This window comes from Hemiscyllium ocellatum, chromosome 25, assembly GCF_020745735.1.
Source record: "Hemiscyllium ocellatum isolate sHemOce1 chromosome 25, sHemOce1.pat.X.cur, whole genome shotgun sequence".
NCBI classification, from domain to species: domain Eukaryota; kingdom Metazoa; phylum Chordata; class Chondrichthyes; order Orectolobiformes; family Hemiscylliidae; genus Hemiscyllium; species Hemiscyllium ocellatum.
In genome coordinates this window covers 13923300-14029855 of record NC_083425.1, presented here as the reverse complement: position 1 = coordinate 14029855, position 106556 = coordinate 13923300, and the positions used below count along the sequence as shown (strand labels likewise).

General features: G+C 42.3%; 2 protein-coding genes across 2 annotated transcripts; one reads left to right on the top strand and one right to left on the bottom strand.

Annotated features, from left to right (window-relative positions):
- The first annotated feature begins 7722 nt into the window (after positions 1-7722).
- On the top strand, positions 7723-27575 carry tk1 (thymidine kinase 1, soluble). The gene is made up of 7 exons (XM_060844477.1): positions 7723-7924; positions 8254-8285; positions 11194-11307; positions 18324-18417; positions 19647-19736; positions 24489-24608; positions 26306-27575. Exons 1-7 carry the CDS (start codon positions 7859-7861, stop codon positions 26504-26506), a joined length of 717 nt encoding a protein of 238 aa, XP_060700460.1. The 5' UTR covers positions 7723-7858; the 3' UTR covers positions 26507-27575.
- Positions 27576-28822: 1247 nt separating this feature from the next.
- syngr2b (synaptogyrin 2b) lies at positions 28823-59039 on the bottom strand. The gene is made up of 4 exons (XM_060844839.1): positions 58783-59039; positions 47830-48067; positions 40430-40566; positions 28823-34899 (listed from the first exon to the last, which is right to left on the bottom strand). Exons 1-4 carry the CDS (start codon positions 58879-58881, stop codon positions 34717-34719), a joined length of 657 nt encoding a protein of 218 aa, XP_060700822.1. The 5' UTR covers positions 58882-59039; the 3' UTR covers positions 28823-34716.
- Between the last annotated feature and the right edge of the window lie 47517 nt (positions 59040-106556).

The following is a 106556-nucleotide window of genomic DNA, read 5'->3' as shown; positions in this document are numbered from 1 at the left end:
GGTTGAGTTTCTGATCAATGATAACTCCCAGGATGTTGATAGTGGGATATTCAGTGATGGTAACACCAATTAATGTCATAGGGCAGTGGTTAGATTATTTATTATTGGTGATAGTCTTAGCCTGGCTTTTTAGTGACATGAATGTTACTTGCCACTTATCAGCCCCACCCTGAATATTGTCCAGAGCTGCTTGTATTTGGACATGGACTGCTTCAGTATTTGAGGAATCATGAACTGTGCTGAACATTGTGCAATCATCGGCAAACATCCTCACTTTTGACCTTATGATGACAGTAAGGTCATTGATGAAGCAACTGAAGATGGTTGGGCCTAGCACACTATCCTGAGGAACCCCTGGAGCTGAGATTACTGACCCCCAACAACCATAACCGTCTTCCTATGTGTCAGGTATGACTCCAATCACTGGAAAGTTTGCCACTGATACCCATTGATTCTAGTTTCGCTTGGGCTCCTTGATGCCACACTTGGTCGAATGCAGCCCTGATGATAAGGGCTGTGACTCTCACCTTACATCTGAATTCAGCTCTTTTGTCCATGTTTGAACCAAAGCTGTAATGAGCTCAGGAGCTGAGTGGCCCTGGCGGAGCCCAAACTAGGCATCATGGAGCAAGTTATTGCTGAGCAGGTGCTGCTTGATAGCACAGTTGATGACACCTTCCATCACTTTAATGATCGAGAGTAGACTGATGGAATGGAAATTGGCCAGGTTGGATTTATCTTGTGTTTTATGTACAGGATATATCTGAGCAATTTTCCACATTGTTGGGTAGATACCAGTGTTATAACTGTACTGGAACAGATTGGCTAGAGGAGTGGCAACTTCTGGAGCACAAGTCTTCAGTACTATTTCAGAACATTGTCAGGGCCCATAGCCAGTGTCTCCAAGCATTTCTTAATATCACATGGAGTGAATTGAATTTTCTGAAGACTGGTATTTGTAATTCTAGTGACTAATGGAGGACGCCGAGATGAATCATCCACTTAGCACTTATGACTGAAGATTGCTGTGAGTGCTTCAGCCTTAATTATTTGCATTGATATGCTGGGCACTTCCACCATTGAGAATGGAGATATTTGTGGAGCCTCTTCTTCCAGTGAGTTGTTTAATTGTCCACCACCTTTGACGACTGGGTGTGGCAGGACTGCAGAGTTTAGATCTGATCTGTTAATTGTGGCATTGTTTTGCTCTGTCACTTGTTCCTTATGCAGTTTGGCATGCAAGAAGTTCTGATTGGTAGTTTCACCAGGTTGAAACCTCATTTTCAGGTATGCTTGGTACTGCTCCTGGCATATCCTCATGCACTCTCCATTGAACCAAGGTTGATTCCCTGGTTTGATGGTAATGGTTAAGTGGGGATATGTTGGGCCATGATTGTGCTGGAATACGATTCTGCTGCTGTTGATGGCCCACAGTGCCTCATTGATGCCTAGTCTTGAGTTGGTAGATCTGTTTGAAGTCTGTCCTATTTAGCACGGTGATAGTGTCACACAACATGATGGAGGTTATTCTCAATGTGAAGGTGGGACTTCGTCCCCACAGGACGGTGCAGTGGTCACTCTTCCCAATACTGTCATGGACAGATGCACCTGCATCTGGGAGATTGGTGAGGATGAGGTTAAGTATGTTTTTCCCTGTTGTTGGTTCCCTCACCACCTACCACAGACCCAGTTAAGCAGCTATGTCCTTTAGGATCTGACCAGCTCGATCAGTTGTACTGCTATCAAGCCACTTTTGGTGGTGGACATTGAAATCCCCCACCCAGAGTACATTTTGTGCCTTTGCCATGCTCAATGCTTCCTCCAAGTGTTGCTCAGCATGGAAAAGTGTTGGTTCATCAGCTGAGAGAGGACAGTACATGGTAATCAGTAGGTGGCTTCCTTGCCCATATTTAACTTGAAGCCATGAGACTGCATGGGGTCCAGGGTTAATGTTGACGACTCCTAGGGCAACTCCCTGCTGAATGTATACCACTGTGCCACCACCACCTCTGCTAGATCTATCTGCCGCTGGAACAGGGCATGGTGATGGTGGTCTCTGGGACGTTATCTCGAAGGTATGATTCTGTGAGTATGATTATGTCAGACTGTTGCTTGACTAATGTGTGAGACAGCTCTCCCAAATGTGGCACCAACCCCCAGGACTTTGCAGTTCGACAGGGCTATTTCTGCTGTTGTCTTTTCCGATGCATAGGTCGATTCTAGATGATCTGTCTGGTTTCAATTCTCTGGGATTTTGTAGCAATTGGAACAACTGATTGGCTTGCTAAGCCATTTCAGAGGGCAGTTGAGAGTCAATCACAATACTGGGGGTCTGGAGTCACATGTAGGCCAGACCAGGTGAAGATGGCAAATTTCCTTTCCTGAGGACATTAGTGAACCAGATGGGTTTTTCTGACAATCAACAATGGTTTCATGGTCATCAGTAAATTCTTAATTCCAGATTTATTTTTTATTGAATTCAAATTCTACCATCTGCCATGGTGAGATTCAAATCCCGATTCCCAGAACACTAGCTGAGTTTCTGGATTAAGAATCTCGCAATAATACAACTAGGCCATTGCCTTCCCTTCTTAAGTATTTCCCCTCCTTTGTCTCCAAACATCCCAATCCAAAATTCATTTTATTTTAATTCTTACCCTTCTCACCAATAATTCTTTGCAGAGTCCTATGATGGGGATTCTGAGGGTCCCCATGCACAACTGCAATCTACATCTGCATAATTACTGTCTGACCAACAGAAAATCTGTGCCATTATGTTTCTTTCCAGAACCTACCTGCATTTTCGTGTTCTCCTGCACATTGGACAAAATTACTACATATTGAGAATCACAATTCTTGTTTGAAATGTTATAATTTTCCTCAAATTTTCTTTCTGGATATTGCATTGCTATATCCATTACTGTAAGGGTATACTGATGTCTCACTTTTATTTTCGATAATGGTCCTGCACAATCTATTAACACTTTACTGAATGGTTCTTCATGTACTGGTGTGGATATTAAAGGTGTTGGTTTGTGTAGATAATAAGATTTCCCGACTACTTGACATACATGACTTGGTTCACCAAACTGCACAACATTGCTATGAAGTCTCAGCCATGTAAAATATCTATGTGCCAATGCTTCAGTTTTCCTTATTACTCTATTACCTGCCATAGAAATGTCACATGCTACTTGCACTGTTACCTTATGATATCTGGGCAATACCACGATCTGGTGAGCAACCATCCATGCCTCATCCACTGATCTGTGAGAGTGTCTCCATTTCTTTTCAGAACTCTGCTTTTAATGTAATAGCACTCTGGATCTCCTTCAGCATCAGCTTCAGTTTAAGTGTATCAAATCATTTAACTCCGGATACCTTACTGAGTCTCTATTAAAGAAGACACGCCAAACACTTCTTTTGAATTATCCCCTTCCTTAAAGAATGTTTTGGCAATCCTAGCATCTGTTTTTGGTATCACTTTGGCATCTGGTGATGGACTCTATTGGGCCATTGCTCTGGTCACCACACAGGATGGAGAGGTACCTGGAATGTGTTCCTGTAACTACTGTAACTTCTCAACCATATTCGGAATTCCATGATGATGAGTGAAACTATAAACTTTATTCCAGCCAAAAGGGAGTAAGATTTGAAATTCTTTCAAGGAAATGATCTCTCTATTAATGTGATTTCAACTTCTAATGCTTAATGCTGTTTGTTGAAATTACTTTGCTTCACAATTTCAACTCATATATATGTTTGCCCAGATTGTTCCTTAAATTTCAGAACCTTTCCTGTATGATATAGGAACCAACTTAAATGTACCCAGAATAACCTGTTTTTACAACACCACAATCCATAGAAACCTCCTCTGCTGGTGAAACATACATTTCCTGTCCTATATTATGAACTGGACCAGAAAGGTTGACTCTGCTTTCTCTCCACAGATGCTGCCAGACCTGCCAGGTTTCTCCAGAATTTCTATTTTTGTTTCCTGTCTTCTACCTGTCAACTTTCTCTGCGTGGGCAGCAGTCAGATCTTTGCGGCCTCAAATTCTCATTTGGTTCACTATTTTATCAAATATTATGAAGAATGCCTCCGCATTCATTTCCTCAAGTTTTGGTAGGGACAGTATAAACTTAAGCTATTCCCACAATTTGGATTATGACTAGGGTTTTCCACATCAGAGTCTGCATCAGCTTCTGATGTCTCTTTTTTTAAACCACATCACTTTAAGCTTATACTTTTGTTCTCTCTCATCTCTTTTCTCTTTACCTTTTTGCCTTCTATTCCATTTTTCCCATTTCCAATTCCAATACTTTTTCATTGTCTGACTCAACCTGTTTCATTCGTTTTTTTCAAGATCAAACTGCCTTAACAGTAACTCAGTGTTAACTGACACCAATGTCTCACTACTTGGAGTGTCTCTGTTGTACTTGTACAAAACTGAATTGCCGTGCTCAAATCTATCACTGCTTTCTTAGCCCTGGCAGGCAACTGCACATCTAACATACATGCCAGTTTGATTAATTTGACTTTTGAGGTCTCTCTTGAAGTTCATCTGAGATAGTTTTTCTACCTGCTGGAAAAGTTTTGCAGATTCTACCGCCATCTTACTTTTTTTGGTGCAAAACCTGGAGTATATCCTTTTTCCCTTACACTGACTCCACATTCAATCTTCGTCCTGACTCACTGCGGTATTCCCCTGGAAATCAAGCCCTATCACCCGACGGAGTGTGCTAGGACTTGCTGCCAGTGGTGAACACTGCAGGGACTGCTGAATATCATCAGTGATGTAGCTAATGTTATTTAAGATAGGTAGAAGGGATAATCCAGGAAATTATAGACCTGTGAGCCTCATGTCAGTTGTCAGGAACTTATTGGAAAAGATTCTCAGGGACAAGATCTGTATGTATTTACAAGCAAATTGACTTATAAATGACAGACAACATGGTTTTGTGCAGGGGAGGTCGTACCTCACTAACTTGAATGGATTTTTTTGAGGAGGTGATGAAGATGATTGATGAGAGAAAAGTAGTTGATGTTGCCTACATGGACTTCAGTGAAGTCTTTGGCTTTGATCTTTATGTCATCATTGTCTGCAGGAATAGTGTCAAAAGACTGGAAGATAGCAAATATTGTCCCCTTGTTCAAAAAGGGGAGTAGAGACAACCCTGGTAATTATTGACCAGTCAGCCTTACTTTGGTTGTGGGTAAAGTGTTGGAAAGGGTTATAAGAGATAGAATTTATAATTACTAGAAAGGAACAAGTTGGTTAGGGATAGCCAGCATGAATTTGTGAAGAGTACGTCGTGCCTCACAAACCTTATTAAGTTTTTTGAGCAGGTGACCAAACAGGTGGATGACGGTAAAGCGGTCGATGTGGTGTATATGAATTTCAGTAAGGTATTTGATTAGGTTCTCCACGGCAGGTTATTGCACAAAATATGGAGGCTTGGGATTGAGGATGATTTAATGGTTTGGATCAGAATTTGGCTAGCTGAAAAAAGACAGAGGGTGGTGGTTGTTGGGAAATGTTCATCCTGGAATTCAGTTACGAATGATGTACCACAAGGATCTGTTTTGAGTCCATGGGCTGTTCATCATTTTTACAGATGACCTGGATGAGGGCAGAGAAGGATGGGTTAGTAAATTTACGAATGACACGCAAGTCGGTAGAGTTGTGGATAATGACATAGATAAGCAGCAGAGATGGCTGAGAGGTGGCAAGTGGAATTTAATGCAAAAAAGAGGGAGGTGATTCACTTTGGAAAGAATAACAGGAATAAAAAATACTGGGCTAATGGTAAGATTCTTGGTAATGTAGATGAGCAGAGAGATCTTGGTGTGCAGGTACATAGATCCTTGAAATTTTTCACCCAGGTTGATAGGATAATTAAAAGACATATGGTGTGTTAGCTTTTATTGGTGGAGGGATTGAGTTTCAGAACCATGAGGTCACGTAGCCATACAATGCGGCCACACTTGGAGTGTTGCTTACAGTTCTGGTCACCGCATTATAAGAAGGATGTGGAAGCTTTGGAGAGGAGATTTACCAGGAAGTTGCCTGGTATGGAGGGAAGGTCTTACGAAGAAATGCTGAGGGACTTGAGGCTGTTTTCGTTAGAGAGAAGAAGGTTGAGAAATGACTTAATTGAAACATATAAGATAATCAGAGGGTGGATAGTGAGAGTCTTTTTCCCTCAGATGGTGATGGCTAGCATGAGGGCACATAGCTTTAAACTGAGGGGTGATAGATATAGGGCAGATGTCAGAGGCAGTTTCTTTACTCAAAGAATAGTAGAGGTGTGAAACACGCTGTCTGTAACAGTAGCAGACTCGCCAACTTTAAGGGCATTTAATGGTCATTGTATACGCACATGGACAAGAAAGAAATAGTGTAGGTTAGATGGGCTTCAGATTGGTTTCACAGATTGGCACAACATTGAGGGCCGAAGCACCTGTATTGCACTGTTATGTTCCATGTCTTTGTCAAGGTCCCTTATAGCAGACTGGTTCAAAAGGTGAAGTCACATGGTATCGGGGTGAGCTGGCAAGATGCATACAGAATTGGATCAGTCATAGAAGACAGATGGCAGCAGTGGAAGGATGCTGGTGACTACTGGTTTGCAGACGACACAAAGATTGGTGGATTTGTGGATAGTGAGGAGGATTGTTAGAGGATACAGCAGGATATAGATCAATTGAAACCATGGGCAGAAAAATGGCAAATTGAGTTTAATCTGGACAAATATGAGATGATGCATTTTGGAAGGTCAAGTATAGGTGGAAATATACAGTGAATGTATATTTCCAGAAGAGAATTGATATGCAGAGGGATCTGGGTATGCAGGTCCAACAGATTAGGTTAGATTTCCTGCAGTGTGGAAACAGGCCCTTCGGCCCATCAAATCCACACCGACCCTCCAAAGAGTAACCCACCTAGTCCCATTTCCCTCTGACTAATGCACCTAACACTATGGGCAATTTACCTGACCTGCACATCTTTAAACTGTGGGAAGAAACCGGAGCACCCGGAGGAAACCCGCGCAGACACAGGGAGAATGTGCAAACTCCACACAGTCGCTGAGGCTGGTGCTGTGAGGCAGTGGTGCTAACCACTGTGCCACCAGGTTCATGGTGTGGGAGTGGGGGCGGCGTTGCGGGGCACAGTTTAAAAGAGATGTGCTAGGCAAGTTTTTCACACCAGAGTGGTGAGTGCCTGTAATACACCGCCAGAGGAAGTGGTGGAAGCAGACCCAATAGCAGCATTCAAGAAGCACCTGGACGAATACATTGAATATGAAGAGAATAGAGGGATAAGGATCCTGTAAGTGATGACAGTTTTATTATAGGAGGGCAAAAGGTGTGGGCGCAAGTTTGGAGGGCCGAAGCGCCTGTTCCTGTGCTGTATTGTTCTTTGTGTAAGTAATATTATTTGATTTGAGGACGATATGTTTCAGTTGTTGTGACATGAAGAACTTCATTTTGGTATCCTGTTTTCTTAAACCTGTATTTCTTCTACAATCTCATCTCTGGCTCTAGTTTTTTTTCGCTGTTTCAGCTGAACAGCTACATATCAATGAAGGAAGTCTATTGGCTTGCTCAGCACACGTGATAACAAATTGTCACTTTCCCTTCCTGACGCAATTTTGGCGGGGATATTAAATTTGAAAACGCTTCCTTTTCTCCTGCTGTCTGTCTCTCTCTTTCAGCTGACAGTCTCTCTTCCATATTTCGCTTTTATTTCATTTTCTGGGGATTTTTTTTTTGCTTTTTTTTTCCCCCTCCGCAATCTTTCTATTTATATCAGTTAATATTCCTATAACTGTGTATATTTTACTTTCTGATACAATGAACTGTTTGTACACCCCAGAAATCACACCTACATCTCCGCGTAAAGTGAAGGGTCAGATTCAGGTAAGAGGGGAAAGTACACGCTGTTAATACTTCAGAATAATCAAGGACACTTTTTTAAAAACTTAAGTAGAATCTCCGGGAGGAGATACGCAGCTTTGTAGAGATTGTTTGAAAATGGTTGTTTTTTTTTCCCCACTCTGAATCTGTAGTAAATATGCAGAAACCGACCGATATTGAACTTGATGCGGGTATGATTTTTGAGACATTGTTTCTGCAATCGTTTTGATTTTTGAAGTTTCTGATCCCACTTCCTGCATCTCGCCAAAGGGCGCCACTATCAGCTAATTGATCTTAAGGATGTTTCGTTTCTTTTTTTTTCCAATTTGCAGATCATCTTCGGACCGATGTTCTCAGGGAAAAGGTAACAGATCTAACGTTGCACGTATTTGTAAAATGGGAACTTTAGATCGACATGTTCTGCTGTAGATTTGTTGGTGAAGTCCTTGCTGGTTGGCGCCAACTCTTTGTTTCCGCTAAACTGTGTTCCGCGAACCCGGCTCTGCATTTCTCCCGCAATTTCAGACCCGCTTCTACCCGGGACCAAGACATCAGAGTAAACTGTATTTAAATCCACACTTTACTTCTGTCTGCTGTACATCCAGCACCGGGATATCCCCGCGATTACTCTCCCTTCGAGCAGAGTATCCTTTTGCAATCTCTCAATTTTGAATGTTTCAAATCTGCCAATCTCTCTCCATGTTCCATCTGCCCTGACATGTTGCCTACTACATTTTGGGGAGATCTTGATCACTTTTTTTTGTGCATTCTATCTAAGTTATTGACTGAGAGGAATTAACTTGCATTTGTATAGAGCCTTAACTTAAACCTCCAAGGCGCTTTTGCTGATCATTTTGAAATAAAGTCTGAAATAAGTTTGAAATAAATAGGATGTTGCCTGGTATGGTAGGAAGATCGTATGAGGAAAGGCTGAGGCACTTGGGGCTGTTTTCATTGGAGAAAAGAAGGTTTAGGGGTGACTTGATAGAGGTGTACAAGATGATTAGGGGTTTAGATAGGGTTGACCATGAGAACCTTTTTCCACTTATGGAGTCAGCTATTACGAGGGGGCATAGCTTTAAATTAAGGGGAGGTAGGTATAGGACAGATGTTGGGGGTAGATTCTTTACTCAGCGAGTCGTGAGTTCATGGAATGCCCTGCCAGTAGCAGTGGTGGACTCTCCCTCTTTATGGGCATTTAAACGGGCATTGGATAGGCATATGGAGGATAGTGGGCTAGTGTAGGTTAGGTGGGCTTGGATCGGTGCAACATCGAGGGCCGAAGGGCCTGTACTGCGCTGTATTTTTCTATGTTCTAAAACTTTTCGTTCTCTGGCCTAAAATTATGGCTTGGAAGTTATTATGGCAGTTTAGAAAACTTGGAAGTTCCATGGTCACTGGCACTACCTTTAGGTCAGGACCCTAAAACATCAAATTGTGATCCCTGCATGGGTTCTCAACCCCCCCACTTTGGAAAGCCCTGACAATGGAAGAGAGTTGATGATGAGGTAGAGCTGGATGTATTCAGTGTAGATGTGGAAGTGAGATTATTTGGGGTTGTGGTGTCTTAACAGTATGTAGCAGAGATATTGGAGAGGAACAGAGACCAATCTGATATGGGAAACAAAATGTAGTGGTGCAGGAGCAGAAAAAGAAGCCAACTGTGCTTCACAGACTTGCACCACATAGGAATGGGACCAGGCAAAGTGTACCCAGTGAGGAGAAAGCTTTGTAGGAGACAAGTGTCACAGGCCTGTTGAGAAAAATGGGGAGGAATAGTTCACCTTTTGTCAAAGCCACATAAGATGTAAGTTTGAGACTTTGATAAAAGCTGTCTCGATGCAATGTCAGGGACTGAAACCTGATTTGGTGGGATTCCAAAAGCATGGAATTCCTGGGAAAGTGGGTCAGAATTTGGCATCTTCAAGAACTTTGGAGAGATATGGAATACAGGTTTTCAAAGACATTAGTGGGGTATGTGTAAATGGTCAGTTTTTTGCAAAGAGGGATGCTTAATCAACAGCAACAGTCTGCCTTAGCAGTAGCCACTAGCTAATGTGGGAGCAGCGTGGGAACTTGGATGGTCAACAGTTTAGTGGGAATAGGGGTTCTGAGAGCAGGAGGTACATTTCATGAGCAAGGTGAAGGTCACTATGGAGAGTTGATTAAGAGATGGGAGAGAAACTACAAATGGAAACTAGTTTAGAGCATTAGATTTAGAATTTATTGTCATGTGTACTCCAGTACAGTGAAAAGTGTCTAATGTTACCACTCATGGCACAATCTTGGGTACAAAGGTAGCTAAAGGTACAAACTATTTGCATACAAAGTACTATAAGAACTAAAGTTTAAAAATAAGTTAAACATTACCTTCATAGAATCAGTAGAAAAATAAAGAAATGTGGTGACCATCCGAAAACATTTTTCCCAAGTGGGCTCAGGTCAGATGGAAAAACATCTGTGGAATTTTTGCATATTAGTTTAACACCTCATTGGAAAGACAGCACCCCCAACAGTACAGCACTTACTCAGTATCTCGCTGGGATGTCCATTTGGAATGTGTGTTCAACCCATCACCATCTGACTGAAGTGGAAATCCCACAAGTGACCTGAAACTTTCATTTACCATCCGTTTCCAAACCTGCATTTCCAAACCAGTTTTCTCTCTCATGACAAATAGCATGCAGAAAAATAGCACACAAAAACAAACCATTTGTTAGTTGATGAGATTATGATTAAAATCTTCAAATAAATCAACTGTTAAGTTATCATATGCACCGAAAACAGCATGTTCAAAAGTTTTACAAATCTAGAATGACATCACTGACCCATATTATTAGTAACTGTATAGCTTTATATTCCATCTCCTTTTAGAAAGCAGGAGAGTGGATTATAAGCACCAAAGATATAAAGATCATTGTGTGTATATATAGAGATTAACAATTAGTTCAAGCTGTTAGAACGAGGCTTGACTTCAGAATTGGGTGACCTACTGCTCGATATTTTGAGAATTGAGTGTTTTCGGTGGTGGGTTGCCTGTTAAACTTTGCCCCTGCTATTTCTTTTCCCATGCTGAGTCGGCTCTGAATCTCACCTGCTTTGTTTAGAGGGAGGTTGATTAGCTGCCTCTTTTGGAAGTTCTGGGGGAGGGGGGGGATTCTCTCTTTGATGAAGATTGAGAACACTTCCGTGCAGTTTCAGCACAGATTTCTTCAGGAGTCAACGCCACAACGTGTAGCTCTGATGGAACTTATTTTCTCTTTCCACTGCAGCACAGAACTAATGCGCCGGGTGAGAAGGTTTCAGATTGCTCAGTACCAATGTCTCGTGGTAAAGTATGCAAAGGATATTCGATATAGTAAAGAGGATCTGGCTACACATGACAAGTGAGTCTGATAAATGAGAGTTGCAGCACTAAGTGGGTACTGTAATCTATATTTACCCAGAGCTCATGTTTATTATTTAACTGTTAGCAAGGAGTTTACTGCAAATTTCAGCTTATTTCATGCCCTCTGTAAGTGACAAGAAACACTTGCTAACGCTGCTATGACTGTTCTGAGCAGTCATTCCTTTGAACTACGTAGGTACTTTCTTAAGAAGTCGCTCATTCCCAGGTAATCCACACAATCTCACTGAGCTGCCATTTCACTAGCTAATACCCACCAAATGATTATTGCTTGTAAATTCCCTCATTTGCCTTCCAAGGAATAACTTTGGTGAGACTTTTGAACTAACCATTGAATTAACTCTCTGTAGTTTGTGTGATATGTGGTTGTGGTTAACTGCTGGTCCGAATTTTGATCCTATTACATTTGTGGACATGTCTTTCCCCAGCAAGAAGTGGATTCAGGTTCATTGAGTATGAGGGTTACATGAGGGTTTTGATCTACAACAGTCAAGGGTCATGGGGCCAGACAGGAAAGTGGAGTTAAGGCTGCAATCAAATCAACCATAATCTTATTAAATGGCGGAAACGTCCACACTCCTGATCTTATTAATCACCTCTGAACTAATTTTAAGTTCATTGAAATTTTCTCACAGTCAGGTAGCCACAACCTGAAGTTAAACGAAACAAAACCCCAAAGAACTGAAGATGCAGGAAATCAAACAAAAACTGAAATTGCTGGCAAAACTCAACAAGTCAGTCAGCATCCGTAGAGAAAAAGCAGAACTAATGTTTTAGATCTAGTGACCCTTCTTCAGAGCTTCCAGCATCCGCAATCGTTTGGGTTTTTTTTTTGTTTATTCACGACATTTCTCAGCTGACTGATTTTTGTTTGCGTCTAATCCTCTACTCTTCCAATCGTTTGATTAATTTCTCGCCTATTCCTTTCCTTCCTTCCTTGGTTTCTTTTCTCTGTTGAGAAGTTGATCTTTAGTACAATCAACCACCCCCTTCTTCGGTTTTTAAAATCTGCATGAGCACTGAACGAATGTACTCTAGAGACCTGACGTCTGCAAACAAAAAAGCAAATATGGTGGTTTTTAAAAAAACAGTAAGATTTCCCTCCTTTATTATTTGCGCTACATCTCATTGGGAGTGGGAAAATAATAGAGTTTGATTGGAGGAACAGTGAGTGTGAGGGAGGAGCAGTAAGCACAGGAAAGAGAAAATCTATGATTGGTGGAACCAGACCAGTTTTTTTGGCTGTCCTGGTGCCACAATGCAGGAGAGTTTTGGCTGCACCATTTCCAATGGGACTGAGGAGAAAAATGGGAGGGAAGGTGATTGCAAACTTATCAATCAGGCTGGGATCAGGGCATGCCAGAAATGCCAATATGGACCCAACCTCATGCGAATATGGACCCAGCTGCCCCCTCATGCTGGGGTTGGAGAACCTGGCAGACCTTTTGCCTTGTGACAGTGACCGCTTCAGGCTGCATTTGCAGGATGCCCATTTGAAGCGAGCTGAGAAATGGAGAACATTTGCAAAAGGTGCACGCAATTGGGGACTGGGCCCACGAAGCAGCAGCTGGTTATTGGCAGGGGATTCAAGTCTCCGAGAGGGAGTTGTTGTCTGGTAAATGTCAATTTCAACTTGCTTCCAAAAGCTAATCCTGCAAAAGAATAATGTTCTTTGGTCAGTCCAATCTCTACCTCATTAAAGTTCAGATCAGGTGAGGAGGTGCTTGGGAAAATGTGAATTACATTATTTGTGATCTGATGGTTACTTGGTGCTGCACAATTAATTTGTATGGATTCCCCTAGTGGTATAGTTGGACCTTTTTGAAGTCTGTATCCTGACTTATTCATTTTAGACAGAATATTGAGGATAAAAAAAACTTGAAATTAGCAGAACAAGGCCAAAGAACGCTGCAGACTATGAATTACTTGAAATTAATTTTTAAAAAGGGCTGTATTTGAACTTTTCTATCCAAAGAAAAACGTCAGCAGTGAAAAATACAATGCAAATCCACCATGTAACCTCATCACCCAATAGAGGAGTTAGTGAGAATGAAAAAGAAACTCATTCATGTAGTCCTTGAGAAAATCTCTCTGAAGATGAAAAAATTGGCTATCTCGCATGGCATGGCATCTCTTGTCCAGACTGTTATAATTGCTCTCATTTAATAAATGCGAGAGAATCCCCAGAATGGTTTCTGTTCCCAACTTACACAGCTCTCTGAAGCCACCTTCTCTTCATCTACACTCTGCCCCTTGGCAATACCATCCGTTGGGGAGAGATACCAAAGACCTGTCTCGAATTCTGTGTTCAGAAGTACAATTGATCTTTGTTTGAGATCTTTACCAAACGTGTGGGAAAGGTTAGAGACCAGTCTGAACCTGGCCTTCAACATGTACTCAGTCACCTTTTTAACTACTCCGATCAGAAGAGAAGCCAATGATGCTCTCGTTTCTCCAGTAAGATATAGCATTTTTATATATTTCTTATTACTATAATTACACGCAATATTGTCCTTGTTCCTTCTCCTTTAATCTATACATCCAATCCTGTGAAATACCTGACCAGTGATGGGCAGCCCTAGGTTTCCCATGGCCTCATGATGTTTACCAATTATTGTAATCATCAGGCCTTGGAATCTTACAATGTATCCCATTAATTCACATTCCAAAGTTAATGGTTATACTCTCTTTCAGACCTTTCCCAGACCTGTTTGTCCCCAAGGGTTGCTTGGATTCTGTTATCCATTTTATTCCTTGATATCCCTATCAAATTCTGTTACTCATCTTATACTCCCTACTGTCCTAATCACAGGAGATACAAAAAGGGGTTAGTTCTTACTCATTGCTAAAAGATTCATAACATTAGTTATGAGATAAAGTTAGTTACATGTAAAGTTTTATGTTTACATCTGTTCTTAGTACTCTTCAGCAAATTATTTGTGAGCACCTGACCTTGGAGAGTCAGGTAGACATTGCTCTTCTATCTTGCAGCTGTTATAACACATTCTAGTCCCATGCTGTCTTCTGATACGACATTTACTGCCCTACTCTGACTAATTCTTTTACCTAATAAAACAACATCTTTTTCACTTAATAAGACTAAAACTAAATTGCTTTCACAGCTCATTGAACTTGTCTGATCTATGTTTTGTAAAAACATAATCCCACTCTAATCATTTGTCTCAGTTATTGTGGGATCTGTTTTTCTTTTAATGCTTGCTAAAAACTTCAGGCTGTCTGTTCTCAGACACCTCCAAACGGACCCCACCACCAAGGATATATTTCCCTCCCCTCCCCTATCAGCGTTCCGCAAGGACCACTCCCTTCGTGACTCCCTTGTCAGATCCACACCCCCCACCAACCCAACCTCCACCCCCGGCACCTTCCCCTGCAACCGCAGGAAATGTAAAACTTGCGCCCACACCTCCACACTCACTTCCCTCCAAGGCCCCAAGGGATCCTTCCATATCCGCCACAAGTTCACCTGTACCTCCACACACATCATCTATTGCATCCGCTGCACCCGATGTGGCCTCCTCTATATTGGTGAGACAGGCCGCTTACTTGCGGAACGCTTCAGAGAACACCTCTGGGCCGCCCGAACCAACCAACCCAATCACCCCGTGGCTCAACACTTTAACTCCCCCTCCCACTCCACCGAGGACATGCAGGTCCTTGGACTCCTCCACCGGCAGAACACAACTACACGACGGCTGGAGGAGGAGCGCCTCATCTTCCGCCTGGGAACCCTCCAACCACAAGGTATGAATTCAGATTTCTCCAGCTTCCTCATTTCCCCTCCCCCCACCTTGTCTCAGTCGGTTCCCTCAACTCAGCACCGCCCTCCTAACCTGCAATCCTCTTCCTGACCTCTCCGCCCCCACCCCACTCCGGCCTATCACCCTCACCTTGACCTCCTTCCACCTATCCCACCTCCATCGCCCCTCCCCCTAGTCCCTCCTCCCTACCTTTTATCTCAGCCGGCTTGGCTCTCTCTCTCTTATTCCTGATGAAGGGCTTATGCTCGAAACGTCGAATTCTCTATTCCTGAGATGCTGCCTAACCTGCTGTGCTTTGACCAGCAACACATTTGCAGCTGTTCTCAGACATTTATCAAACTGTCTCTTTCTCACATCTGCAACTGCTGTTTGTACAGAACTCCTTCTATATTGGTTTGTACAATTCTTTGTTCAAAATAAACCCTGTTCCCTTGGGTTACCTCCTTCTCAAAGCTATAATTGTGCTAACTTGAGAGCTCACTGGATCAGGTAAGCTAATTCTGTTAGTGCAGCGATTAGAGATATGGCAATGTGCGACCATATTGTATCACCTCTGACCAGGGGCTGCTCCAACCAAGATTGGAATTTGGGTTATGCAATCCCTTGCAATTTCACATTGAGATCAAAGTGATCACTTTTGTCCACAACCTCTGCATCATTGCTAATGGTTCAATTCTCTCCTTCCAGCTGTTGTCTGCTTCAGGCAGGTCATTGAGAAACTGTTCATCCGTAAACCAAGCTTCTGATTTGTTTGCAGACCTGCCACTGAGGTGATGAAACAAAAACAGAAACTGCTAGAGAAACTCAGCAGATCTGGCAGCATCTAGGGGTAGAGAGCTGAGTCAATGCTTTGGGTCCAGTGACCCCTTGTCAAGCTGAGGTAGTGTCTATGTTTTGTCACCTCCATGATTGTCTTTTCTACTGGTACCTCCGCTGGTCTCCGGTTATCTACATTTCAAACTTCAGCTTGTCCAAAATCTATTTGTTATATCACATCCTCTGTTCCCAGTTAGCTATCAGCCATGTCCGAACTAACCTAATTTGTTTTTTTTTGTTCTCTATTGTTGTTCACTCTTAATATGTATTTTCATGCATTCAAGTCTCTTAACGACCTCTCCTCTCCACCGTTAGTATCCGATAGCTCTACAATCTCTCCTCTCTACTCACTACCAAATCCTGGCCACTTCTCCTCGCACAATGTAGAACTCACTTGTCTGTTCCTCCTTTGGCTCCATTGAAAGTGACCATACCGTCTGTTTCCTAATCCTGCAATTCCCTGCCTTACTCTACCTCCTTCTCTTTCAAGGCCTTGAAAATTAATTTTCTTCTGAAGAAGGGTCACAGGATTGGTCACGTGCTGGCAAATGCAGTGAGATTAATTTAGGAGATCTGTTCTGCATGAACGAGTTGAACCGAAGGCTCTGTTTCTGTCCTACGTCTCTATGATTCATTGTTAACTTTGTTTCCTCTCTGCCATTTCTCCAGCAATTTCTGTTTTTGCTTGTTTGTTTCAATTTACAGTTATTGGTTATTCGGCTTTAAAGTGATAGAGTTGTGCAGCACAGAAATAGAACTTTTGGTCCAATTTGTCTGTGCCGACTAGACATCTTAAATTAATCGAGTCTCATTTGCCAGTATTTGCTCTAAGCCCTTCTTATCTATCCACACAGCAGAAGACGTTTAAATATTATAATTGTATGCATATTCAAGACTTTTTCTGGCAGCTTGTTCCATACATGCACCACCCTCTGTGTGAAACAGTTGCCCCTTCAGTCCCTTTTAAATCTTTCCCCTCTCACCTTAAAACCGTTCCATCTAATTTTGGACTCCTCTGTCTTGGAGAACACCCTTTATAAACATTTTACTTCCAAGTACTACATTCTGTTGCTTTTCTGTTAAATGCTAGTCTACAGCTGCCTTCTAAATTTAATCTCAGGTTTAATTTACTTTATCCAAGAAAACTAGCTTTTGGTGCACTCCCTTTTTGCCTTGGCAATAATATATTTATTTGGCACTCCATCCATATATCCATTCAATGGTTTCCCATTCCTGTTATCCTTTTCGGCAACTCTGCTGTATGGTTGACTTGTATCATGCGTCTTATCTCATTGAACTTTCCAGTCTACAAGTGTACCTCTATCTCTTTATCATGAACGCCAAACAATGCTTCTCATCAGAGTGGATTTCTGGGATAGCAAGACTGACACATGAGAAGTTAAATTGGTTAGGATCTAATCAGTGGAGCTCCGAATAATATGGGGGATCTTGTAGAAACTTAAAAATTCTCAGCAGGGCTAGACGGTAGATAGAGGAAGAGTGTTCCTAATGGCCAGGAGTCCAGAGCCAAGGATCACAGTCTAGGAGACGGGGTAAACAACATAAGATTGAGATAAGGAGAAATTTCTTCTCTCAGATGGTGGCGAGCCTGTGGAATTCACCATTACAGAAAGCAATTGAGGTCATTGTATGATTTCAAGAAGGAGTTGCGGTTAAATGAATCAATGGATATCATATGTTTCCTGCTGCAATATTGAATGACGTTCTTGTGCCCTCAAACCTCGTGTGTTCTTTGATTTCCCTCATTCAGGCTGACCATGAGACAGTGCACCATTCAGAACTGCCATGACTACAAAATAATCTTTCTATTCTCATCAGTGCCTTGAGATTTGTTTTGTGTTTACATCCTCCCTGTGTGACAGCAGCCTTCTCTTTTGATGCTGACCTCATTATGTTTGAATTCAGCAGCCTCCGATAATGTCTGCATTGCCTTTCAACTCACCACCTCAAATCCCTCAGCCTTCGAAAGGTTGCCAAGTAACTCTTGGGTTCAGTAGCGAGCAGTCAGCGACACTTATGCATCCAAATGGTGGTATATGTGCAGAGTATTGGAACCATCGATAGTGTGCAGGCCTCATATGTTACAGGTTCCAATTGTTTATCTCTGTGTAAAACACAATTAATAGTTCAGTGCAATTGCAGAAAATGCCAAGCTGCACTTCCCTGCCTATTTTGTTTTACCCTGCTGTAAGCCAAACTGAGGAAGGCTTTAAGTTTTGAACGGATTTCTGTGTGCTGATTGTGCACTTTTGTAATTTGCCATCCTCTTTAATGGCATGTACTCAGCGGGGTCCAGAAATGAAGTTATTGATGTGATGTTCCATTATTCCTAGACTTTCATTTATAAAAGCTGCTGATGTTTTGTTCTTTTATCTCCCAGGTTTACAATGCAAGCAGTTCCTGCCACAAAGCTGAGCGAGATTACTCAAGAAGCGTTGAAATCTGCAGTTATTGGAATTGATGAAGGACAGTTTGTAAGTGTAGCCCATTGTGGTTCTTTACTTGAAATTAGATTAGATTACTTACAGTGTAGAAACAGGCCCTTCGGACCTGTGTACTGAGAAATCCAAGCTGGTCTGAGTCTTTGCACTGAATGCTAATACCTGGATAAATCCCTCTTTTAATTGACTAATCTTGGACAGTAAAACATTTGCTGCTTTCAAGAACTTGAAGGAATTGTAAAGCTTTTCAGGGTGCTCTCCTGTACAGAAATGTGGTTCAGTAGCCTTCCTGGTGTCTTTCCCAAATATAAACCTGATGATAATGAACACTGGGTTCCTCCTCCTCTATAAAATAGCACTGGATAATCCAATGCTTTTCTCAGCTGATATCCACCAACAGACTGTTCCCAGCCGTGCACTTGACATGGTTTCTTTATCTTTGACCCATCACCATCCCTTCCCAGAACTCTCTAGTTGGGATGCTGAAGCTGTTGCACACTTTTCATAGCTTAGATTAAACAACTCATTACAGAACAAGAATCATAAGACCATAGACTTGGAGCAGAAATTAGGCCATTCAGCCCATCAAGTCTGCTGCTCTGTCATTCAATCATAGCTGATAAGTTTCTTGACCCCATTCTCCCGCTTTCTCTCCCCCTTGATACTCAATCTCTCTCAGTCTTAAATATACTCAATGACCTGGCCTCCAGAGCCTTCTGGAGCAGGCAGCTCCATAGATTCACCACTCTTTGCCTGAAGAGGGTTCCCCTTATCTCCATTCTAAAAGGTCTCCCCTTTACTCTAAGGTTTCATTAGTCCTTGTCTGTCTGACCAATGAAAACCTCTTCCCAACACCTACTTTGTGCAGGCCATTCAATATTCTGTATGTTTCAATTAGATCCCCCTCATCCTTCTAAACTCCATTGAGTACAAACCCAAAGTCATCAAGCATTCCTCGTATGTTAAGCTTTTCATTCCTGGGACCGTTCTCGTGAATCTTCCTCCTCTTGCTGGTTCAGTACAACACTAGGCTTACTGAGTTATTAATAATGTCCCTTCATAACTCTATAGGAGATTCATGGATTTAAAGGCTGACAAATTAGAATTGATTGCCCTTCTGTAAAGTGTCAGAGGATGTGTTCCAGTGATGCGTTCCTATTATTGTAAATGCGAGTTAGTGTTGATTATGTTGCTCAATTCCTCGTGAATCTGAAGAAAGGTGCTATTTCAGAACATGGTGCTGAAGCTGCCTCTCTCTCTAGTTTCCAGACTGTGTCGAATTTGCTGAGGAAATGGCTAACAAGGGAAAAACTGTGATTGTGGCAGCATTGGATGGAACTTTCCAAAGGAAAGTGAGTGGAACCCATGAGGAAAAAAAACAACTGTACATAGTGCAGCCAAATGAGTGTATCCTGTTGGAGTTGTGTGATGTGTATCCAATTGTATAGCCACTTCTTTTATAACAAACAAACTGCCATTAATTTTTTTTTACCTTGGACAAAGAAGCAATGCTTTCATCTGAAATAGATTGCATAACCACTTAAGAATTTCTGTTGAGTTCCTGACCTTCCCCACGCTTTTAAGCAAAGGGTAGTCCCCCTCCCACACGGATTATTGCACTGAGGATAGATATACTGGTTTCATCACTAGAGGTACTATCATTAATCACTGGTGCAGGAATAGTAATGTTGAAGGGAGTTAAAAATCACACAATACTAGGTTACAGTCCCAACAGGTTTATTTGGAAGCACTAGCTTTTAGGGTACTACAAAAGCTAGTGCTTCCACATAAACCTGTTGGACTCTAACCTGGTATTGTGATTTTTTTTTAGCTGTGTGCAACACCAGCTCCTCCCCATCAATATTGAAGTGGGTGGGAGGGGCATCGCATTTAAAATGTTCAGAACAAGTGGTGAGTTAAAAATCACACAACACCAGGTTATAGTCCAACAGGTTTATTTGGAAGCACTAGCTTTCGGAGTTACGTTGTGTGATTTTTAACTTGGTACACCCCGGTCCAACACCAGCACCTCCAAATCAGAACAAGTGGTGATGTGAGAAATACAGAATCATGCTGCCCTGACAGTCTGCCACCTTTCCAAATGACCTATCGCTCCTCTACCTATTCCCAATATCCCTGCACTTTTCTTTGTGTATATTATTATGGGACTGTGTTCTCTAAAATGTTCATCCTGAATGTCATTGACTGGACGTATTATCTTTAACTGGGGAAAATGTTGCTTTTATGGGAAAGAGAAACAAGCTGCTCAGCTGAAGTGACAGTCTGCAGTGCTTTCTGAAAGGTCACTTGATCCAGCTAATGGTTACAGTAAAGAAGTTGGATTTCAACAACAGTATGACAACTCCTCTTGCTCACAGACTTGCACTCGCTCTCTCCACTCGAAGCTCCTCTCCTCAAAATTCCAGTTAGTTTTCAAAGATCTCATCGCCACAAGTGAAGAGTTCCTTCAGGAGACTTCAGAATGTACCCTCACTCTGTCCAGATAAAGTGAATTCAGCCAACCAGAACTGATCCGGGAAGAGTTTCAAATGGCAGTAGCTTGTGTGGAAAGTGACTTTGGGGTAAAAACAATGACTGCAGGTGCTGGAAACCAGTTTCTGGATCAGTGAGGCTGGAGGAGCAGCAAAATCGACATTTCGGGCAAAAGCCCTTCATCAGGAATAAAGGCAGAGAGCCTGAAGCCTGGAGAGATAAGCTAGAGGAGGGTGGGGGTGGGGAGAAAGTAACATAGAGTACAAAAGGTGAGTGGGGGAGGGGATGAAGGTGATAGGTCAGGGGCGGGGGGAGGGTGGAGTGGATAGGTGGAAAAGGAGATAGGCAGGTAGGACAAGTCCGGACAAGTCATGGGGACAGTGCTGAGCTGGAAGTTAGGAACTAGGGTGAGGTGGGGGAAGGGGAAATGAGGAAACTGTTGAAGTCCATATTGATGCCCTGGGGTTGAAGTGTTTGAAAGTGACTTTGGCTACAGATCAGCATTTGGAACAATTTGAATGATTCATCTCTGAAATTATCTTTAAAATAACACTGCAGTGTGTTATTTTAATTCTCCCCCCACATTGACATGGTTTATGTGTGTTATTTTTCAAGAAGGGTCGTTGTATATGTTTGGAATTTAAATGTTTAGTTAATAATCTTTATTATTCTGATTTTTATTAGATTAGTTTATTGCTTGTTACTTAGGGTAATCTGACTTGTTTCCCATCCTAAGTTTTATGCAGTCTAATATAACATATGCTGCAAATGTGTTGCTGGTCAAAGCACAGCAGGTTAGGCAGCATCTCAGGAATAGAGAATTCGACGTTTCGAGCATAAGCCCTTCATCAGGAATAAGAGAGAGAGCCAAGCAGGCTGAGATAAAAGGTAGGGAGGAGGGACTAGGGGGAGGGGCGATGGAGGTGGGATAGGTGGAAGGAGGTCAAGGTGAGGGTGATAGGCCGGAGTGGGGTGGGGGCGGAGAGGTCAGGAAGAGGATTGCAGGTTAGGAGGGCGGTGCTGAGTTGAGGGAACCGACTGAGACAAGGTGGGGGGAGGGGAAATGAGGAAGCTGGAGAAATCTGAATTCATACCTTGTGGTTGGAGGGTTCCCAGGCAGAAGATGAGGCGCTCCTCCTCCAGCCGTCGTGTAGTTGTGTTCTGCCGGTGGAGGAGTCCAAGGACCTGCATGTCCTCGGTGGAGTGGGAGGGGGAGTTAAAGTGTTGAGCCACGGGGTGATTGGGTTGGTTGGTTCGGGCGGCCCAGAGGTGTTCTCTGAAGCGTTCCGCAAGTAAGCGGCCTGTCTCACCAATATAGAGGAGGCCACATCGGGTGCAGCGGATGCAATAGATGATGTGTGTGGAGGTACAGGTGAACTTGTGGCGGATATGGAAGGATCCCTTGGGGCCTTGGAGGGAAGTGAGTGTGGAGGTGTGGGCGCAAGTTTTACATTTCCTGCGGTTGCAGGGGAAGGTGCCGGGGGTGGAGGTTGGGTTGGTGGGGGGTGTGGATCTGACAAGGGAGTCACGAAGGGAGTGGTCCTTGCGGAACGCTGATAGGGGAGGGGAGGGAAATATATCCTTGGTGGTGGGGTCCGTTTGGAGGTGGCGGAAATGGCGGCGGATAATACGTTGTATGCGGAGGTTGGTGGGGTGGTAGGTGAGAACCAGTGGGGTTCTGTCTTGGTGGCGGTTGGAGGAGCGGGGCTCAAGGGCGGAGGAGCGGGAAGTGGAGGAGATGCGGTGGAGGGCATCGTCGATCACGTCTGGGGGGAATCTGCGGTCCTTGAAGAAGGAGGCCATCTGGGCTGTGCGGTGTTGGAATTGGTCCTCCTGGGAGCAGATGCGGCGGAGACGAAGGAATTGGGAATATGGGATGGCGTTTTTACAGGGTTCAGGGTGGGAGGAGGTGTAGTCCAGGTAGCTGTGGGAGTCAGTCGGTTTGTAATAGATGTCTGTGTTGAGTCGGTCGCCCGAGATAGAAATGGAAAGGTCTAGGAAGGGGAGGGAGGAGTCTGAGACAGTCCAGGTGAATTTCAGGTCGGGATGGAAGGTGTTAGTAAAGTTGATGAACTGTTCAACCTCCTCGTGGGAGCACGAGGCAGCGCCGATACAGTCATCGATGTAGCGGAGGAAAAGGTGGGGGGTGGTGCCAGTGTAGTTGCGGAAGATGGATTGTTCCACATATCCTACGAAGAGGCAGGCATAGCTGGGGCCCATGCGGGTGCCCATGGCAACTCCTTTAGTTTGGAGGAAGTGGGAGGATTGAAAAGAGAAGTTATTCAGGGTGAGGACCAGTTCAGTCAGTCGAAGGAGGGTGTCAGTGGAAGGGTACTGGTTGGTGCGGCGGGAAAGGAAGAAGCGGAGGGCTTTGAGTCCTTCGTGATGGGGGATGGAGGTGTACAGGGACTGGATGTCCATAGTGAAAATAAGGCGTTGGGGACCGGGGAGGCGAAAATCCTGGAGGAGGTGGAGGGCGTGGGTGGTGTCCCGAACGTAGGTGGGGAGTTCTTGGACTAAAGGGGACAGGACCGTGTCGAGGTATTGGGAGATGAGTTCGGTGGGGCAGGAGCAGGCTGAGACAATGGGTCGGCCGGGGCAGGCAGGTTTGTGGATTTTGGGCAGGAGGTAGAAATTTTGCGGTGTTGGAATTGGTCCTCCTGGGAGCAGATGCGGCGGAGACGAAGGAATATAACATATGCTCAAACTTTATTGTGACCGGTGGAGGACTGGGTAAGAGTCTGGGCCGTAACAATTTAGCCAATTCACTCGATGTTGCTTCCCCATCTTTCCAGCAATGCATTCCAGGTCATCAAAAACTTGCACCATCAAAGTAGTTTCCTTTTCTTTCCATCAGATTTTCTGGAACACCCTCAAACCTGTGACCTCCAATGCTTGACCTTCCTGACACTCCATCTATTCTATCTGAATACATCATTGTTTAAGGATCCCTTGAAAATTGTTAGTGCAGGAGAGTATGGTTCCAACTTGACAAAGTCTTCCCATGTACAGAGGAACCTCTATTATCTGAACGAGATGGGCAGGCACTATTCTGTTCAGATAATTGATTATTCGGTTAACTGATTCAATGCCTTTCCTCTGGGTCTCAGAATTTTCTGTTAAGTCCGTTCCCCGTTCAGGAGACTTGGCAGCAGCACATCGCACGTGAGCCCCCCACCACAACTCCGTCCAACACCCCATCCATCCATCTGCCCCTGTTCCTGACCTTCCCCAACACTGAACACCCCCTTTAATTTAATGTTTCTATTGGGATCGTGAGATCTCCTTCGGATAATTAATATTCAAATAATTGAGATTCCTTTATAGTTGAATCCTCTCAGTACAATCCTGGTAAATCTTCTCTACCACATGTATGCCTGTCTCCTTGCCCTGCAATTCTCAACTTCTGGAATTAACTTGGAGTTGTCTTTCCTGATTGCAGTGAGAGTAAGGAAGCAGCATTATTGCTGTGTGGCAGCGAGAAATAACTAATTTGTCACTTCAAATGGCACGAGGTCAGTTTGATGTGGCACAGCAACAATATGTGTAAGAGCAAAATCCTATTTAATTATTTTCCCTTTGAGTCTGAGCAATTCCATTTGTTTCTCCAGGCTTTTGGCAACATTCTGAATCTCGTCCCCCTGGCGGAAAGTGTAGTAAAACTGAGCGCTGTATGCATGGAGTGCTACAGGGAAGCTGCTTATACCAAGAGACTGGGGAGTGAAAAAGAGGTACGTGTTTGTCTATCTCCCACTTTCTTAATCTGTACTTTGCTCTCTTCCCTTCCTGAGAGATCTATCCCGCTATAGAGGGAACTGCCAGGTGTCATCTATCATCTTGCCAATTGGCCACTTGTTATTTATGACCCCAGATCATAACAGGGGGTTCCAAGTTTGATCCCAGCATTGTTCACAATCCACGTGAGTGAGTATCGTCTCCTGTATCCCAGCAGTGCAATTCTAGTCCCAGATTCCCTTAACTCCTCAGCTGAGGTCTGTTGTTTTGGTACAGATATTGCACTCTTTGGTTTCTAAGGTTTGATTTCAGATTGTTCAGACTCACTGAGCCATTGTAGGGGCTTTAAGAGATTTAGTGACAATTTATTCAGCCATTTGGCAATTCAGTCAAGTGTCAGTTGACTAGCCAATTACTTGTAAGAGAGAGGAAACTAATGCAGCCATAAACACACTGACATGGAGGTGACCTATGAGTAGAAGCTTTAACTGCGTAAATAAAACCGGTTTAGACAGAATATTTCAGTTTAACTTTTTCTTTGGGTGAACTGTTAGCTCCTCTAAAATATTGTATAAGTTGTTGGCATAGCATCTTTAGTACAGGGTAACTGTGTCAAGATGTTTTCAATGGCATCATGGGAGGAAAAATAAAACCTGGTTTTAGTACCAAAGCAAGAATTTAACAAGGGGTGAACAAGCAATCAGAATTAGAATAGAACAGGTGTGTGACAGAGACATTCAAGAGTTTGATTGGAGGGTTAACATATGTTTGAGATGGGAGGAAAGGAGTCAACGAATGTGACTTTCTGTTAGGGAACAGGTCTGGAGAAATCATTGACTCCCATTGGCTTCCTGCTGGCTGAGTTTGAAGCAGTGATTGCAGCTCCTGGTTCAGGGGAAGCTTGACGAACTCTCACCTGAATCTGTCAGCCAATGGATAACAAAGAAAGGGAATGCTTGCTGTTAGTGTGCCAAGGTCAAAACTTGCAGCATGAAGGAAGACGAAATTGGAAAAAGACTTACATTTGTGTAGCACCTTTTCATGACTAAGGTGATTCCAAGCATTTTACAGTCAATGAAGGTACTTCTGAAATGTGCTGATTGTTCTGATGGAGGGGACAGACATTTTGAGCACAGCAAACTCTATCTAGCTATTGTTGTTATATAGCTAATCTATTTTTCATGGTGAAGTTGAGGTATACATATTGACCAGGGTGCTAGAAGCCCTCCTACCCTTCCAGATAGTGTCATGGGATCTTTTGCAGCCACCTGAGAAAGCAGGCAAGGGGACTCTGTTTGATGTCCCCAAAGGACAGCCGCTTGCTCTTTGAAATGAAGGTTTGTGGGTTTCAAATCCCATTGCAGCACAGAGGCAAAAGTACCATGAACTGAGCCAAAACTAAATAAAAGAATCTCTTCAGACTTTCAGGCAAAGGTTATTAGATACTGAGTCGATTGAATGATGGATTTTATTCTGTAGGAGCTCAAATGGATTGAGAGATAAAAATCAGCAATGGGCCATTGGAATTATGGCATGGGGAGGAACTGAAGTCAACTTCATATCCTAACAGAATGGGTGTGACATTTTAAAATAACAAATGATTTCTGCTGCAAGATGTTACCTGTATTCAGTTCTTTTGGACTCCTTTTCTCCCCTTTATGATTTAATGTAATACCTTCTTTTGTCTTGACAGGTTGAAGTGATTGGTGGAACAGACATGTACCGAGCAACCTGTCGGCGCTGCTATTTTGAAAATGACAATGGGGCATGTGTGGACAGTGACAAGGAGAACAGCAGGCAAGAGGATACACGCCAGTTCATTGCTTCAAAGCAACTTGCTTGTAGGGAACAGGGCAAATCACCAAGAAAACTCTTTGAAAATCTGCAGGTCTGAAGTTAACGCTCCATTCCCCGACGTGCCTCACCTCTTGCAAATTTTCTCTCCTGCTTCTCTAAGCTGTTGACCAACGTTGGGTGTAATCTCCAGTGTTTTGTCCTCATGCAATTCTGGGCAACTCATTAAGCTGGTCGGACATGTTACAGTCAAGGCTAGTCCATTCTTTCTTCTACGCTTGTACTTTCAGTTGGAGATAGAGGGGTTTTCATAATGCTGTTGGGTCTACTAACAGTAGCACTTTTCTCTCATTTGCAAATTGAAATTTGCTGCACTATTTCAAATAATGCAAAAAGCCCTGTTGGAACTTCTGTTGCATTTTGACTGTGGCAGAGGGACTGGTTCAGTACTCTTGAACCTAGCATGTTTTTCATATGAGCCAACAACCAAACTGAATTAACCTTTCATCTCCTGTCCAATGCAAACATGCCTTCTAGCAATCACAAAAGTGAACAGAATCCATGAAAAAACATCCACCTCTATCCCCTCCCAAAGATGTTGTACCTAATGTACTTCATTATTTTAAAAAATAAATATCAGAGCATACATTTTTAAATAACTTTTTCTAATTGAGTGCCATGCCTTAATCAAAGGACCACACAGGAGCTTTTCAGCATAGTTCAATACCCACAATCCTCAATTACTGGCCCTGAAACAGTAACTGAAAACTTGTCAGTCCCTGATGTGTTCTTTAATTGGTATTTCAATGCAGGTTACTGTGACAACTCATTTTGTTGCAAATAATTAACTTTGCAGCTAGCTAAACGTGGATACTGTTATCATTAACACTGGAATAGAACAGAGAGAGAGAAGGAAAAATGAACCTTGTTTATTATTAGTCACTATTTATTTTTAAACAGAGTAATTGATACTGGAACTAACTTAAACAAAAAAACCCATTAATTTAAAATCAATTGATCAATCTCAACTGCCATTAGAATGGATGGTGATATTTTGGTGATCAGAGTGCTCAAATACATCAATTCATCTTAAATCCAAGGGCTGTCGTCTACTTTACAATGGTTTATTTTAAATAATGTAAAATAAATGGAAACCAAAGTGAATGATGTCTGTTGGTCTTGTCTGAAGTTATTCTACAAAATGTTTCTCGTCAGCAACCCCATAACTGATTAGAGAAACAGAAAATAGAAACTGATCTCAGAAGAAATGAAGACAATTTGCAATTGAAATCATAACTTCTAAATCAGATTGTTTGTGCTTTTCACTTGTATTCAAAGATATAAAAGTTGCTGAGTTGGGTGATGTAGACTTAGGGTGACAGAGGCTAGATCCAGATACCAAGGAGTAAGCAATTAGTTGCTGATGTTATCTCACTTTATGATAACATTACCTCCACTCTTCTTTGGTGTGGATTGTAATTTTGCATGTATTGCTGTTTTGAAATCTGGAACTCCAGTTGTGTTCTGCTCTGCTGAGAGCTGGGGACAGCAGGTCTGAGGGGGAGGTGCTCAACTTCTTAGCAAGGAGAACAGTCCTGACAGAGGCTGATTGCTCTATAGGACAGTGAACTACAGAATCAATTCACATGATCTACTTTCATTATACTTGCCATGTACATAGTTTGCAGTTTAAACAGAAACTGCAGTCTATGTTTAAAATCTTGTTGATCCTGGCTTTTACAGGATGGTTGTTACCAGAGATAGTATTTAATTTGACAACTATGGAAGCAACTGTTTCAAACCATAGCCAAGTTTTCCAGTCTCCTCAGGAATCAAATTTTGTGACCAAGGTTCAGCATCATGACTTCTCAGCCTACTTCAAAGCTAACAGAACTTTGTCTCAGCTTGCCATAGAAAGCAATTAAAAAGAAATGAAGATGGTCATGGACCCCAAAACATTAACTCTGACTTCTCCAAGTAGTCTAGGTTATACAGTATAGGGAACAAGTGAAACAGGAAGGAGTTGGATGATCAACTATGATCATCTCCCACTCCCTGATCCAAAAAAAACGCTTCTGCCTTGCGGTCTTGCAAGGCATCAAGATCCCTTACATTTGTTTTTCAGATTAAATGACCTACACATGGAAGGGCAACAGGTGAAGGAAAAGAAGCCACCAGTTGCAAGTTCTCCTCATGCAACCAACCTGACTTGGAAATGTCACTGTTCCTTCACTGTCAGGGAGTCCTACTGCAGTCTTTATCTGTAGTGTAGGATACTCTGAAGCAATCAGTGAATTGAACATCCTACATTCAAAGTTTAAAGTACTTTCTGCATAACTTTTTGACCACTTGATCTTATCTAAAAGAAAGATTATTAGACTCTTCTGTAACAAATGTCAGCCGACACCAGCCACTACTTTTGAAAAAGGTGTTTATTTGTACAGTGGATTGAGCATTATGATCAATAACTTTATTTGAAAGCTTCAGTCCAGTGAAAAATGCCTATGTAAGCTCCAATACAAATCCATATTAATTACAAAAGGCATTTGAAGCCACAGCAGGAGAACCAGATAGAAATGTTCAAAAAAAGGTTCACACCAGTTTTTTCTGCTTTCGCAGTACAAAATAAAATCTTTGGTTGTTGAATGTACAGTCCACATGATTTTAAAATAAAAGCTTATTCTTCCAATACCCAACCAATTGCTATCCCCTTTACCTGAACAATTAAAAAGCAAATGATCTTCCATCTTGGCAAAGTGAAAGAAAAATATTTTTCTCTTCTGAAGGCACTAACTCCTGTTATGTATCAGTCCATAGGTTTCAATATTCTAAAAGGACATCACAGCTAAACCAGATTTCTCCCAAAGTGGGCTTTATCAGTAACTAGGTGGGGAAATCAGTGGATAGTGATCAGAATTAGGAACTCAGGCTTAATCATAAGAAAAGCACATAGCCCTCTAAACAAAACAAAAAAAGGGTGGGAACAAGTCAAAACACTTACCCAGAAACTACGTGAAATAGACTTTCCATCATTTGGCACTTTTCAATTGTAATTAATAAGTCCGGTACAAAGAGTATCTGTACCAGATGAATATAGATCAAGCATATTGCTAATACCTTAAGAAGATTCCCAATTTCATGAATTTGAGAATTAACCTGTAAAATTCCCATTTCAATAAAAGCTATCTCCTAGTGCAGATTTTAAGTTGCTGTTCAATCATTCTTTAACTGAGCAGTGCATCAATATTAAAGCAAAGTGCTCATTCGAGCTTGGTGCAGTTGGAGTCTTCACACACAGTGGATTCAGGTGAAAATTAATAGATTAAAAACTGACAACTGGCACCAGCTTACATACTGTGCTACAGCTCTGCACACCACAGTACAATAGGAGCACATGCTGTGCTGCTGTAATTTGGTGTGATGTGTTCCTAGTGCCAAACTGGTCACAGTACCACACATCAGCGGAGGGGATGGTTTCTATTTGCACCTGACAAACAGACATGTCCAATCCAGACAGTATCTCAACTTGAATGCTGAAATAATGCCAAGAATCTGCATAGCCCCACCTGTCCTGCAGACATCTTACACCAAATTGCCAGTTTATATGCAACACTTTCTCAGTGCAATTTTTGCCAAGTTTTTAAAATTCAAATCAATAGAAGCCACAGTGAACCAAAAGCTACATCATATTAAATCTCTTTTTTTTAAAAACCCTATTTCAGTAGTTTATAAAGAATACAAAAAGATTCCTTTTACCAAAGAGTGATTTTGGTTATTAGACAAATTACAGAATATAAAAGTGATACCGAAGAAAACAAATCTAACTTAAGCAACAATTTGTGGATTCCAGAAATGATGTATATCTAAATTTTAATAGAGTTAAATAACCTCTTCCAACTCCTCAGCACTGAAGGGGCAGCCCTGAAGAATTTATTACAGCTATAATTCTGTCAGGGACACGTGTGCTCCAGACACTTTTCCTCCCCAAAGTTCCTACCATTTTCAAAAGCATCTTTGCACAAAATATAGAAAGCTCCAAGTAGAGATTTTAAAAAAATACATGAGCATAGCAGGAAAGCGAAATGTTAACCACACTGATTCAGGAGAGTTTCATCCAAACCATGAGCCTTTTAGGCAGCTGCTCAGATTCTGGCTGTGCTGTACATTTCTTGGCTTTTTTTTAAAAAATGCAGAAGTCCAACTTTGGAACAAGATGATTCCATTCTGAAAGTTGTTAAATTTGCTCTTTTCATTGATGAATGTATATTGCCCAGTCAGCCCAACGAACATTTATAAAAACAAAAAATGCTGGTGAAACTCAGCAGGAGTGGTAGAATCTCTGGACAGAGAAACTAACATTGAGGTGTTCTGAAGACTTGTATCGGACTCAAAAAAAAAATCACACTGAACTCCGAACTTTAACTCTCTCTTTTCAGAGGATGGCTGACCAGTTGAGTTTCTCTAGCACTTTTTTAATTTCAGATTTCCAGCATCTGAAGATCTTTGCTTTCATTCAGAATGCATTAAGATAATTGGAAAGCACCTTTTTTAAATATTCAAACTGATTGGATCCAGGTTTTTTTGTTGCAACCTATTGGGGTGGAGGAGATTACAGACAGACATTCTAACCTAGTGGAAATAGTCACAAATAAATAAGCTTTGTTCCTAATGCAAATAAAATATCAAGATCATGACTGTATACCACACAATATGACAGTGGTGAAACCGCTCTGTTGCAAGAACAATGGATCTCTCCCCTCTGGCACCTCGTACTCCCAAAATGTCTGATTTGAGTCTTGTATCAAATCAGATGAATTACAAAGAGTATTTTTAGTGCCTTTCATCAAGTCAATACATGCATAGCAAAAGCTCCCAAAAACATAATTACCTGTTTTAGTGATCAGTTGTAGAGTTAAATCAAATTGGCCACAACACCAGAAGGAACACTTCTCTTCAAAAAAAAATTTAAAAAAGAAATGCCATCTGATCTTAGACATCTTCCCTGAACAGGATGATGCCATGATTTAATGCCTTCACAATAACAGACATGCCCAGAACTTCGTGTTCCATCTCCAGTCCTGTAACTCTGACTTAATGATTGAATACAACCCTTGACACTTATGTAATTTAACCACCCAACGCAGATGTTCAATGTCATCAGTTTGTCCCTGTTTTTAAATCACAACAGTTTACTCTCCTGGGTTATTTTAATCTGAACTGTGCGCGCAGCTTGGATTACTTACTCAGTTTTAGGATCTATAGAGTATTTTTATAGTCTGAGTCTGGCCTAATTTAGATGCTTATAAACATATCATCATGTCTGAAATGAAGAAATCCAGACAAATTTCAAGTAAATTCCTTGCAGTATGTAACTTCAGATGCACAGGTTATATTCATTTATACACCCTAATATGAAATAAACCTGCTACAAATAATGAAACCAGAAAAGATCAATGTGGGATCAATTAGTTCACACCCAGCATTTGGCGAGCTCCCTTGTTCCAGGAATGCATTAAAAAAGGTTACTTTTGCACGTGACAAACTGTGAACCACAAACAGTGGATGACAAGCTGTTCAAACCTCCCTGCAAAAAGAGAACAAGTGTTGAACAGTTTGCCTAAAGACTAGTTCACGTTTGGCTCAGCCTAGTGTCTGTCCCAGGGATGTGTAGCTTATCGGAATAAATGGGAGACCAATTCCTGAGGAATCATCTCCTAAGGGAACACAGGGATGTACAGCACAATAGTATGCTTCATATCCTATAAACATTATAAATTGGCATTATATTGATATTTAACTATTCTATTAGATTTACCAGAAACACAAATTTATCAATGACGTGATTCAATTGATTGGTACAACTTCTACCCCATTATCTTAAAACATGTCCTACAGCCACATGCATTTAAATAGAGCAATCATTCAAAAAAGGTCACAAATGCTTCAAACTGTATCCAACTGATTTTGCTGGATATTTATGGATTCAATGCAGACACGAAATAGAGTCTTTTTACAAGCTCAAAGTGCAGGGACTGTCTGTTATCGAGTAACAAAACATGCCTGGAATGGACAGTTTCTCCCAAACACTGCTGCAACCCTGTGATATACAAGGAAGATGTTGTTCACTATATCTGTAGAGGTTCCATCAAAAAGTTACCTACACCAATCAGGAAAAGCCAATGGAAAAAAAAATTCTAGGGTCTTGGCTAAAAGTAATGAAGTGATCAGAATCTGTTTTAATGTTGTGGAAAAACACTGGGTGATGAGCATCGGGACCAAAGTAAATGTAAAAAGGTACAAAATATTTCCTCACCAATCCTTGGCTGCAAACATCAGAAATCTCCACAAGTTCAAAAATCTAATGCTGAACTTCAAGAGTGTCAGACGTAGTTAAGAATCTGCATAAATGTTTCTATTCAGAACAGATACAGTGGGAGGTGGGAGTTTAATACACTGAAATCCTTCCCTTAGAACAGCAATGAAATTTATATGCGATTGATGAACAGATTTAAATTCACTTCACCAGAGCCAGTATTTCACTTAAATGTTTGCATTCAGGTTATCATAAATCTAACTTCCAATCTTGCCATCATAACTCCACTTTTGTCATTCTTGACTAGTTAAAATTGGAGCACAGCTTATACACAATTCACTTGTTCATCTTGTACTCATGCCATAAATCATCCATTAATTTTCACAGGCCTGCACTTACTCAAATACATTTTTCATCATCCTGTAATGCTTCCATCTTGAAGGGGTCAATGTTTGCTGAAATCTTAAGTTCCACAGATTATGCTACTCTGGATATTAAACCAAATATATTAAGGTTATCATTCCCTACTCAGTAGGTTGAGGGATATCACCAAAATTATGACACATGCTTCAATTTTCCTTTTAAAAAACATCAAGTCAAAATTTCTTTAGCTGATGACAGATCATGGATAATTAGAGTTTAAATACAAAATAAAAACAGCTAACAACCAAGATTTGAAACTTCAGACTGAAATAATTCCCTTCAGCTGAATGGTGATATTTTCTGACGCTATTCTGTGATCGGGATATTTAACGTTATACTAAAAAGGAAGTTTTATCCTGAGCTCACACCCACTATTTACTTCATGTGTGCCCTCTTTACTTTGTCTATTCTACTGCTGCCAACCTCCCCTTTTACAATGCAAGTCACGTTCAGCAATTGTGGGCAGCTCTAGTGTTTGCCTGGCACTGTGGCTCAAACCACTCCGATGCAACCTTTAAATTGTCAGTGCATGATGACCTGGTGCACTTTACTAACAAAAGCACATTGTTCAGGGAAAGGTTTTTGGGTAGGGCTTCAGAGGAGGATCTAATGGACAGTGCTAGAGACATTGCTTGATTGAAGTAGAGATAGAGCTAAAATGGTTTCAAGCAAACAGGACCATATCAAGCGGTGGTTCTCCTGGGGCCTCAGGCACAGGAACAAGGTGATTTTCTACAAACAGCTTTTGCTGATGATGCCTTTGCCAAAATTAGAGGCAGGGTTCTGACCAGCGAGTTCCCAAACCGACAATTCAATGAGGAAATGTACCATGCATATGGGAGGGAGTATCAGAGTCCCAGCAGTGAAAAGTTAGATTTTACAACATATATAGGAACAAACTGATAGGTGCTTGTAAATTACACGTTCTGTGAAGAAAGTGTTCTGCAATCAATTAAAAACCAAGAATGGTTACCTAGTTAATAGTTGCAAAAATGGTTCTGAATACATTTAAAAGATCATTTTAGCGTATGATATCACAATAAATGATAACATTTAAAACAGCGAGGTTGAAAGAGTGACACTGGAAACTGAAACTTGCAACAGCTTTGTATTTGGATGAACAGGATCTCAAATTGAAAGGTTAACTTTGAGAAGTGGAAAGGAAAGAGCTGGGAGGGAAGTGGGGTAGTGTCAAAGGTTGCTCTTTACGACACACTCCCTTTCAGGAATGCACTGCTGCTTAGATGCCAAGCAGAGACTTGCCATCGCTTCATAGTGAGGAAGTGGAAGCGGCCCAGTGAGGTTGCTCTACACACACACACACACACACACACAAACACAGACTTCTGGTGGCCAGTGGTGTCATAGGAAACCTGGCAGCATACCTTCTATCAAGGAGCCTGGGCATTATAGCTGGGAAAAGAAAGGGGGGGGGGGGGGGGGGGGTGACAGGGTAAAGCGAGATTGAAAACAAAGACTATTATTGTAACAGCAAATGTCTCTTCCTGCTTGCCATTGTATGGTTCAGTTTGCCTCACACTCCAGGAGCTGCAGGCAGAACTGCTCACTTTGGTTTAGTATGTAGGTGGCTTGTAATCCTCAGATTCCGACCGGATAGTGTTACCAAATGGCGGCTGCTGGTAGTTGTCAGTAACATTGGGATACGGAGGGTAATCGTTTGATGGATCCACATACTTCTCATTGAAGTCCTCTGCACCCATGCGATACCTCTTGTAGGCAAAACAAGATAGCAATCCCTAAACAGAAGGTAATGTCAAGATTTAAGATCAAGAATTATATCAACCCTGTATGGTATGACACATCAAGATTTATAGCTGAGCCTGGATGTGTGACATAGGAAATTCAAAAGTAGTGTGGGTCACATTTCCTGTATATAAGTCACACCCAGGATTGCACACTTAATTTTCACTATCCTGCACAAAACAGAACAGCTAGTGTACCAGTCCAGGTGCCCTTCTATTCTTGGTTATGTAATAAAGCTAGTTAATGACATTCATATTTTTAAAATTCTTGCAATGACTGACACTGGCAAAAACCAGCATTTTAATGTCCATTTCCAATTGTCCTCTCGAAGCCAGAAAAGAGCCATCTTCTTGAAACACCACATCCATGTTGTGGTCCATGTACAGCTGCAAGACTGGTATAGAGGAGTTTTTAGGATTTTGCATCAGTGACAACAAAATGATGGTAATCACTCCCAATCCAAAAAAAGGTGCAAAGAAATCAGAAAGGAGAAAAGGGGAAAAAAAGTGACAGCATTCTCTCCAAGTGTGGAGATTCCACCCAAAATCATTATCTCTGTTCTCATTCCCATATTAATGGGAACATTTATTTCATAATTGCTAATGTTTCTATGTCAATATTTGAGAGCAATTAACATTTTTCAACCTAAGCATCACTTAGAGATATCAATGGTGAGAAAGTGCTACACAGGACTGTCAGATGCTTTGAGTATAAAATATGGACTACCAGCTATCAAATTCCATCAACTAATTGTCAGCTTATATTTCAAGAGCTTTTTCAAACAGCACAGATTTCTGACTGCAGAAACAAAACAAGCTGAAAGAAGGCGTCTCTATCCTGCTGGAATAGTGTGTGCAATTTTGGTCTCCTTCCTATTGGAAAGATGTTGTGAAACTCGAAAGGGTTCAGAAAAGATTTACAAGGATATTGTCAGGGTTGGAGGATCTGAGCTATAGGGAGAAGCTGAACAGGCTGGAGCGGTTTTCCCTGGAGTGTCGGAGGCTGAGGGGTGACCTTATAAAGGTTTACAAAATTATGAAGGGCATGGATAGGATAAATAGACAAAAAGTCTTTTCCCTGGGGTTGGGGAATCCAGAACTAGGGGGCATAGGTTTAGGGTGAGAGGGGAAAGATATAAAAGAGACCTAAGAGGCAACCTTTTCCACACAGAGGGTGATACATGCATGGAATGAACTGCCAGAGGAAGTGGTGGAGGCTGGTACAATTGCAACATTTAAAAGGCATTTGGATGGGTATATAAATAGGAAGGGTTTGGAGGGATATGGTCCGGGGTGTTGGCAGGTGGGGCTAGATTGGATTGGGATATCTGGTCAGCATGGACAGGTTGGACTGAAGGGTCCGTTTTTATGCTGTACATCTCTGTCACTTAAATGCAAGAAACCCTTTGAAGTTTTGAAGAACTTTAACAGGGGTGACAATTTTAGGCCATGTTAACAATGGACTGATCATTGGTCCACCCCAAATACAGTAATAGAAGGTATAAGCTTTTACCTGAAGTGAATGTGACAGCCAATTGCAATCACTGAGGATGAGACATCCTGCCTGTCATGTTACACCTGTAAGCACCTTTAGATTTCGTATGAAACTATGGCCATAGATCATGAATTTTGTGGTGAGGTGGGGTACAAATAGACAAACAAAAATCAGTGACAAACCACAAGACTAGGCCCAGATTTTGAGGACTTGTACCATTTAATGTACAGAGTCATACAGAATGGAAACAGACCCTTTGGTCTAATCTGTCTCCACCAACCATGTTCCCAAAAACTAAATTAATTCCACCTATCTATGCTAGGTCCAAATCCCTCCAAACCTTTCATATTCATGTACTTATCCAGAGGTCTAAACGTTTAACTGTACCTGCTTCCACTACTTCCTCTGGCAGTTCATTCCACACATGAACTGTGTAAAAGAGCTGTCTCCTTTGTAATCTTTTAAAAACTTTCACCTCTCACTTTAAACATATAACCCCTGGTTTTGAACTTTCCAATCCTATGGAAAAGAGCCTGGTTATTCACCTTATCTATACTTCATGATTTTTTGAACTTCTATAAAAAGCCACCTATCAACCTTCTATTCTCTAAATGAAAAAAACCCTCTTGTTTTTATAATTCAAACCTTCATTCCCGATAATATCCTGGCCTCCGGTCTGAAAAACAAGTGTCCACACCACCCTGTCTCTTACCATTAGGAGAATTTTGTATCCAATTGGCAAGCTCACCCTGAACCCCATGTGATCTAACTTTACTCATTAGTCTACCACCTGGATACCTTACAAGACCCTTAAAGAGCAGAGGAACTTTTTGAAGCAATTGTGTAATTAAATAAGGCAATTCTTTATTTTCCCGATCTACTCTTTAGCTTCTCAAAAAAGGAGAAAGAAGTTGATCAGAACTCAACTGAAATAAATGGCAATTTCCTGGTCTTTAAGCCAATTTTAGTATTGCTGCCACCCTGTACTTTGATTGAGAAGGAATCAACATAGTAGATGCGACAGTTTACTAACTTATGGAATGGTGTTTGATGAAACTAATTGTTTCAGTTCACAGGCATTTATCGATCCAACCCATACACAAACATGGGTCTCTTGACCCCAATTAGCAGCATCAGGAAGTATTCAAGCAATTCAGACTGTTCCTGCAAATCAATACAAAGCAGTTGACTTGGGAAGTAGCTGATCCCCAGAGATAAACTCACTTTGCCCAACATGGATTATTTTCTAATGGGCTGTAATTATTTGACACTGAATGAGCAACTGATGAATTGAAAAGTCTGCCTAATTAAATAATTATTTCCTTTTTAGCTTTGAGGAAACTGGTAAAATATCAGAGTGATTATATTACTTAGTGCGGAAACAGGCCCTTTGGCCCAACAAGTCCATACCGACCCTCCGAAATGCAACCCACCCAGACCCATTCCCCTACATTTACCCCTTCACCCAACACTACGGACAATTTAGCATAGCCAATTCACCTAACCTGCATATTTTTGGACTGTGGGAGGAAACCGGACACCCAGAGGAAACCCACGCAGATACGGGGAGAATGTGCAAACTCCCCGGGCAAAGACAGTTGCCCGAGGTGGGAATTGAACCCAGGTCTCTGGCACTGAGAGACATCAGTGCTAACCACTGTGCTGCTCACGAGTGGTGTGCATTCAATTTCAAGAAAACACCACAAACAATTATAGTGAACACAGACTATCTGAATTCAATTGTTTTATTTCTCTACTGAAAAATCCAACTAAACATTTTAGCAGCCCCATTCTGATTACATCATCTTCAGAATGACAGCAATTTTGCAACTGAGGATATTTGACCCATCATGCCTACACTGGCTCATTACCCAGCATCACTTGCCTGCTCCTTCCCCATACCCTTGCACATTACTATTTTTTAACCAAATAATCATCCAATGTCTTCAAATGCCTTAGTTGAACCAGTCTCCACATTTCCAGGTGAAGCATTCCAAAACCCTCAGTACTAACTGTAAAACAATTTGTCCTCACTTCATCTTGGTTACTTTCCCAGATCACTGTAAATCCCTGTCCTTCTGTACTTGTTCCTTTATGGACACTTTGTTCTTATTTACTGTATTCAGCCCACTCAATTTTGAAAAACAGTTTTCCTCTTAAAACCTCCTTCTCCGAGGAGATAGCCTCCACTTCGTCAATCTATTTCCATAAGTGAAGTTCCTCATCCCTGCAACATCCAGGTATTGCCTCTGCATGCTCTCCAATGCATTCATAGCTTTTTGATAATGAGGCCCCCACAACAATATACAATATTACAGCTGAGTGTTCTATACAAGTTCAACATCTCTTTCTTGTACTCTTTGCCCCTATTAATAATCAAGTTTGAACCAAATTAAATTAGTTGTGACTCATAGTATAACCACATAGTTCTGTTAGCTATTTTTGTTTTGCAGATTTTCTCCAGTAAAGCTAGTTAGAACAGTTTGAGTGCCAAATCACCCAAATGCCATTCTCAATGGCACTCTCAGCTCTGCAATTCTTCATCTCAAGGTTAGCTTGCTAAGCCTTCCAGAGCAAAAAAAAACTATACATTACTTTTTTTTTGAAGAATGAAATGGTTTGTTTAACTGAGTATCAAAATTGTTGCTGTTCTTGCTAGTGGAATAATAAATCAGATGTGACTGAAATTTGCTATTTTTATAAAATATATGCAGTTCCCCCCTTTGTAGGAGCTTTTAAAAAAAAATCTATATTCTTCCACGAAATTGGCAAGATCAACATTTGTTGCCCATCTCTAACTGCAAGCCTGGCTAGAGGTCATTAAAAATTGTCAGTGACATTGCCAGGTGTCTGGAGTCACAAGTCAGCCAGTAAAAGTAACCAAAGAACTGCAGATATTGAAGATCTAAAACAGAAACAGGAATTGCTGGAGAAACTCAGTGGGTTTGGCAGCACGCGTGGGAGAAAGTAGAGTTAATATTTTGAGTCGGTGACTCATCAGAACTATCTGGAGGTGCTTAATCACGATTAGATACTATCCTATAGGCTTGCTCACCCTTCAAGTTTTATCCATAGGAAGCTTTGATGGTACTGTTTATGGGCCAGTCCTTTAGACTGGAACAGAGACAGTATCGTACTCCCTGACATTCACCCAGTCTTTATCCACCTTCCTTGCATGTGGTCTGCACAGCAATCCGGGCTGTCAACATCTTTGATGTCAACATCTACAGTCATAATTCAATACAGGCCAGGAATCAAACTAAGGTTGTGTGACTTGGCTTTGCTATCGTCAGTGATTTTTCCAACAAAATACTGGCACGTCATTGCAATGTTTTGTAGAGTCCCACAGCATAGAGACCAGCTCTTCAGTCCAAACTGATCCATGTTGATCAAAAAGTCTACTCACACTAATCCCATTTCCCTGCATTTGGCCCATACCCTTCTCCACCCTTCCTATCACGTTTTTGCCTAATTGTTAACGTACCTGCCTCAACCACTTCCATATATGTGTACCATCCTGTGGGGAGAAAGATGTTGCTCTGCAGGTTCCCTTTTATTCTTTCCATGCTCACCTTAAACTGATGCCCTTTAGTTTTAACTTCTTTCCTCCCCCCCCCCCCCCCCCCCACTTTTCTCTTCCCCTGAAGAACTGCAAAAATATTTACACAAACCTTATCCTGGGGAGGAGGAAAGAATCCCAAAGGATGTGGTACATGTGTTAAAATAGTCTCTACATGTCTATTTCGATAGAGTCATACATAGCGTGGAAACAGACCCTTCGGTCCAACTTGTCCATACTGACAAGATATCCCAACTTAATCTAGTCCCACATGCCAGCACTTGGCCCATATTCCTCTAAACCCTTCTTATTCATATACCCATGCAGATGCCTTTTAAATGCTCTAATTGTACCAGCCTCCACCATTTCCTCTGGCAGCTCACATCATACATGTGCCACCCTGTGAGAAAAAGTTGCCCCTTTAGGTATAGATGAAGAAAACCGCAGTAAGAGCAAGCTCTCATACTTACCCAGCTGAAAATGGAGAAGAAGGTGAAGGCGATGGTAGCCCGTGCACTATCCACACCTACGATTGGCATCTCAGTTGTTGACACCCATTGATTGGTGAGGAAACAAAAGCCAACAAACCACAGGAAGGTCCAGCAGCCTGAGGGGACAATAGCAGCAGGTGGTCAACTTATTAGCAATTACTCACAAAATCAGCACCAGTGCAGGCATTAGGCAGACAATGACCCATGTTATTACACATACTGGAGATTGGTGCAAAAACAAATTTTAAATTGAACAAGTGGTCAACAATAGACCTCTTACTCCGAGACATGCAATTAATTAGGGTTCACATCTTGCTTTGACATTTTTCTCCAAAACAAAAGCACTTTTAAAAAGGAGGGGAACAGATAAGGCAGCACCATGGACACACACACACAGTTACTGCCTTTGCTGCTAAATTCATGTATCGCTGGACATTAGCGTGCATCTGGAAAAATTAACAAATGGTGAAATTCACAACTGATCTTGAAGGGACCTTTTTGGGAGAGGTCTCATCACAGAAACAGAAGTGCGCAGTTTTAAGTGAGGCCTTACAGAAAGATTGCAGTAGAGTGGGTGCTTATGTTTTGAGATATATTTTTAAGTTTAATCAAGAAGCATAAGCCATAAAGTATTAAGTTACTTTGGAGCAGTGTTTTGTAGAGGAATAAGACTGTTAATTTCTGGGTCTGCAGATTGTAAGCAGCAAAAATAGTCCCTAGCAGAATCAAATGCTCTTCTTGTCTGACATGGGAGGTTAGGGAGAGTTTATGGGTTACTAAGGATTATATCTGTAGTAAATGCCATTGGTTGTGAATCCTAATCAGATTGAATGGATCAGTTAGAGCAACAGTTAGAGGCAATGAGGAATTTACAAGAGCAAAGACAGTGTGAGGGAAGGCAGTTATAGGAAGGAAAAAAAAGATGCAGATACAGCTACATAGATGGGTCAACTCAGATAGGCAGGAATCTTCTATGGCTAACCAGATTTCAAACAAGCATGCTGTTTTGGAAAATGTGGGGGGGGGGGGGGGGGGGGGTGATGGATTCTCAGGGAATGTAGCATGAACAGCCAAGTTTCTGGTATTGAGACTGGCTCTAATGCAATGAGGGGTGCGTCAGGTTCTAAGTGATCAATTGCAATAGGAACTCTCTAGTCAGAGGCACAGACAGACATTTCTGTGGCCAGCAGTGACAAAACAGAATGGTGTGTTACTTCCCTGGTGCCAGGATCAAGGATGTCTCAGAGAGGGTGCAGAGTGTTCTCAAGGGTGAGAGGGCCCAGCAGGAGGTCATTGTGCATATTGGAACCAACAACATAGGAAGGGAAAAGGATAAGATTCTGAAGGGAGATTAGAGAGAGTTAGGCTGGAACTTTAAAAAAAGGAGATCCTAGAGTAGTAATATCTGGATTACTCCCAATGTTGCAAGCTAGTGAGTGTAGGATAGGAGGATAAAGCAGATGACTGCTTAGCTCAGGAGCTGGTGTATGGGAGAAGAATTTACATTTTTGGATGATTGGAATCTCTTCTGGTGTAGAAGTGACCTGTACAAGAAGGACGGATTGCACCAGAATTGGAAGGGGACTAATACACTGGCAGGGAAATTGGCTGGAGCTGCTCGGGAGGATTTAAACTAGTAAAGAGCAGGAGTGATACCCAGAGAGATGCGGAGGAAAGAGATCAATCGGAGACTGGTACAGTTGAGAACACAAACCAAACAAACCAAACGCAGGCAGGCAGAGAACAAGGTAGGACCAATAAATTGAACTGCATTTATTTCAATGCAAGGGGCCTAATAGGGAAAGCAGATGAACTTAGGATATGGTTAGGAACATGGAACTGGGATATCATAGCAATTACAGAAACACGTCTCAGGGATGGGCAGGACTGGCAGCTTAACATTCCAGGAAACAAATGCTACAGGAAGGACAGAAAGGGAGACAAGAGAGGGGGAATGGAGTTTTTGATAAGGGATAGCAGTACAGCTGTTTTGAGGGAGGATATTCCTGGAAATACATCCAGGGAAGTTATTTGGGTGGAACAGAGAAATAAGAAAGGGATGATCACCTTATTGGGATTGTTATAGCCCTGAATAGTCAGCAGAAAATTGAGAAACATTTGTAAGGAGATCCCAGTTATCTGTAAAAATAATTAGGGTGGTTATGGCAGGGGATTTTAAAACATAGACTGGGACTGCCATAGTTTTAGGGTTTAAGATGCAGAGGAATTTGTTAAGTGTGTACAAGAAAATTTTCTGATTCAGTATGTGGATGTACCTACTAGAGAAAGTGCAAAACACGACCTACTCTTGGGAAATAAGGCAGGGAAGGTGACTCAGGTGTCAGTGGGGGAGCACTGTGGGGCCAGCAACCATAATTCTATTAGATTTAAAATAGTGATGGAAAAGGATAGACCTGTTCTAAAAGTTGAAGTTCTAAATTGGAGAAAGTTTTTGCTTATACCCATCAAAATTAGCCTATCAAAAGTTGATTGGGGGCAAATGTTTGTGGGTAAAGGAACGGCTGGAAAATGGGAAGCCTTCAGAAATGAGATAACGAGAATCCAGAGAAAGTATAGTCCTGTTATGGTGAAAAGAAAGGCTGGTAGGTATAGGGAATGCTGGATGAGTAAAGAAATTGAGGGTTTGGTTAAGAAAAAGAAGGAAGTATATGTCAGGTATAGACAAGATAGATTAAGTGAATTCTTACAGGAGTAACTGCAGTAGGTGTATACTTAAGAGGGAAATCAGGAGGTTAAAAAAATGGCCATAAGATAGCTTTGGCAAATAGAGTTAATGAGACTCCAAAGGGTTTTTAACAAATACATTAAGGGCAAAAGGGCAACTAGGGAGAGAATAGGGCCCCTCAAAGATCAGCAAGGTGGCCTTTGTGTGGAGCCGCAGGAGCTGGGGGAGATACTAAACAAATACTTTGCATCAATGTTTACTGTGGAGAAGGACAAAAGATATAGAACGTAGGGAAATAGATGGTGACATCTTGAAAAAAATGTCCATATTACATAGGACCAAGTGCGGGATGCCTTGCAACGTATAAAAGTGGATAAATCCCCAGGACCTGATCAGGTGTACCATAGAACTTGGTGGCAAGCTAGGGAAAGGATTGCCGGGCCCCTTGCGGAGATATTTTATCATTGATAGTCACAAGAGAAGTGCCGGAAGTCTGGAGTTTGGCAAACGTGGTGCCACTATTTAAGAAAGATGGTAAGGACAAGCTAGGGAACTATAGACTGTTGAGCCTGACATTGATGGTGGGCAATTTGTTGGAGGGAATCCTGAGGGACGGGATGTACATGTATTTGGAAAGGCAAAGACTGATTAGGGAGAGTCAACGTGGCTTTGTGCATGGGAAATCATGTCTCACAAATTTGATTGAGTTTTTTGAGGAAGTAACAAAGAAGATTGATGAGGGCAGACCAGTGGATTTGATCTATATGGACTTTAGTAAGACATTCAACAAGGTTCCCCAAGTGAGACTGGTTAGTACAGGTTAGATCTCATGGAATACAAGTAGTCACCATTTGGATATAAAACTGGCTCAAAAGACAGAAGACAGAGGGTGGTGGTGGAGGATGGTTTTTCCAGATTGAAGGCCTGTGACCAGTGGAGCGCCACAAGGATCGGTGCTGGTTCCACTACTTTTCGTCATTTATATAAGTGATTTGGATGTGAGAAAAAAAACAAAGGGTATAGTTAGTAAGTTTGCAGATGACACCAAAATTGGAGGTGTAGTGGTCAGGAAAGAAGGTTACCTCAGATTACAATGGAATCTTGATCAGATGGACCAATGGGCCAAGAAGTGACAGATGCAGTTTAACTCAAATGTGAAGTGCTCCATTTTGAGAAAGCAATTGTACACTTAATGGTAAGGTCCTAGGGAGTGTTGCTGAACAAAGAGACCTTGGAGTGCAGGTTCATAGCTCCTTGAAAGTGGAGTTGCAGGTAGATAGGATAGTGAAAGCAGCGTTTGGTATGCTTTCCTTTATTGGTCAGAGTATTGAGTACATGTGTTGGGATGTCATATTGCGGCTGTACAGGACATTGGTTAGGCCACTGTTGGAATATTGCGTGCAATTCTGGTCTCCTTCCTATTGGAAGGATGTTGTGAAACTTGAAAGGGTTCAGAAAAAAGATTTACAAGAATGTTGCCAGGGTTGGAGGATTTGAGCTATAGGGAGAGGTTGAATAGGCCAGGGGTGTTTTCCTTGGAGTGCCGGAGGCAGATGGGTCACTTTATAGAGGCTTTTTTAAAAAGTCATGAGGGGCATGAATAGGATAAATAAACAAAGTCTATTTTGTCTGGGGGCAGGGGGTGGCAGAACTAGAGGGCAGAGGTTTAGGGTGAGAGGGGAAAGATAAGAGACACCCAAGGGGCAACTTTTTCTACACAGAGGGTGGGACGTGTATGGAATGAGCTGCCAGAGGAAGTGGTGGAGGCTGGTACAACTGCAACAATTACAAGTCATCTGGATGGGTATATGAATAGGAAGGATTTAAAAGGATATGGGCCAGGTGCGACTAGATTGGGTTGGGATATCTGGTCGACATGGATGGGTTGCACCCAAGGATCTGTTTCCGTGCTGTACATCTCTGACTATGACAAGTGGTAAAGCTACCTGCTGCAGAATGCCTCGCCTCTAAAATTCAATAAGGGAAGTGTAATTCACAGCAGCAGATTGCAGCAAGACTATAAAGTGTGTGAGAATTGGTGATGTACACGAGGCAACAGCAGGAACAGGATGGAGTGTTTTGTGGGATTGGCCAGAGGTAGGATCAGTGCTTGCAGACTGCAGGAATGGCTGGGGCTGTGACCTGCAAGTCTAAGCAGGGGCTGCTGAAGCTGTATCAGGTCTTGGTGAGGCTGCGCTGAAGCACTGAGTTCAGCATTGCTTACAAAGGAATGGTAGGTTTATTGGAGCAAGGTCAGTGGTACGAGACTGATTCAGATGCTGAGGGAGACAGGCTATAGGAAAGACTGTTTATATGGAAAAAAAAATTTGAAGGATTGGCAGGGGAGGATAGCTAGGGTATGATCTCTTTTTTAAAAAAAAAAGTGTTTCACTGATACAGAGAAAGTGGATTTAAGACTATTCATTAGGACCCAGAATTAAGTAAACAAACAATATTTTAAAAGAAATAATTGGTAAATCCACTTCCAGCAAGTGGAGGATTATGAGCAGGAAGGTAGATTTTTCAAAAAAAATCCAAATCCCAAGAACAGTATAGGTTAGATGGACTGAGTCTTTTGCTCTCACCCAGATCATGATATTAATATTTGGTTTGATTTCCGTGCAATGTCATGCAGCAGATGACGGAAAACAAGAAACCGCATGTAACTAGTTGGTAACTAACCTCATTACTTCCTCATGATTGTAGTCAAGCAAAGCTCAAAGAGTCAGAATTGGGACATCCTAGACTCTGATACAAAACTGCATGAGGTTTACATTCAGGAAGCAATGTTTGAAATTTATTTTATAAATTTTGTGAAGGGTATTGACAAATAAGCCATAAGAAACAGCTGACTTAAGATGCATCAAGCATCAACAAGGAGCCTCCCTGCAGCACAACTGTACGACTAGGAGTCAGAGTTTTGCAGTGACGAATTTGCAAGCCACTCTTGACCACTTTGTTTTGGGTAGAGGGATGTGGTTGGGGGAAAAATCAAGCTCCTACTTAGATTTAGGAGGTCAGGTTCAGAGCTGCCAGTCAACACAGTCAAATGGCAGATATTGGGAAGGTGGTGAAGTTGTGGTTATGTCACTGGACTAGTAAAGTTCTGGAGCCATGGATACAAATCCCATCATGGTAGATGGTGAGATCTGAATTAAATTTTAAAAATCTGAATTCAAAAAAACAAAAACACTTGATTCTTTGAGAATCAGAATCCCGATAGTGTGGAAGCAGGCCATTTGGCCCACTGAGTCCACACCAACCTTCCAAAGTGTATCCCATCCAGATACAACCCCATCCCTGAAACCCTGCATTTCCCCATGGCTAATCCACTTAACCTGCACATCCCAGGATACTGGCCATGCTAAATTGCCCAATCCACCTAACCTGCACATCTTTTGTAAAAAATGCATCTGGTTCACAAGAAGGAAATCTGCTGTCCTTACTGGTCTGCTATGGACTCCTGACCCACAGTAATGATTCCTAACTGTTCTCTGAACATTAGATGCCTTTAGCCAGCAACACCCAAACTATTTTTGTTAAATTTAGACTTGAAAAGCAGGTGAAAAAAAACAAATAACAGGTTCTGACAATGGAATAAACATTCAGCCTTTGAGTTTTAAATTATTAAACCTTCAAGCCAAGAACTGTAAATAGCAACAAAAAAAGAGTCAAGAGATGACAGGTAAGATGATGTTTACAAAGATTTGTTGCAGAGGTTCAGTAGCATGGCTGGAAGTATTAGACATTGGAGACAATGGTGGAATAGCTGCCTGGAGAGACAGTGTATCACAACATAACCATTCCAGCATAAACATTAAATCCACCATAGGGGGAAAAAAAAAGAGGAAGAACAGCACTTCATACAATGCAAATTACTAAGCCAAGCACTAAGTATAACAAAAGTTTTCTACACCAACAAAAATTATTAAACAAAATAGTCAGATTGCCTGTGAAATACCACCACCCAGAAGACTGCTGCATAACGGATTCATACCAGACCCAAAGCCATTAACTCAAACTCTCCCCATAGATGCTGCCAGACCTGCAGAGTTCCTCTAGCAGTCATGTGGTTACTTCAGATGTCCAGCATCTTCGGTATTTTGCTTTTTACTAGCATTGTTGAGTTTCTCTCAAAGGATACAAGCTGTCATGTACAGCACCACTGCCTGAACAAAATCAGTTGCACAACCAGGGATGAAACAGGTTGGACCAAAGAGTCTGTTCCCGTGCTGTACATCTCTATGACTCTATGTTGCAGAAAGCTGCAATGCAAAAGGGACTTGGAGATATTGAAGAATTGCATTACAAGCATAGGTTGAACATATTGGGATTATTCATTGGAGTGAAGAAGAATGAGGGGTGATCTCTTTGAAATATAGGATTTTTAAGGGATTTGAAGGGCTTATGCTGGAGGAGGATACTTCCCCTCACGGGAGAGTTTAGGACCAGAGAGAAATAAAGAAGTATCAATTTAAGGACTGAGATAAGGAGGACTTTCAGGGTTGAGTATCTTAGAATCCTTGTCACTGAGTTTGGGGCAGAGTCCTTGTATATTTAAGGCTTTTGACAGATTCCTGATGGGAAGAAAAAAAAAGTGAGGACTGCAGGTGCTGGAGATCAGAGTCACAAAGCAGGTCAGGCAACTTATATTTTAATTTTAAATTCAGATTAAAAAAAAATAACTTTCTACCTGAAATTCCAAGGTCAGCCATAACGATGTGCTTGCGTTGGTCAGCATTGCTGATCTGAGGAAAGTAGACATCAAGAGCAAAGAAGACTATACAAATGAGAAATGCAATCACTCCAATTCCTACACCATAGTGACAAGCATCCACATTCTGATTGAAGATACATTCCAGTTGTGAAGATTGAATTGAATTCATGTAACCCTCACTCGTGATGCAGCCAAATACAATTATTGAAAAGACCTGAAAGAAAGCAAAAAAGAAAATCCAAAATTATTGTGCTGTAAAAGAAAGGCACGTATAACTATAATGGCTGCAAGATGTCCTAAAGAATTTAAAGACAACATACAAGACCCACACAATACCATATATTTGTGGAGATGTGACCACTCCACTCTTGCAGCTACAAAGCTGAATGCCGTATCTAAAACGGACACATCTCTCAAAACAATCACAACAGAATTCACAAGGACTCTCGCTGCTTGATAAACTTCAGGACTTCTAAAAAAGGTTTTGTTCTGAAGCAAATTGCATTTGCACAGATTCCACTGGGTCCCAAATCAGTATCTGGCAGGGGCAGCAGTGGGCACTCCTGGGAACAAAGTTTACTAGCTGTGGTAGGCTTGCACACGAGCACTGCACTCCCCATTCTCAAATGTGCTGTGCAGCTTTCTGACAAATAACTGATTTAAATTTACAAATTTTGTGAAGGGTATTGATAAATAAGCCACGAGAAACTGCGGACTTAAGATGCATCAAGCAACAAGGAGCCTCCCTGCAGCACAACTGTACGACTAGGAGTCGGAGGTGTCCTAAAGAATTTAAATACAAAACTGATCATTCAGATCAGGTGGTCTGTGCAAGAATTTTAGATTTTTAAGCTGTGTAGCATACCCACCTTAGTCAATAAATCCATTTAAACTTTTTTTTAAAAAAGTGTAAACTTGCTTTTACATAAAATTCACAATATATAAAATAAAAGTCATTTCTGGGAAAAATCCAAAGATGGGTCTTTTGTTGCTCTGACTGTCACACAATGCCATCAGCTGGATAAAAGCACATCAGTAGGGAGGAGGAGGAGGAGGAGAGAGTGGACCAGCAGCACCTCCTTGATTACCAAGCCGAGATGCAGCGGTTACTTAATTTAGTGTATGAGGGACGATCTCTGCAGGGTTGCTGGAAATTGGATTCTAAGTCACAACAGTTTTCTACTTAAACAACAATAAAAAAAAGGGAGAACACAGTACTGAAGAGTCAGAGCACAGAAACAGACCTTTCAGTCTAACTCATCCATTCCGACCAGACATCCCAAACTGACATGTCCCATTTGCCAGCATTTGGCCCATATCCCTCCAATCCCTTCCTATTCATGTACCCATCCAGATCCTTTTAAATGCTGTAATTATACCAGCCTCCACCACTTCCTCTGGCAGCACATTCCAGACACGCATCACCCTCCGTGAAAATGTTGCCCCTTAAGTCTCTTTTTAAAAATCTTTCCCCGCTCACCTTAAACCCTCAAGTTTTGGACTCCCCACCCTGGGAAAAAGACCTTGGCTATTCATCATATCCATGCCCCTCGTGATTTTATAAACTTCTGTAAAGGTCACTCCTTAGCCTCCAGGGAAAAGCTGCAGCCTATTCAGCTTCCCCATAACTTGGCCTAAAATAACTTGAATATGACGTTTTTCTTAAAATAAACTGACTTGAGAATATATCACATTCGTGCAGGAAAAATCTCTTTTCCAAACTTGTGACATGGATAGCTTAGGAAGCTTGTTTTTATAAAATCACATGAAACAAGTCTGAATCATTGGACAGCACTAATATTTTAATTTAATAAACATTAATATAATTCTATTAGAATCAACCATAGTTCACAATAAGACTTCAAAGTTCTCATAACGCAAGATCAGCATGCTTCAAGTTTGAGACAGTATTGTGCATTATAATTGGGGCAGACGACATTATTGAATCTGATGGTTCAAACAGCATCAACTGGCTTTCCCCACATCTATGGCATTATCCGAAACCCCTAAACTTACAGCCTTTATTCATCACTGAGCAATTACTCAACGAGTAAACTCTTGGTTAGATCAACAATCAGAGCTCAATGTTTCAAAAAGGTCATGGGTCTTAGTTTTATGTTTGCATCCAATTTGTTTTTCACTGAAACAGCAAGCTGCCAAATCTGGCTGGAGTTATTCCCTGCCTGTTTCATCACATGACCTCTCACCAACTGCAAGATCCAGTCATATAAAAATGAGAAAATATTTGTAATATCTCACACAATCAAGAGAAATTGTAAATAAAGCACTGGTGATGTTTCTCCTGGTTGACTTGCAACTATACTCTAGGCATTAAATCGTTAATTCTTGAAGAATTCAAAACAACTTTGAATTGTTGGCAACCCTGACAAACTTAGGTTTGAATTTGAAAACCATACATCCACGTGACATCTCCCTGTATTTGTTTACACAGCACTGGCAACACTTTCTCAATGACTGTTTATTCATCAAGAAACACACGATGCTTGCATTCCAATCACATTGAATATGGACTATTTATAAATTTTCCCAGAGATTGAGATTGGAGTGTTGACTGAATTTCTAATAAATTTAAGGCCTTGTTAAAGTCCAGATGAAAGACTGGTTAGTAAGGTTGGATCACAGGACTATATTTTAGAAGTTATGACCCAAGATGAGCTAGCTAATTGAATACAAAAATTGGCTTGACAGTAGGAGACAGATGGTGGTGGTGGTAGAGAGCTGTTCAGTCTAGAGGTCTGTAACCAGCAGTGTGCCAGAAGAATCAGTTCTAGGACCACTCTTGTTAGTCAGTCATTCATACAATTTAACTTGCAGAGGACACCAAAATTGGTGGTGTAGTGGACAATTAAGGAGGTTACCTTCGAGTACAATGGGATCTAGAGCAACTGGGCTAAGGAGTGACAGATGGATCTTTACCCAGCTAAATGTGAGGTGTTGCATTTTGGTAAGATAAACCAAGGAAGGACTTGCACAATTGATTGCAGAGCCCTAGAGAATGTGGTCAGAGACTTAGGGGTGCAGGTACACAGTTCCTTGGCAATGACATCACAGGTAGACAGGGTGATGAAGGTGGTTATTTGGCACACTTGTTTTCATCAGTCACTGCATTGAGTATGGAGTTGGGACATGTTACAGCTGTACAAGACATTGTTAAAGCTACATTGGAGAACTGCATTCAATTCTGATCACCATGCTATAGGAAGGATGTTATTAAACTGGAAAGGGTGCAGAAAAAGATTTACAAGATGTTCCAGAACTGGAAGGCTTGAATTGTAATAAGGGGCTATGACTTTTTCCCTGGAGCATAGGAGGCTGGGAGGGTGACCGTATAAGAGGTTTATAAAATCATAAAGGAGCACAGAAAATGACTAGCCAAGGTCTTTCCCTGAAGGTAGGAGTCCAAAACTAGAGGGCATAGGTTGAAGGTGAGAGGGGAAAGATTTAAAAAAAGGGACCTGAAGGGCACCTTTTCAAAAAATTGCAGAGGATGGTGAGTGTACAGAGTGAGCTGCCAGAGAAGTGGTAAAGGCAGGGTCAATTGCAACATTTAAAAAAGACATCTGAATGGGTATATGAATAGGAAGGGTTTGGAGGGATATTGGGCGGGTGCTGGCAGGTGGGACTAGATTGGCTTGGGATATCTGGTCGGCATGGATGGGTTGGACCGAAGGGTCTGTTTCCATGCTGTACATCTCTATGGCTCTAAGTTATACTAGACACTGGTGAGACCACATCAGGAGGTTGTGTACAGTACTGGTTACCTTAAAGAAGGGATGTAAATACATTGAAGCAATTCAGAAGATTTACCAGAGTAACACCTGGTAAAGGGAGGCATGAGGAGGATAGGCTAGACAGGCAGGGCTTGTACTCACAGCAGTTTCAAAGTGCAGAGGCAGCCAGGATAGAGGGGTGCTGGCAAAGGGGAGGGTGGAGAGGATACTTACTCTTACAGACAAAGCTAAGAGAAATGGTCATCATTTAAAAAATAAGGGATCGCCCACTTAAACCAGATTAGGGATTGGTCTTCTCTCTCAAAAGGGTTGAACCCCTTTGGGATTCCACTTCCATCAACTTCTTACAAAGAGAATTGGTTATTTTTAAAAGGCAAAGGCAGAAGTTAATTGTAAGCGAGAGGCGAAAGGTTACGGGGGTGGATGAGAATATGGAATGGAGTTTATAATCAGATCTTAGTAAATGATGGGGAGGCCAAATGGCCAACAACTCCTTGCTCACATGTGGCGCCAGAGAGTGGATTCTACAGGGTGGGAGGCTGAGCAGTTGGCACCTGCATTGGACCCTGAATTATCAGGAATATAGCTGGTACAGCTAGCAATAGAAGCAAAGCAGGTTGTGCTGGCCAAATCAGAACAAGTGACCTGAAGCCAAACGCAAACCTTGTTTCTGTTGTATTGCTCTTGCATCCGGCTCAAAAGGTTGTGAGCTCAAGCTTCAATTTAGAGATGCGAGCACATAATCCCAGCTAATATTTCCAGAGCAGTATTGAGGCAGCACAGCACTTTCTGACCTGCAAGTCTCTTGGACAAGAGACCAAATGGAAGCTCACGTTTCCTTCTCACCTGGGCACTGTAGCTCCCAAACCATCCCAAGCTGTTCCTGCTGTGTCCTCATTGACAACCAGGTCTCCTTGCATCACACCGGAGACCATACATCAAGAGTACAGCATTGGAAGTGTGGAAGTCATGAAAGGCTCAGGATAAATGTAAACAATGAAGAAAATGTTTACAATGGGACTTAAGAGGAGGAGATTTAGTTTCTGGTCATATAATGTAAATTAAGTTGAATTTGAGCTTATTTATAACATTTATTTTTACTGAAATTTATTACATACAATTTATAACCAGACACTGTTTGGAGTCTTCAATGGAAACATTCAAACCTCATCACCACCACTCCACACAAAAAACAAACAAACAATTTTCATTCATAGGAATCAGTCATACAGCACAGGTCCATACCAACCAGGTTTCCCAAACTAAGCTAGTCCTATTTGCCTTCATTTGGCCCATATCCCTCTAAACCTTTCCTGTTCATGCACCAGTCCAAATGTCTTTTTTAAAAGTGTTATTAATGTACCTGCATCATCAACATTTCTTCTGGCAGTTCATTCTACATACAAATCACCCTCTGTGAGAAAAGGTGACCTCAGGTCCCTCTTGACTCTTCCCTCTTTCAGCTTAAAAATATGTCCCTTAGTCTTGAGCATCCCTACCTGAGGGAAAATTCTTTTACTATTCACCTTATCTATGCCCCTCATGATTTTATGAACTGCTATAAGGTCACCCCTCAACCTTTTATTCTCCAGTGAAAGAAATCCCAGCTTTTCCCTACAACGTAAGCCCTCCAGTCCCAGTAACATTCTTATCAATCTCTTCTGAACCCTTTCCAATATAATAATATCCATCCAAAGCAGGAAAATTAGATCTGTAGACAATATCCCTCAAGAGGCATCACCACCATCCTACATGTCCCAACGCCTATACTCAAAATGAAGGCAAGTGTGATAAATGCTGTCTTTACCACCCTATCTACCTGTGACACAACTTTCAAAAAATTACGAATTTGAAACCCTAGTCTCTATTTGACAATGCTTCCCAGTGCCCTACCATTAACGGTACATGTCTTGCCCTTGGTTGTTTTACCAAAATGCAACACCTTGCACTTATTCAAAAGTTAAACTCCATTTGCCATATCTCAGCTCATTACAAATGGATTTTGATCAATTGGGCCAATCTTAGATAACCTTCATGCCCACTGTACTATCAATTTTGCCTTTTATATTCTCATTCAAGGTTTATATAGATGACAAAATAGTGGACCCAGCACCGATCCCTGCAGAACACCACTGATCACAGGCCTCCAGTCCGAAAAACAAACTTCCACCCCTACCCTGTTTTCTAATGCGAAGACAATTTTGTACCCAATTGGCAAGCTCTCCTTGAATCCCATTGATCTTTTGTTATCCACCAGTCCAACATGCAGAATCTTGTAAATGTTTTACTAAAGTCCATGCAGACACCATTCACTGCTCAGTCATCACCTATCTTCTTGGCCACATCCTCAAAACAAGAAGTCAAGTTTCAGATACAATTTCACATGCACAAAGCCATGCTGGCTATCCCCAAGATCAGTCTCTGCCTCTCCAAGTGCATGTAAATTCTCCTGAATCACCTCCAATTTAAAAAAAAAGGTGCCCACCAATGATGTCAGACTTACCAGTCTATACTTCCCAGGCTTCTCCTTGCAGTCCTTCTTAAATGAAGGCACAACATTTGATACCCTCCAGTACTCCAGCACCTCACCTGTGGCTCTAGATAAATATCTCTGAGAGGCCCTGCAATTTCTTCCCTAACTTCCAAAAACCTGATCAGGTTCCAGGATTTATCCATTTTTAAGACCTCCAACAGCTCCCTCTTTTGTAATGTGGACTGTTTTCAAGACATCAATATTTATGTCTAACTATCCCAGCCTCCATATCTTTCTCCACAGTAAATACTAACATGAAATAGTAATTTAGTATCTCTCCATCTCATGAGTTCCACATGTAGATGATCTTGTTAATCTTTAAGGGGTCCTATTACTCCTAAATTGCTCTTCAATGTAGGACTGCATCTCAAATTGCTTAGCATCAAAAGAGTGGAACACTGAAGATCAGGACAGGGTATGTTTAGAGAATTCAGTCTGGAGGGCCAAAGACAAAGGTTTGTTGCTTTTAAAGTTCATAATCAAAACTATCTAGAACTATGTAGGAAGTTCCAAGGCTCGGGACCACCAGGGTTTAGTGAGCAGCCAGTAATGTAACAGAAGGAGCAATGCTTAAGAAGTTAGGAGTTAAAAAGAAATGTAAAACACTAATAGGGACATAATCAGCACAAACTAAAAACTTACATCAAGACAGAGAACCCAGCCTTATCCTTGCTAACGAAAGGACTGGGAGCGAAAAAGAAAAGATTCGGGTAGAAACAGGAAAGGGTCAGTTCAGAGCTTTGTTGTTATCATTTTATATAATTAACAAAAGACAGTTATCGTGCCCGATCTGACAGCAGCTACTGTTTATAGAAGCGACGACAAGTGACACATCGGCAACTGTTTAAGTCAACTTACAGCATGACAAGCATCAAAATATCTAACTTGATACTGAAACAGAGAGATCTATCATTACAACAAGACAGTGTGTAAAATTGGTTATAACAAGAAAAAAAAAGGTGTTCCTATTCTTAAAGCTAATGTAACTACCTCTCAGAGGTCCAAGCGGTTCTAAAAACATTTTCCCAAAAAAGTCTTAATAGATTTCTTTGTACAGTCTTACTCGTTTGGATTATTACTGAAAACTTTTACAACAAAAAAGTTAGGTTAGTTTCAGTTCAAACTGAGTTTGGTTTCCATTTAGTACAGCATCACAAAGTAAAGTCAGTTATTGAATGAACTATTGAATAGGCTACATTTTAACAATTAAAAAAAAGTTCAACTTGGTTGCATCCTGTCTACAAATCAATATTTTCCTAGGGGTGGGAGAAATGGGAGGACTGGTGGAAGGACTCAAACTTAATGGTTGCTGTACACTGAGATACTCTGCATCATACAGTTATTGTTTTGTAATGAGGAAGTGTAATGTCATAGCCACCTTACAACAATTCCTCAAACGGCTATTCAGTTATTCATCCAGAGATCATGAATAGAAGAAAGACCTAGTTGAATTAAAAAGATTCCTTTCAGTATCAGGATAAGGTTCCCCAATTTAAGGGGAGATGGTGATTTAGCAGTATTATCACTGGACTGTTAACCCAGGGACCTAAGTAACATTCTGGGGATCCAGGTTTGAATCCTACCATGGCAGGTGGGAGAATCGGAATTCAATAAAAATCTGAAATTAAGACTAATGATCACAAACCCATTGCTGATTGTTGGTTCACTAATTTCTTTTTGAGAAGGGAATCCGTTATCCTTTAGCTCATTTGGCCTACGTGTGACTCCAGACCTGCAGCTATGTGGTTTACTCTTAACTGCCCTCTAGGCAATTAGGGATGGGCAATATTGCTCACCGAATCAGCAACCCCCTTTCGTGTGGATGATTTTTTTTTTAAAAATTACCAGATCCAGGTGGGGATGCCCCAAACTGGAGGTCCCAAATGAGGGCAGCTGAACGGTCCCCATCTGAACCTCCCCTCAGTCTCAACAAGCTTAATTTAAAAAGGATGCCCATGGAACTAATTTAAACAAGGCCCAACAAAAGTGCACATTCATTAGTTACTAAAAACAGGAGAAAAAAAAAGTGTTGAGAAATAAGTCCAAGATAAAATGTTAAAAGATAACAATCAGTTCCTTGTTAGTTTATGAAAATTACTAGTGGAACTGTTGTTAGTTGAGCAATCAATCAATTGGAGATGATTGACTTTGCAGGTTAGTTCACATTTCTGTGTCCTGTTTCCAGTTTCCCTCTTGAGCTGCCTTACTGACTAGCATTCAATAGTCAAAAGCACAAAAGTTTTCCTTTGCCTGCAAGTAGAAGTGACTAGTGAATGACTCTTCAATTGTGACTTTCAGAGCTCACCAGTACTGGCTAGTATACACCAGCACACAGGTTATTGTTGAAACCCCTGTCATTGTGTATTCTTGAAAGGGGTAAACACAAAGATGTCTCCTGCCTATGTCACCTTTACTCCCATCATGCTCACAGCCTGGGATACTCACAGGGGATTACAATTCACTTTGGAGTGCATTTCCCCCTTAAAACTTCTGAAACCTTCAAGTGTGACGTTCCAGATTTCTTCTCCAGAAAGCCACTGAAACTACATCCAAAACATGATTGCAGATATAGCTCTTCTGAAAATGAAAACGTGTTACGTCTACAGGCACTCCAGGGCTATGATCCTTGGTCACGACACTTGTAAATCAGTAACCATATTATTAAGTATAATCGTGACCAATCTCTCAAATTGCAACTGACAAAGTAATTCGAGTTTAAGTTTAGTTAAATAAGGGAACAGGCTCCAGGACTAGGTTAGGGATTTAGAAACAAACAGTCAATCAGAAACAAATCATCCATCATCATCATTTTGTAGCAACCATGATACCTGAAAAAAAGACAAAGATAACATCCAGCTTGATTACAGAGTAACAAGGTGGTTAGAAGTGACATGTTCAGGTAGAACAACAATGAGAACAATTTGGACAATACTTAAAACAAAAAAGGCAAAAAAGTTGGAGTTTCATCTTGCACTCATCAAAACCAGGATGCAAGAAACAGACTTGAAAAGAGAGGGAGACCTCTGTTTTATACAGTATGATGGAACATGCTGATTGCTGCATCTTTGACCAAAGGACAGGTAACCATTTAACAAATTTTCAAAACAGGCAGATAGCTTTGCACTGACCATCCAGAATCTATGGAGATACAGCAGCAACAGGTTGTCTCTGTGACTTTTGCTTGTACTGTATAAAATGGAAATACAATTGAGCAAATCCTAATACGCTACAGCCAGAACCAATGTTTGTCAAAATTTTGAAATCTGCTATACTATAGCATGGCACCAAAGAAAATTATGTTCTACAAACCTACCAAAAACCAGAGGACAAAGGAAATCCTACCGAACAATGACATTCACTGCTTGGTATTTGTCCAATTTTAAGATCTGATTTTTGTTGTCACATGTACCAAGTGTTTCACATGGTCTACAGGCAGATCATACGATACAAAGTGCATCAGGAAGCAGAACAAAGCACAGAATTCAGTGTTATACTTGCATAGAGAAAAATTGTGGACGGATCAACATTAATAGATGAGGGTGCTGTTCAACAGTCTGTTAACAGCAGGGAAGAAAGTGGAAAAATTGGTTAATTAGGGACTGAGAAAGATCTGAAATTATATTAAACTTGAACCAGATACCCCTTTAAAAAGGTAATTAAATTAGGTCTCAAAATGTCAGGGACAGGGGCAACATTTACAAACCAGCCTTCTAAACGTTAGCAATATCGTTTTCAACTTTAACCTCTTGTAAAGAGAAGCCATGTCATTCCCCCTGTTAAACAGGTACAGACATCTCCCGACCATACTGGTAAAGGAACAGCCAAACTGAGTCACAGATTCTCTTTTCCCAAAAAAAACAGCAAGTAAACATTAGCTGTTCGGCAACAAATGAAGCAACAGGTCTTTAGAAGGAAAACTTTCTTGATAAAGGAAACGATGTAATTGAGGTCTGTCTGTGTCAGCAGGAAGAAATAAAGTGAAAGGAGACAGAGCTGGTGCAAGGGGCGATGTCACTCCCAGGGGGGAGCACCAGCAGCCATGTTTCTGAGACATTCTGAAATCCCAATTCATCTCAGCAGTAAAACAGAGGAATAACGATTGAGGGAAATTCTTCTGACAACCCCTGCTCTCGTGTTTCCTTTTGCCCGATGTCAAGGACCCTGTGCCTCTGCAGCGATGCCAACCACCCCACCCTTCCCCTTTTCTGCAAACCCTCCCTCCAATGTCAGAGCAGGATAGTTAGTACTTTCCGGATTGTAAAGCCAGCTCCTAAGACTTGTAACTCCTCCAGTACCAGCCGATGCGGAAGTGGTTGGAGATACTTTGTGGGGAGGGTGGAAACACGGAGGTAGATTGCAACGTAAAGCAAACAATTTCGCAAAGCAAAACTAACTGACCCACCACCCCACCCTCCCATTTCTCCTCCAGAACTGCGCATGGGGAGGTTTGCAAAGCTGGATTTTAAACTTCGGATCCCTCTACTTTTTCCTGACTCTGTAGCTTCCGAAATTGACAAATAGCCCGGGGGCAGGGGTTGGGGAAAAGTCGGTAAGTTTTCAAAAATGTACTCCACACCCCAGACTGCAAGCATCGACAACACACACACACACACACACACACACACAGCCGCATGTCCAACTCACCCAGCTCACTATCCGGGTGATAGTCTGAGGCTGCTTCAGAAAGTTCTCTAAGTCAAACGCTCCTCCTGCTTTAGCCGCGCCATAGACGTTTCCTTCCATCTCGATACTGTAAGGAGGAGGGGGAAGAAAAAGCAGCTTACTTGCTTTTCCCCCCTCCCTGTCACTTTCGTTTCTTGTGAAGGGGAGTGGGGTGCGTGTATAAGCAGTTCCCGGATCACACTAAACACTTCCCAAGACACGTCAGTACGTTCAGAGAGAGAGAAAGGGGGTTGGATCATCATGTGATAGCACCTGAACAGGCAATAACCAGAAGGCTGGGCTGACCATAACCAGTAGAAATTGCAGAGAATGTAGTCAATATGGTGTAAGGTTTAACCTCATTTCAAATACTAATTTCCTTGCATTTAATGTTTATAGTGATAGTCTTTTTTGTATCTTTACACATCTCTTGCTAATTCTAATTGATGTTGATTTTCCCATGTTTTGCTTCAAATTCTGTTTTAGATTAGATTACTTACAGTGTGGAAACAGGCCCTTCGGCCCAACAAGTCCACACCGGCCCGCCAAAGCGCAACCCACCCATACCCCTAACCTAACACTACGGGCAATTTAGCATGGCCAATTCACCTGACCCGCACATCTTTGGACTGTGGGAGGAAACTGGAGCACCCGGAGGAAACCCACGCAGACACGGGAGAACGGGCAAACTCCACACAGTCAGTCGCCTGAGGCGGGAATTGAACCCAGGTCCCTGGCGCTGTGAGGCAGCAGTGCTAACCACTGTGCCACCATGCCACCCTGTTTCCTCACCTTTTTTAAATTTGTTCATAGAATGTGGGCATTGCTGGCTGGGTCAGCATTTATTTCTTGTCCCCAGTTATGCTTCAGAAAGTGCCTTCTTGAACCACTGCAGTCCATGTGCTGTAGTTAAACACACAATACTGTTAAGAAGGAAATGCCAGGATTTTGACCCGGTAAAAACAATGACTGCAGATGCTGGAAACCAGATTCTGGATTAGTGGTGCTGGAAAAGTACAGCAGTTCAGGCTGCATCCAAGAAGCAGCGAAATCGACGTTTCGGGCAAAAGCCCTTCATCAGGAATAAAGGCAGAGAGCCTGAAGCCTGGAGAGATAAGCTAGGGGAGGGTGGGGGTGGGGAGAAAGTAGCATAGAGTACAATGGGTGAGTGGGGGAGGGGATGAAGGTGATAGGTCAGGGAGGAGAGGGTGGAGTGGAAAAGGAGACAGGCAGGTAGGGCAAGTCCGGACAAGTCATGGGGACAGTGCTGAGCTGGAAGTTAGGAACTAGAATGAGGTGGGGGAAGGGGAAATGAGGAAACTGTTGAAGTCCACATTGATGCCCTGAGGTTGAAGTGTTCTGAGGCGGAAGATGAGGCGTTCTTCCTCCAGGTGTCTGGTGGTGAGGGAGCGGCGGTGAAGGAGGTCCAGGACCTCCATGTCCTCGGTAGAGTGGGAGGGGGAGTTGAAATGTTGGGCCATGGGGCGATGTGGTTGATCGTTGCGGATGTCCCGGAGTTGTTCCCTAAAGCGCTCTGCTAGGGGGCGCCCAGTCTCCCCAATGTAGAGGAGACCGCATCGGGAGCAACGGATACAGTAAATGATATTGGTGGATGTGCAGGTAAAACTTTGATGGATGTGGAAGGCTCCTTTAGGGCCTTGGATAGAGGTGATGGAGGAGGTGTGGGCACAGGTTTTACACTTCCTGCGGTGGCAGGGGAAAGTGCCAGGATGGGAGGATGGGTTGCAGGGGGGCGTGGAGCTGACCAGATAATCGCGGAGGGAACGGTCTTTGCAGAAGGCGGAAAGGGGTGGGTAGGGAAATATATCCCTGATGGTGGGGTATTTTTGGAGGTGGCGGAAATGTCGGCGGATGATTTGGTTTATGCGAAGGTTTGTAGGGTGGAAGGTGAGCACCAGGGGCATTCTGTCCTTGTTACGGTTGGAGGGGTGGAGTCTGAGGGCGGAGATGCAGGATTTGGACGAGATGCATTAGAGTAAAAAGTGAGGTCTGCAGATGCTGGAGATCACAGCTGCAAATGTGTTGCTGGTCAAAGCACAGCAGGTTAGGCAGCATCTCAGGAATAGAGAATTCGACGTTTCGAGCATAAGCCCTTCATCAGGAATAAGAGAGAGAGAGAGCCAAGCAGGCTAAGATAAAGGGTAGGGAGGAGGGACTGGGGGGAGGGGCGATGGAGGTAGGATAGGTGGAAGGAGGTCAAGGTGAGGGTGATAGGCCGGAGTGGGGTGGGGGCGGAGAGGTCAGGAAGAGGATTGCAGGTTAGGAGGGCGGTGCTGAGTTGAGGGAACCGACTGAGACAAGGTGGGGGGAGGGGAAATGAGGAAACTGGAGAAATCTGAATTCATACCTTGTGGTTGGAGGGTTCCCAGGCGGAAGATGAGGCGCTCCTCCTCCAGCCGTCGTGTTGTTGTGTTCTGCCGGTGGAGGAGTCCAAGGACCTGCATGTCCTCGGTGGAGTGGGAGGGAGAGTTAAAGTGTTGAGCCATGGGGTGATTGGGTTGGTTGGTTCGGGCGGCCTGATTGGGTTGGTTGGTTCGGGCCGCCCGAACCAACCAACCCAATCACCCCGTGGCTCAACACTTTAACTCTCCCTCCCACTCCACCGAGGACATGCAGGTCCTTGGACTCCTCCACCGGCAGAACACAACAACACGACGGCTGGAGGAGGAGCGCCTCACCTTCCACCTGGGAACCCTCCAACCACAAGGTATGAATTCAGATTTCTCCAGTTTCCTCATTTCCCCTCCCCCCACCTTGTCTCAGTCGGTTCCCTCAACTCAGCACCGCCCTCCTAACCTGCAATCCTCTTCCTGACCTCTCCGCCCCCACCCCACTCCGGCCTATCACCCTCACCTTGACCTCCTTCCACCTATCCCACCTCCATCGCCCCTCCCCCCAGTCCCTCCTCCCTACCCTTTATCTTAGCCTGCTTGGCTCTCTCTCTCTCTTATTCCTGATGAAGGGCTTATGCTCGAAACATCGAATTCTCTATTCCTGAGATGCTGCCTGGCCTGCTGTGCTTTGACCAGCAACAGAGATGCATTAGAGGGCATCTTTAACCAGGTGGGAAGGGAAATTGCGGTCTCTAAAGAAGGAGGCCATCTGATGTGTTCTATGGTGGAACTGGTCCTCCTGGGAGCAGATGCGGCAGAGGTGAAGGAATTGGGAATATGGGATGGCATTTTTGCAAGAGGTAGGGTGGGAAGAGGTGTAATCCAGGTAGCTGTGGGAGTCTGTGGGTTTGTAAAAAATGTCAGTGTCAAGTCGGTCGTCATTAATGGAGATGAAGAGATCCAGGAAGGGGAGGGAGGTGTCAGAGATGGTCCAGGTAAATTTAAGGTCAGGGTGGAATGTGTTGGTGAAGTTGATGAATTGCTCAATCTCCTCGCGGGAGCGTGAGGTGGCGCCAATGCAGTCATCAATGTAGCAGAGGAAGAGGTGGGGAGTGGTGCCGGTGTAATTACGGAAGATCAACTGTTCTACTTAGCCAACAAAGAGACAGGCATAGCTGGGGCCCATACGTGTGCCCATGGCTACCCCTTTGGTCTGGAGGAAGTGGGAGAATTCGAAGGAGAAATTGTTAAGGGTGAGGACCAGTTCGGCCAAACGAATGAGAGTGTTGGTAGAAGGGTACTGTTGGGGACATCTGGAGAGGAAAAAATGGAGGGCTTGGAGGCCCTGGTCATGGCGGATGGAGGTGTAGAGGGATTGGATATCCATGGTGAAGATGAGGCGTTGGGGGCCGGGGAAACGGAAGTCTTGGAGGAGGTGAAGGGCATGGGTGGTGTGTCGAATGTATGTGGGGAGTTCCTGGACTAGGGGGGATAGGACAGTGTCGAGGCAGGTAGAAATGAGTTCAGTGGGGCAGGAGCATGCTGAGACAATGGGTCGGCCAAGGTGGTCAGGCTTGTGGATCTTAGGAAGGAGGTAGAACCGGGCAGTGCAGGGTTCCCGGACTATGAGGTTGGAAGCTCTGGGTGGGAGATCTGCTGAGGTGATGAGGTTCTGTATGGTCTAGGAGATGATGGTTTGGTGATGGGAGATGGGGTCATGGTTGAAGGGGCGGTAGGAAGGGGTGTCCTCGAGTTGGCGTTTGGCTTCAGTGGTGTAGAGGTCAGTGCGCCAGACTACCACTGCGCCCCCTTTATCTGCTGGCTTGATGGTGAGTTTGGGATTGGAGCAGAGGGATTGGAGGGCTGCATGTTGTGAGGGTGAGAGGTTGGAATGGTGGAGGGGGGTAGTCAGGTTGAGGCGATTAATGTCGTGGCGGCAGTTGGAAATGAAGAGGTCGAGGGCAGGTAATAGGCCAGCGAGGGGTGTCCAGGTGGATGCAGTGTGTTGGAGGTGGGCGAAGGGGTCCTCGGAAGGTGGGCGGGAATCCTGATTGTGAAAGTAAGCTCGGAGGCGGAGGCGACGGAAGAATTGTTCGACATCACGGCGTGTATTAAATTCATTGATGCATGGACAGAGGGGGATGAAGGTGAGTCCTTTGCTGAAGACTTATCATTCATCCTCAGTGAGAGGGAGGTCTGGAGGGATGGTGAAAACTCGGCAGGGCTGGGAGCCTGGATCTGGGATCTGGTGTGGGTGTGGAGCTGGGAGTGGAGCCAGTAACTGGAGTGGGTGTGACGGTGGGGGGAATAGGGTTGGAGTCATGAGCAGGGGGAGTGTTCCCCTCAGGGTTCTGGGGAATGGGGATAGTGACAGTGGGGTCTGTGGGGGGCGTATCAGCAGAATGCAGGTGAGTGGCGCTGGTGGGGGTGGAAGTGGTGGTGACCACGGCAGTAGGGGTGGCAGAAGTCATTGAGCATGTGGCATCAGCGATGATGTGAGGGGCGGACGTGATGTCACGTGTGATGCATGAGGAATTGTGAGGGGCGGAAGTGACGTCATCAATCCGCGTGGGGGTGGTAGCTGCATCAGCTGCGTGGCTAATAGCGTCTGAGTCATTTCCGAGTCCAGGGGAATCTTCTGGAATGTTTGAGGAGTGCTGGTTATGGAGGTGGGTAGATAAAAGTTTGTTGTACTTAGCAATTTTTGATGTTTGAGATGGAATTGAAATACTGTTTGTTGAGAGTATGAATTCTCCTGAGGATGTAGTACAAAGTGGGTCCTTTGCAATTCTGAGAGAGTGTGGCCCTCAGCTGAGGCAGGGCTGACTGTAGAGAGGTTAGATGCTGGCGCATTGCTGCGAGCATGGAGCGGAGGATCTTGAAGGAGAACTGTTGCCGGTGTTTTTGAATCTGTAGTCTGTACTGTTTGTCCTGTTCGTGTCAGAACTCTGCTGGTTTAAAGTTGGTCCGGAGAACATGTGGGATGATTTGGTTATGGAGGCAGCCACTGAGGAAGCAAATGTGGCTGTGGTACCGAGTTTGTTACACGACATGGTTGAAGGGCTTCAGGGGAGAGGAAATGACCTGGGAGTTGCAGTGGGAGAGGGATTCCCTGAGATTCTTGTAGAGAGAGGAGGAAAACTTCTTCAAGGCAGGCATTCTTGCAAGAGGATTCGCAGGATTTTGACCCACCGACGCTGAAGGAACATTATTTGCATTTTTAAGTCAGGACGGTGAGTGTCTTCAATAGGGAACCTGCAGGGAGTTATAAGGCCATTAGAACTAGGAACAGGAGTAGACCATTCAACCCTTGAACATTGGTTAGGCCATTGTTGGAATATTGTGTGCAGTCCTAGTCTCCTTCCTGTCAGAAGGATGTTGTGAAACTTGAAAGGTTTTAGAAAAGATCTGCAAGGATGTTGCCAGGGTTGGAGGATTTGAGCTACAGGGAGAAGCTGAATAGGCTGGGGCTGTTTTCCCTGGAATGTCAGAGGTTAAGGGGTGACCTTATAGAGGTTTATAAAATCATGACGGGAATGGAGAGGATAAATAGACAAGGCCTTTTCCCCAGGGTGGGGAAGTCCAGAACTAGAGGGCATAGGTATAGGGTGAGTGGGGAAAGATATAAAAGGGACCTAATGGGCAACTTTTTCACGCAGAGGGTGGTGAGTGTATGGAATGAGCTGCCAGAGGAAATGGTGGAGGCTGGGACAGTTACAGCATTTAAAAGTCATTTGCATGTATATGAATAGGAAGGGTTTAGAGGGATATGGGCCAAGTGCGGGCAAATGGGACTAGAATAGGTTAGAATATCTGGTCAGCAAGGATGAGTTGGACTGAACAGTCTGTTTCCGTGCTGTTCATCTGACTCTGTGACTGCTGCGCTGCTCAATAAGATCGTGGCTGACCTGACGGTCCTCGTGTCTACTTTCCTGCCCTTTTCCTGTAACCCTTATTCCCCAACTGTTCAAGAATTTATCTCAGCCCTAGATAAACAAAATGATTCTGAATCCTATAGCCTTGTGTGACAAGGAGTTCTAAACTCTCTCAATTCTCTAAGTGAGGAAATTCATCCTCATCTCTTAAACTGGTGCCCCTTTACTCTGAGTCCTCTGATCCTAGACTCTCCGATGTGAGAAACCGACCTCTCAGCATTTACCCTGACAAGCCCCTTAAGAACCTTATGTTTGAATGAGATCACCTCTCATTCTTCTAAATTCCAGTGAACAGAGCCCCAACCTGTTCAACCTCTGTTCATAGCAGAGTCCCTCCATACTCGGGATGTTCCTAGTGAACCACTGAAATAATATCTTTCCTTAAATAAGATGTGGACTTACCGCCACCTGTACAATTGCAGTAAGATGGGGTTACTAGGGGACATAGCTTTAAATTAAGGGGTGGTAGGTATAGGACAGATGTTAGGGGTAGATTCTTCACACAGCGGGTTGTGAGTTCATGGAATGCCCTGCCCGTATCAGTGGTGAACTCTCCTTCTTTATGGTCATTTAAGCGGGCATTGGATAGGCATTTGGAAGTTATTGGGCTAGTATAGGTTAGGTAGGATTCGGTCGGCGCAACATCGAGGGCCGAAGGGCCTGTACTGCGCTGTATCCTTCTATGTTCTATGTTCTAAGACTTCCCTACTCTTATACTCCAACTCCCTTGAAATAAGGGCCAACATTCCATTAGCCTTTCTGGTTACCTATTGCACCTGTATGCTAGCTTTCTGTGCTTTGTGCACACGTACCCCCAAGTCCATTTGAGCCACAGCTTTCTGCAGTTTTTCTCCATTTAAATAATACTGTTCTTTTGTTCCAAAATGAACAACTTCATGTTTTCCCACTTTACAATTTACCAACTGCTAAGCCCACTTACCTAAACTATCAATAACTCTCCAGAAACTGTATCCCTCTCACAACTTGCCTTTCCATCAATTTCTGTGTCATATGCAAATTTGGCTACAGTACATTCGCTCCTTCCTCCAAATCTTCTATCTATATTGTAAACAGTTGTGGTCGCAGCACTGTTCACTGTGAACCTCCACTGGTTACAGGTCACTAACCTGAAACCCCTTACCCCCACAAGCTGTTTCCTGCCCATTAGACAATTCTCTGGCCATACCAACGTACTACCTCCAACACCATGGTCTCTTTTGACTTTACCTTTAGTGAAGTTGTTGAACACTTTTTAGGAGTCCAAATACAACACATCTACAGGTTCCTCTCTATCCATTCTGCTTGAGGCTTCCTCAGAAATCTCTAATAAATGAGTCAGACACAATTTTCCTTTTGTGAAGCCATGCTGACTCTGCTTTATTAGATTGTGATTTTCCAAACGTGCTGCCACTACTGCCTTAGTAACTGACGAATACTTTTTTAATAATAGTTAATTGGCCTATAGTTAACCTTTTTTTTCTCTGTCCCTTTTGGAACAGGATGAAAAATTGGCTGTTTTCCAATTTCATCCGTTGGTACTTCTCCAGAATCCAAAGTATTTTTTGGACAAATTAGTATTTGGTAGTAGTGTTCCCATGTATCTGCTTTGTCCTTTTAGATGGTCATAGTCTAGTGTTGGGAAGGTGCTCTCTAAGGATCTTTGGTGAATTTCCGCCATACGTCAGGTAGATGATACACACTGCTGCTATTGAGTCTTGGCAGTGGAGGAAGTGGGTGTTTGTGGATGTGGTGCCAATCAAGCGTGCTACTTTGCTTTGCTTTGATTGTGTTAAGCCTCTGAGGTATTGTTGGGGCTGCACACAAGAGCTCCTGAATTGTACCTTGTTGATAGTGGATAGGCTTTATGGAGTCAGGAGGAGAGTTATCTCTGAGCTGCTCTTGTTGCCATTTATATGGCTAGTCCAGTTCAGTTTCTGGTCAATGATAACCCCAGGAATGTGATATTGGGGGATTCAGTAATGGTAATGCCATTGAATATCAAGGGGTGATATTTGTCTCTTTATTAGAGATGATTATTGTCCAGCGCTTGTGTGGCATGAATATTATTTGTGACTTGTTAGCCCAAGCCTGAATATTGTCCAGATCTTGTTGCATTTGAACATGGTCTGGTTCAGTATCTGAGATGAGAATGATGCTGAAAATTGTGCAGTCATTGGTGAACATTCCTACATCTGACCTTCTGATGGAGGGAAGATCATTGATAAAGCAGCTGCAGATAATTGAGCCTAGAGCAGTACAATGAAGAATTCCTGCATAAAATGTCCTGAAGCTGAGATGACTGACCTCCAATAACCACAACCATCTTCCTATGTGTCAGGTATGACTGCAACCTGTGTAATCTTATTTCCTATTGTTCTCACTGCCTCACATGCTGTTATATTTCTGTAGATTTTTATAATGCTTATTATGTTCTCACTTGCTGTGATTTGGCTGTGACAGAGTGGATAAACAGGTAAGAAAGGAGGATGGTAGAGAAGCATTGGCAGACTTTTAAGGAGCCATTTTCTATCCCTCAACAATGATGGATATTACTGAGAAAGAATATAAGAGAAGGATGCGCCATCAGTTCTTAACGAAGGAAGATTTATTGACTGAATTTAAATTCCACCATCTGTCATGGTGGGATTTAAACCCACATCCACAGAGCATTACCCTAGGCCTCTGGATAACTGGATCCATATCATTGCTACTACAGTATGAGCAAGGTAGCCATTGAGAGGATGTTTCCTTTCATTGGGAATTTAGAAATTGGGGCACTGTTTAAAAATAAGCATCTTCCATTCAGGATGGAAATGAAGAGGAATTTCTCTCCCCAATGTGTCCTTATTCAGTGTACTTCTCGTCCCCAGCAAACAATGGAGACTGGGCCTTTGGGTATGTTCAGGCCACATGAGGCAGAGTTTTGATTGACAGGACATTCCAGTGTGATGGTGGCAAGCATGAAAGTCGATCAGGACTATCAGGAAATGATCTCGCGTAAGGTGTGGCAGGCTCAAAGAGAATGGCCTCTTATGTTCCTATTTCTTATGGATTACTTTCAAAGGTTGGAATTTAAAAAAAAAACTTTCTTTATGCAAATAAAAATTCCATTGCTTATTCCACACTATAGTTTGGCTGCCATTCTCCTCACTTCCTTATCTCGACAGAAACATTAGTATGTTCAGGGATACTAGGACCCGTGGGCCCAGCCTTAGAATTAGAGGGGGTCATTTTAGAAGGGAAATGAGGAGACACTTCTTCAGCCAGTGAGTGGTGGGCCTGTGGAATGCATTGCCGTGGAGCACAGTGAGGCTGGGACATTAAATGTCTTCAAGGCAGAGATTGATAAATTCTTGATCTCACAATGAATTAAGGGCTATGGGGAGAGTGCAGGTAAGTGGAGTCGAAATGCCCATCAGCCATGATTAAATGGTGGAGTGGACTCGATGGGCCAAATGGCCTTCCTTTCACTCCTATGCCTTATGGTCTTCACAAGTGTAGAAGTAGTTTATTAGCTGCTTTAAAAAGAGGAATAAAAGCTCAATAAAAACACATCAGAAGGCTAAAGACATTGAGAGAACCATGACATCCACAATATAAGTGGTCATTTGGCTCTGTTCCTGATAAAGAGCTTATGCTTGAAATGTCGATTCTCCTGCTCCTTGGATGCTGCCTGATCTGCTGTGTTTTTCCAGTGCCACACTCTCGACTCTGATCTCCAGCATCTGCAGTCCTCACTTTCTCCTAGGCTCTTTGTTCCTGTCAGTTCCTCAAAAGAACTAATATATTTGTGTGTGTATTTATAAATAAATTCTCCACTTCTCTTTTGAAAGCAGCTTTCTAGCAGTACATTCTAGATGACATAAACTGATAGCATTAAATAAACCTGCTCTCCTCAATTCGTTTTGCCAATTACCTGAAATCTATTTCCTCTTAATTTTGGAACTGATCCACAGTAGAAACTGTTTCTCTGTATCCACTCCACCAAAATCCCACATAATAACTCCGCTATTAGTGTCCTCCTTTATCCAAAGCAATCACAATGATGCATGGTGGTTGAGGCAACATTTAGACAATACTTTTCAGAAATGCTTTTAGTTTTAATGAATTAACATCTATTCACAGTCTTTTTGGGAAAAGAAAGCGTCAGACATCAATGAGCCTGAACAAGTCATGTTGCAACTGTATAAGACTCTGGTGCGGCCTCATCTGGAGTATTGTGTGCAGTTTTGGTCGCCATACTATAGGAAGGATGGGGAGGCACTGGAACGAGTGCAGAGGAGGTTTACCAGGATGTTGCCTGGAATGGTAGGAAAATCTTATGAGGAAAGGCTGAGGCACTTGGGGCTGTTCCCATTGGAGAAGAGAAGGTTTAGGGGAGATTTGATAGAGGTGTATAAGATGATTAGGGGTTTAGATAGGGTCGACACTGAGAACCTTTTACCGCTAATGGAGTCAGGTGTTACTAGGGGACACAGCTTTAAATTAAGGGGTGGTAGGTATAGGACAGATGTTAGGGGTAGATTCTTTACACAGCGGGTTGTGAGTTCATGGAATGCCCTGCCAGTAGCAGTGGTGAATTCTCCTTCTTTATGGTCATTTAAGCGGGCATTGGATAGGCATTTGGAAGTTATTGGGCTAGTGTAGGTTAGGTAGGATTCGGTCGGCGCAACATCGAGGGCCGAAGGGCCTGTACTGCGCTGTATCTTTCTATGTTCTATGTTCTAAGATACGATGAAAGCTGAATGGTCCTGTTTACATCCCAACTCTCAATTGTCAATTCAGGGAATGAAATGTAAATATTGAGGATAATGCAGATCATGGTCAAGGTTTGAATTGATTGTTTTAATTTGCTTCAGGTATCTGGTTAAAATCTTGTCATTTCTACATGTCAATGTACATTCTCATTATGACTCTCCTCCCCAGTGAATATTTAAATGTACCATATTTAACTAATGTGTTGCTGGTTAAAGCGCAGCAGGTCAGGCAGCATCCAAGGAACAGGAAATTCGACGTTTCAGGCACAAGCCCTTCATCAGGAATGAGCCCTTATTCAGCTCTGATCTCCAGCATCTGCAGACCTCACGTTTTACTCATATTTAACTAATGGTGAGCTTTGGAAAATTGTGTGATATAGTTTGAAATAAATCAAAATATTTCTAGTCTTTTCTTCCATGGACGGAAGTGTTATAGTATTTCCCCTGCTTTGTTAAAATTCTCGATCAATGTATCCCAGGAAAGGGATACATCAATCTTCCTGGGAAAATTGCCCTATTTTAAATATTGACCGATCTCTATGTTACACAGACACAAAGTGCTTCAAGAGGTCACATGTGACTTAAGGCAATAAATGTCTGAATGGGTCAGATAATATGCTTTAAAATGATCTATTATATGTCTTATATACTTGTGATAAATGAGGATATATCTGAAAATGTTTAAGAACTAATTTTCATATTTCAGTTTGGAAAAATAAGAATGATGCATGCTCTTCCTCATGCCCACCTGCATATATTTCTTTCATGAGCAAGGAGGATAGCTGAACTGACAGTGTATACCTGCAAAGACACCATCACAACATCATATAATACTTATAGAGTCATACAGCACAGAAACAGACCCTTCGGTCTAACTTGTTCGTGTCTACCAGACATTTTAATCTGACATGGACCCATTTGCCAGCATTTGGCCCATAGCTCTCCTAAACCCTTCCTACTCACATACCCATCCAGATGCCTTTTAAATGTTGTATTTGTACCCGCCTCCACCAATTCCACTGGCAGCTTGTTCCATATACATACCACCCTCTGCATGAAACAGTTACCCCTCAGGTCCTTTTTAAATCTTTCCCCTCTCGCCTTAAATTGCAATACATACGTTTTTAATTGATACATAAAATTCCTAAGAGATGGAACATTTGTATGGAAAGCTTTGGTTAAGCACTCTGCTCCTGAGTAATATAGAATGGTTCTTGCCTATCTATGGAAGGATATATTTGATTACAATCTCAGTCTGGATCAATGCTAGCACTTACACTTCTAAGTAAGCCACAGTTAAAGTACCACTTGCACAATTTGAATTGGTAAATTCATGCTGATACTTTAGTGCAATATGAGGAAATGCTATATTGTTGGAAGTTCACTTCTAGGAGAGATGTTGTAGGTTAGAGAGAGACATTGATAAACTCCATTTGCCAGCTCTGCAGCTTAATGTGGACAAGTGTGAGGTGATTCACCTTGATCGGAGTAACCAGAATGCAAAGAACTGGGCTAATGGTAAGATTCTTGGTACTGTAGATGGGCAGAGAGACCTCGGTGTCCAGGTACACAGATCCTTGACAGTTGCCACCCAGGTTTTAGCTTTTATTATTAGAGGGATCGAGTTCTGGAACCATGAGGTTATGCTACAGCTGTACAAAACTCTGGTGCGGCCACACTTGGAGTATTGTGTACAGTTCTGGTCACTGCATTATAAGAAGGATGTGGAAGTTTTGGAAAGGGTGCAGAGGAGATTTACTAGGATGTTGCCTGGTATGGAGGGAAGGTCTTATGAGGAAAGACTGAGGGACTTGAGGCTATTTTCGTTGGAGAGAAGAAGGTTGAGAGGTGACTTAATAGAGACGTATAAGATAATCAGAGAGTTAGATAGGGTGGACAGGGAGAGCCTTTTTCCAAGTATGGTGACGACGAGCACGAGGGGGCATAGCTTTAAGTTGAGGGGTGATAGATATAGGACAGATGTCAGAGGTAGTTTCTTTATTCAGAGTAGTAAGGTTATGGAATGCTTTGCCTGTAATGGTAGTAGATTCGCCAACTTTAAGTACATTTAAGTTGTCGTTGGACAAGCATATGGACGTACATGGAATAGTGTAGGTTGGATGGACTTCAGATTGGTATGACAGGTTGGCACAACATCGAGTGCCGAAGGGCCTGTATGCGTTGTAATGTTCTATGTTCTATAGATGTCATGCTAAGATTACACCTCCCTGTGCAAGAGTACATAAAATCTCTCATGATATATTTAAAGAACTGCAGGGAGGTTATCCTGGCCAACATTCATACCTCCTCAAAAACAGATTACCTGGGGCATTCTTTTGTTGTTTGTGAAACCCTGCAACCTACTTGCCAAATATTTTTGAACATAAATATAATAACTTTATCAATAAATAATTGGCCACGAAACACTTTTGAGTCATTCGGAAGAAGTGAGAGGCATTTTACAAATATATATACTTTCTTTCCTAAGGTTGCAGTTAGCCAGAGAAGGGCAGGTACACCTCAATATGGTCCTACCTCAGTCTAGCCAGACCATGCAGTTCATTTATTTATAGATGCTGAATGTAACTACCATCACAGTCCTTTTAAATCCCTTTCACTATGTATTTTACTGTAACCAAAATAACTGCATGTGCTCATAATACTGCATAAGTGATTTCATCGCTTTTTTTAATCACTTCCTTCATTTCCATTGCATGGATTTCCTTATACACAGAGGCAGTTCACATTTCTGACCATCAATGTAAAGTAAAGTCACTATTGTTTTGTACGCAAATGGTAACTTACATTTTAGTTTCAGATGCTGATCTGCTAGTTATGTCTCCAACGTTTTCTTTTGAACCATATTCATACTAGCGTGCAGAGGCCTGAATTTTGGGACAGCAGACTTTGAGCTAGTGGGCTGCACTTTAAAAATATGTAAATCACAGACTTGACAACCTCAGTTTTCTTTGAGTCTGCTTTAATACTGTTTAAATATGGTAGCCATTTCACTGACAATACCATGTGCCAGTATAAAAGCAATAGTGTAATTCTCCTGAAATCGCTTAGTGGTTTTGAATTTCTTTGAACAATATTCCATTTCCCTGAATGATCCGTTCCATGTTTAACTCTGTTATTAATCTTTTTTTTTCAATCATTCGTGACACATTGGTGTTGCAGGCAAGGCCTGTATTTATTGTCCATCCACAATTGCTCATGAGAAGGTCGTAGTGACCTGTTTTCTTGAGCTGCAGTTTGATGCAAAGGTGTCCTCACAATGTTGTTAGGGAGACAGTTCCACGATTTTGTGAAGAAATGGTGACATACTTTCAAGTCAAGATGGTGTGTGGCTTGAAGAGGAACTTGCAGGTTGTGTACTTCCCATACATCAGTTGCCCTTGACCATCCAGATGCTGGTTGGCATAGGGTGGAATGTGCTGTCTAAGGAGCCTTGGTATGTTTCTGCTGTACATCTTATATACACTGTTGCTACTGAGCAACAGTGGTGAAGGGAGTAAATGTTTGTGGATGTCAAGCAGGCTTTATATCAATTTCAAGTGAGGACCATTGCATCACACTCCTGACTTGTGCCTGCATTCATTCAGGCTTTGGGAAGACCAGCGGTGAGCTGCTATGGAATTCCTTGCCTTTGATATTCTGCTGTAATCACAGTATTCATAAAGCTCATTCAGTTGAGTTTCTGGTGAATAGTAACATCTAGGATTTTGATAATGGGAGTTTTAGTAATGGTAATATAATTGAATATCAAGGTGCAATAATGAGATCATCTCTTGTTGGAGATGGCAAGTGTCGGAAAATTGAGTGGCCTGAATGTTACTTGCCCCTTGTCAGCCTAAGCTTGGGCATTGTCCAGGTCTTGCTGCATTTGACCATGGACTATTTCAGTATTTGAAGAGTTATGAATGCTGCTGAAAATGTGTGCAATTATCAATGAATATTTTCACTTCAGACCTTATGAAAGAGGTAAGGTAATTGATTAAGCAACTGAAGATAGTTGGGCCTAGGACATTACCCTGAGGAATACCTGCGGAGATGTCCTGGAACTAAGATGACTGACTCCAAAAACCACAACAATCTTATATTGTGTTTGGAATGATTCTGATTAGCAGGAAATTTACTCCTTGATTCCTATTTACTCTAGTTTTGCCGGGCCTCCTTGCTGGGTCAAATGTGGCCTGATGTCAACGGCAGTCACTTTCATGTCACATTTGGAATATAGTTCTTTTGCTCATGTGTGAACTGAGGTTGTGATGAGCTCAGGGATTTGGTGGTCCTGGCAGAACCCAAATTGTGTATCAGTAAACAAGTTATTGTAAAGCAAGTAACTGTTAATAACCCATTCCATCACTTCACTGATGGTCAAGTGTGCACCAATGGGTCAGTAATTGTCCTGATTGAATGTGACTTGCTTTTCATGTCTATAACATAACTGGGCAATTTTTCAAATTCTGGGTTGACGCTAGTGTTGTCACTGTTCTTGAACTGATTAGTGAGGGTGCAGCAACTTCTGGAGCGCAACTTTTCAGTACTTTCTGTAGCCAGTGTCCAGTGCCTTCAGCCCTTATGTAACAACAAGAAATGATCTCATTATTGCACCTTGATATTCAATTATATTACCATTACTAAAACTCCCATTATCAAAATCCTAGATGTTAGTATTCACCAGAAACTCAACTGAATGAGCTTTATGAATACTGTGATTCTGGGGACATCTGAGGAGGCAGAGATGGATCATTCAATTGGCCCTTCTTGCACCAAGTAGATTCCTAGAAATTTGCATTGATGTGCTGGGTTCCGTCATCATTGAGGATGGGGATATTTGTGGACCCTCCTCCTCCAATCAGTTGTTTAATTGCCCACCATCAATCATATTTATTTACATTTATAATTTATAAATAGCACAAAGCACTAAAACCATTTCACCTTCCATTTAAGAAATGTTTTAATGAACACATGACTTAAATTATCCTTAAATCAATTTATTATCCAGTTAAAAACAGTTTCTTTGTCCTAAATAAAGCGTCTGTTGAGGCACCTCATCAAGTTCTTTCTGAAAGGCAGAATATATGTCATTCACCAATGTCGTACCCTGAAATAATTTTGTTAAATATGACTCTCCCTTTATATGACTCCTGGTTATGACTTGGAACAGTTGCCTTACTGTCATTAACTGTGCTTGAATTGCTTCCTTCATAACATTCTCTTAACATTCTACATGAAGCATATTTAATTTGCCTTCAAGGGCTGTAATAGTGTTCCATTTTTGTTTGATTCTCCTCACTTGGATTTATTTCCTCCAAAAGGGCTCATTAAACTCAGCCTGTGCATCATCTTTCATTCTTAATCAAATGACTGTATCAAAACTGACCACCTAATCACTAGCACTCAGATGTACTCCTGCACATCTGGAATATTTTTACAATTCAAGACTAACATCAAATACCATATCATATCTGACAACGTTCTTTTAGTGCACATTTAATAAAGACGTTGCCCTGCATTAGCCCCTGACCTTTTTTTCTGATTTACCATGAAGGATAGCTTTGGCATAGGTGGCACCATTTCTAGCCATTCTGGTTCTTCTGTACATCCTCCATAAACAGGACACACAAACTGACCATATTCATATGTAAAATATGAGACTTCTGTCTTCCCACTACATGTGAAAGCAGGAGAAATTCATATAAGACATTATTCTGGTAAATGATCCAGTGGAAGAATGGAATTTTAATTTGCTTTGCTTTTGACATTTCTCACTATAAAATTTATTGGGACCACATGAGCAGAAGTAAGTCATTCAGCCATTAAAACTGCTGCACCATTTGATGAGATCATAGCTAAATTGGACAATCCTTGACTTCACGTTCCTGCCTTTTCCCAGTAACTCTTGATTCACTTACAATCTCTTATCGAATCATAGAATTCCTACAGTGTGGAAGCAGGCCATTCAGCCCCACAAGAGCACACCAACCCTCCAAAGAGCATCCCACCCAAACCACACCCTGACCCTATCCATGTAACCCTGTATTTCTCATGGCTAATCCACCTAACCTACACATTCCTTAACTATGGGCAATTTCACATGGCCAATTCACCTAATCTGCACATCTTTGGACTGTGGGAAGAAACTGTAGCACCTGGAGGAAAACCAAGTAGACACAGAGAATGTGCAAACCACACAGACAGTCGCCCAAGGCTCGAATCGAACCTGGGTCCCTGGCACAATGAGCTGTGTTAATCACGGAGCCATTGTGCTGTCCTGTTACTAATTAAAAATCTGTCTCAGCCTTGAAATATACTTAATGGCTTGGCTTCAACAGCCCTCTGCAGTCAAGAATTCAACCGATTAACTGCCCTCTAACAGACATAATGTCCCTATATTTCTGTTTTAAATAGCTGACCCCTTATTCTGAGGTTATGCCATCTAGTCCTAGACTGTCCCACAAGGGGAAATGATTTTTCCACATTTGCACTGACAAATCTGCTAAGAATCTTGTATGTTTCAACAAGGTGACTTCTCATTCTTCTAAACTCCAATGAGTACAGGCCAATTTACACAATCTCTCCTCAAATACAATCCCTCTATACCCAGGACGGATCTACTGAACTTTGTGGACAGCCTCAAATGCCATTTCTATCTTTCTGTCGGTAAGGGGACCATATCAGTTCAGTATTCCAGCTGTGGTCTGACTAATGCTTTGTATAGTTTTAGTACGGATCCCTATTTTTGTACTCTATTACCTTTACAATAATGGCCAACATTTATTTTGCCTTCCCTATTATCTGCTGAACTTCCATGCTGTGATTTTATGATTTTATATGCAATGACTCCCAAATCCCTCTGATCTGTGGCTTTCCATAGGCTTATTTAAATAATACATGGATCCTCTATTTTTCTTGCCAAAATGCAAAATCTATATTTTTCTACATTATATTCCATCTATAAAGTTTTGTCCCTTTCTTAACCTGTCTATATCCATTTGCAGACTGTTTCTGTTATCCTCAGCACTTGCCTTCCCAACTATTTATGTGTAATACACAAACTTGGCTACAACACATTAATTTTCCTTAACCAAATTGTTAATATGTGTTGTAAATAATTGTGGACCCAGCACTGCTCTTTGTAGTACTCTACTGCTATAGATTACAATTCTGAAAAATCCACCTCCCCCAACCCTTATGGCATTGCTGTCTTCTATTAGTTAGCCAATTGTCTGTCCATTCTAACACATCCAACACCCAATAGGTTCTTATCAAGTGCCTTCTGAAAATACATTACATATACTGATTCCCCTTTATCTATCCAGCTTCTTACTACCTCATAAAATTCTAGTAAATTTGTAAGACATGATTACTACTTCATGAAGCCGACTCTGCTTGACCATGTTATATATAAATTTAAATGCTCTGCTGTTACATCCTTTATAATAGAATCGAACATTTTTGCAATAACAGATATTAAGCTAACTCGCCTATAGTTATCTGATTTTTGTCTCGTTCCCTTTTTAAAATCGGCAGTTTTCCAACCCCCTAGGACATTTCCAGAATCTAAGGATTCTTGGAAGATTACCAGTGCAACCATGAAACTACAACTTTTAATATCCTAGGATGCATCCCATTAGGTATAGGGAACTTATCAGTGTTCAACCCTCATTAGTTTCTCTCATTGTGTTTGTTTCCACTTATTTTGTCCCTTGTTATTCACTATTTTTAGAATTCTGTTAGTATCTTCTTACTATGAAGACTGATGCAAAGTATTTATTCAACTCTTCAACCATTTCATGGTTCCCCATTAACATCTTCTCAGCCTTGTTTCTATGGGGCCTATGTTAACTTTCACCTCTTTCTGCCTTTTAATATATTTAAAGAAACTCTTGCTGTCAATCTTGATATTACTTGTATGTTTACCCCCAACATTTTTTTTTTAAAACTTTCCCAAACCTCCATCTTACCACTGATCTTTGCCAAATTATATATTTTTTTTTTCAAGTTGATTCCTTCCTTAAATTTTGTGTTTAACCATGGGTGGCATATTCCCTTTCCAGCATCTTTGTTTCTCAATTGCATTTTTTTGTGATTCGTGAACTATTTCCTTAAACATCTCCCATTGTTCCTAACTGTCTTTGCTGCTAAATTCCTTTCCCAGTCTTGGAGTCATAGAGATGTACAGCATGGAAACAGACACTTCAGTCCAACTTGTCCATGTTGACCAGATATCCCAACTCAATCTTGTCCCAACTTCCAGCACCCAAATCATATCCCTCCAAACCCTTCCTATTCATATACCCATCCAGATGCCTTTTAAATATTGCAATTGAACTAGCTTTCTCTGGCAGCTTATTCCATACACGTACCACTCTCTGCATGAAAATGTCGTCCATTAGGTCTCTTTTATATCTTTACCCTCTCACCCTAAACCTCTAGTTCTGGACTCCCACATCCCAGGCAAGAGATTTTGTCTATTTATCCTATTCGTGCCCCTCATGATTTTATAGACCTCTATAAGTTCACCCCTCAGCCTCCAACGCTCCAAGGAAAACAGCCCCAGCCTATTCAACCTCTCCCTAGAGTTCAAATCCTCCAACCCTGGCAACATCCTTGTAAATCTTTTCTGAACCCTTTAAAGTTGCACAACATTCTTCCGACAGGAAGGAGATCAGAACTGCATTCAATAATCCAAAAGTGCCCAAACCAATGACCTGTACAGCTGCAACATTACCTCCCAGCTCCTGTATTCAATACTCTGACCAATAAAGGATACCAAACGCCTTCTTCACTATCCTATCTACCTGCAACTACACTTTCAAGGAGCTATGAACCTGCATTCCAAGGTCTCTTTGTTCAGCAACACTCCCTAGGACCTTACCATTAAGTGTATAAGTCCTGATAAGTTTTGCTTTCCCAAAATGCAGCACCTTGCTTTTATCTGAATTAAATTCCATCTGCCACTTCTCAACCCACTGGCCCATCTGATTAAGATCCCTTTGTAATCTGAGATAACCTTCTTCGCTGTCTACTACACCTCCAATTTTGGTATCATTTGCAAACTTAATAACTATACCTGTTATGTCCACATCAAAATCATTTATGTAAATGATGAAAAGTAAAGGACCCAGCACCAATCCTTATGGCACTCCACTGGTCACAGGCCTCCAGTCTGAAAAACAACCCTTCACCACCACCTTCTGTCTTCTACCTTTGAGCTAGTACTGTATCCAAATGGCTAGTTCTCCCTGTATTCCATGAATTTAACCTTGCTAACCAGTATCCCATGGGGTACCTTGTCGAACGCCTTACTGAAGTCCATATAGATTATGTCCATTGCTTTGCCCTCATCAAAACTCAACCAAGTTTGTGAGACATGATTTCCCACACATAAAGCCATGTTGACTATCCCTAATCAGTCCTTGCCTTTCCAAATACGTGTACATCCTGTCCCTCAGGATTCCCTCCAACAACTTGCCCACCACCGATGTCAGGCTCACTGGTCTGTAGTTCCCTAGCTTGTCCTACCACCTTTCTTAGAGTGGCACCACGTTAGCCAACCTCCAGTCTTCAGGCACCTCACCTGTGACTATCGATGATGCAAATATTGCAAGGGGCCCAGCAATCACTTTATTGGTATTGTATTATAGACCCCCTAATAGTCAAAGGGAAATTGAGAAACAACCTTGTAAGGAGACCTCAGCTATCTGTAAGAATAATAGGGTAGTTATGGTAGGGGATTTTAACTTTCCAAACATCAATTTGGACTGCTATAGTGTTAAAGGTTTAGATGGAGAGGAATTTCTTAAGTACATACAAGACAATTTTCTGATTCAGTATGTGGATGTACCTACGAGAGAAGGTGCAAAACTTGACCTACTCTTGGGAAATAAGGCAGGGCAGGTGACTGAGGTGTCAGTGGGGGAGCAATTTGGGGCCAGCGACCATAATTCTATTCGTTTTAAAATACTGACGGAAAAGGATAGACCAGATCTAAAAGTTGAAGTTCTAGGTTGGAGAAAGGCCAATTTTGACGGTATTAGGCAAGAACTTTCGAAAGCTGATTGGAGGCAGATGTTCGCAGGTAAAGGGACAGCTGGAAAATGGGAAGCCTTCAGAAATGAGATAACAAGAATCTAGAGAAAGTATGTTCTTCTCAGGGTGAAAGGGGAGACTGGTAGGTATAGGGAATGCTGGATGACTAAAGAAATTGAGTTAAAAATCACACAATACCAGGTTATAGTCCAACAGGTTTAATTGGAAGCACACTAGCTTTCGGAGTGTCGCTCCTTCATCAGGTGATAGTGGAGGGCTCAATCCTAACACACAGAATTTATCGAAAAATTTACAGTGTGATATACATTTGAAAATTGATTGTCTGTTAAGTCTTTCATCTGTTTGAATACCATGAATGTTTCTCTTCTTTCATGGGTAAATCACAAAACCTTTTTTTTAAAAAAGTTTCATTCTCAGGTTAGCTGTTAACAATGGTGATAGCTAGACAATATGTTGCATTCATGTAGAACTCCATTATCTCACCTTTTAGATTAGAATCAATCTAAACAGCGTGGCATAGACAGAGAATACGGGGGCTAACACCTTCAAAAGGGGGCCCACGTAGTCATTTGGGCTCTGCTGACTCCTCAGCTAAATATATGGGCATATGATTGAAAAATGTACAGACCTGGATATAAAAATGATAAATTTTGATCTCTGTATGTAAATGTTTACATATGCATGGCATTAACAACTGTACAGAGCATCAAATTATTGTATGAATAAAGTATATTTTTGAAATAAAAAAAAGTATGCTTCCAATTAAATCTGTTGGACTATAACCTGGTGTTGTGTGGTTTTTAACTTTGTATACCCCAGTCCAACACCGGCATCTCCAAATCAAAGAAATTGAGGGTTTGGTTAAGAAAAAGAAGGAAGCGTATGTCAGGTATAGCCAGGGTAGATCGAGTGAATCCGGAGAAGAGTATAAAGGAAGTAGGAATATACTTAAGAGGGAAATCAGGAGGGCAAAAAGGGGACATGAGATAGCTTCAGCCAATAGAATTAAGGAGAATCCAAAGGGTTATTACAAATATATTAAGGACAAAAGGGTAACTAGGAAGAGAATAGGGCCCCTCAAAGATCAGCAAGGTGGCCTTTGTGTGGAGCCACAGAATATGGGGGAGATACTAAATTAATATTTTGCATCAGTATTTACTGTGGAAAAGGATATGGAAGATATAGACTGTAGGGAAATAGATGGTGACATCTTGCAAAATGTCCAGATTACAGAGGAGGAAGTGCTGGATATCTTGAAACAGTTAAAGGTGGATAAATCCCCAGGCCTGATCAGGTGTACCTGAGAACTCTGTGGGAAGCTAGAGAAGTGATTGCTGGGCCTCTTGCTGAGATATTTGTATCTCAGTTTTGTGCAATCCTTGCACGGGATTTTGTATACTACATTGGTTTTGCTCATGCTAACCTAAAGGACTAGCCACATTACCATACATCAAGAGCATTTCCGAACTGACAGCCCCTGCGACCACTAGGACTCCTAACAGCACACAAACCAACAGCCACACTCAGACAACAACTCACCAGAAAGAAGGACCCGATATCCAGCATGAGCAAAACTAATGTAGTGTACAAAATCTCATGCAAGGACAAAACACTACATAAGACAAACAGGAAGACAGCTAATGATCCGCATCCATGAACACCAACTAGCCACGAAACGACACGACCGGCTATCCTTAGTAGCCACACGCAGATGACAAGCAACATGAATTCGACTGGGACAACACTACTATTATAGGACAAGCCAAACAGAGAACAGCCAGGAAATTCCTAGAGGTATGGCACTTAGCCGCAGATTCAATCAATAAGCCCATCGACCTGGACTCAATATATCGACCACTGCAACAGACAGCTGGAACTGCCAACTGGAAGCAGCAGATTCAAACCACTACAAATGGCGGAGGAAAGATCACAGAAGCGCTTCACAGGAGACTCCCAAGCACTGAGGATGTCACCTAGACAGGGGACGAAACGTCTGCAACACAAATTCCCAGCTCAGCGAACAGAACCACAACAACGAGCACCCGAGCTACAAATCTTCTCATAAACTTTGTAGACCAAGTCTTTTCCCTGAGGTCGGGGAGTCCACAACTGGAGGGCATATGTTTAGGGTGAGAGGGGAAAGATATAAAAGAGACCTAAAGGGCAACTGTTTCACGCAGAGGGTGGTTTGTGTATGGAATGAGCTGCCAGAGGATGTGTGGAGGCTGGTACAATTGCAACATTTAAGAGGCATTTGGATGGGTATATGAATAGGAAGGGTTTGGAGGGATATGGGCCAGGTGCTGGCAGGTAGGATTCGATTGGGTTGGGATATCTGGTCGGCATGGACAGGTTGGACCGAAGGGTCTGTTTCCATGCTGTACATCTCTATGACTCTAATCACTTCCCTCATTCCCCACAGAGTTCTAGGGTACACCTGATCAGGTCCTGAGGGTTTATCCACTTTTATGTGTTTCAAGACATCCAGCACTTCCTCCTCTATAATTTGGACATTTTTCAAAATGCCACCATCTACTTCCCTACATTCTATATCTTCCGTGTCCTTCCCCACAGTAAATACTGATGCAAAATACTCTTTTAGTCTCTCCCCCATCTCCTGCCCTTCCACACAAAGGCCACCTTGCTGATCTTTGAAGGGCCCTATTCTCTCACGAGTTACCCTTTTGTCTTTAATGTATTTGTAAAGACCCTTTCAATTCTCCTTAACTCTATTTGCCAAAGCTATCTCATGAACTAGCTCTGTCCTCGTTCTTTTTTAATTATCATTATCTAAGCTTAACACAATTGTTTCTTATCCAAACTGAATGCTAAATTCCACCATGTATGGTCACTAGATTAGATTAGATTAGATTTCCTACAGTGTGGAATCGGGCCCTTCAGCCCAACAAGTTCACACCGACCCACTGAAGAGAAACTCACTCAGACCCATTTCCCTCTGACTAATGTACCTAACACTATGGGCAATTTAGCATGGCCAATTCAACAGACCTGCACATCTTTGGACTGTGGGAGGAAACCGGAGCACCCAGAGGAAACCCACGCAGACATGGGGATCGCTATTTCGTAAAGGTTTGTTTATTAACATAAATTTTTTAAACTGTCTTATTACACGCCACCAAATCTAAAATAGCCTAATCACTCATTGGATCCACAACCTATTGTTCTCAGAGAAAGTGAGGACTGCAGATGCTGGAGATCAGAGTCGAGGGTGTGGTGCTGGAAAAACACAGCAGGTCAGGCAGCATCCGTGTAGCAGGTTAATTGATGTTTTGGGCAAGAGCTGAAAATGTGTTGCTGGTTAAAGCACAGCAGGTTAGGCAGCGTCCAAGGAACAGGAAATTCGACGTTTCGGGCCAGAGCCCTTCATCAGGAATGAGGCTTGTGAGCCTAGGGAGTGGATCTGGGGGAAGGTAGCTGACAGTGCGATAGGGAGATGGAGGTTGGGGTAATGGTTCAGGTCAGTACAGTTCCCTATTGTTCTAGGAAACTGTCCTGAATATACTCTTACGAATGCTTTCTTGTGGCTTCCTTGACCATCCTGCGAATCCCAATCTAAGTGAATTAATTGGATCGGTTTGTGTCCTATAATTTAAAAGAGCCATTTATCTAAATTAATATTACTATAGATATATTCAGCATGCTGACATGGAATTACAAAGAGCCAGCTGTGGCTTACTACTGAACCTTTGTGTCTAAATCAGAAAGTGATTGATTTAAATGCTAAAAATCACACAACACCAGGTTATAGTCTAACAGGTTTAATTGGAAGCACACTAGCTTTCGGAGCGACGCTCCTTCATCAGGTGATAGTGGAGGAACCGATCATAACACAGCACTTATAGCAAAAATTTGCAGTGTGATGTAACTGAAATTATAACTTGAAAAATTGATTGTCTATTAAGCCTTTCATCTGTTAGAACACAGTGATAGTTTCACTTCTTTCATGTGTAAATCACAAAACCTTTTTTTAAAGTTGCATTCTCGGGTTAGCTGTTAACAATGGTGGTAGCTAGACAATATGTTGAAGGTTTTCTGCCTGTGTTCTCTGTCTATGACCTGATGTTTAGATTGATTCTAATCTAAAAAGTGAGATAACAGAGTTTTATATAAATTCATGCAGTTTTTGAGCTCAGAGTTCTACATGAATGTATGCAGTTTTTGAGCAAAGTGCAATGTAACTCTGCAAGTACAAATTCACCCCACAAAATATGTGTGTGCATGTGGGTCTTTGTCTGGCTGTGTGTGTCTGTCTGTCTGTCTGGGGTGGGGGATGTGAGTGTGAGAAAGTTTGTGTGTGTGTAGTAAGTGCACAGTGTCTTAAGTCTGTGAGGGGGTGCATGTGTGAGTCTATAAGGGTGTGTGTGTGTGTGTGTGTGTGTAGTGCAATGGTGATCACCTGTAATGTGACATGAACCCAAGGTCCCGGTTGAGGCCCTCCCTATGGATACCAAACTTAGCTATCAGCCTCTGCTCGGCCACTTTCCTCTGCTGCCTGTCCCGAAGTCCACCTTGGAGGATGGTCACCCGAAGGTCTGAGGCTGAATGTCCTGGACCACTGAAGTGTTCCCCACTGGGAGGAAACCCTCCTGTCCATTGATTGTTGTGCGGTTCCTATTCATCCGTTGTCATAGCCTTTGCTCGGTTTCCCCAATGTACCATGCCTCTGGGCATCCTTGCCTGCTATGTGGAAGGTATCTTGAAACCTATTGTACAGGGAATCTCCAGCTTCTGTCGCAACACTACGGATTTCTTACAGAAACTCAGCACCCACAGACCAATTGAACCGGGAACGTCCCTCGTCACAATGGACGTTTCCGCACTCTACACCAGCATCCCCCACAAGGATGGCATCGCGGCAACAGCCTCAGTACTCAACACCAACAACTGCCAGTCTCCAAACACCATCCTACAACTCATCCGCTTTATCCTCGATCATAACGTCTTCACCTTTGACAACTAACTCTTCATCCAGATACACAGAACAGCCAAATTTGCACACAATATGCCAACATTTTTATGCACAGGTTCGAACAAGATTTCTTCTCTATGCAGGATCTCCAACCAACATTGTACACCAGGTACATTGATGACATTTTCTTCCTCTGGACCCATGGCGAGGAGTCACTGATAAAACTACACAGTGACATCAACAAGTTTCATCCCACCATCAAACTCACCATGGACTACTCTCGACTGTCTGTCTCATTCTTGGACATGTGCGTCTCCATCAAGGACGGACACCTCAGCACTACACTCTACGCAAACCCACAGACAACCTCACAATGCTACACTTCTCCAGCTTCCACCCAAAACATATTAAAACAGCCATCCCTATGGACAAGCCCTACGCATACACCAGATCTGCTCAGATGAGGAGGAATATGACGGACACATGGAAGTACTCAAGGATGCCATCACAAGAACGGGGTATGATGCTCAACTCATCGACCGCCAGTTCCGATGTGCCACAGCAAGGAACTGTAATGACCTCCTCAGTAGACAGACACGTGCTGCAACTGACAGGGTGCCCTTCATTGTTCAGTACTTTCCAGGGGCTGAAAAATTACGCCATGTTCTTCGTGACCTGTAACACATTATCAATGAGGATGAGCACCTCACCAAGACCTTCCTCACACCTCCACTACTTGCCTTTAAACAACCGCCAAATCTCAAACAGATCATTATTCGTAGCAAACTGCCCGGCTCTCAGGACAACTCCATACAACCCTGTCACGGTGGACGCTGCAAGACGTGTCAGATTGTGGACATAGATACCACTATTACGCGTGGGAACACCTCCCACCTTGTACATGGCAGGTACTCATGTGATTCAGCCAATGTTGTCTATCTTATACGTTGCAGGCAAGGATGCCCGGAGGCATGGTACATTGGGGAAACCGAGCAAAGGCTACGACAACGGATGAATGGGAACCGCACAACAATCAACGGACAGGAGGATTCCCTCCCAGTTGGGGAACACTTCAGTGGTCCAGGACATTCAGCCTCGGACCTTCGGGTGACCATCCTCCAAGGTGGACTTCGGGACAGGCAGCCGAGGAAAGTGGCCAAGCAGAGGCTGATAGCTAAGTTCGGTACCCATAGGGAGGGCCTCAACCGGGACCTTGGGTTCATGTCACATTACAGATGATCACCATTGCACTACACACACACACACACACTCCCATACACACGGACACAGGTACACACAGATGTGCACACAGACACCCATACACACCCTTACAGACACACACACACTCCCACACTCTCACATGCACCCCCTCACAGACTTAAGACACTCTGCACTCATTACACACACACACACACACACACACACTTTCTCTCACTCACCACCCCCACCCCAGACAGACAGACAAAGACCCACATGCACACACACATATTTTGTGGGGTGAATTTGTACTTGCAGAGTTACATTGCACTTTGCTCAAAAACTGCATACATTCATGTAGAACTCTGAGCTCAAAAACTGCATGGATTTATGTAATACTCTGTTATCTCACTTTTTAGATTAGAATCAATCTAAACATCAGGTCATAGACAGAGAACACAGGGGGCTAACACCTTCAACATATTGTCTAGCTATCACCATTGTTAACAGCTAACCCACCTGATGAAGGAGCATCACTCCGAAAGCTAGTGTGCTTCCCATTAAACCTGTTGGACTATAGCCTGGTGTTGTGTAATTTTTAACTTTGTACACCCCAGTCCAACACCGGCATCTCCAAATCATGATTTAAATGCTGGAGACTTAGGCATATATTCTAGGCTAATGCACAATCCAGTGCTGCATGGATGGGAATTTGGATAATGCATTAAACTGAGACCCTGTCTGCCCTGAGGGGAATATAAAAGTAACAATTCAAACAGCAGGGAAGTTATTTATTTCCATTCCCAAAATTTATTTCATAACTAAAATCACTAAAAACATAGATTAGCCAGTAACTTGTCAGTTGTGGGGACTTGCTGCATACAAGTTTGCTGCTGTTTTCTGCCCCCATTTCAATAATACTCTACAGAATGAAAAGGACTCTATGCAACTAATAAATACTTATATGATGATTCAATTAATTGGTTTGGATTACATTACAAAATGTAAAGAATGATCCTCAGTGCCAGCTGTTCTACATAATGTAAATATAGTTTTTGCAATGATTTTGCACCTATCTTACTCTTGCAACATGCACAAAAATTTGTTAGAGCTGATCTGATAAGGGTAATAATGGGACAAATCAGAAAAACACAAGAGTTACAGCATCAGGAACACGGTTGATTTTGTTTGAATCTGTTTCACAGTAGATTACGGAGAAATCAACAACATTTTATCTATTCTAATATTAGAGCTTTCTTAGTACAAAGGGATATTGTATTCTAGACAAACTCAGTTTTTATGTACGTAGTGGTTCTGAATGACTTTCTGTGAGAATTACAACTGTATGTTTCTGTCTCCCACACAAGTTAGTTTTGCAAAGTCATCTGTTTGGGGAAAAAAGTAAGAAGCTACTGAGTTCTATTGAATGTGTCCTTTGGCAATGCTCCAATTCCAATTCATGGTATTGTACGGACACATACGGATACAAAGTATTTAAATGAAATAAATTTGAGCTGTAATCAATGACGTATGAATATCTCAATAGGAATGCCTATTTTCTCATATAGTACTTTTAAACAAATGTTCAGGCAAAAACCCCCAGAATTTTACAATATCAGAATTTGGCAACTTTGATACCCTTTAACATTAACATTACTGAAAACAGTAATGGTTCATTTTGATTCTCTAGAGCATTTAATCTAGAGAAAGGAAGCATCCTGATGTCATGCCATTGAATACATAAACCAAAGAAACATTGTTATGAAACAGTTAAAGGGTCCTGCAGTGACAGGAACATAAGGATATATAAGTAAAAAGGGACAGGTACATTCCACGGCTCTGGAAGGACTGATCTAACTATTCCCACATTATATCTTTCCTTAACTTGACCAAATGGTCATATTTCACAGTTTACATTAGATGAAATGTGAAGAGGTTTTGGATTTCGTCCAGTTTTGCACCTTTCTCTCATTTCTTGCCCTTCTACCACATGCCAACCTCGTCCCATCCATCTCCTTCAAGTTGCAGAAAATGTTTAGATCCCAGATTTGTCTATTCCTCATAGTATTCTCTTTGAATCCCTCTGATCTGACTTCCAACCTCCCCACCATAGTTATAGTGTAACAAATGAGTTTTCTTAAGTTTGTAATGTCTCTCACTTTTACTCTGTCCCCACTTAATCATTTTCCCTCTCCATTATGCAGCTTCATCCAACTGTTCTTGCACAGTTCCATTCCTTTCTAACCAAATGCAGTACATCTCCAGTAATGGCTTTTTTCCCCTCTCACCGTTATCTCAGCTATCTTCATCTGGAACAAAGCATTATATTTTGGGCATACCAGGGGAAAAAAAAATCAGCTTTTGAGGTGAAATAACAGATTAACTTGGATAAATCACAATTGCCTCCAGATCAAACTGGGAAGTCTGAAGCTATTGTTTTTGGGGTCCATCATAAATCCACTCTCTGCAGCCACAGTCTAGACATCCTGTTTGATTCCAGTTAAGGTTTAAGCCTCATATTCAGTCACCAAAAATGTTTACCTCCATCTTTGCAACATTATCATTCTTCCAACTTGGAATCAGCCCATTGAACTGGCAAGAAGTCGATCAGAATCAGCAGGTCATAAAGGTGGAGTGACAGATAGACAGTCAGAGATTGATACATTAGGTAGTTTGTGGGATGATCATGGCAAACATAAGGGACAGGTTATTGTGGAGGTCAGGAAAGTGCATTTGAGATGAATGGGTTTGAGTAATGTAAAAGACTTTTGTGGCATAGTGATATTACCTCTACCTCTGGACAGAAGGCCCACCTTCAAGTCCCACCTTCAGATTTGTGCCATGATGTGTCAAAACAGATTGACTAGAATAACCTAGAAACTATATTGAAAAATTAAATCTGTATGTTGTGTTTTGAGTCTTCCAAAAGTTAATAATTTTGTGATCAGTAAACTTATAATCTAAATTACCAGGCAATTTTTTTTTTCTGTTCTTTTCAACTTTGCACTTCAGGATTTGGTTCCCTACTTAGAGCTTTTCATAATCCTGTCAGAAAATTGAGTCAGATGCTTTTTAATTTTAAGTTTACTCAAAACCAATATTATGCTGGTACTTTTATTCAGGGCATCTTTGTATTTCCATGAGAACATTTATTACTGAGTTCTGCTCTTTAAAATTTCTCTAATAATAGGAGTACCTTAAATCAAATACTGTATGGCATAAGCTTAAACATAACAGGATGTGGCACTGCTAACAGGGAAGCTGAGTAAGCAGAATCTGCTCAAGTAACTCCCTTTCTTATTATGTTTAAGGGTTGTAAAGAGCAGGAGTTATAGAGCCAATTCTTCAATTTACTTGGGGTTAGGTTTATCTGGCATTTCAACTTTATGACACAATTATTTGGTTTAATATAGTTGTATTTAGGAATATAGACATGAATTATAACTAAACAATTAAATGTTTCACAGTCAGTCTCCCCATATCTTGTGAAGTCATTCACTCCAGCCTACTGGGAGGGTGCAGAGTGTGATGAGAAAAAACAGGAGAAACAATTGCACAAAATCTGGGAATATGGATAGGTCAAAGGTAATAATTGCTTGGACATACATTGACATAAGTGTATTTGATATGGTGTGTGTGCGTGTCAGGGATAAGAGAAGGAGATGAAGTTAAGATCCTTCTGTAACTCCTGCCCTTCGTGCCCTTCTTCTGGGAAAACTTGCAATAGTTGTGCTACAGATTTTATAATCACCATCATGGAAAGCAGCAAAATGGTACTCAAGGAATAGGTGCACGAAAAAGATATTCAACCCCTTGAGCCAGCTCCACCATTCTAGATCACAACTGGTCACCTACTTCAAGGCCCTATTCCTTTATTATCCTCATCTGTCTTGATGTTGTTAGATCCTTGAGAGTCAACCAATCTCTGCAGTTTTCATTTTAACCACTGTCCAGTCAAATACTGAGTGACTGTAGGGTGAATTCAGCCTACTGGCCAGCACTTTTGAATTACTAACCTTATTAGGGTTCAGATCAACAAAATGAAAAAAATGCAAGCTTATACAATGATCCAAATATGCTCTTAAATATTATTTCTTTTGCCTTAATTTTATTTCCATTTTAATAAATGCTTTAAGATTCTCATCATCAACATATTTATCAATATCCTCGAGGGCTTTTTGACTTCCATTCTGATAGTACTGTCTCATTTCCTCTGCATACGAAATCCATACACAGTTGTGGCACCCTTTCATACAGCACCAGGTCGGAGGGATTGGGGTAAAGTTGTCATTTTCCTGACTGCGGCCATCATCCTTATTACTCTGTTCTTTATTTTGAAGGTGAAGCTGGTTACTTTCTTTGTCCTCCTTGCAGTTCAGATTTGCGGAGACAGCAAAATACCTTTTATATATGGTAATGGTCTGGTTATAGTATAATTTTTGCAAAATCCTGAACAGTCCAGGTAAATGCGATGAAAGAGGAAAGCCTGATGTCCATACAAGTCCATTGAAAGAGAATTGTGATATTCCAGGAGCTCCCTGAGGATTAAAATTAAGAAAGCTTATTTCTTATACCAACATCTATAATAACTCAATAAAGTGACAGAGAATAGAAACATCAGTAATGTGAACAAAAATGCTTTGCCAAGTAAGTACAGAAAATTTCTGTCAGAAACACAGTGTGTTTAAGCTAGCCATGATAAGGATACATTTGGCTCAAAACTAAATCCCACAGATCAGTTTGCCTCTAATCCCTAGTCTTGACAAGTCTCAAACAGAAGATAATCCAAAGAAGAGCAGGTTAGGTGAGTTGGCCATGCTAAATTGCCCACAGTGTTCAGGGATGCGCAGGTGAGGTGCATTAGTGAGGGGAAATGTAGAGTAACAGGCTAGGGGACTGGGTCCATGTGAGATACTCTTCAGAAGTTTGGTGTGGACTTATGGGCCAAATGGCCTGGTTCCACACTGTAAGGATTCTATGAAAAAAGTAAGTAGCATTATTATGAATGGTCTCAGTGCCCCTAGGTGAAGAGGAACTGAAACAAATATTGTTCAGAGTTCATGTTTCTGATCACCATCTGTAATGCCCTGGCAGAAAGCATGGGAATGCTTTGGTTGAGGAAAGAATCAGACTGGGCTATGTTATCCTGCCAGTCTAATAATCAGATGACAGCATCTGTGCTTGAATGTTTTATTTTAATACAGTGTTACAGGCTGCCAATAAAGATTCTCTATTGGGGGAAGGCTAATTTTAATAAGATAGGACAGGATCTGGCCAAAGTGGACAGGTGCAGACACTTAGAAAAATCCACATCAGAGCTGGGTACATTCAAAACGATAATAGTGGAAATGCATGGACAACATGCTCCCATTAGGATGAAAGATGAGACCAACAAGTGCAGAAAATTCTGGATGTTTAGGAATTTACAAGATAAGTTTATGGTAGATACTGAAGGCTCACAACAGCGGATGCCCTTGAAAAATAGAAAATAAAAATTTAAGCAGAGGCTAGCTTAAAACAGAAATTAGGACAGCAAAGAGGGGACATGTAACAACATTAGTGTGTAACATTCAGGAAAATTCAAAGACATCTTGGCTTAGTGGTTAGTACTGCTGCCTCACAGTGCCAGGGAACCTGGGTTCAAATCTAGCTCTGGGTCACTTGTGGGGTTTGCACATTCTCACCGTGTCTGTGTGGGTTTCCTCTGGGTGCTCTGGTTTCCTCCCACAATCCAAAGATCTGCAGGTTACGTGGATCAGCCATGCTAAATTCCCTGTAATATCCAGAGGTGTGCAGGCTAAATGGATTAGCCAAGGGAAATGTGGGGTGGAGGGTTGAGTCCGGGTAGGAATGTTGTTTGGAGGGTTGGTGAGGACTCCATGGTTAAAATGCCTCTTTCTGAACTGTAGGGATTCCATGATTCATTTAATCAATACATTGAGTCAAGAGAATTACTGAGGAAAGAGTAGGGCCCATTAGGGACCAAAGTGGCAATATAGTGGACCCAGAAGTTTTAAAATTTGTACTTTGTCCTTCTTATGTGAATACAGATGCAATGTAAGTGTAGAAATCAGAGAAGGGGATCAAGAGGGAGGAGTTATTAGTGATTTCAGCAGGTTTGACGATGGATAAATCTCCAAGCCCAAATGAGATGTAGCCAAGAATGCTGTGATAGGCCAGGGAGGAAACTCCAGGAGTTCTGACATTAATTTTCAAATCGTCTCTGGCCCAAGGAGAGATGCCAGAGGACTGGGGGACTATTATTCAAGAAGTGTGGTAGGGATAAACCCATTCCTGGATTGCTGCCTTGCTGTGATGGAGAGGCTTGAGTGATCCATTGAGCCCAGGAGGGATACTGTCTGGAGTTCTCAACTACTGGCAGAGCTGGCCATAACAGTAGGTTGAGAGAGGAGGAATCAGACAAAGCACAATCCAAAACAAGTCCTCAATGGCTATTCAGTCTGAAGATATTAGTATGTTTGAAGGCTGCAGTAGTATGGAGACTCCCAGTTATCAAGGTTTACTTGCCACTGGAATTGGATCAAGGAGTGTGAATCTGCTGATATGCAACAGCATTCCCATATTAATAATGTCCTGCGCAAGACATTTACCTAGACAAATTGAAGAATTGAAAAGCCATCGAGTCGACAGAATTACTGCAGAGAATTTCAAACTTGTAGGAGCAGAGCTTATCTGTCATCCCTATCATATGTTCCTGAAAATCTGGGACAAAGAAGAAAACTAATGGATGTTGTCATCACAAACATCTTCAAAAAAGAAGACCAAGTGGACTGTCAGAAGTACCATAGAATCTCCTTATGCTCCATCGCTGGGAAGATTGTTGCCTGAATCCTTGCTAGGTGCCTTTTCCAGTCTCTGAGGAAATCTTTCCTGAATGCCAGTGTGGCTTCCAACCAAACCAAGGAACATTATGTTCACTGCTTGTCAACTCCAACAAAAATTCCAGGAATAACACCAATCACTCCACATGGCCTTCACCAACATGATCAAGGCTTTTGACTCATTGGTCAGGAAGTGTTATTGAAGACCCTGTCAAAAACTGACTATCCAATAAAATTCATCAACATCCTCCATCTCCTACATAAGGTGTCAGTGAATGTCCTCACCAATGGTAATATGAAAGTATACTTTAAAGTTAAGACATGGGTCAAGCAGGGATGTATCATCACCCTTCATCAGCACCATTCTTCATCTTGTCAAGAACAAGGTTCCCAGTAGTGTGGATACTGTGTACAGGATGGGTGGAAAACCTTTCAATCACAACAGTTTGAAATAGCAGAATAAAACAACATTGTGGAACTGCAGCATGGAGATGACAATGCCATCTCTGCTCTCTTGAAAGGGAATATCCAAGCCTCACAATGCCTTCACTGAAGCATCAAAAAGAACTGGTCTCAGCCTCAACCTCAAGAAAAGTCAAACCCATTCCAACCCGTCCCAGGTCATGGTCAATCCCTACATTAAGATCAATAAAGAACTTTCCTTACAGAGGAAGCTACCTCTTATTGAAAGATGACATCTACGTGGAAATTCAACATCTCATTCAACCTGTAAGTATTGCCTTTGGATAGCTAAGCATTAGAGTCTTCTAATAGCAAGATGCTTGTGTGGAAAGCAGTTATCCTTCCAACTCTTCCAAGTGGCTTCAAAGCTTGGATTACGTACGGATACCACCTCAAAAAGTGTTATCATTGCTGTTTTAGAATGGATTCTGCTCTTCAGCTGTGAGGACAAGTGTACTAACGTCAGCTTCCTTAAAGCAACCAATAGCACCAGTGTTAAAGCCATGATCATCCAAAATGAAATCCATTGTGGTGGCCAAGTTCTTAGGATGCCTGATTTTTGACAACCAAAGCAAATCTTCTTCGCTGAGCTCGAGGAAGGTACTCAGATGAAAGGAGGACAGAGAAAACATTTCAAAGACTCCCTGAAAGCTTCCTTCAAGAAATACAACATTGATATCAATGCATGGGAGACCATCATTCAAAAGAAACTGATTTGAAGAAAATTCCTGTATAAAGAGATATAAAATTTTGAGAACACCTGTTGGCAAGAGGAAGGACAGAAAAGGAACCAAAGAAAGAAGTCCTCAGAACTGATGACCAGTGACATGATTTCCTCGACAATCATACTCGATAGCAAGTGACTGCCAATAACAATGAAGGATAAACCTGGAAACAATAGGCTATGGAGTAAGGAAACTATTGGAAAAAATTCTGAGGGACAAAATTAATCCTTGCCCCTCCAAGCAGGGATTAATCAGGGATAATCAACATAGCTTTGTAAAGGGAAGATCATGTCTAACAAATTGAAATTTGACAGAAGATGACTAGGTGTGTACATTGGGGTAGTACAGTTGATGTAGTCTACATGGACTTCTGTAAGGCTTTTGACAAGCTCTCATATGGCAGACTGTTGAATAGCTTGGAGCCCAGGGGATCTAGAGCATTTTAGCACAATGGATTCAAAATTAGCTTGGTGGCAGGGTACAGCAGGTGATGGTCAAAGGGTGTTTTTGTGATGTAACATAGCGTTCCTAGGTCTCTTGCTGTTTATTGTGCACATTAATGATCAATGTAGGAAGTAGAACCAATAAGTTTGCAGGTGACATGAAAATCAATGGTGTGGTAAATAATGAGGAGGAAAGCCTAAGACTACAGGATGATATAGACGGTCTGATTATTAACAGTGGCAATGGAATTTAATCTGGAAAAGTATGCAATCTTGCATTTTGGGAGGATTAGCCGAACAAGGTAGAACATTAGGAACTGAAAAATGTGTTGCTGGAAAAGCGCAGCAGGTCAGGCAGCATCAAAGGAGCAGGAGAATCGACATAAGCCTTTCTTCAGGAATGAAAAGGGTGTGCCAAGCAGACTAAGATAAAAGGTAGGGAAGAGGAACTTGGGGGAGGGGCATTGGGAATGCGATGTGGAAGGAGGTTAAGGTGAGGGTGATAGGCTGGAGAGGGTTTGGGAGCAGAGAGGTCGGGAAGAAGATTGCAGGTCAGGAAGGTGGTGCTGAGTCTGAGGGTTGGGACTGAGATAAGGTAGGGGGAGGGGAAATAAGGAAGCTGGAGAAATCTGCATTCATCTCTTGTGGTTGGAGGGTTCCTAAGCAGAAGATGAGGCGCTCTTCCTCCAGGCGTTGTGTTGCCTTGGTCTGGCGATGGAGGAGGCTAAGGACCTGCATATCCTTGGCAAGTAGGCAGCCTGTCTCCCCAATGTAGAGGAGGCCACATCAGGTGCAGCAGATGCAGTAAGTGATGTGTGTGGAGGTGCAGGTGAATTTGTGACGGATATGGAAGGATCCCTTGGGGCCTTGGAGGGAAGTGAGGGGGGAGGTGTGGGTGCAAGTTTTGCATTTCTTCTAGTTGAGGGGAAGGTGCCGGGAGTGGAGATTGGGTTGGTGGGGGGTGTGGACCTGACAAGGGAGTCGTGGAGGGAGTGGTCTTTCTGGAATGCTGAAAGGGGAGGGGAGGGAAATATATTCTTGGTGGTGGGGTCTGTTTGGAGGTGGCGGAAATGACGAAGGATGATACGATGTATCTGGAGGTTGGTGGGGTGGTAGGTGAGGACCAGTAGGGTTCTGTCCTGGTGGTGATTGGAGGGGCGGGGTTCAAGGGCAGAGGAGCGGTGGATAGCATCGTCAACCACGTTTGAGGGGAAATTGCGGTCTTTGAAGAAGGAGGCCATCTGGGCTGTGCGGTGTTGGAATTGGTCCTCCTGCGAGCAAATGCAGCAGAGGCGAAGGAATTGGGAATATGGGATGGCGTTTTTACAGGGGGCAGGGCGGGAGGAGGTGTAATCTATGTAGCTGTGAGAGTCAGTCGGTTTATAATAAACGTCAGTGTTGAGTCGGTCGTCCGAGATAGAAATGGAGAGGTCTAGGAAAGGGAGGGAGGAGTCTGAGACGGTCCAGTTAAATTAGGAAGTACGGAGGATGACAGGGACCTTGGTGTGCATGTCTACTGATCTTTGTTGGCAACAGAACAGGTAGATAAGGTGATCAAGAAGACATTGGGATACTTGTCTTTATTAGTGAAGGTGCTGATTACAAGAGCAAGGAGGTCATGATGGAGCTGCATACAATGTTAGTTAGAGCACAGCTAAACTATTGTGGGCCGTCTGTAATCTCACTATAGAAAGAATGTAGTTGCACTAGACACAGTGCAGAAGAGGTTCATCAAGGAGTTATTCAGCCGTAAAGAAAGACTACATAACTGGTGTTGTTTTCCTTAGAACAGAGAAGATGGGGGGGGGGCGCACAGTGCAGTAGAAGGGATCTTATTAAGCTATACAAAGTTTTGAAGGAAATTTTTACCCTTAGTGGAAGGGTCAACAACCAGTTGGTACAGTTTTAAGGTAAGGAGCAAAAGTGTTAGAGGGGATTTAGGGAAAATATTTTTGACTCAGTTGTGGTCATTTGGAACTCAATGCTCAAATCATTTAAGAACTATTTCGATGAGCACTGGCGATGCCATAGTGCACAAAACTATGGGACAATTGCTGGTAAATGGAAGGAGAATGTGACCAGCACAGATATGATGGGCCAAAAGATTTCCTTCTGTACTGTAAAAACTCTCGGATTTATCTGCACGCGTTGGTGTCAAATGTTATCTTGTGACCTTTGCAGGTAGCTGTCTCAGTTGTCTGATCAACCAGTGGTTTTCAAGACAAAGTGGACTAGTTTACAGTCTGTCCTGTCTTTCAATGCCTCATCTGTTTGCTCTGCAGACGGCTCCATCAAAATTTTATTGGGAAGAGATTATGAACTAAATTGTCATTGTTTTGGTTTCAAATAGGAAATCAGATAAATCAAAACTTAAACCACCTCGTTTCAGAGGATTTTTTTCTTTGAACAAAGACCTTTCTTCTGTTAAGAATAATTAGTTAAAACGATTATGGGGAGGTGATGGTGTTGTAGTATAGCGAATGGAGTTTGTTTGCAAATCAGAACAATGCAGGATAATGCAAAGCAGCTGTTTTTAGGTAAAGAAAATATTCGTATATTGAATTTTTAAAATTACACCCCTGTATGCGATCGTGTTCACAAGAATCAGCATTTGTAAACAGGGAACCTGTACTTCCAGTGGTCTAGTATTGCAGAGACCTTGAGGGTTCAAATTCCATAATTTAAAGTTTGAATTTGAAATAAATATCTGGAATTAAAAGTCTAATGATGACCATTGTCATAAAAACAGATCTGGTTCACAAATGTCCTTTTAGGGAAGAAAAGAAATTGGTTTCCTACTTTGTGTGACCTATATGTGACTCCAGACCCACAACAATGTGGTTAAATTTTAGCTAGCCTCTGAACTACCCAACCAAGCCATGAAAGTATATCAAATCACAAAGTACCAAGACAAGAAGTGAAGCCAGGATGATACCTTGCACCAACCTCAGCACTGGAAATAATAATACAGTCCTGTCAGCTCTGCAAAGCTCTCCTTACTAATATCTTACAAAACTTCTTAGAAAACACCTTCCAAAACCACAACCACTACCAAAGGACAGCAGATGCATGGAACACTAGCGATTGCAAACTCCCCTCCGAGTCACACACCATCCAGACTTGGAAATATATCACTGATCTTTCAGTATTGCTGAGTCAAAATTCTGAAACTTCTACCCTAACAGCATTCTGAGTTCATCTTCACCAAACGGACTACAGCAGTTTAAGAAAGCAACTCACCACCACTTGAAGGCATTTACGAATAGGCAAGCAATGGTGGCCCAGTCAACAAAACTCAAACCCCTTGAATTAATTCAAAACAAAAGCTTGAGTGTATCTCTCAATGGCCCAGCTACGTTTTAAGCATGAAGTTATGAGAACCAGAAAATCCCAGTTTGAATAGATTATTTTAATAACTCCAGACGAGAGGTGAAGGTTAAAGCAGTTAGAAATCCCAATTAGTAGTGGATGAGGATAGGAGTAGGTTGGTTGCAACATTTCACACAATTAATAATGACGATTACAAAAGGATGTCTGACATCTGTAGAACCACAGTGCAGATTTTAAAAAAGGGGAGAATTTGTCAAAGGAAAGACACTTAATGATCTTTTTACCGGATTGTAAACAACTAATCCTGTTGAATGATCAACATAGTGTTCGGCAACACAAGACAGGAAACAGGATGAGGGAATTACGCACTAACCTTCACAGCTTATTGATATGGTGTGCATAGGACTGTTACTTTTCATTTACATTGGCTTGGTTAAACAACATAACCAGGAAACAAGAGTTAACTCCTTCCCAATCTATTTATTGGTCATTTTATCAACTTTTAAATTCTATTACGAAACATCAATCTTTTAAATAAAAATGATGGAAATCAAATTAAACTTGTTTTTTTACACACAAGTGTGTGTTTAAACTGGGTGAACAGATGATCTTCGCCCACCTCACAGTTCAATGAGTCAGCGTAACAACATGCACTTGCAAGGTGCCTCAGAAAAACATATTGATCCTGAGACAAAAAAAAGAGATATGGGAATGGGTGACAAAAGCCTTGGTCAAATAGGCAGGTCAGCTTGAAAGGCATAAAAACACAGGTGCAAAGTTTAAGAGAATTCTGAAATTAGGACTTACATAGCTCAAGTCAAGGGCATCATCATTTGCCAGTTAGAGTGGGATTCTAAAGAGTTCTTGGTGGGCTTAGGAGGTTACAGACATGAGAGGGATGAGGCCATGGAAAGATTTGAACACCCGAGATAAAATGTTAAAATCCAAGCCTTGATGAACCAGGAATCATTGTAGATGAGAGCGCACAGGAGTGAGCAGGAGATGTACAAGTAACAGCAAAAACAATTCCCATTTATGTAGCATCTTCAGTGTGGTTTGAGATGTCAAGGTGCTTCGGGGGAGCATTATCAAATAAAACGTGATTCTGAGTCACATAAAATGGTTAGAATGTTTATAGTATAGATGATTCAGTTGTTTTGTCAGTGGTGGGTCTCTGCAAGAGAAGTTCAGCATGCCCACTGCTCTGCCATTTCTCTGTAACACTGCCGTGGAGAAATGGAAACATCGCCAGAGTAATTCAGATGTCCAGACTATTGCCTTAGGGACAAGAGGTTTAAATGCCACTAAAATTCAAAGTCAGTTAATAAATTTGGAATATATAGCTGGTATCAGTAATGGTGACCATGACATGTATCATCTGGTTCACTAACATCCTTTTAGGAAATCTGCCAGCCTTACTCAGGCCAGAGATTCCAAACCCATAATAGTGTGGTTGACACTTATCTGCCCTCGGACCTAGCAAACCAATCCAATGAAAGGCACATAGAGCAACTTAAGGTACCAACACTCCTTCTAAATATTAAAACAAGATATAGGAATGGAATAAGGCCATATGGCTCATCAAGCCTGCTCCACCATTCAATCATGGCTGATATCTTCTAAACTCCATTCTCCTGTCTTCTCTTTTTAACTGTTGATCCCCTTATTTAGCTCTGACTTAAATGCATTCAATGTCCTGGGCACCACCTTCTGCAGATTAACCACCCTCTGACTGAAATATCACCTCCGCATCACAGTTCTAAAAGGTCATCCCTTCACTCTGAGGCTGTGCCTTGGGTCATGGTCTCTCCTACTAGTGGAAACATCTTCTTCATGTCCACTCTATCCAGGCATCTCAATACTTTGTAAGTTCAAATAGATCCCCCCCGCCACCCCCCCCAAACCTTTTAAACTCCATTGTGTATAGACGCAGATTCCTTGACTGCTTCTCATATGATAAGCCCTTCATCACTGGGATCATTCCTGTAAACCTCCTTTGGGCTCCCTCCAAAATCCAACAAATCCTTCCTTAGATACAGGGCCCAAAACAATATTCCAAACGCAGTTTGACCAGAGCCTCATGCAGTCTCAGCAGGACATCTTTGCTCTTGTTTCCCAACCCTGTTGAAATGAATGCCATTTGCTTTCCTAACCAAGTGAATCTGCATGTTAACTTTAAGAGAATCCTGAATTTGGACTCCCAAGTCCCTTTTCGTGCATCAGTTTTCCAAAGCCATTTCCTGTTTAGAAAGTAGTCTGTGCCTCCATCCGTTCCACCAAAATGCATAACCGCCACTTTTCCACATTGTAGTCCATCTGCCACTTCTTTGCTCACTAACCTAGCACATCCAAGTCCTTCTGAAACCTCTCCGCTTCAACATTACCTGCCCCTACACCTAATGGCCTGTAATTCTGAGTGGAGGCAAGGTAAAACAATAGAGTCAAAAGAATTAGTGAGTTTTGAGAAGATTTGTAGCTCAGGTTGAGGTTCTGCATGTAAGTTTGCTTGCTGAGCTGGAAGGTTCATCTCCAGATGATTCGTCACCATACTAGGTAACATCTTCAGTGGGCCTCCGGGCGAAGCACTGATGATGATTTCTGCTTTCTATTTATATATTTGGGTTTCTTTGGGTTGAAGTGGTGTCCTTCCTTGTCTGTATGTAAAGATACTAGTGACAGAGAGTCATGTTGTTTTGTGGCTAGTTGATGTTCGTGTATCTTGATGGCTAGTTTTCTGCCTGTTTGTCCAATGTAGTGTTTGTTACAGTTCTTGCACGGTATTGTGTAAATAACATTAGTTTTGCTTGTTGTCTGTACAGGGTCTTTCAAGTTCATTCGCTGCTGTTTTAGTGTGTTGGTGGGTTTGTGGGCTACCATGATGCCAAGGGGTCTGAGTAGTCTGACAGTCAGTTCCGAGATGTCTTTGATGTAGGGGAGAATGGCTAGGGTTTCTGGACGTGTTTTGTCTGCTTGTTTGGGTTTGTTTCTGAGAAATCGGCGGACTGTGTTCATTGGGTACCTATTGTTTTTGAATACACGGTATAGGTGATTTTCCTCTGCTCTGTGTAGTTCCTCTGTGCTGCAATGTGTATTGGCTTGTTGAAATAATGTTCTGATGCAGCTTCGTTTGTGGATGTTGGGATGATTGCTTCTGTAGTTCAATATTTGGTCCTTATGTTTTGTTTTCCTGTCGATGCTGGTTTGAAGTATCCCATTGGTTGTTCGCTCTACTGTGACATCGAGGAATGGCAGTTTATTGTTGTTTTCCTCCTCTTTAGTGAATTTTACGTCAGTAAGGATATTATTGATGGTCTTGACCAAAGACTAAAACATTTAGTAGAAGACTCACGCCACTCCATCTACTCCACCCAAGAATTCCAGAAGACCATCAAAGACACTAAGATAGAAGAGGATGAAATAATGGTCTCCTTTGATGTAACAGCCCTGGTAACATTAACCTGGTCAAGGAAACACTGACTACACTATTAGAAGACCCAAAGACACATACACTAAACACCACTAACTTCATCAGCAAGTATAGTATTGTCAAACTAGTGGACCTATGCCTTACCACACACTTTAGCTTCAACAAAACCTACAGACAAACCAACGGAACACCCCTGGGATCTCCAATATCAGGGTTCTTAGCAGAGGCAGTAATGCAGAGACTGTTATGGTTCTGTTCGCCAAGCTGGGAATTTGTGTTGCAAACGTTTCATCCCCTGTCCAGGTGACATCCTCGGTGCTTGATCCTCAGTCCACAAGATTAGAACAAATAGCCTTACCACAAATTCAACCCAACTCTGGGTCAGATATGTAGATGACACCTTTGTAATCATTAAAAACACAGAAATAGAAAACACACACCAGATCATCAACGCCACACTCACAGGAATCAGATTCACTAGAGAGGAAGAAAAGGACAGCCAACTCCCATTCCTAGACGTGATGGTACAGAGAACACTGAACGGAGAATTTACCACAAAGGTATACAGGAAAACCACACATACAGACCAAGTCCTGAACTATGAAAGCAACCACCCTAACACACACAAAAGAAGTTGCATCAAGACACTGTTCAAAAGGGCCACAACGCACTGCAGCACACCAGAACTGCAAAAAGGGAAGAAGAACACTCTACAATGTATTCGCCAAAAACAGATACCCCCGCAATTTCATCAACAGATGCCTAAGGGAAAGACAACGGAATGAGGACATGCCACAACCCAAAGGACTAGCCACGTTACTATACATTAGGAACATTTCTGAACTGACAGCCAGACTACTATGACCACTAGGACTCATCACACAAACCAACAGCCACTCTCAGATAACAACTCACCGGGACAAAGGACCCGATACCCAGCATGAGCAAAACCAATGTAGTGTACAAAATCCCATGCAAGGACTGCACAAAACACTACATAGAACAAACAGGAAGACAGCTAACGATCCATATCCATGAACACCAACTAGCCACAAAACGACACAACGAGCTATCCTTAGTAGCCACACACGCAGATGACAAGCAACATGAGTTTGACTGGGACAACACTACTATTATAAGACAAGCCAAACAGAGAACAGCCAGGGAATTCCTAGATGCATGGCACTCATCCACAGATTCTATCAACAAACACATTGACCTAGACCCAATATACCAGCCACTGCAGTGGACAGCTGGAACTGACAACCGGAAGCGGCAGAGACAAAGCACTATAAATGCCGCTGGAAATATCACAGAAGCGTTTCACAGGAGGTTTCCAAGCACGGAGGATGTCACCTAGACAGGGGACGAAATGTCTGCAACACAAATTTCCAGCTCAGCGAACAGAACAACAACAACGAGCACCTGAGCTACAAATCTTCTCACAAACTTTGAAAGCAGAGACTCAAACAAATAGCTCTGCCAACTATCCAACCCAAACATTGGGTCCACGATGTGGATGACACCTTTGTCATCATTAAACGAAACAAATTAGAGGAAACCTTCATGACCATCAAAGCTGAGCTGCTGTTGGTGGATCTTTGTGTTGGCTTCGGTCTAACACCAATTCGGTGTCCAGTCAACTAGAGCTAAGAACACTGTAAGCACCTGCACTTCAGGTCAGGGTGTCTGGAACACTGTCAGGGTTCTGTGAAGAAAGTGAAGGATGGCATGCCAGTCGTTTGGACTCTTTTTTGCAAAGAGGGTCCTCGTGTATTGCTGCAGGTTCTAAGCGGCAGAGCACCAGGGTGGGGCTGGGAAGGAAGAAAAGTGCACCCCCAACACCCCCAACCTGAAGATGCTGGAATCAGAAGGAGCTCGGTGGAACCCCACCTACTGACGTCGGGAACCACAAGGTACCCAGCAAAGCACAGCCCATACCACAGGAGCTCACCTAGAGACAGGACCAGGTTTAAACTTTTATTAGACAGTGGGGTGATCTGAAAATGCTAACATGGGTATCAAAATTGCCAGCATAAATGTGTATTCTCTAAAAGCCACTGTGATGTGTCTCCATGTTGGCTTACCTGGCCAATATCAAAGATGACCTCAGCAGCAACATGAAATGGTTGAACTTGTGGGTCTATGGGTCTTGGATTTGGTTGGGGGCTGGTGGTGGGAAAGTAATGATGGCCTTCACACTGGCCTGAGTATTTTGCAGCCAGGACGCAACTTACATTAACAATTCCCTGGGACTAATTAACACATACAGCCCAGAAGTAAAGAGTGAGGAGCTAGCCATCCTTCAGCAGCTCCCACTGCTGCTGGCAACATCCAGGCCGGTCATTATGGCCAATGATTTCCATGCCATCATTGGATTGTCCAATATATGTTAATGATATAGAAGATGGTATTAGTAATAACATTAGCAAATTTGCTGATGATACTAAGCAGGGTGGCAGGGTGAAATGTGAGGAGGACGTTAGGAGATTACAGGGTGACCTGGACAGGTTAGGTGAGTGGTCATATGCATGATAGATGCAGTTTAATGTGGATAAATGTATGGTTATCCACTTTGGTGGCAAGAGCAGGAAGGTGGATTACTACCTAAATGGAATCAGTTTAGGTAAAGGGGCAGTACAAAGGGATCTGGATGTTCTTGTACACCAATCAATGAGGGTAAGCATGCAGGTACAGCAGGCGGTAAAGGAGGCTAATAGCATGCTGGCCTTCATAACAAGAGGGACTGAGTACAGAAGCAAAAAGGTTCTTCTGCAGCTGTACAGGGCCCTGGAGAGACCACACCTGGAGTTCTGTGTGCAGTTCTGGTCTCCAATTTTGAGGAAAGATATTCTGGCTATTGAGGGAGTGCAGCGTAGGTTCACGAGGTCAATTCCTGGAATGGCAGAACTACCTTACACTGAAAGAATGGAGCGACTGGGCTTGTATACCCTTGAGTTTAGAAGACTGAGAGGGGATCTGATTGAGACATATAAGATTATTAAAGGATTGGACACTCTGAAGGCAGGAAACATGTTTCCGCTGATGGGTGAGTGCCGAACCAGAGGACACAGCTTAAAAATACCCAGAGTATGGTGGCTGTGTGGAATGCTCTGCCCCAGAGGGAGAGTGGAGGCCCAGTCTCTGGATTCATTTAAGAAAGAGTTGGATAGAGCTCTCAAGGATAGTGGAATCAAGAGTTATGGAGATAAGGCAAGAACAGGATACTGATTAAGGATGATCAGCCATGATCAAATTGAATGGTGGTGCAGACTCAAAGGGCAGAATGGCTACTCCTGCACCTATTGTCTATTGTCCAGCTGCATCAGAGGAGTTGACAGCAAACTGGATGCAGCATTCAGATTTGTGATGGAAACGGTAAAAGATGCCAAGCTGCACAATATCTTCAGCACCCCTGCAGACAGAGGGCTGCGAAGTACACCTGATCAGGGCCAGACAGGTACACCCACTCCAGGACAGATTCTCTAGTTGTGTCTTGAGCATTCACCTCCATCAAGCTGGTGGTGTTATCTGACCACTACCTCCTGCTGGCAGACTGTCCCCTATAGTATGACCAAGGAGCTGGCAAGGGAACATGGAATCTGAATGTGAAACTGTTAATCCTAGAACACATGCAGGAGCTCTAAAGAGATTTACATAGGTTGGAGAACAATGAAACCCCTCTGCACCTCCAGCGGACTGGTGGGAAACAGTCAGTGGCAACATCAAGAGGTTCATCATCCTCAAAAGGTGCTCAGAAGGCGAGACAGAGGTGAGGAAACCGTCCAAATGCCAGAAAAGCACGCAGAACCTATTAGATTAGATTACTTAGTGTGGAAACAGGCCCTTCGGCCCAACAAGTTCACACCGACCCACCGAAGCACAACCCACCCAGACAAATTCCCCTACATTTACCCCTTCACCTAACAGTTCGAGCAATTTAGCATGGCCAATTGACCTAACCTGCACATTTTTGGACTGTGGGAGGAAACCGGAGCACCTGGAGGAAACCCACGCAGACACAGGGAGAATGTGCAAACTCCACACAGTCAGTCGCCTGAGGCGGTAATTGAACCTGGGTCTTTGGTGCTGTGAGGCAGCAGTGCTAACCACTGTGCCACCCACTATTCCTGTCAATAGCAAAGAGGATCTTCAGGAGATGAAGTGCCAGCAAGTCTTGCTCTTTGTCTCAGAAGCCTCTTCTGGTCCAGGGTCTGTTCCATTGAGTAGGATGAGACATTTGTTCTTCCAGAAGATGCACAGGAGAGCTCTTGTGATCAGCATCCTGAAGAAAGAAGATGGCTCAGGAATGTCATCTTAGTCTGACATCTTGAGGATCAGCCAGATTGTATGATACAAAGTCCACAGATAGCACAGCCTGTCAGTCATCCTTGCCTTCTATCATGAGGGGTCTTAGATGACCGTACGCCAGACAGGCTGGACCAGCCATTATCTCTGGATGAGCTGACTAAGGCTTTCAAATGCTTTGAAAAGAATAAAACTCCTGGTGCAATGGCTTAGTTGTATTCAGCTCTGTGGGACTTGATAGGCCAGGACCTGCTGGAGATGAGTGAGTGTATACTTCTGGCGGTGGCATGTGCAAATCCATAAGGAAGGATATCATTACCGTCATTTACAAGCAGAAGGGGAAAAGAGGGAGAAAATTAAGAACTGGTGATCAATTTCACTGTTGAAGATGTGGATTACAAAATCCTGTCTAAGGTCATCACCAAACAGGTCAGATCTACAAAGGGATCAGTGATTCACACCAATCAATCCTGCACTGTACTTGGTCGGAAGATCTCAGAGAGTCTCGTGCCCCTCAGGGATATGATCATCTATGTGCAGGCCAGGGGGTGGACAACTACCTCATCAGCCTGGACTAGGTGAAGGCCTTTGATAGGATATTGCATACCCCATGTGGGATCTGCTGTCCAAAATGGGTTTTGGGGAGGAAATCCGCAATTGGATCCAACAGGTCTGCAGCAACATCAGTAGTGCAGTCTCAATCAATGGTATCAAAGTTTCCTGATCAGATTTAGAGTGTGGCAGGACTGCCTACTTCCTCCTGCCTTGTTTGTGTGTTACATAGGACCTTTTACAGGAAGGATACAAACCCGAAAGGGGTAATTATTACAGACGGTAGAGGCCAACAAGATCAAAGCTTCCTTGTACATGGATGACGTCGCTGTTTTCTGCTCATATTCATTGTGCACAATTCATGGGCATGTCCAAACAGCTTAAACTGGCCTTGGGAGCTAAGGTAAGTCAAATCAGCAGTAAGGTGATATT

What these genes read in the sequence shown, in the direction of transcription:
- tk1 (XM_060844477.1), top strand. Translation starts at nt 7,859, where the DNA reads ATGAACTGTTTGTACACCCCAGAAATCACACCTACATCTCCGCGTAAA. An exon ending in AAGTGAAGGGTCAGATTCAG is followed by an intron (nt 7,925 to 8,253) that starts GTAAGAGGGGAA and finishes TCCAATTTGCAG; the next exon opens with ATCATCTTCGGACCGATGTT. An exon ending in ATGGAACTTTCCAAAGGAAA is followed by an intron (nt 19,737 to 24,488) that starts GTGAGTGGAACC and finishes TTGTTTCTCCAG; the next exon opens with GCTTTTGGCAACATTCTGAA.
- syngr2b (XM_060844839.1), bottom strand. Translation starts at nt 58,881, where the DNA reads ATGGAAGGAAACGTCTATGGCGCGGCTAAAGCAGGAGGAGCGTTTGAC. An exon ending in TCACCCGGATAGTGAGCTGG is followed by an intron (nt 48,068 to 58,782) that starts GTGAGTTGGACA and finishes GCTTTCTTTCAG; the next exon opens with GTCTTTTCAATAATTGTATT. An exon ending in TCTTCTCCATTTTCAGCTGG is followed by an intron (nt 34,900 to 40,429) that starts GTAAGTATGAGA and finishes CCTTCTGTTTAG; the next exon opens with GGATTGCTATCTTGTTTTGC.